General features: G+C 42.2%; 1 protein-coding gene across 1 annotated transcript; it reads left to right on the top strand.

The window, feature by feature from the left end:
* The first annotated feature begins 30,895 nt into the window (after window positions 1-30,895).
* VWA3A (von Willebrand factor A domain containing 3A) lies at window positions 30,896-142,961 on the top strand. The gene is made up of 34 exons (XM_082261287.1): window positions 30,896-30,991; window positions 44,578-44,652; window positions 53,416-53,548; window positions 59,557-59,681; window positions 64,310-64,387; window positions 65,517-65,571; window positions 67,856-67,954; window positions 70,723-70,829; window positions 71,450-71,575; window positions 75,901-76,000; window positions 77,638-77,703; window positions 79,284-79,415; window positions 81,242-81,380; window positions 83,489-83,592; window positions 84,955-85,035; window positions 89,233-89,327; window positions 94,313-94,432; window positions 97,916-97,990; window positions 103,556-103,700; window positions 107,906-108,086; window positions 112,119-112,189; window positions 112,547-112,705; window positions 115,058-115,148; window positions 116,144-116,251; window positions 122,058-122,155; window positions 125,439-125,591; window positions 132,952-133,060; window positions 134,634-134,778; window positions 136,296-136,440; window positions 139,452-139,597; window positions 139,895-140,021; window positions 142,384-142,481; window positions 142,640-142,707; window positions 142,882-142,961. Exons 2-34 carry the CDS (start codon window positions 44,588-44,590, stop codon window positions 142,917-142,919), a joined length of 3,582 nt encoding a protein of 1,193 aa, XP_082117413.1. The 5' UTR covers window positions 30,896-30,991; window positions 44,578-44,587; the 3' UTR covers window positions 142,920-142,961.
* Window positions 142,962-144,179: the final 1,218 nt, after the last annotated feature.

The raw sequence follows: 144,179 nt of genomic DNA, 5'->3' as shown, positions 1-144,179 counted from the left end.
TTCTCATAGCCTAGGGCAACTTTATGTAGAGCAACAATTCTTTTTTTTTTTCAAATCCTCAGATAGTTCTTTGCCATGAGGTGCCATGTTGAACTTCCAGTGACTAGTCTGAGAGAATGAAAGAGATAAAACCAAATTTAACACACCTGCTCCCCATTCACACCTGAGACCTCATAACACTAATGAGTCACATGACACCGGGGAGGGAAAATTACTAATTGAGCCCAATTTGGACATTTTCACTTAAGGGTGTACTCAATTTTGTTGCCAGCGGTTTAGACATTAATGGCTGTGTTGAGTTATTTTGAGGGGACAGCAAATTTACACTGTTATACAAGCTGTACACTCACTAATTTACATTGTAGCAAATGCGTACTCACTTTTGTGAGATTTTGTATCAACACAAATTCTTACAAAAGCAAAAGAAGTATTGAGCCTAGGTTTAACATTCTGCCCCATGCAGGAATCATTAAGGATCTTCACCATTTTGGTAGAATACTTACTTTAAATTTTTGTTTGATGAAAAGAGGTAAAAGAAAAAATATAATAAGGCACTTAGAGACCAATGGAAAGACTTCAAAATAAGAAATGTTCTTGCTCTGAAGGATCTTATGGATCTTTTAGAAGAAAACAAAGCATATGAAAGCAATATTTCACAATCCTCAACACCGAGTGAGCCGACACCAAACATCTCCCAAAAAAAGAGATCTCAAACGAAAAAGAATTCTGACAAATTCCCTTCATTACAGACCAACCCAAACATTGCAGCATTCGTGACACAGGTATCTAAACAAATCGAACAAATACAAATTCAGAGACACAAAGTGGGTAACCTAACTAGACAACAGGCAGAAGCCTTACGAGCACTAAGTAACAATGACATCATCACCTAATGGATATACAATATACATCAATATAGAGAAATGTGTCTAAATATCTTAAGCAATAAGGAATGGTACAGAGAAATCTCCCAAGATGTTATTACAAAGTTCCAAAATGATTTCTTGCAGTTAATTGTGAAGGCATACCTTTAGGGAATAATATATAAAGACACATGCTGTATGAATAAATCTTAGTCAAGATCCCTAGTATACCAACATTTTATGCATTACCAAAAACCCATAAAAGCATAAAAACACCTCCAGGTAGACCAATAGTGTCTGGAATAGGGTCAGATACAGAACACATGAATCATGTGATTGATATACATTTACATCCCCATGTAACATCCCTACCCTCCTATATCCAGGACAGCACCGACTCATTAAGGCGGCTAGAAGGGATACAAGTTCCCACCAACAAGAAATTTGTTGCTATCGACATAGAGGCACTATACAGTAGCATCCCACACTCCAAGGGCCTATCGGTGGTCAGAGAATTTCTATAAGAGACCTCGGGAATGTCATAGATATAATGACTTTAGTTTGGATGCTCTGAAACACATCACCACCAGGAATGTATTCACATTTCATGGCTCCCACTACCTCAAGGTACAGGGGGTTGCTATGGGGACTTGTTGTGCCCCATCGTACGCAAACCTGAACCTAGGGCGGTGGGAGCGCATGTTGTACTCTGATGACCAATTTTGTAAATTTTGGACCAGCCTTCTCTTCTGGCTGCGATACATAGACGATGTCATGATGCTATGGTCTATAGAAGAACTTCATAAATTTATGGCAAATTTAGGTAGGAACGATTTTAATCTAAAATTCAATTCTAAAATCCTTTTTTGTGACTGTGTTTTCTCTCCATTATATAGCAATATACTGTTCATAACAGTATCCACCACCTCAGCCTTCTTACAGGGCGGTGGGAGCGCATGCTGTACTCTGATGACCAATTTTGTACATTTTGGACCAGCATTCTCTTCTGGCTGCGATACATAGATGATGTCATGATGCTATGGTCTATAGAAGAACTTCATAAATTTATGGCAAATTTAGGTAGGAACGATTTTAATCTAAAATTCAATTCTAAAATCCTTTTTTGTGACTGTGTTTCTCTCCATTATATAGCAATATACTGTTCATAACAGTATCCACCACCTCAGCCTTCTTACAGGATTCTCTATGGGGACAAAATACTGTCTGATTGTCAAACACACATCCTAGGATACTTTGTTACACATCAAATTAATACCCATGCTGTTACATAAATAGATACCTTTAATTGCATAAATTTGATTTTATCATGATAGATGATTATACTGTGTATGTAAGGGTATGTGTATCTATATATATTTTGTTCGTATCAATATGGCTTAGTTGTGGCGTTTCAGGTTTCCCTTTATGTGTCTGTCTGGGGCAGGCATATGCCTTCCACATGCTCTCAGGCTCTCTCAGGGGCGTGGGTTGAGTGGCCGCTCTGCCTTTTGTCCACCTTGCTTGTGGTTGGGATGCATCTACACCTCTAGCCGGGGAGAGCTAGGATCGCGCAGCCACCCTCTGTGCCACTCTGTTGGAACGCACACTGCATCATTACGCCACATGGCGGCGACGCAGAGGCTACAGCATTCTGGGGTTCGTCTAACCATGCACCTGTGAGTGTGTCTGTATCCCCTTGAATCCTTGACCGTGCTCCCAGTGCCAGTAGCAACCTATTAATTCATTCTCTCTTAATTCAGACCTGCAAAGTAAAAAGAGTGTCTCATAAAAAATGTCAACATGTTTAAAACAATAAATAAATAAATAAAACACTTTTGATACACAATGCCATTACAGCAAAAGTTGCTTACATCTTCCAAATATTGCAAAATTGTATTGCCTAAGAGAACTCCACATGATAATTTTTCTTATCGCTTTATAAGACGTTTCCTTGAACAAAGTCATACCTGATTAGCAATAATAATTGTTAGGTCCTATGTACTATAAGACCTTTCTATTAGCTGCCATACCAGTCATTCTAGATGAGCTAATGTAACAGCTCAATGATCTTATTAGGTAACAGGAAATTATTTCTGCTACAAGGATTGCATCCAAATTAGAACAAAGACAGTCTATGTCTGAAATTTCTTACTTTATCTTTGCAAATTATATCCTGAATATAAAATAAAAAGATAAATGCTCTCTATTTCTTGTCATGCTGGAGGCTTTCTGTACCCATTAAAACCCACTAATGGTATGCCACACCTCCCTGTCTGCAAAGGCATGTCCTGATTCATGACCGTAGTATTAAAGGCTTTCTAAGCAAAGTCAGCTTTATGCCTTAATGCCTATCATGCACCAATCTCTCTTTTTTCTCTCCTCTCTAGTGTGGCATTGCCCTACACAACCTCCTTAATGATGTTACATTCAATCCCCCCTTGTTTTTTTATCATCCAGGGCCCTCACTAGAGTACTTAGTGATTGCATGCCCAGGGGCAGCCACAACAACACAGCACACTTGCATATGATGGCGATGCAGACTGCACACACAGAGGGCGAGTAGTGTGTTTAAAACATATTTTTACACAGTAGGGGAAGAAGTACTTATAGCAGCCCCACTGCAAGACAGGACTTTTAGTTGCCCTGGAGTTCAGCTTTAAGTTGCAGAGGACTACTGTTACGTAAATATAGGTATCAATATAGGGCTTTGGAAATATGCAGACCAACAATACATCTTTGGTGTACTAACATTATTATTATTATTATTATTATTATTGTAGAATATATGTTGAATTCCAGGTGGCCATGTTCATTAATAAAAACAGAATGCAGTTTTTATGCCCCTGTAAACAAATGTGACTGCTTTAACATGCTCTCATACATACAGAGGATCAGCTTTCAGAGGTTCAGTAAGAGGCAAATGGTATAAAGTGCGCTACTCTTTTTTTACATCTGCATGTGCTGGATATATCTAAAAACAAAAGAGCCTAAATAAGTATTGAAGGTGTTAAATAAATAAAATGTTTGATTCAAATATCATTTAAGTAAAATGTGCCAAAAAGTGCCAGTGCCTGAATTAAAGTGCAATCCATGACTCCAAAAAATAATAATATATAAACACTCAAACAAGAATGTGATAAGCAAGTGCAAAGTTTTCATCGAAAAATTGACTGGTGTAGAGATCAGGGACTTTTAAGGTGCTTAGTGAAAAAACTTTTTATCCATATTCACAATTCAGACTAAATATATTAAAATGTCAATTTATTTATTGAAAAAAATTAAAAACATCAATTTACGTTGAAAACATTGAAAATAAATTGTGAGATTGTTACACTTATAGTTCCTGTTTGCGCTTTTGTGCTCACCGGTTTCACCAAAAAGGCTTCTTCAGAGACAGCGCAGGTATCAATCTGACTAATAGGCAAACAAAAGAGAATCAATACAACAAACATATTTTATATAAAAATGTACAGAACAAAATTGAATATGCACTTAACAAAAGATTGTCCAATGCCTAAACAAAGTGCAGATATAATGAAGATATCCATACCTGAGGTATGGCTCAAATCTTGTGAAATGAAGCTGTGTGAGCCTATGCCTGAGAGTCATGGGCCAATGTCAGGTGTGTGAGCCTCGCCGCGTGGAGTCTCCAACAGAGAGGGATAGACAGAGCTACATTAGCAGGTGCATACCTGTTTGGCAATAGATTCACAATAGAATATTAATTAGTTAAATGAAATCCACTCTTCTATATATACACTATCAAAGCTATTTAGAGTCTACTTATACTCCTCGCAAATTATATAAGCTTTAAGCGTCAAATGTAAGGGAACAGTAAAAAGTTCCCATTAATATTGTCAAAAATCCATTGCAAATACACCAGCGGACCAAAGACACATTTTAATCCTCAAAAGGTTGAACTGATCACCCTCATTAAAAAATTGAGGGCTCCATGGTGGTCAAAGTCACGACAAGGAGTACAACCTGAAATATACAGGTAAGTAGTCCCAAGTTAGAAGTAACAAAAAAAAAAAGGTTAAAGCCCAACATGGGACACGCATTAGATATAAATCCTAAAGGCAATATGTGGTATATCTACTGTATCTTTGAACTGGAGTGCCAAGTCCAAGAGTGTCTAAACTAACCTGTATGTAGGCTCCCTTGTATACGCCCCTCCATCCTGCCAACGTAAAAACGTCCAGGCCGGATGCGGACGTCAGGCCCGGAAGCAGTGGCGGCGTTGCCGGGCAATGTTTTCAATGTAAATTGATATTTTTACATTTTTTCAATAAATAAGTTGATATTTTAATATATTTAGTCTGAATTGTGGATATGGATAAATAGTTTTTTCTCTAAGCACCTTAAAAGTCCCAGATTCCCTTGCTACTCTTTACATGTATATATGGGGATTTAGATACATGTGCCCGGCACCATCCACATAAAATGTTTGGTGTATAGATCAATCACATCCTCTAATGATCGATGCCAGTGCACCTAAAGTGACTATTCCACTTCAATTCACTCCATGTGCGCTGGGTCCCAACCCCAATAGGTCAAGGCTCACCAAATGTAGTTGACCTCTTATGGCTTATGCCAAAGGTGATCAAAAGAAAGCTTTCCCCGGCTCTGCTGTGCATGGCTAGGTGTCCTTAATGCTTTTTCTTTTTACACAGACCAGTGGGAGCTCAACATGTATATAAAGCAAAAAGGGATATCATCGCACAAAAAATGTCTTTATTAAAATACATCAACACTTCATAAAAAAAATAGTCACATTGTTAAGTGCCTCCCTGGCACCCCAAGATTATCTGCCTGTAATTATTATAACTGCCACTGGACGCCACTCTGAAAGTGAATACCAATGTTATCCGTGTATGGACTCAGAGAGCCGAGAGAACTGCTCGCCCCCACTCATACAGGTTTTGTCTCTCAATTAGACATCATCAGAAGGTGCTTCCTGATGATGTCTAATATCCATACATGGATAGCATCAGCTTTCGCTTTCAGAGTGGAGACCAAATATATACTGGAGACCTTCCGTTGTACTAAGGATTTATTCTATTCTAGGGTCATTATATACCTGTAGCACCCTCCTAGGTAGCCAGCATGCAGCCTCAGGTGGGCGACCTGAGGGCCTGAACAGTGAATGCTGAAACCCAGGGTTCTCCTGAGAGCTGACTGAGGGAGGATGTCCATGGATCCTATCTGGAACCACTGAGCAAGGTGACCTGCAACCAGGGCCTTCTGAGTAGTGATGAGCCGAACACCCCCCTATTCGGTTCGCACCAGAACACCGCGATCAGGGGAAAAGTTTGTTCAAACAAATGAACTCCATTGAAGTCTATGGGACTCGAACATCAAAAATCAAAAGTCCTAATTTTAAAGGCTTAAATGCAAGTTATTGCCCCAAAAAAGTGTATGGGGGTCCGGGTACTGACCTGGGGAACATGTACCAATGAAAATTTTTTTTAAAAAACAATAGTTTTTAAAGGAGCAGTGATTTACTGATTTAAATGAGGCTTAAAGTGAAACTGTAAAAATGAGAAATTCCTATAAATATTGTGCCTGGGGGTCCCCTTAATGTGCTTGTAAAGTAGTGCATCTGTACGATGTATGTAGCTTGCTGCAGCAATACTGACATTTCTAAAGGAAAAAATGTCATATAAAAATATACATACAAAATTTCAAATCACACGTACTTGTCATACAGGTGCAGAAAAATTGGGCCTTTGCTGTTGGTGGTTCCTGAACATTGTAACCCCTCACAGTTACTCTTGCTGGGTGCAGAAATGGGCCCTGCTAGTAAAAATTCCATACAAATTTGAAATTGCATGTACTTGTCATATACAGTGCCTTGCAAAAGTATTCAGCCCCCTTGAAATTTGCGACCTTTTGCCACATTTCAGGCTTCAAACATAAAGATATAAAACTGTAATTTTTTGTGAAGAATCAACAACAAGTGGGACACAATCATGAAGTGGAATGAAATTTATTGGATATTTCAAACTTTTTTAACAAATAAAAAACTGAAAAATTGGGCATGCAAAATTATTCAGCCCCCTTAAGTTAATACTTTGTAGCGCCACCTTTTGCTGCGATTACAGTAAGTCGCTTGGGGTATGTCTCTATCAGTTTTGCACATCGAGAGAATGAAATTTTTGCCCATTCCTCCTTGCAAAACAGCTCGAGCTCAGTGAGGTTGGATGGAGAGCGTTTGTGAACAGCAGTTTTCAGTTCTTTCCACAGATTCTCGATTGGATTCAGGTCTGGACTTTGACTTGGCCATTCTAACACCTGGATATGTTTATTTGTGAACCATTCCATTGTAGATTTTGCTTTATGTTTTGGATAATTATCTTGTTGGAAGACAAATCTCTGTCCCAGTCTCAGGTCTTTTGCAGACTCCATCAGGTTTTCTTCCAGAATGGTCCAGTATTTGACTCCATCCATATTCCCATCAATTTTAGCCATCTTCCCTGTCCCTGCTGAAGAAAAGCAGGCCCAAACCATGATGCTGCCACCACCATGTTTGACAGTGGGGATGGTGTGTTCAGGGTGATGAGCTGTGTTACTTTTACTCCAAACATAACGTTTTGCATTGTTGCCAAAAAGTTTGATTTTGGTTTCATCTGAGCAGAGCACCTTCTTCCACATGTTTGGTGTGTCTCCCAGGTGGCTTGTGGCAAACTTTAAACAACACTTTTTATGGATATCTTTAAGAAATGGCTTTCTTCTTGCCACTCTTCCATAAAGGCCAGATTTGTGCAGTATACGACTGATTGTTGTCCTATAGACAGAGTCTCCCACCTCAGCTGTAGATCTCTGCAGTTCATCCAGAGTGATCATGGGCCTCTTGGCTGCTTCTCTGATCAGTCTTCTCCTTGTATGAGCTGAAAGTTTAGAGGGACGGCCAGGTCTTTGTAGATTTGCAGTGGTCTGATACTCCTTCAATTTCAATATTATCGCTTGCACAGTCTCCTCTGAGACTATCACAGTTCAGGTGCATTTATACGGAGACTTGATTACACACAGGTGGATTCTATTTATCATCATTAATCATTTAGGTCAACATTGGATCATTCAGAGATCCTCACTAAACTTCTGGAGAGAGTTTGCTGCACTGAAAGTAAAGGGGCTGAATAATTTTGCACACCCAATTTTTGTTAACAAAGTTTGAAATATCCAATAAATTTCATTCCACTTCATGATTGTGTCCCACTTGTTGATTCTTCACAAAAAAAATACAGTTTTATATCTTTATGTTTGAAGCCTGAAATTTGGCAAAAGGTCGCAAAGTTCAAGGGGTCTGAATACTTTCGCAAGGCACTGTAGGTGTAGAAAAATTGGGCCTTGGTTGTTGGTGGTGCTTTAACACTGTAACCCCTCGCAGTTACTCCTGCTGGGCAAAGGAACGGGCCCTGCTGGGAAAAATTCCATACAAATTTGAAATTGCATGTACTTGTCATAGAGGTGCAGCAAAATTGGGCCTTTGATGTTGGTGGTGCCTGAACACCGCAATCCCTCACAGTTACTCTTGCTGGGCGCAGGAACGGCCCTGCTGGTAAAAAGTCCATACAATTTGAAATTGCATGTACTTGTCATATAGGTGTAGAAAAATTGGGCCTTGGTTGTTGGTGGTGCTTGAACACCGCAACCCCTCACAGTTACTCTTGCTGGGCGCAGGGCACAGGGACAGGGCCTGCTGTTAAAAATTACATACGTAATTTAAATTGTTTGCACCTATCATACAAGTGCAGAAAAATTAGGCCTTAGGTGTTGGTGGTGACCTAAACCAAAAACATTGTTGGATAGCATAGGCAGCATATGCTGTCTTCAAGGGATGACACACCCCTAGTAAATTCAGTTACATCAGCATCAGGGGCTTGATAGCTGCTGTTGATCCAGGACTGATTCATTTTGATAAAAGTCAGCTGGTCAACAGAGTCTGTGGATAGAAGCACTCTTTTGTCCGCCAAAAATACCTCTAGCAGCACCGAATGTCCGTTTGGAAAGCACGCTGGAAGCAGGACAGGCCAGTAGCTCCATTGCATATTGAGCAAGTTCTGGCCAGTGGTCCATCCTCAAGACCCAGTAACCCAGTGGATGCTCAGTTGGAAAGGTCTCCAAGTCTGCTCTTGCCCCTAGATATTCATGCACCATATAATGGAGACGCTGCCAATGGTTGCTTAAACCTAACAGCCCTGGGTGCTGCTAAAAACTGTTTAAAGGCATCGGTCAGCTGGCCGCCTTCTCCACCGCTCCTCCTTTGGCTGAATGATGCCTCTGAAACAGGTCCAGAAAATGTTAACCTCCCAGTGTCTGGAAAAGTGACCCAACTTTTTCTTCAAGGCCTCCTCAAGATGTTTCATCCTCTGCTCCCTCTGTGAAGGCAGGATGAGCTCTACAACTTTACCCTTGTAATGTGGATCAAGAAGGGTTGCTAAACATTAATCATCCCTCTCCTTGATAGCACGAATCCTCAGGTCCTTTCACAGGCTTTGCAGAATCAGGGAGCCCATGCAACGTAAGCTTGAGGAGGCATGAGCTTCAGAGTCCTGTGGGTCACTAAGGTTGATATTGTCAGGAGCAACCTCTCCCCAACCACGTACAACTCCTGCGGTTTCTGGGGAATGAAAACCTTCCCTTGAAGACTTCTATATGCTATCCTCTACATCCATGCTGCCACAATCCTCCTCCTCTTCCTCCTGTGTGTTTTGTGTCCCCGCAGGAATGATATCTGCATTAAGGGTGCCTTGTGAGAAGAAGAAGTCCTCCTCTTCATCCCGCTGTTCTGCCTCAAGTGCCCTGTCCATGATTCCACAAAGCATGTGCTCCAGCAGGTAGACTAGAGGGATAGTGTCACTCATGCATGCATCGTCCCGGCTCACCATCCTTGTGGCCTCCTCAAATGGTGACAGGACGATGCATGCATCCTTTATCAAAAACTGGTGTGGTGAAAAAAAGCCAAGCTCCCCTGAGCCTGTCCTTATGCAGGTACTCATTGATGGCCCTCTGCTGCGTGTGCAGCCACTGCAGCTTTGCCAATGTTGAGTTCCACATTGTGGGCATGTCCCAAATGAAGCGGTTGGTGCTAAGGGTGAAATTCCCGTTGAATGGCAGATAGCCGAGCACTGGCATTGTATGAACGCCGGAAATGGCCCCAGACTTTTCTGGCCTGCTTTAGGAGATCTTGTAAGCCCAAGTATCTGTTCAAGAAACGCTGCACCACCAGGTTCAAGACATGTGCCTAGCATGGAACATGTGTCAAGTGTTCCTGTCGGAGGGTGGAGAGAAGGTTGGTGCCATGGTCGCATACAACCATTCCTTGCTCAAGCTGTTGTGGCGTCAACCATCCCTGAGCCTGCCCCTTCAGAGCTGACAGAATCTCTGGCCTGGTGTGACTCCTATCCCCTAGACAGACCAACTGAAGCACTGCATGGAATCTTTTAGCCTGACTGCTTGCGTAGAGGACATAGAGGAAGAAGAAGTGGAGAGGGTGGAGGTGGAGTAGCCATATGTGGCAGAACAACCAGCACCAGCTTTTTGGAGGCGTGGTGGCAAAACAAGCTGCAGCACAGAACCCTGTCCTGCATCCTTCCCAGCTGCCACTAGAGTTACCCAGTGTGCCGTGAAGGAAATGTAACATCCCTGTCAATGCCTGCTGGACCAAAAGTCAGCAGTAATGTGCACCTTCCTGCTGACTGCTCTGTCCAATGAGGCCAAAACTCTACCTTTCACATGATGGTAGAGAGCCAGAATGGCCTTAGGCAAAAATTAATATTTTTTTGGAACCTGCGACTGTGGTACAGCACATTCCAAAAAGTCGCGAAAGGGAGCAGAGTCTACCAGATGAAAAGGCAGCAATTGTAGTGCTAGCAATTTGGCCAATTGCTAGCATTAGGATGCTGAGCATGTGGATGGCTGGGACAGTATTTCTTTCTATGGTTCAGCAACTGAGGTAGTGAAATCTGCCTGCTGCTCAAATCAAGCAGTGGTGTACTGCTAGCAGATTGGGTGCAAGTATCTGTGGCACTCATTGCTATACCATCATCCCTCTCAATGCAGGCTTTTGAGAAGACATTAAGGAATAGTAGGGTAGAGATCCCAGATGAGGAGCAAGGTGAAGTATGCTTGTTTTTATCTTGTGGCTCTTTCATGTGCTGTTGCCAATGGACTGCATGGCAGGTCATCATATGTCTTGTCAAGCATGTGGTGACCAGGCGGCTGATGTTCTGGCCACGTTTGATCCGCTTCAGACAGATATTGCAAACAGCAACGCTGCAGTCTTCTGCACATGTGTTGAAAAAAGCCCACAGTAATGAACTTTTGGAAGTCCGCGGGGAGTTTGCAGCACCCTGCACCTGTGGAGCTCTGTGCTGTAATGCAATAGGTTGGCTAAATTATTTTGGTGTGATTTTTGCGCTGTCTTGGGAACTCAATATTAAAATCTTTATCCCTGATGCTGCTCGTATATTAACTGAGCCTTGGACAGTGTACTAAGTATATATTAGGGGGGAATACTGCACTTCAGGAATATTGCAGATGATCAGTAGAGTCACACTATATACATTGATGTTAGTGTGCAACCAAAGAAAATATATAAATCAATTCATCACAATAACTCTTCTATATTATTCTATGTATGAAGGTGCTTTCGTATAGGCATAAATCAATAAATAAATATAAAAGAGACGTAATATTTAAATAGAAAAGCAAAGTTTCCTGGAACTTCAATGAAATAAATAAATATTGAGTAAAGTGCATATAATAGTTGTGATGGTGTTCACCATCACTGGAATTTAAGGACAGATGGGTGAGGGGTTGAATTGCTTCATTTTTGTCAGCAAGGTCAATTGTTCCCTTTGCCATGAGGTTTCTGAGCAGGAAGCTCACTCCTAATATGGTCATCCCAGGAAGTTCTGAGGAGCCGGACTGTCTGGGGTGGCTCCCCATTCAACTATTGTCAGGTGGGCTAATGCTAATGACCGCACCTGTTGTCTGCTAAGGGAGGTATTGACACAGAGTAACGTGTATTCAGGGCTCGTTAGGGAACCATTGTTCTGTGTCTGACTATTGTGTACATTGATTGCCCCCTGGGGCTTCTGTCTCCTTGCATTGGTCAAAGTTATCTGACCAATCACTACTGACTCATTTTCAAGCCCTCATTTGCATTGGTCAAAGCTATCTGACCAATCCCTGTTGACTCATTTCAAGCCCTCATTTGCATGGATATTCCACTTTCTGTATAAAGTGTGCTGTGTTCTTCCAATAAATGTTCTTCCTGCTTGAACTTACATACAGCCTGCTTGGTGTTTGTTCTAATGGATTCTGAACGGCACATAGCTGTAGTTCGGATCCCGGATCCTTGGTTGACCGAACCATCAGACGATGCGATCTGCAAGCTGACTGACTAGAAACAGAGGAGTGTCGGGAGAGCGGACAGGGCAAGCAAGGGTCTCGTCACAGTAGTTATAAACTGTGGTGCTGTGCAATGATGCCAAAGGCGTATAAATAAAGTGCATATATAGTTGTATAAAAAATGGGAATATTGCTGCGCTCACATTAGGACTAAAACCATACAATATAAAACATAAAATGAGTCAATAGACTAAATGTAGCAGCCAACACCTGACCTAGAATTAGAAATACCAGATCTGAAAAACAATGTATAATGGATATGGTGTAGCGCTGATAATGATAATATATACTCCACAGTCCATACAAGTGTTCAGATAGAACAAATAGAGTAAATAAACAAAGTCTTTCCAAAAGAGTGCTCCGAAAGAGAAAATGCCAACCACTTCAAACTCCAAAAAGCCTGTGTGCAGGAACCGCCACCAAGGATAAGAATGGCCCCTTACCGCAATTCGATGATCCCCACTACAGGGATCGTATCCAGCCTGTGTGTAATATCCAATGTCTCTGTAGGCCAAAGGGTCTTTGGACAGAAGTGAGCACATGGTTTGCTGCCGCCATCTTTGTTCTCCGATGAGGGGTCACTAGGAGGCGGCTATCTGTTTATCTAGACCAGTGGTTCCCAACTCCGGTCCTCGGGACCCACCAACAGGCCAGGTTTGCAAGATAACTAAATTACATCACAGGTGATCTAATTTGCTGCTCAGTGATTGCAGTATTCTAGTCTGCATCCCCCAAGGTAATACTTAAAATCTGGCCTGTTAGTGGGTCCCGAGGACCGGAATTGAGAACCACTGATCTAGACATTGGATATTACACACAGGCTGGATACGATCCCTGTAGTGGGGATCATCGCATTGCGGTAAGGGGCCATTCTTATCCTTGGTGGCGGTTCCTGCACACGGGGCTTTTTGGAGTTTGAAGTGGTTGGCATTTTCTCTTTCGGAGCACTCTTTTGGAAAGACTTTGTTTATTTACTCTATTTGTTCTATCTGAACACTTGTATGGACTGTGGAGTAAATATTATCATTATCAGCGCTACACCATATCCATTATGCATATATAGTTGTGCATTAACTTAACTGATGATACATTGTGCCATATTATAAAACTTCAAATAAATTCCTTGAATGAATCTATAGTGCAAAAATTGTGTTGTGCACAGATTAAAACTAAAGAATAATAGTGTATAAATAAATCAAAGTGCCAGTGCTCTTTAAAATATATTAATCCATTAGACAGTATAATTCATATAAGTGAATAAAAGTCCATATACTCTTCTGATTTAAGTCAGATCAATACAATTTTTTACAGTGCTTCAGTGTTAAAAAACGTGGTGATGTCCCAATAAAGACTCTGTATCCTCTAATCCACCTCTTTACTAGGTGAGTGCTGGTGCTCTTCAGTGTTTAACCACCTCTAGGTGTGCAAACAGCTCACCTTACTCCTGTAAATAATATGCTTTAGTATCATTCACAGTGTGATTAATCCACTTTCTGCAGGATCCTGGGTACAATTTTCCACTCCTCTGGGGTACTGCGGGGTGTTGTCAGGGTGTCCTCTATCACACTATCCTTGTCTCTGCTTCACAGTTTTTACTATGGTCTCAGAAAAGATTGGGTCATCATTGTGTACCAAATTCAAGTATTTATTTTTAAAAAAGTAGTCACAAACAATTAAATACTCAGCAATCTATTCCTGCTGTCAGCCGCTGGATTTGTTTGAATGTCCCGTACGTCACTTCCAGTGTGCGCTTTCCTACGCGTTATGTCACTGTCTCACGTGACTTCATCAAGGGATCCCTTGATGAAGTCACGTGAGACGGTGATGTAACGCATAGGAAAGCGCACACCGGAAGTGACGTACGGGACATTCAAATAGGTTGGCTACTCCTATGGCGGCCCCTGGAGCACATCCTGCCTCGTTGGAGTTGTGCCTCCTCCTCCCCCTCACTTTCCTCCTCTATCCTGTCAGGTATCCAAGTACAGTCAGTGACCTCATCATTCCCTCCCTCCTCGTCATGCAGACATGGTACAGGAGAGGGTCAGAGGCTGCGGACATTGTACAGGAGGAAGTCAGAGGCTGCAGACATGGTACAGGAGGTGGTCAGAGACTGCAGACATGGTACAGGAGAGGGTCGGAGGCTGCGGACATACTACAGGAGGTGGTCAGAGACTGCAGATATGATACAGGAGAGGGTCAGCGGCTGCGGACATGATACAGGAGAGGGTCAGAGGCTGCAGACATGCTACAGGAGACGGTCAGAGACAGCAGACATGATACAGGAGATGGTCAGAGATGGCAGACATGATACAGGAGATGGTCAGAGATGGCGGACATGATACAGGAGAGGGTCAGAGGCTGCGGACATGATACAGGAGAGGGTCAGAGGCTGCGGACATGGTACAGGAGGCGGTCAGAAAAGTTTCAACAATGCACACCTTTACAGTTGAATAACACAGCTCAGGGTTTTAGAAAAGCAAGCATTCTATTAGTGTAAGGACATACCTGGCCAGATGGGCTCATTTACATTATACACTTTGAGAGGTCACTGGATGGGACTCCCACTCTGATCTTACTTGCTAACTCCCGAGCATGTAGGCTGCAGGGGGCTGGGTCAGAGCATTAGTGGAGCTCCTGGCCCTGCCCCCTCTAAACTGGCTGGGGAATACAGAGGTCTGGGGACGGGGCTCGCACTCCGATCACTGCTCTCACTACAGCCGCTCTGATCCGAGCAGACAGGATGCAGCAAGGGAGCGGGACTGGGAGCTCCACTGATGCTCTGACCCCCGCCCCATGCATAATGTATGTTCGGCTCAGAGCAGCTGTAGTGAGAGCAGTGATCGGAGTGGTAGCCCCACCCCCTTCTAAACTGGCTGGGGAATACAGAGGTCTGGAGGCGGGGCTCCGACTCCGATCACTGCTCTCACTACAGCCACTCTGATCCGAGCATATAGGATGTATGGGGCGGGGGTCAGAGCATCAGTGGAGCTCCCAGTCCCGCTCCCTCTCTGCTGGCTTGCTTGGGAATACAGCCTCCGTGCACTCTGCAATACCGTCATTGGGGCCCCAATGTGCAGGTTCAAGCAGCAGCTGGTTTGGGCCCCTAAATAAAGATTGGGCCCAGGGCAGTTGTCCCATTTGCCCCACGTTAAAGATGGCCCTGACTGAGCTGACCGATAGATACTCAATTGCCATATATATAGATATCAAAGTATAGTCTATACTGAACCGACCGATCGATACTCAATTGCCCTATATATATATATATATATATATGTAGATATCAATGTTTGGTCTATACTGAACTGACCGATAGATACTCACTTGCCCTATATATATATATATATATATATATATATATATCTCAAAGAATGGTCTATACTGAACTGACCGATAGATCGATAGATTCTCAATTACCCTTATATATATATATATATATATATATAGAGAGAGAGAGAGAGAGAGAGAGAGAGATAGATATCAAAGTATGGTCTATACTGAACTGCCCGATAGATACTCAATCACTCTGTATATATATATATATATATATATATATATAATTATCAATGTATGGTCTATACTGAACTGACCGATAGATACTCAGTTGCCCTATATATGTATAGATATCAATGTAGGATCTATACTGAACTGACCGATAGATACACAATTGCCCTATATATATATATATATATAGATATCAATGTATGGTCTATACTGAACTGACTGATAGATACTCAATTGCCCTATATATGTATAGATGTCAATGTATGGTCTATACTGAACTGACCGATAGATACTCAGTTGCCCTATATATGTATAGATATCAATGTAGGATCTATACTGAACTGACCGATAGATACACAATTGCCCTATATATGTATAGATGTCAATGTATGGTCTATACTGAACTGACCAATAGATTTTCAATTGCCCTGTATATATATATATATATATATATATATATATATATATATGGGGATATCAATGTATGGTCTATACTGAACTGACTGATAGATACTCAATTGCCCTATATATATATATATATATATATATATATATATATATACAGTAGATATCAAAGTATGGTCTATACTGAACTGCCCGATAGATACTCAATCGCCCTGTATATATATATATATATATATATATATATATATGTAAATAGCAATGTATGATCTATACTGAACTGACCGATAGATACTCAGTTGCCCTATATATCAATGTGTGGTCTATACTGAACTGACTGATAGATACTCAATTGCCCTATATATGTATAGATGTCAATGTATGGTCTATACTGAACTGACCGATAGATACTCAATTGCCCTATACATATATGTAGATATCAAAGTAGGTCTATACTGAATTGACCGATACATTCTCAATTGCCCTATATATATATATATATATATATATATATATATATATATATATATATATATATATACAGTGGGTACGGAAAGTATTCAGACCCCCTTAAATTTTTCACTCTTTGTTATATTGCAGCCATTTGCTAAAATCATTTAGGTTCATTCTTCTTCCTCATGAATGTACACATAGCACCCCATACTGACAGAAAAACACAGAATTGTTGACATTGTTGCAGATTTATTAAAAAAGAAAAACTGAAATATCACATGGTCCTAAGAATTCAGACCCTTTGCTGTGACACTCATATATTTAACTCAGGTGCTTTCCATTTCTTCTGATCATCCTTGAGATGGTTCTACACCTTCATTTGAGTCCAGCTGTGTTTGATTATACTGATTGGACTTGATTAGGAAAGCCACACACCTGTCTATATAAGATCACAATGCATGTCAGAGCAAATGAGAATCATGAGGTCAAAGGAACTGCCTGAAGAGCTCAGAGACAGAATTGTGGCAAGGCACAGATCTGGCCAAGGTTAGAAAAACGATTTCTGCTGCACTTAAGGTTCCTAAGAGCACAGTGGCCTCCATAATCCTCAAATGGAAGACGTTTGGGACGACCAGAACCCTTCCTAGAGCTGGCCGTCCGGCCAAACTGAGCTATCGGGGGAGAAGAGCCTTGGTGAGAGAGGTAAAGAAGAACCCAAAGATCACTGTGGCTGAGCTCCAGAGATGCAGTCAGGAGATGGGAGAAAGTTGTAGAAAGTCAACCATCACTGCAGCCCTCCACCAGTCGGGGCTTTATGGCAGAGTGGCCCGACGGAAAGCTCTCCTCAGTGTAAGACACATGAAAGCCCGCATGGAGTTTGCTAAAAAACACCTGAAGGACTCCAAGATGGTGAGAAATAAGATTCTCTGGTCTGATGAGACCAAAATAGAACTTTTTGGCCTTAATTCTAAGCGGTATGTGTGGAGAAAACCAGGCACTGCTCATCACCTGTCCAAAACAGTCCCAACAGTGAAGCATGGTGGTGGCAGCATCATGCTGTGGGGGTGTTTTTCAGCTGCAGGGACAGGACGACTGGTTGCAATCAAGGGAAAGATGAATGCGGCCAAGTACAGGGATATCCTGGACAAAAACCTTCTCCAGAGTGCTCTGGACCTCAGACTGGGCTGAAGGTTTACCTTCCAACAAGACAATGACCCTAAGCACACAGCTAAAATAATGAAGGAGTGGCTTCACAACAACTCCGTGACTGTTCTTGAATGGCCCAGCCAGAGCCCTGACTTAAACCAAATTGAGCATCTCTGGAGAGACCTAAAAATGGCTGTCCACCAACGTTTACCATCCAACCTAACAGAACTGGAGAGGATCTGCAAGGAGGAATGGCAGAGGATGCCCAAATCCAGGTGTGAAAGACTTGTTGCATCTTTCCCAAAAAGACTCCTGGCTGTATTAGATCAAAAGGGGGCTTCTACTAAATACTGAGCAAAGGGTCTGAATACTTAGGACCATGTGATATTTCAGTTTTTCTTTTTTAATAAATCTGCAACAATGTCAACAATTCTGTGTTTTTCTGTCAGTATGGGGTGCTATGTGTACATTCATGAGGAAGAAGAATGAACCTAAATGATTTTAGCAAATGGCTGCAATATAACAAAGAGTGAAAAATTTAAGGGGGTCTGAATACTTTCCTTACCCACTGTATATCAAAGTATGGTCTATACTGATCTGACCAATAGATACCTAATTGCCCTACATATATATATGTAGATATCAAAGTATGGTATATACTGAACTGACCGATAGATACTGAATGGCCTAATATATACTCAATTGCCCTATATCTATATATACACATATAAATGTGTGGTCTATACCTGGGATTCCCAAACTATGGCCCTCCAGTTGTTCAGGAACTACAATTCCTATCATGCCTAGTCATGTATATGAATGTCAGAGTTTTACAATGCCTCATGGGATGTGTAGTTCTGCAACAGCTGCAAGGCTGTACTTTGGGAATCCCTGGTCTATACTATGGTATATGGTCTATGGTATATACTGCACTGCTGAATATATTTCACTATCTGATCTCCTAATTTGTAAAAAGCACAAATCTCTCTCCCTGTCTAACTGACTGCTACTAGCAATGTCTTAATTAGACTACACTGCTGACTACACTGCACTGTCTGATAAACTGCAAATCACTTTCCTCTCCCTGCCTCAATCATGATCCTCATCTGCCTCAATCACTTCCTATCTCACCCGCACGATCACACACTACACGCCGCTGCTGTGTGAGCAGCCTTTATATAGTGTGGGGCGTGTACTTAGCCCCTGAGCCATGATTGGCTAAAGGCAGCCTGCCTTTGTCCAATCATGGCAGAGATGATTTGATTGGCCAGAGCATGGAGGTCAGGGTGCATGCTTTGGCCAATCACATAATGCATTGCACACGTGCGCGCAGTGCATTATGGATGGGCGCTCGAATTTCCTGCAAAGAAGCACATTTGTTCGTCATTCGATCAACAGGTGTACTGTACAGCCAATGTTCAAATCAAACTTACGTTTGATTCGAACTCGAAGGTCATTCCTATTTCTGAGACTGATGTTGCTAAATCCCTCTGTGAGTGCTAGAAGTCAGCTGGCTGGTTGGTGTAGGCTAAAGAGGACACTGGCTAGTGTCTTAAAGAGCAGGGTGAATTCAACTCCCTTTATCAAGAAAGGGACTTTGCTCCATTCTGTGCAGTCTGCTACACAGTTCTACCAAGAAAGCTGTCCTCAATTGTGTATAAATCAACTGGAGTATCCTACTATACCCCCTTCTCCTATCCAAGTTCTTAAACTAAAATAAAAAACAAAAAAAACACTACAACCTCTAGATTGACCATTGGTGTAATGAGTGGAATTTGTGCACTTGGCTGTGGGAAATACTGTGTGCCTGGCTGCAGGGCTGAAATAAGGGAAAATAGCAGCTGTTCCTATGGGGGTAGTGTTACATACATTATGTACCAGAGAGATTATCCAGGATCTTGGTGTGCTGTATTTATCCTATGCAAAGAGTATGACCCACAATCTGTAAATATACAATGTAACACTATGATGGGGCACATTACATGTAGTTGTGGTGTCATATAAGGGTTCCAGGGGTCTAGGGGGGTTGGAGTATTGGTATGGCAGTCTCCAAAAATGATGTGGTGGGCTGTAATCTAGATGTGATGTAGTATTGGTGTCATATGGTTTAGTTGGTGAGCTGTAGTATTGGTGTATTGGGCTTTAGTATTGGTGGGGCTATTGTATTGGGGTGGTGAGGTTAAGTAGCCATGTAGTGCGTGGTGAAGTATTGGTGGTCCGTAGTACCGGTGTGGTTTTCTGTCATATTGGTATGGTGCAGTGTGTGGCGTTCTTGGTGTGGTGAAGTGTAGTATTGGTGGTCAGTAATATTAATTTGGTTAAAAAAAAAAAAATGGGCTGCTCAGTCCAAAATGGCCGGGCCTAGTTTTTGTCCCAGTCCAGGCCTGCATACATTTCCTTAATATCTACATAACCTTTTGTGCATCTAGTGCTGCAGAAGGTTACAGTGACCCTCTGCACCGGGCTGTGTACTGGGCTGGGCATCCCTTTAGTATACAAGGAGGTATCGGCTGGTATTAGTAAGGTTTGAGGGGCCGGATCTTACTTCAGCTACTGTATGGGCTCTTTCACACGGCCGCTCCGTGTGAAAGCTCCGCTGTGGGACTTTTTTTTTTTTTTTTTCATGGAGCGGATGACATTTGTGTCATCCGCTCCGTATGTCCGCATATCATCCCATCCGTTTGCGGATGATATGCGGACATAATGTAAGTCTATGGGGATTGCGGATGTCAGCGGATGACACCGCTGACATCCGATTTTCTTTCCTTTCCGTTTTTTGAACGGAGGAAAAATAGGGTTCTGTTCCGTTCCAAAAAACGGAACAGAACTGAAAGGAAGAAAATCGGATGTCAGCGGATGGTATTCCGCTGACATCCGCAATGCCATTGACTTACATTATGTCCGTAAATCATCCGCAAAAAAATAGGATGATTTGCGGACATATGGAGCGCCCGTGTGAAAGGGCCCTATGAGCTATAATTTTTAACCCAGACTTTAGGAGTATATTGGACAAAGTGTATTATTTGCTCATAGCTATCCAAAAATAGCATGTTTGGAGCTAAGCTTTGTTTTCAACAACCCTGTGTTCCTTTTTTTATAATCAGTTCAATTAATGGTACTGTTAAGCTTTAAAGCTGTTATATCCCCCTTGCTTCCCTGCCTCCAGTCATCCAGAAGGAGTGCGATAAGTGTTCTATACTGCAGCACAATAGGATTTTCTTTTACAAGTGGCCTAGTCTCCAGAGGCACAAGCAAGACATTATAAAGCCATTAGAGGGTATGTTCCAGTAAAGCATCCTAAGTGATTTGATCCATGAGGATGGAGAAAATACATTAACACTGGCATAGACATGTCAGGATACATGTTACAATCTATACATCAAGGGTAGCAGAAAAGTGTGATCTTACTTTTTCATAATGCATAGTAAATGTATCTGCTGAGATGCTGAATCTTGTCTGTGACTTCATGTAGCTTCACAAATGCAATGTTTTCTTCCACAATGGAGAATGTGTGTAAGGCATCTCATAGATGTTAGGTGGCTTCTATTTTCCATCAATACTTTACATCTTTAAAATCTGCAATGATTACATGCAATGCACATTTCCTTTTCCTCAAAAATGTGTTTCATATTATTTGGTACTGTTGCAGTGTACATTGTAAATATAGAATTTCTTATTAGAGAAAGTTGGCACTGTGTATATAATGACCCTATGTATGAGACTCTGTAAGACAGAGGAACTTGACTATAGGTGTGCTCAGCCTATTGCATTAGGGTGTGCACGCCTAAGTTCAAACACACATTCCTGTGTGTGTGTATATATATATATATATATATATATACACACACACACTATCTTACCAAAAGTATTGGGACACCTGCAAATAGAGCTTTCTTTTGGTGGTATTTGATCACCTCTGCAGATTTAGTTTTTTGCGCTAAAAACAAAAAAAAAAAAAAAGACAATTTTGAAAACAAAAACAATATTTTTTACTTTCTGCTACAGTATAAAGCATTCCAAATAAAAAAAATGTAAAAATTTTAATTGTTCATCAATTTAGCTCAAAATGTATTCTGCTACATATTTTTGGTAAAAAAAAAATCTTAATAAGCGTATATAGATTGGTTTGCGCAAAGGTTATCGCGCCTACAAACTATGGGCATTATTCCTACCACCGATGCTAAGAATGGGGGATGTTTCCTCCTGCTAATACCAAGAATGTGGCATAATTCCTCTCACTGGCAGCAACAACGAGGAACTATTCCTCCCACTGATGACAACTCTGGGGGCATTATTGCTCACACTGATGACAACTCTAGGGGCACTATTCCTACAACTGATGACAACTGTGGGGGCACTATTCCTACCACCGATGACAACTCTGGGGGCACTATTCCTACCACCGATGCTAAGAATGGGGCACGATTCCTCCCGCTAATACCAAGAATGCGGCATGATCCTTCTCACTAGCAGCAACAATGAGGCACTATTCCTCCCACTGATGACAACTCTGGAGGCACTATTCCTACCACTGATGACAACTCCGGAGGCACTATTCCTACCACTCATGCTAAAAATGGGGCATGTTTCCTCCTGCTAATACCAAGAATGTGGAATGATTCTTCTCACTGGCAGCAACAACAAGGCACCTCTCCTCTCACTGATGACAACTCTGGGGACATTATTCCTACCACTGATGCTAAGAATGAGGCATGATTCCTCCTGCTAATACCAAGAATGTGGTTATTCTTCTCACTGGCAGAAACAACGAGGCACTATTGCTCCCACTGATGACAACTCTGGGGGCATTATTGCTACCACTGATTTTAAGAACAGGGCACGATTCCTCCTGCTAATACCAAGAATGTGGCATGATCCTTCTCATTGGCAGCAACAATGAGACACTATTCCCCCAACTGATGAAAACTCTGGAGGCACTAGTCCTAATGCTGATGCTAAGAATGGGGCACAGTTCCTCCTGGTAATACTAAGAAAGAGGCATGATTCTTCTTACTGGCAGCAACAATGAGGCACTATTCCTCCCACTGTTGACAACTCTGGGGGCACTATTCCTCCCACAGCAAACTTACTCATCAGTGTCAAATGTTTCTGCCTGGTTTTCTTCTGGAAACCAGAAAAGAAAGGGGGGGGGGGGGGTTTCTGCGCTAAAAAATAAAATGTATTGGCAAACCTATATGATATAGGTGGGAAGCAGCCGCACAGGACCTATAGAGAATCCAAACAGAATAATACAAAATTGTGTAGTGCTAACCCAAAAATGTGTGTAATTGTTAATTTTATACACTAAACAGTGTGATTGGAATTGAAAGTATTCACTGCAATTTGATTCGCTAAAATGAACCTGTCTAATTAAATAATGTGACTATTCACCAATATATTCAAAAAATGTATAAAGAAAAAAATCTAAAAAAAAGAGTGTATACAAAAAAGAAAAAGTGTCACTGCGATTTAAGTCGCTGAAATGTGGAGATAATTATATATACATGCAAAAGAAGAAGAAAACTGTGTTGTATCATCAAACAGTATAGAATAAATAAAATAAAAAGTGATAATCTGTGACTTTACCACAAAAGGAATTTTGTAACTAATCTGATGTTATGACCAGTCTAATAGTATAAAAAGGTAATACTCCAAAGAGCCAAATCAACTATATAAGTTGTAAATTGTCTGCATAGGATGGTATTAGTCCATGCGATTAAATAGTCGCTAAGTCGCTCTCTTCTGTAGGAAATCCGTATAAGCTCTTGCTAATAAGTAGGCTGCTTACCAGATGAAGTTGGTCTACCAAATGAATGGACAGACCAAAAATTACTTTGGATGCAATATGTGATTATGAGATGAATCCGCTCATTGAATATCACTTTAGATTGGAAAAGGAGGTCTCAGAGATAGGTATTCAGGGAGCCATATAGATTGGATGAAAAAGAAAAAATATATAGTGTAATACTGTAGGCATCACAAATAGAAAGGAAATGAGGGAATTACACTCACACAGTGTCCCACTGCTATAGGTGTCTCATAGTATTTGCCATGCAAGAAGAACCGCAGACCCAGATATAGATCAATCCTCCATGCAAACAACTGGTATAGAAAGGCGCACACCCGTGAAGAAACACCAAAAAAAGGGGCAATTATGCAAGCCTGACGTGGCGTGAGGACGTGGCGACGTTCTAAGCGCTGATTGGTTCGCTCGCACGTGATTTTGTTAGTAGCCACGAATGCTTCTGAGGAACCCGGAACACACCTAGGGCGACGGTCCCCTATCCTCTTCTCCTTTTCTTCAGCCCACATCCCATCCAAGCCATGGCAGGTGATATAACTGAAGCAGGGGAGCTCTACTCTCCATTGGCACACTAAAGATCGGACAAAGAGGATAGTACAAAAAACGATCGAGACAAGAAAGCAGCTCCACTAAGTAAGAAAGGACCGGGATTGAGAGAAATTGAGTCTTTCGTTGAGCCTGGATAGATACCAAAAGGCAAATTTATCTTGCCTATAAGGTGAGAGGCTAGAGCACTCAGAGGTGACACACAAGGTGAAGGAGATCATAGTCACTTAATTGCATGAGTAAAGCACGGATATAAGCGAGGAACGTATTCACACAAGTCATTTTGGATTACTCTATACAATCTTCTTCTTTTGGACTATTTCATTTTAATATTTATATTTGAAGGATCACAATTGAATTATTCACAGATATTTTTTCTAGCACCATTTTAATAGAAAATTGCATGGAGCACTTTATTTTGAGCACAACATATATGTGTTTTATTGTTTATGAATCAGATTGAAGACCAACACTGAATTTATTTATTTATTGATATCACTGGTAAAGAAGTAGCACTCCGATTTTTATTTATTTATTTATTCATTGATACACACCGTACTCATATATTTATTTATTTTAAGATATTCTCGACATTGATTGATTTTATTAATACATTTGCACTTTCATCACCTAATTATTTAAAAACATAAATATCATATTTATCACGTGGAGCACCTTGATAGCAAGAATTGTACACATTACTGCCACCAACCCAAATAGAGATTCATTAGAGCCTATCCCTGAAGCGCACCACTACCCTTAGAATTAAATTATGCAAGCCTCTTACCAAATAAACATGGCCACCCAATTAAGGGATAGACCTCACCCAGCATGTATCAATCCAAACAGGGCTTCAGGCATGTATGTCGAGAGATGGACGTTCAAATCCACATAAGAAATAAAAAAGATGTGCAGACATAGCGTAATAGTTAAAAAACAAAACTATTTATTATTTCAAGATTGCACTCACATATTAACGATGAGAAACAGGCGTATAAAACCAATAAAATGGCACTGGAGAGGAAGAACAGCGCCCTCACATGAATCGAATGTCGTGGGCGTGGTCATGTCACGTCTGACTCCACCCAACGCGTATCGTCATAGGCTTGACGTCGTCAGGGGCGTGGTTTTCTTCTGGGTTCAGCATCTTCAGAAATCTTAACTGGGCAGCCCGGAATGATATAAGTTTCCACTTTAAGTGCATGGCCAATGTATGTATGTGAATGTATATACATTTTTGTGCTCTGTGTTCCTCAAAAAGATAAGTCTTTTTCTGGCATTGAGGCTCTAGTCAAAAGGTAAGGCTCCGGTTGTTTGCACCCTCCACTGCCACATTTGGCACTTTTTAGGGGAGATGGGGAAGCTGGTCCCTGGTTTTGACAGGTACCTGCTCCCACTTTCCGGCTCAGGTCGCCGTGGCAAACTGAGTCCGAAGTTTGGCCCCCCTCCTTCCCCGCAGTCTTCTGGGACACATTAGAGTTCCCGGAAGACTACAGGACCATTCACAAGGTGCATGTGCAGTAGGAATTAGGCCGTGAAGATGCAATGCTTCACTTCCTGTTTCCCTTACCACACATGCAAGCGCCTGCACACAAAGTCAATTGAAGAATTGTCTTGGGTGAGAAAATTGTGGGATCCCTGATCAGGTAAGTGTCCTAATATTAAAAGTCAGCAGCTACAGTATTTGTAGCTGCTGACTTTTAGTTTTTTTCTAAAGGAGCCTGGAGCTCCTCTTTAAGGGGTGGGCTTGTAGACAGCTGCAGGTCTTCCTCCAACCTGTAGGAGTCACTGTGCTATTATTACAGAGAGGAATCTGGTGAGGGAAAATGTCCCCTTGTGGGATTTCATCAGAGTCTGTCCCCCGAAGACATAATTGTGACGAAACATGTTGGGCATGGTTTGTCTGTGACAACATCACGTGGTGGCGTGGGTCTGTGCTGGTTGTTGGCCAGACTTGGTGTCTCTCTATTATTGAGCCATTAGCCTGCTACAGGATTTTATATGCATAGGTTCAATGATCCTTTTTTACTGTCATGTTGCAGCTGCAATTTAATAAATTGATTAAGTTCTTTACATACTTCATGGGAGTTCCTATGTCATTTTTTCATTGTTGAACCTGATGCTGGAAGCCGCTGTCATGGTGTGGTGGAATTGTTCCTAACCCTGATATATTGACCATTTATGACTATTTATAATCTAATGGTCCAACTAATCTGGTAAGAGGCACATTTGACTATTTCACATTGTGGTGGATTTTCTCTGCACAACAGATTGGAAGGAATTTGTGCACAGTTCAGAGAGTGAATCGCTTAGTGAAGACTCTAATCATTAGGACTATCTTTATTTTATAAATAATTTTTCACATTTCATTTTCACTTTGATTTTTATGTATTTATTTTGTTGCCGTTAATATGACTCTTATTTGTTAATATTATTATTTGAACTAGTGCTGCTTTCTTTGTACACAATTTGTCTAACTGGTATCACGGATTTAGATGGTCGCTTGTTTACAAAATTTGACCTAGCGCAGATATTATTTGACCATGGGAGGTACCAGGTTAACAGTCTATGGAGAATCTTTTACTATCGGCCAAATGAATGTGTGTTCAACTGAAAGAATCTCCAGCATAAAGCAAAATATTTAGCAGTAATATTATTACAACTGCTACATGTAACAACTTCCTACTAAAAATTTATACATGATGAGCAATTTCAGTGGTGAGTGAGTCCAGCAGAAAATCTTACTTTCCCTGCGATGAGAACACAATGACATACACAGAGCAATTTCATTTTCCATCATATTGGCGACAGATTTAGACCTTGTTTACAGTAGCAGTGGGGGGCAACAAAATGGTTTACCATTTACCTGCAAAGGTGGTGGCTGTGGCCAGGCTGTACAGATGCTGTGACTGCAATGCTTTGCAGCCACAGGAGGAATAATGCCTCTCGGGTTCGGCCGGCAGTACCGCCAGCTGAGCGTGACTCATTCAACTGAATGTTGGACACTTTGCAACTGAACTGCAACCAGGTGCAATGCCTGCTTTTGAGGTGTGCTAGTGCATGATGCCATATATATTTTCTTATTTATAATTTTTTGCAAACAATGCTATATATATCATATAACATAACCACTTTTACCATTCTCTCTTTTTTGATTCCATAGTCAAATTTCATATACATTTCATTTTCCTCTAATAATTTTTTATTCCTATTATGTAAACTGTATTATGACCCCTCATACGTCATATATACATTACATTCCCCTCTTACATTTCCTACTCTTATGATACAAGCTATATCATGACCCTTTATACGATATATACTTCTTTACTCCATTTTTAATCATTGATACAGATACACGTCATCATCAAGAGTACTACAGTTCCTTGTATCTTACATTTTCCAGTGTGTGGCCCCTTCCGCTACTGTCGCGATCCTCGGCGTCCTCAGCTCCCGGGGGAGACAATTGGGTACTTCCGCCTCCATTGTCAGCCGTTGCTATGGCGACCATGTAAGTTGGGTCTGTGGGGGTTATTCCTCCCTTCCCTTTCCCCTTTTCAGCCTCCACTAACCATCATCCTTTGTAATACCTTATATATGTATATTGTCTATCCTTAGATATGGATCATGCATCTGCTCTGAAGAAGTGGCGGGATTATGCCACGAAACGCGTCAGCTTATGATGTTATGACATTACTCCAATACTCTTAGTTCATGGACTTTACTCTAATACTCCTATGGTTGTCAATTGTTATGTTGGTTCTTTGTAGCTGTTCTGGGGATTACGTATTACCTTTATTACTCCAGTTTTATACACACCATATGTATTACCTTGTACAAAATTTATGCTATTGGTCTCTAATATGAGTGCAATAAATGTGATATTTTTACTTTACCAACCTTGTCATGGCCATGTCTCTCACACAAAGTCCCAACCTTTTTACCTTGTTCTAAATTATTTACTTTTCCCTCCAGACAACTCAGTATAATTTCAATTAAAGAGGTCATAAAGTCTTTTTTTAATGAACTAAAATACAAAAAGATGTCATACTTACCTGCTCTGTGCACAGAGCGGCCCCACACTCTTGTTTTCCTGACCCCCCCCCCCCCCCCCCCACTGTAGCTCTCTGTTCCTTCACTTCTCCGTGCACCACCAAAGGCAGCCACTTGCCATGGGGGTGCATGTGCAGGCGTGCTCTGTGTCGGGCTGTGTGTGTACATAGACACACAAACAGCCTGTCTCTGCCCCGACTCCTGCCCCACCCCCAGGATTTGATTGACAGCAGCGGGAGCCAATGGCTAAGCTTGTTAGAGCAGAGGGAGGAGAGAGAAGACCTGTACTGGATTGATACAGGGATCAGTTAGTTATTTAGGGGCAGGGGACAGAAACTGTTTTTTTTTTTTTTTATTGTAAAACCTTTTTTACGTTAGAACCACTTTAAATCAATGGATGACACAGTGTGCGTGGTTTTCGATAATTCATAGACCCGAATATATTATCTAATTTTGTGATGAATCGTTTGGTCAGATTGTTACATTTATGGCTACCAAAGCAGTCTACTACTTTTTCAGAAGCTGTCCCCCTCTCCCCTTTGCTGTCTTCCTGTCCTGTGCTGGTGTTCTGCCGAAAACTCCAACTTGCCAAAACCTCCAACCATGTCACTTCCGGTGACTCTCCAGCAGCAATAATTGGAGATTTCAACGAGTTGGCTGTTTTGACAGAACACTGGCAGCTTATACAATATGGTACACGATATAATAAGTGGACATCATTAGTCCGCCTGCCAGTAACCAACAACATGGCCGCCTCCAAAGCAGTAACAACTTTTTTCCTCCTTACACGGTGTTCTGTAAAAATAGCCAACTCGTCATGTACCGTAGTGTATACATTGCCCTTGTTCTGTGAAAACTCTAACTCGCCAAAACCTCCAACCACATCATTTCCAGTGACTCTCCAGCCGCAATAATTGGAGATTTCGACGAGTTGGTTGTTCTGACAGAACACCGGCAGCGTATACACTACAGTACATGATATAATGAGTGGACATTGTTAGTCTACCCACTAGTAACCAACAATATGGCCGCCTCCAAGGCAGTGACAACTTTTTTCCTTCTTACCCGGTGTTCTGTCAAAACAGCCAACTCGTCATGTATCGTAGTATATACACTGCCGGTGTTCTGTCAAAACACCAACTCGTTGAAATCTTTAAATATTGCCGCGGGAGAGTCACCGGAGGTGACGCGGTTGGAGATTTTGGCGAGTTTTCAGCAGGACACCGGTGTTCTATCAGAATACCTATCAGATTCTGCAACCGGAAGTGGTTTGGATGAGAACAACTTACTGTACATGCGCCATGCATTCCAACATGGCAGCTATGCATTCCAATAGGTTTCCTAATGTGACAGAACATTGGCGGACATCTTACACCCATGTAAGTCTTGAATTTTACATTTATTCTATCAGTAAACTCACCTTATATACTGAAAAAGACTATTTCACCACGACCAAGTGAAAAAGTTTATTACACTATATAATCAGTTTGTCGCTGAGCAGTGCAGGGTGTACCAAGATGGTCGCCACCTTCTGCCTGCAGGTTTCTCGCTATATTTACTATATTGCAATAATATTAGAAATGTAATACTGTTATTCAGTCTATAAGGTGAGTTTACTGCTAAAATAAATGTAAAATTCAAGACTTGCGTGGGTGTTAGAAGATGCCCGTCGCTGCTTCGTGTTCTGTCACATTAGGAAACCTATTGGAACGCATAGTGGGCATGTTGGAGCGCATGGCACCTGCACAGTAAGTTGAACGTCCAAACGTCACTTCCGGTTGCAGAATCTGATAGATAGAGGTATTCTGACAGAACACCTGCGGCAGCACGGCACTCTTGCGCGAACCGACGTAGCTCTACGTTGGTCGCGCGCCTGCAGCTAGGGGGGGGGAGCTCGTCAGCCGATGCATGTGTCAGGCAGCTCCGATTGCCACCTGACACTCTCGATCGTTCCCCGCTGAGAGAGAAGGAAGGGCAGCTGAAGTAAACACAGCCGACCATCCTTCTCCCTGGGAAGATCACAGAGCTCATTAAAAATGACAAAAATCTTTCCCGTAGTTAGTAAACGCAATAACTTTTGCGCAAACCAATCAAAATATGCTTATTGCGATTTTATTTTAACCAAAAATATGTAGCAGAAAACAAATTGGCCTAAAATGTTAAAAAATTTTGATTTTTCCTATTTTTATTATTTTTTTGAGAGTGTTATATTGCAGAAAGTGAAAAATATTGGGTTTTTTTTTGTTTGTTTTTTTCAAAATTGTTGCTTTTTTTTTTGTTTATAGCGCAAAAAATAAAAATCACACAGGTGATCAAATACCACCAAAAAAAAGCTCTATTTTTTGGAAAAAAAGGATGTCAAAGTAACGCAGTGTCAAATCGCACAATAGGGCCTGGTCATTAAGTGGGAAAATCTTCCGGTCTTAAAGTGGTTAAACTCCAGTCCACACCCTGCTATTATACAGAACTCCATTCAATGGAAGCTGTTCTCTGCCTAGCAACCGACTGTACCAACACAGCTTTCCAACAGGTTTTTCTGTTACACTTTTTAAATGAATATCTGAAGATGATTCCTGAGATATATCTAACTGATAAATTAATGTTACCAGCATAGAACACCCCCTTCTTTGTAGGAATGTCTCTTTAGTATACATCCTCCCCCTCCCTCTGTCAGTGGTTGGGGCCGTTGCTCTGGAGACACAGTACACATCTCTGCTGCCGGAAGTCACTCTCACCCTGAGTCTGCTGTAATTCTAATGGAAGTCGTAGTGTGATGCTAAACATACTGAAATCAGCTTAACAGGTACAAATGCATCATCAGATGTCATGTGTGATATGCTTTGTATGTTTCTTTTTTATCAATAGGTTTTTTTTGGATAATGAGAAAAACAAAAATGATTAGGTTTCGTTCACATGGACGTAAAAATGTAACTGATAATTATTGGAACAAAGGTTCCTGCGTTATATGATACTTGCTTTTAGATCTATTTTGTAAGTGTAAACATGTCCTCTTCTTTTAATTTCAGTACGAGAATGCACACATATGTCCTCAAATGCAGATTTTTGGATTTTGCGTTACAGATTTGAACACATTGTATGTTTATTGGAAACAATGCTGCTGTGTTCAGATCCATAAATAAAAAATTATGCATTTTTTACGGCCGCATGAATGAGCCCTTACAGAGAATTAGTTGTATATGTAAAGTCAAACACACCATATATAGCATTGTATCCATTATAGAGAAATATATTACCATCATAGCTATAGAACTGTTAGAAAAATAATTTTATCAGTGAGTTTATTGCCTCTATTTTATGTTTATTCAGCACATAATATATAGAATAAAATTTTTCACAATAACTAGAAAAGCGTTTCGGTTCATCAGACAGGATGAAATATTGTGTTCTTAGAAAATGAGATGAGAATATCAGAGGAATTATTAATTTTTTTTTGCATGCTATTCTCGTATCAAATATTAAGGCGTTACTAAAGTTACAAAAAAAATCTCGTATGACAGAATACAACTTCGGAAGTGATGTAATGTATTGTATTGTAATGTATTCTTTCATTTCCGAGCATGCGTGGTTTTGGTTTTCTGATTTTTCTCAGATGAATACTGTACTGATTAAACAAAAATCGTATGTTCTGGTATCGCAATTTTCAGGTTTGTCCTTCTGAATAATTTTGCATGAACTGTTGTGATCGGTTCTCATAAGATGTGTACTAACGATCAGATTATTGCATGATCGTTCTAAAAGCAATATTTCTCTTACGTCCTCCGACAGTCGCCGCCACTTCATATTCATCACTAATGGGGTTATTGACCTTTGCTCCGTAGGAGTAGCTAGGCAACAAAATAGTTAATATCAAAATTTTTAGCATATCCCACCCCTAGGGGGTGGTCCCCTCAGTCAATACCTCCCTGCTTCCTGCATTCCCAACTCAGTTTCTAATGCCTAGCTTAGGAGTAGGCTGGCTGTTCCTGTGCTGGGGCTCTCAGTCTCAGCTTCTTTTCTCTTTTTGATTTTATTTGGAGTTTTTTTCTCTTTCTTTTACTTAGCTGTTTATTTTCAGCATTAGTTAGCTTCTTCTGATGAAGATGATCGTGCGGAGCTGGGTCTCGGCCTGGCCACCCTGGATCCCAGGGCTCAGGGCCAGGGGCTTCCCAGCCTGCCATCGAGCGTTCAGCACAGGTTTCCCTGGCACATTGAACGACCCATCCCTGTTCGCTGCAGGGATGCTGTCGGTGAGGTGGCTACCTCACTGGACGCCATTGCGGTTTCGCACCGCAGTTCCATTGCGTCACGGCTGCGACACTCCCTGTCCTCAGTACAGCGGTTTGGTCGCTGGAGCAGGCTCTTCACGCCATCCGGACTGGTAAGTGTATCTCTATGTGGGGACCTGTCTATTGGGTGTCAGTCTGGGACTGTGTGACCCTGCATGTCTGTGTGGCTGCTGAGCTCCCTGTCAGTTCCTGTGTGGAATTCCTGCCTGTGTGTGGGCTGTGAGGGGGGGGGCTCTCCTGCTCTGCTGATTGCATACCTGAAGCAGTCTGGTTTTGGACATGATGTGCGGCGATCGCTGCGGCGATCCGCCATTTTTTTGCGGCAGAATTATGGTGGCCGGTCCAGTGTGGTAGGCGCGCCGTTTTGGCGCCAAACGCCGCCATTTTAGCGGCGATCGATCTGGCCACATGTGCGGCGCCATTTTCTATTTGCCTATGGAATCCTCAGCCGGGCGGCCATGTTTGTGTAGCCTTACATAGGCTTTACAGGGGCGGTCAGTCATTGCATCACTTCCTTTTGCTCTGGGACAGCGATCGGTGCAGCAGCCAGTGTGATCTCTCCAGGTTTTACCTTTCCATTTTCCTGTATTCCTTGCCTAGTGTTCTTATCCCTGTGGGGGTCGGTGTATTCAGTGGGTGCGGTGGGCTACGCTCGCCGCGATCTTAAAGGGGCAGTACTCCTTTTTTCCTAATACTACTGGGGCATGGATTCTCAGGATTGTAAGTTTCCTCCCGCCTTGGTGGGGGGCCAAGGGGCTGCTGCTTCCCCCGAGGGGGCTGATCTGGCTACTATTGTGGCAAATTTGGCTGCTCAGGTGCAGATGCTGGTGGCTGATCGATCCAAAAAACGGCCCAGAGTGTCAATTTCCTCTGATTCAGAGGGCGATGGGGCTGCTATGGCTGGAGTGCCCTTCTCAGGGTCTCACTCATCTCTAGACCTTGTGGGGTCTGAGGGGGAGGCTGAGGTGGAGGGGGTTGACAATTCTCCCCCTGGCTCGTCTGAAGAGCTTGTACTCATGGATGAGTTGGTTGCTTCTATCAAGCAAACACTGCATTTGCAGGATGAACCATGTCCTCCTGCTTTAATGTCCTCTTATGGGACGCAAAGGAAACGCAAAACATTGCAGGTTTTTCCTTGCTCTGCGGAATTTCAGTGCGCGGTTGATGAGCAATGGCGCAATTTAAAAAAGCCTTTTGCTGTGCCGAGTAGGTTCAAGCTGCGTTATCCATTTACACCCGCCACGGATGAGCGCTGGTGTGTGCCGCCTCAGGTGGATCATGCAGTGGCGATTTTAAATAAATCCACTGCGATCCCGGCTGAGGATACCCCGGTGTTCCGGGACCCTGCGGACAGGAGATTGGAGTCTCTGGCCCGTCATTCTTATACGGTTGCTGGCTCTCTGCTGAAGCCGATTTTTGCTTCCATTATGGCAGCCCAGGCTATTGCGGATTGGACGCAGGTGCTCAGGCGCACCCTGGTGGCTGACTCTGCCCCGCCGACAACTTTGGCTATGGTGGATCAGATTCATCAGAGTGTCATGTATTTGTGTGATGCGGACTTGGATTTGGTCCCTTTGGCTGCGCGTCTTTCTAGTGTGGCGGTATTGAACCGTCGCCTGATATGGCTGAAATGTTGGTCGGTTGACCAATCATCTCGCAAGACTTTGGCTAATTTGCCCTACGCGGGATCTCGCCTTTTTGGCGAATCTTTGGATACTCTGATAAAGGGTATTTCTGGGGGTAAGAGCACTCTCCTGCCCCAGACTCACAAGAATAAGTTTGTTCGCGGTAAGAAGAATACCTCCTTTAGGCCCTCTCAGGGGTCCTTTCGTGCCTTTCGGTCGCACTATAAGGGCAAGCCCTTCAAGGGACAAGGCTCCCAGAAGAAGCCGTGGACGGGTAAGCAGAAGTCCGGCCAGTCCGGGTCCGCTGCCCATAACAATACGGCCTGAAGGGACGCCCTCACCCGGTTCTGGGGTGGGGGGACGTTTGCTCGGTTTTCTTCAACCCTGGCTGGACCGCATTCGGGACAGGTGGGTTCAGGAAATCGTTCGATCTGGATACAAGATCGAGTTTCTCTCTCGGCCGGCAGGCAGATTTTTCCCCTCAAACCTTCAGCTGGCTCCGGAGCGCTTGCGGGATCTGCACCTGGCGGTGCGGGACCTGCGGGCCCAGGGAGTGGTTTTTCCGGTGCCTCATCGGGACAGATTTCGCGGGTTCTATTCCAATCTGTTCACTGTGCCCAGAAAGGAGGGCAAGGTATGTCCGATTCTGGACTTGAAAGCTCTGAACCACTTTGTGCGGGTTCGCAAGTATCGTATGTAATCCCTGCGCTCGGTGGTGGCTGCCCTGGTTCCGGGGGAATTCATGGCCTCCATCGATTTGAAGGATGCGTATCTTCACATTCCAATTTTCGAGGGTCACCAGAGGTACCTTCGATTCGCCATTGCGGAAGATCACTACCAATTTGTGGCGTTACCCTTCGGTCTCGCTTCGGCTCCGCGGGTTTTCACCAAGGTGCTTGCGCCGGTCCTGGCTTTACTGAGAGCCCAGGACATCTCTGTCTTGGGGTATCTGGACGATATCTTGATTCGGTCTGCGACCAGTCAGGGCCTGGTGAACGACCTGTCCATCACGATGCAGACTCTGCAGGAGTTCGGTTGGACGATAAATTTCCCAAAGTCAACGTTGTGTCCGTCCGTTCGTCTTCCCTACCTGGGAATGATACTGGACTCTGTTCAAGCGAAGGTCTTCCTGCCGGAAGACAAGCTCCAGACACTTCAGAGCGAAGTCAGGTCCCTCTGGGACAATCAGTGCTCGTCCCTCCGGACGTGTATGAGGTGTCTGGGTTTGATGGTCTCGGCTTTCGAGGCGATTCCCTTCGCCCAGTTTCACACGCGGGATCTTCAGGCGGAGGTCCTGGCCAAGTGGGACGGGCGTCCGCAATCTCTGGATCTGCGGATTTCGTTGAGCCGCCTCACCCGAAGGGGTCTTTTGTGGTGGCTCCAGTCCCCGGCGGTGTCGGGGGGCAAGTCTTTTCGTCCTTTGTCGTGGACGGTGATCACCACGGATGCCAGCCTGTCGGGCTGGGGTGGTGTCCTGGGCGTTCTGTCTGCCCAGGGAACTTGGTCGGGGGAGGAATCCTCCCTTCCGATCAACATTCTGGAATTGTGAGCAATACGTCTCTGCCTTCTGCGTTGGACGGACAGACTTCAAGGCTGTCCGGTTCGGGTGCAGACCGACAATGCCACAGCGGTGGCCTACATCAACCACCAAGGGGGCACCAGGAGTGCCCGCGCGGCTCGGGAAGTGGCCGACATTCTGTCTTGGGCCGAGACGCACGTCCCGGAGATAACGGCGGTTCACATTCCGGGAGTGGAGAACTGGCAGGCGGATTTTCTGAGTCGCCAGACCCTGGACCAGGGAGAATGGTCCCTTCACCCGGATGTTTTTCAGATGCTGTGAGTGAAGTGGGGGTCCCCAGATGTGGATCTGTTCGCGTCTCGTCTGAACAACAAGGTGGAAAGGTTCGTAGCAAGGACGCGCGATCCTCGGGCAGACGCCTCGGACGCGTTAGTGACGTCCTGGAGTCAGTATCGTCTGATGTATGCCTTTCCACCGATTCAACTGCTATCCAGGTTCCTTCGCAGGTTGGCTTCGGAACCGCGCACGGTGATTCTGGTGGCATCGGACTGGCCTCGCCGGTCTTGGTACGCAGACCTCGTGAATCTGGCGGTCGACGCTCCGTGGCGTCTGCCTCTTCGAGAAGATCTCCTGTCTCAAGGGCCGATCTTCCATCCTGCTTTACAGTCGCTGGCTTTAACGGCCTGGCTGTTGAAAGCCAGGTCCTGAAGGATAGGGGTCTCTCCCCTGAGGTCATTCCCACTTTGATCAAGGCTAGAAAAGCCTCTTCGGGGAAGATTTACTACCGTACTTGGAAGGCGTATTTTGCCTGGTGTGAGTCCAGGGGGTATTCCCCTCGCTCGTACTCGGTATCGAGAGTGTTGGATTTCCTCCAAACTGGAGTGGACCAGCGGTTGGCGTTGGCCACTATTAAGGGTCAGATTTCTGCGCTGGACGTTCTTTTTCAGCGCCCTGTGGCGTCTAATTCTTTGGTTAGCACCTTTGTTCAAGGGGTGCGACACCTGGCCCCTCCTAGGAGGGAGCCTTTGCCTCCATGGGACTTGAACCTTGTTCTGTCCGTGTTGCAACGTGCTCCTTTTGAAAAGATCGGGGAGATCTCGTTGTCTATGTTGTCCAAGAAGGTTGCCTTTTTGGTGGCGATCACTTCGGCTCGCAGAGTGTCGGAGCTGGCAGCTTTGTCCGGCAGATCTCCATACTTGGTGATTCACTTAGATAAGGTGGTCTTGCGACCTAACCCGTCTTTTCTTCCGAAAAGGATCTCGGACTTTCACCTCAATGAGGACATTGTCTTGCCTTCGCTTTGTGCGAAGCCTACACATCCGAAGGAGGTGGCTTTGCATTCCTTGGATGTTGTTCGGGCGATCAGGGTTTACCTGTCATCGACTAAATCCTTTCGCAAGTCGGATTCTCTATTTGTCCTTCCAGAGGGACCTCGGAAGGGCATGGCGGCGTCGGCTTCTACCGTCGCCAAATGGATCAGACAGACCATTGAGCAGGCATATGCTTTGAAGGGACAAGTTCCTCCCATGCCTGTGAAGGCGCACTCTACCAGATCTCTGAGTACGTCTTGGGCCTGTCATCATCGGGCTTCTGTGGCCCAGGTGTGTAAGGCGGCGACTTGGTCGTCCGTTCACACCTTCTCAAAATTCTACAAGGTGGATGTTCAGGCATCGGCAGATGCTTCCTTTGGCCGCAAAGTTCTTAGTGCGGCAGTGACTTAGGGTCCCTTGTTTTGGGCCCTTGGCTGTTGGGATGTTTTTATCCCTAGGTTACTTGTTTTCCTGGGTTGTTGCTTCTGTTGAGCAAGTTTTTTTCATGTTGCCCAGTTGGTTTTCTTACCTTGGTAAGGTTCCTTTTTCTGATGTGGGTACTGCGTTACTTTAGGCGCGGCTGCTTTTTTTCCCACCCCTCATGTTTACACTGCTATGGGACTTCCCCATTAGTGATGAATATGAAGTGGCGGCGACTGTCGGAGGACGTAAGAGAAAACTGAATTTTTGTAAAATCTTACCTGTAAAATTCCTTTCTCTGAGTCCTCCGACAGTCGCCGCCCCCGCCCCTCTTTTGGGGTTTGTTTATGTACTCTACTGCTATGCTACTGAAACTGAGTTGGGAATGCAGGAAGCAGGGAGGTATTGACTGAGGGGACCACCCCCTAGGGGTGGGATATGCTAAAAGCTTTGATATTAACTATTTTGTTGCCTAGCTACTCCTACGGAGCAAAGGTCAATAACCCCATTAGTGATGAATATGAAGTGGCGGCGACTGTCGGAGGACTCAGAGAAAGGAATTTTACAGGTAAGATTTTACAAAAATTCAGTTTTTTTGTTTGATTTTCTGATTATGCGTGCTAGGCAGCAGTCCCATGTGGATGCATTGGAGAATTCCTCTGTTGGCGGTCAGTATAGATATAGAAGAGCCCAGCACAGTAGAGATCAGTGGAGAAGTATGCTGTGTGAACTATTACATTGGTGCTGAGTGGGGAAGTGTCCAGCACAGTAGAGATCAGTGGAGAGGTATGCTGTGTGTACTATTACATTGGTGGTGAGTGGGGAAGTGTCCAGCACAGTAGAGATCAGTGGAGAGGTATGCTGTGTGTACTATTACATTGGTGCTGAGTGGGGAAGTGTCCAGCACAGTAGAGATCAGTGGAGAGGTATGCTGTATGTACTGTTACATTGGTGGCGAGTGGGGAAGTGTCCAGCACAGTAGAGATCAGTGGAGAGGTATGCTGTGTGTACTATTACATTGGTGCTAAGTGGGGAAGTGTCCAGCACAGTAGAGATCAGTGAAGAGGTATGCTGTGTGTACTATTACATTAGTGCTGAGTGGGGAAGTGTCCAGCACAGTAGAGATCAGTGGAGAGGTATGCTGTGTGTACTATTACATTGGTGGCGAGTTGGGAAGTGTCCATCACAGCAGAGATCAGTGGAGAGGTATGCTGTGTGTACTATTACATTGGCGGCGAGTGGGGAAGTGTCCAGCACATTAGAGATCAGTAGCAAAGTATACTGTACTGTGTGTACTATTACATTGGCAGTCAGTGGAGTATTGCACTACCGGTCAATTGAGAAGTGCATGGTACAGTGACAGTCAGTGCAGAACTGCATCCGTACAGCAGAGAAGTGCTCTGTTGTGATGGAGGTCCATGAACTGTACAGGTGAAGTGACTGTTGTCAGAGATGGCATAGGGGCAGTCAGCAATAAAGTGTGCAGGTGCAGTGGGAGCTGGCATAGAAGTTCACAGAGGGTCAACAGGGAAGTGTACGGTTGCAGGTGGTCAGTGAAAAAGATGCATATGCAGTGGTAGTCAGCCAAGAAGCGCACAGGTGCAGTGACAGCAGTCAGTGGAGAAGTGTGCCATGCAGTATTTGTCAATTTAGGTGATTGTAAAGTCTCATAAAAAAACCCCCCAAAAAAAAACCAAACATGTTATACTTACCTGCTCTGTGCAGTGATCCTCCTCTTTTTCAGGTCCCTCTTTGGTTCTCCTGGCCCCTCCCTCCTGTTGAGTGCCCAAACCAAGGGGGTACCCGAGCCAAGTCAAAGCTTTCTGTGTCCATTAGACACAGAGCCGCAACCCAAATTGGCTGATTGACTTTGATTGACTGCAGCTGGAGCCAATCGCACAGTGCTGCTGTCTCAGCTAATGAAGAGGGGAGTCCCAGGCAGCTGAGAAACTCCCGCAACATCACTGGATAAAGATGTGCACACAGAAGGTTTTTTTTATCCTAATCATGCATAGAATGCATTAGGATAAAAAAAAAAACCTTCTGCCTTTACAATCCCTTTAAATCATTTTTAGCGGACACAAATACAACATAACTTACAGCATTCCTGCTTAATTTAAAAGATAAAACTGTATTGAGTGAATAAAATAAAGCTCTGTGTGTGAATGAGGACTGCATCAGCAGTTTGCTTAAGTGGCTGGAGCTGTGTGCAGGCAGCCTATGTTAGACTATGTTCTAATTTGACAGGCATGTGGGTGCAAGTCCGCTGCCCCAAACACAGACAGAGTGCGCTTGGGCCATTCATTCATGTCTGCACCCCTGTCAAATTTGGACCTGTGGTTGCATTTGTACAGTATCCCCAGACGCATAAACAAACCACTCATTTACATGGCCAAAGAACCTGTGTGAAAGTGAGGTTGGGGAGGTGGTAAAACTCCATGGTTAAGCTGCGCTTCTACTGCTCCCAACTGCTACCCCTATTAGCTGCAGTGGCAGCAGCTGGAGGTGTACACATGCAGGAATTATACCCCCTGTTCCAGTGAATAGCACTGTTCTGCAAGCACCCTGCAACTGTTGAAATGGTTAAAGCAGGTGGTGAGGAGGCGATACAACACCTCTGGCAAATGGTCTTTGAAGAGCCAGTCTGAACATGAATCGCTCTTCAGAGATCGAAGCATGTGCGAACAAGCCCCTAATTATTTTAACTTCCTCCCACCCAGCCAATGCATATAAATTGCCGGGTGGGAGCTTCTGCCTTCTGAGTGGACATTCCTGAACGTCCTTCAAAAGAGGGAGATCACACGGCCGCGTGCACGCGCAGCTGCGTGATCTCAGTGTGCCTGTGTCCCCCGGATACAGCCCAAAACCGCTTGGCAGGAGGGCTCTGCGATTGGCCCTCCAGATCTCATGACGGCTGTGTCCAATTACAGCTATCAGGTAATGGCAATACAGCCATTGTAACGGCGATTGGCTCTGCTTCTCCTCACACAGTGAGGAGAAGGAGAGTGGATCTGTGCTGCCAGCTGGGGATCAGTGAGTATTGAGCTGTTTTATTGCTTTTCACTCACTGATCACCCAGCTAGTGTCCCCAACATAGTGTCCCCAACACAGTGAAAACACCTGCCACACATCTGTCCCAGTAAAATAATCTGGCACATCTGTTCGTGATCATCTAGCGCATCTGCCGAGATCATCTGCCACATCTATCTGTGATCATCTGCTGCATCTGTCCGTGATCATCTGCCGCATCTGTCCATGATCATCTGGCGCATCTGTCCGTGATGATCTGCCTCATCTGTCCGTGATCATCGGGCTCATCTGTCTGTGATCATCTGGCGGATATGTCCATGATCATCTGGCGCATCTGTCCGTGATCATCTGGCGCATCTATCTGTGATCATCTGGCGCATATGTTCGTGATCATCTGGCGCATCTGCCCATGATCATCTGCCACATCTGTTCATGATCATCTGGCGCATCTGTCCGTGATCATCTAGCGCATCCGTCCGTAATCATCTTGCGCATCCGTCCGTGATCATCTGACGCATCTGTCCGTGATCATCTGGCTCATCTGTCTGTGATCATCTGGCACATCTGTCCGTGATAATCTGGCACATCTGTCCATGATAATCTGCCACATCTGTCCATGATATTCTGGCAAATCTGTCTGTGATCATCTGGCACATCTGTCCGTGATAATCTGCCATATCTGTCTGTGATCATCTGACAAATCTGTCTGTGATCATCTGGCAAATCTGACTGTGATCATCTGGCACATCTGTCCGTGATAATGTGCCACATCTGTCCGTGATAATCTGGCAAATCTGTCTGTGATCATCTGGCACATCTGTCCTTGATCATCTGGCACATCTGTCTGTGATCATCTGGCGCGTATCTAGTGCACATCATCTGCCACATCTGCCATTGATCATCTGCCACACCTGTCTGTAATCATCTGCCACATCTGTCCGTGTTCACCTGTCACATCTGTCCGTGATCATCTGCCACATTTGTCCGTGATCATCTGGCGCACATCATCTGCCACATATGTCCGTGATCATCCACCACATCTGCCTATGATCATCTGCCACATCTGTCTATGATCATCTGCCAAATCTGTACATGCTATGTGTTAGAAATATCTTATAAATTGACAACTTTGTGGGAAAAAAAATACGTTTTCATTTTCTTTCCACATTTTCCAAAAACTTGTGGAAAACAATTACATGTTCATAAGACTCATTATGTCTCGTAGAATATACATTGTGTTGTTTTCTTTCCAAAATGGGGTTAATTTTGTGGGTAATTCTATTGTCCTGGTGCTCCAGGGCCTTCAAAATTGTAATAGGTACTCAGGAAATGAAATGTGTAATTTATGCCTTCAGAACGCCTGGGGGTGCTACTTGGATGTTGGGTCTCTGTATGTGGCCAGGCTGTAAAAAAGTCTCACACATGTGGTATTGCCATACTCAGAAGGAGTAGAAGAATATATGTTTGGTTGTAATTCCAAGTTTATCTATGCCATGTGTAAGAAATAACTTGTTAATATGACAATTTTGTAGAAAAAAAACAATCTTCATCACCCAAACTATTGTTGGCAAAAAATTGTAACTTCAAAAAACTCAGTATGCCTTTTAATAAATACCTTGGACTGTCCTCTTTACGAAAAGGGGTCATTTTGGGGCCTCAAGAAATGAGATAGGTAGTTAGTACTTTAGGATTGATCACTTTTTAATGATACGTAGCCTAGCTTGTAGACTCTAACTTTCACACAAACCTATTATCATACACTTATCAGGATTTTTTTTTTACCAAAGACATGTAGCAGAATACATTCTGGCCTAAATGTATGAAGAAAGTTGATTTTATTGGGTTTCTTTTGCAACAAAAAGAATGTTTCACAATGTTCACTCTTTTTTCGCTTATATCGCAAAAAATAAAAAAACCCAGTGGTGAATAAATACTTTCAAAAGAAAGCTCTATTTGTGTGAACAAAATACTAAAAATGTAATTTGGGTACAGTGTAGTATGACTGAGTAATTGTCATTCAAAGTGCGAGAGCACTGAAAGCTGAAAATTTGTCTGGGAAGGAAGGGGGTGAAAGTGCCCAGTATTGAGGTGGTAAATAATTTTTAAAGCTTTTTTTATTTTTTAACAACCCTGTTGGAAGGGTGACAGACCCCTGATGGCTTACTTTTGAGATAGAGAAAGTGATTGAGGACATAGATTCCTCAATCCCCTTTCCTGTAGCCTCAGTTGCAGTACAGATAAATGAACAGGATGCATTCGGTATAGAGGCTCCCTGTTCATTCACAAACTAAAGCATAGTATACACAATTTATTATGCTTCAATTGTGAATGAACTCAGGAGTGATCAATACTGGTCACTCACTCTGTTCTTTCAGGAAAGGAAAGGTTCATTAAATATGACATGTTTAGTAGCTCCCTTGTCTCCATTTTGAAACTGATCTCCCTGTGCCTCACAGCAGCTGAAGCAAGCAGGAGAGAGAAAATAGGAAGCCAGTAGCATTGCGAAGGTGGGAAATGGAGCAGTGTAAAGAGGAGGTGATCAGAGAAGCAGGGGGGGGGTTCAAACACTGGAATAAATCCACCTTTGGCTACCCCTGCAGCAGCTGAAAACCAGTGGGAGGGAGAGGTGGAGAAGCCAGCTGACTGGGGGACCACAGAAAGATTGCTTTCAGGGATTGCCCCTGCTGCTCTTGCAGGTGCCCGGGCCCTCTGTTAAACTGGTGGGGCCCAATCCCCGTACAGGAGGAGTACTGCCTTATCAGTGGCCGTGGTTACCAAGACCCCCCTGTTGAATTGATAGGCCTGGAGCCCATATAGGAGGGACAGCTGTACTGCCTTATCGGTGGCTCTGAGTGCAGTGGCAGTCACTGGAGAAGTGTACGGTGTAATGGTGGACAGTGGAAAGGATATACAGATGCAGGGGCAGTCAGCAGTGAAGAGTGTGATTGCAGTAGCGGTCAGAGAAATAGTGCAATCAGTAGTTTGTATCAATCAGTAGTATCAAGAAGTACACTGGTATAGTGGTGAAAAGTGGGAAAAGGGCATGGGTGCAGCTGGAGTTGGCATAGTCAGTGATAAAGTGTACGGGTGCAGTGGCAGTCAAAAAAATATAATGCAAGTGTAATGGCAGTCAGTGGAGAAGTGTGCCATGCAGTGGCTCTCAGTGGAAAGGTGTGTGGGGGATGTGGCAGTCTAAAGTGAGCTGGTGCAGTGCCCATTAGTGCAGAAGTGAGCTGGTACAATGTCAGTAAAAGTGAGCTGGTGCAGTGGCTGTCGGTGGAGAAGTGGAGAAGTGAGCTGGTGCAATGGCTGTTGGTGGAGAAGTGAGCTAGTACAATGGCTGTCAGTAGAAAAGTAAGCTGGTGCAATGGCTGTCGGTAGAGAAGTGAGCTGGTGCAGTGGCTGTCGGTGGAAAAGTGAGCTGGTGCAGTGGCTGTCGGTGGAAAAGTGAGCTGGTGCAGTCGGTTGAAAAGAGGGTGGGTGTAGTAGTTGTCTGTGAAGTGAGTGGGTGCAGCGCCAATCAATTGCAGTAGCTGTCAGTGGAGAAGTGCGCCAGTGCAGTGGTGATCAGTAAGTATGTGGTTGTAGTTGGTCCATCTTTACTCATCTGCTAATCTCAAGGCTCTGATTCTTGCAGAAGTGATGGAATGCCAACACAAACTTTACAGACAGCATATGTCACTAATGCAATTAAAAGCTAATCTCCTAGCAAATTTTCTTTTTACTGGTAATGTTACAATAATAGAAGCTCTTCTGGGTACAATACATTTCGGAGATGCCTATTGCGCTCTAATCGCTCTAATCGAAGCGCGGGCTGGCACGATCAGAACATAGCAGAACTGGAAGTAACTACAGTAAATCTGGAGGTCCAGTCCAGAGCTTTGTGTCTATTTGCAGTTTTCTAAATGTTAATTCTCTTTGCTTTTGTAATTCTCTGTTAATTGATTAAATTTGCAATTATATATACGGTATTCGCAAGCATTGCCATCTTAATTTGAAGTTACAAACATAGAGAAATACCAAGTAGTCCATTGAGTCTGCCCATTTTTTGGTTTTTTTTGTATTGTTTTTTTTTGTTAACTTTGTTGTCTGACCATAGATCTTTGTTTATCCCAAGCATGTTTGTTGTCTGACTATAGATCTATGATTATCACAAGCAAGTTCTATAAATATATAATTTATATGTTCATACATTGCAGGGATGTCACAATGGATTTACACACAGAAAACATGGCTCACATTTTGGAAAATGATAATTTTTTCAAGACTTCATAGTAAGTATGGTTACCTTTCAATGTTCAGTTTTTTAAAGAGATAGTGGAACACAATACCGCACTGCTCAGCAGTGTTATTCCGCAGATTGTGATTACACAGCCAGCAATCATTTACCCTGATCCATCCAACCCACAAGATGGCTGTTTCCTCTGTGTATAGGTGACATGTACAGGGATCATTATATGACATGTATAGGGATGTGTGTCCATTTACAAAATGCAATAGTTTTTGCAAAGTTTCTTCTGTTCTTATAATACACCAAATGTCTTCTTTGCCTTACATCACATTCTTTTAATATCAATATATTCCTAATACATAGCCAACCTCTCCTTCCAAAAATACCAGGGATCTCCAAACTTTCTAAACAGGGGGCCAGTATACTGTTCTTCGGACTTTAGAGGGGTGGACTGTGGTCATGGGAGTCGAAATTGTCTTGGTGTCCATGGGAGTAAACAGTGCTCTATCTTTTTATTAGGGGGTGGAATAGTGCCCTGTCATTGGTGTCAGTGGGAGGAATAGTGCCCCATTGTAAGCATCAATTAATGGAATAATGCCCCATTGTTGGTGTCAGCTGGAGGAATAGTGCACCATTGTTGTCAGTGGGAGGAAAAGTGCCCCATCATTTCTGTCAATGGGAGAAATAGTGCTGTATCATTGGTGTCAATGGGAGGAATTATTATTATTATTATATTATTATTATACAGGGTTTATATAGCGCCAACAGTTTGCGCAGCGCTTAACAAAATGAAGGCAGACATTACAGTTACAATACAATTTGGAACAAAAGGAATCAGAGGGCCCTGCTCGTTAGAGCTTACAATCTAAAAGGGAGGGTCAATTGATACAAAAGGCAATAGCTGTGGGGGATGAGCTGATGGAGCAAGTGAAACAGTGTTATTAGTTAGTAGCTGGGTAGGCTTCTTTAAAGAGAAGAGTTTTCAGGGATCGTCTAAAGATGGATAGATTAGGGGACAGTCGGACATATAGGGGTAGAGAGTTACAAAGAATGGGAGAAGCTCTGGAGAAATCCTGGAGGCGAGCATGGGAAGAGGTGACAAGGGAGCTAGAGAGCAGGAGGTCTTGGGAGGACCGAATAGAGCGGCTTGGTTGATATTTTGAGATCAGGTTAGTGATGTAGCTGGGGGCAGAGTTGTGGATGACTTTGTAAACTATTGTTAGCACTTTGAATTTTATTTGTTGGGTGAGTGGAAGCCAGTGAAGGGATTGGCAGAGAGGGGTAGAGGACACTGAACGGTTGGTAAGGTGGATAAGTCTTGCAGCAGCATTCATTATGGATTGAAGGGGGGATAATCTATGTAAGGGTAATCCAATGAGGAGGGAGTTGCAATAGTCGAGGTGAGAGATAACCAGGGCGTGAATTAAAAGCTTGGTGGTGTCATTGGTTAAAAAGGGCCGTATTCTAACGATGTTGCGGAGGTTAAGGCGGCATGATTTGGACAAGGATTGGATGTGAGCCTGAAAGTACAGTGCAGAGTCCAGGGTTACCCCTAGCACCCTGGCATGACTGAAGGACTGATAGTGCCTCATCATTGCTATCCGTGGGAGAAATAGTGCTAGAACATTGGTGTTAGTGGGCGGAATTGCGACCCATTGTTGATGTCAGTGGAAAGATTTATGCCCCATTCTTGGTGTCAGTGGGAGGAATAGTGCACCATTGTTGTTGTCAGTGGGAAGAATAGTGCCTCATCATTGCTGTAAGTGGGAGAAATAATGCTGTATCATTGGTGTCAGTGGAGGAATTGTGACCCATTGTTGATGTCAGTGGAAAGATTTATGCCCCATTCTTGGTGTCAGTGGGAGGAATCGTGTCTTGTATTAGTGGAAGAATAGTGCCCAAAAAAGGCAAGCAAAGGTCCAATCCAACCCTTGGTCCACAGTTTGGAGACCACTGGAATATACCATTGCCCTGGCTGTAATGCTGTACAGTGGTTTCACTTCTTTCTGAGTCACTAACCCAGGGCCGATCCTAGGGTCACAAGCGCCTGGGTGCAGAAATTTTTCTGGCGCCCCCACGTGGGCGTAGTCATCTTACTAACTCCTCCCCTTTACAAATGTTTCTATGGCAATGGCTCAAACACAGAGATGCTCCCCTAAGACGTCTTCCTTACCGCGGGACACTCCCACGATCTCTTAACAATAAACAAATTACAGTAAGAGAAGCAGAGTACTCTAATGGGAACTGGAGGGGGGTCTATCTAATGGACACAGAGAGGGCATCTGTTAGAGAGTCTGTTAGACAGAGCCCCCAAACAGGAGATGGTAAGAGACTGCAGACTTGATACAAGAGATCAATGCATCAATGCAGACTGATCAGTGCCCACCAAATGCAGCCTCATCAGTGCCCACCAAATGCAGCCTACCAGTGCCCACCAAATGCAGCCTACCAGTGCCAACCAAATGCAGCCTACCAGTGCCAACCAAATGCAGCCTACCAGTGCCCACCAAATGCAGCCATGATCAGTGCCCACCAAATGGGCATGGTACAGGGGGAGATGGTTAGAGGCTGTGGACATGGTACAGGGGTGAGATGGTTAGAGGCTGTGGACATGGTACAGGGGGGAGATTGTTAGAGGCTGTGGACATGGTACAGGGGGGAGATGGTTAGAGGCTGCAGACATGGTACAGGGGGGAGATGTCTGAGGCTGCGGACATGGTACAGGGGGGGGGAGATGTCTGAGGCTGCGGACATGGTACGGGGGGGGGAGATGTCTGAGGCTGCGGACATGGTACAGTGGGGGAGATGTCTGAGGCTGCGGGCATGGTACAGGGGGGGAGATGTCTGAGGCTGGGGACATGGTACAGGGGGGAGATGTCTGAGGCTGCAGACATGGTACAGGGGGGAGATGTCTGAGGCTGCGGGCATGGTACAGGGGGGAGATGTCTGAGGCTGCGGGCATGGCACAGGGGGGATATGTCTGAGGCTGTGGACATGGAACAGGGGGGAGATATCTGAGGCTGCGGACATGGTACAGGGGGGGGGGGGGGTAGATGTCTGAGGCTGCGGACATGGTACAGGGGGGAGATATCTGAGGCTGCGGACATGGTACGGGGGGGGGGGGGGTAGATGTCTGAGGCTGCGGGCATGGTACAGGGGGGGAGATGTCTGAGGCTGCGGACATGGTACAGGGGGGAGATGTCTGAGGCTGCGGACATGGTACAGGGGGGAGATGTCTGAGGCTGCGGGCATGGTGCAGGGGGGAGATGTCTGAGGCTGCGGACATGGTACAGGGGGGGAGATGTCTGAGGCTGCGGGCATGGTGCAGGGGGGAGATGTCTGAGGCTGCGGACATGGTACAGGGGGGGAGATGTCTGAGGCTGCGGGCATGGTGCAGGGGGGAGATGTCTGAGGCTGCGGACATGGTACAGGGGGGAGATGTCTGAGGCTGCGGGCATGGTACAGGGGGGAGATGTCTGGGGCTGCGGACATGGTACAGGGGGGGGAGACGTCTGAGGCTGCGGACATGGTACAGGGGGAGACGTCTGAGGCTGCAGGCATGGTACAGGGGGAGACGTCTGAGGCTGCGGACATGGTACAGGGGGGGGGGAGACGTCTGAGGCTGCGGACATGGTACAGGGGGAGACGTCTGAGGCTGCAGGCATGGTACAGGGGGAGACGTCTGAGGCTGCGGACATGGTACAGGGGGGGGGGAGACGTCTGAGGCTGCGGACATGGTACAGGGGGAGACGTCTGAGGCTGCAGGCATGGTACAGGGGGAGACGTCTGAGGCTGCGGACATGGTACAGGGGGGGGGGAGACGTCTGAGGCTGCGGACATGGAACAGGGGGGAGATATCTGAGGCTGCGGACATGGTACAGGGGGGGGAGACGTCTGAGGCTGCGGGCATGCTACAGGGGGAGGTGGTCAGAAGCTGTGGAGGGGTCTTACCTGGCCGTGATGAGAGGCACGCGCCACTGCTGGGCCACTGCAGTTTACTTTAGATTTAAAAATGGCGCCCCGCCGGCGCCATTACATCACTGCTGACAGAGAGGACAGGAGGCGGGACTGCTGATTACTTAGCTGAGAGGAGACAGGACGAAGAGGAGGCGGGGCGGAGGCGGGACGAAGTTCTTAGCTGGGAGGAGGCGGTATGCAGAGAAGACATCCTCAGGTCTGAAAGGAGGCGGGGCGGAGGCGGGACGAAGTGCTTAGCTGGGAGGAGGCAGGTTGGAGAGAAGACATCCTCGGTCTGAGAGGAGGCGGGGCGGAGGCGGGACGAACTGCTTAGCTGGGAGGAGGCGGGACGGAGGTCGAGCATAATTGTAATAATGCAGAGCTTGCTGATTACATTTTTTCTCTACCTCCGTCCCGTCTCCTCCCAGCTAAGCAATCCGTCCCGCCTCCTCTCAGACCCGAGAATGTCTTCTCTCCATCCCGCCTCCTCCCAGCTAAGCAACCAGTCCTGCTGCCTCCTCTCTGTCAGCTGTGTATTAAATTTTAGAACACAACACCGACACTGTCACTGGAGCTTCGGCGCCCCTCCTCTGCCTCAGCTCGCGGCGCCTGGGTGCGATGCACCCCGTGCACCCGCCTCGGACCGGCCCTGCACTAACCCATAACAGGTATGAAGTAAAGCCCCGTACACACGTACGGATCGTCGTCATACAAACGTCGGCGGACGAAAGATCTGCCGATTGTACGCGTGTTAGTATGGTGCCTCCGACAGCTGTCTGCGCACAATCCGCGGACAAGAGTCTTTCTTGCAAACATGAAAATTTTTGTCTGCGGACACCAGAACGGACGATTGTTCGCCTGTCAGTACAGAAATCAGCCGACAGACCGCAGATTTGCAAGACTGGGCATGCTCAGAAAATAAAAAACACAGGGAAAGTTAACCATTACATGACATCACTTCTGCAGTCAGCTGAAGTCTGCGGACAAAATTCTTGTGCTGTCCTTGTGCTGTCTTTGCACTTTTCAACAGACACCGACATCCCGGGGAGAAAAGACGAACGTTTGTATGACGACGATCCGTACGTGTGTACGGGGCTTTAGGGAGTCCTGATTTGTGTGCTTGTTCCAGGTCAGTGCCTCAGAACTGCAGTCAGGCAGCTAGCATCTTCAGCAATGGCATCTTTCATGTTTTCTAAGAACAGGTTTCCTTTAAATTGTTCTGCAGACATTTTCTGCATAATTGAATCTGTTTTCCACAAGTTGCAATAAACCTGAACTCAATAAAGATGTAAAAAACACAAATGAATAAATTACAAATTAATACAGTTCTTTCTTAATTACAAACTCATTAAATGTATTTTAAATGCAGCTCATGTAAGTACCTGAATATGTCCTAATATCAGTCTCCTGTAATGCCCTTTACAGCAGGACTCAGATAGAGAGTATCTGCCATAGGTATTACTGTATTTTATAATGTAACAACCTGAAATTACAAAGGTTTTTTTTTTTTTTTGGAATTTCTACAATCTGATATACACGTCATAGTTAAAAAAGAATGTCGGCCAAAAATAATGAGATAAAAATGAACAAACCATTAAGAGATAAAATAAAACCAGAAGTAGTTTTAAAGTTTTACTTTAGTCCAGAGATTTCCCCCGCATTCATTTTCTTCTGCCCCCAGATATTCTCAGTTTCATGATCAGCATTATTCTAGCCACTTACAGTGCATCCGGAAAGTATTCACAGCACTTCACTTTTTCCACATTTTGTTATGTTACAGCCTTATTCCAAAATGGATTAAATTTATTATTTTCCTCAAAATTCCCCATAATGACAATGTGAAAAAAGTTTAATTGAAATCTTTACAAATTTATTTAAAAAAAAGCTCAGGTGCATCCTGTTTCCACTGATCATCCTTGAGATGTTTCCACAACTTGATTGGAGTCCACCAGTGGTAAATTCAGTTGATTAGACAGGATTTGGAAAGACACACACCTGTCTATATAAGGTCCCGCAGTTAACAGGAACTGTCTGTAGACCTCCAGGACAGAATTGTGTTGATCTGGGTAACATTTCTGTAGCATTGAAGGTCCCAAATAAGCACAGTGGCCTCCATCATCTGTAAACGGAAGAAGTTTGGAACCACCAGAACTCTTCCTAATGCGGGCCGCCCGGCCAAACTGAGCGATCGGTGGAGAAGGGCCTTATGCCCCGTACACACGTTCAGATATTCGGACGACTTATCGTTTGCATTTTGTTGCATAATACTAACATTGAATTCAACAATGCGTACAAAACCGTATGATTTTTGTCGTACGATTCGGGAAAAGCTTCCTGGTTGCTTAGCTACGTATCAGATGGTGCAAAACAAAAACAATGGCAGCCAGGCCTTTTCCGTGCTATTTTAGTGTTTCTGAGCATGCGCGGTCTTTGTTGATCGATTTTTAGCGGACGCATAGTGTACGATTGTCGTTTGCGAGGCTGTCGTACGACAGAAGCATTTGTGCTAGGAGGGAAAATATTTCGTTTTTTTGGGGGGGGGGGGGGGGTGGGATTTGTGCTTGGAGTGAGGTGGGGTGAAGCTATGTGCTTAGAGGGGAAATTTGAGGGATAGAGAGTTAGTGCTAGTAGGGGGAAGGGTTTCTTTTTTTGGGGGAGGGAGAGATTTGTGCTGGGGGCATATGGGGAAAAAGAGGATTTGAGCTGGGTGCTTAAGAGGTGAGCATGCAGATTAGTGCTCGATTTGTTTTTGTTTTTTTTTTTGGGGGGGGGGGGATTCTGGCTGACAAATAGTACTCATACATCTTGGGGGGCCCAATTTGCCATGTTTGCCTTGGGCTCTAGCTGACCTTGTGCCAGCACTATTTCAGTGTGAGGGATATCCCCTCTTAGACAGTTGTCTCGGAAACAAGTGTATCCATTAGAAGATTTCCCACCATTCCTGTTCTGGTTTCAACTCAAAACTTTTGACTTACCCTCCCTTTTATTGCTGGTGACATTGGTGATCAGGACACTTTAGAGAGTGTAGAGCCGGTTCACACTGCCGCGACCTCTAAGTCACCTCATAAGGGGCGACTTGTTAGCGCGACTTCAGTTCGACTTTGCGCGTATTCAGCACGACTTGTATGATAGACGACTTTGTACGACTTTGTATTTGGCCAATCAGAATACAGTAAAACCTTGGATTGCGAGCATAATTAGTTCTGGAAACATGCTTGTAATCCAAAGCACTCTTATATCAAAGGGAATTTCCCCATAAGAAATAATGGAAACTCAGATGATTCTTTCCACAAGTCCTTCAGTTTATAGTCTATATACAAAGATTATAGCAATGGGATAGGTTGTGTAACCATAAAATGTCCATCCACAATATGCAGCCTTCCCAAGGGGATTAGAAGCAAAATCTAGCAGAGCTACAGAATATAAGAGAGATGAGAGGCACCTCTAAGTGTAGCAATATGGTTACATTTCATGAAGGTTCAACATTTAGCAACACACATGGTTGATGATTAAAATAGGCACACCTAAGTATGCAGGCATCCGGGGTAAAGCTGTCCGCATAGACCATCTTCTGAACCACTGGATCTCACCACTGTCAGTCTGCAATCCTGACCGGGAAGAATAGCCTGCAGTAGAGTGATCTGAAAGTGAGGCTTTGAATCCCTCGTGGAGTGCAGCCGGGAAGGGATGATGAAGATGGCTGTGCAGAGGATGGTCTATGTGGACAGCTTTACCCCGGATGCCTGCATACTTAGATGTGCCTGTTTTAATCATCAACCATGTGAGTTGCTAAATATTGAACCTTCATTAAATGTAACCATATTGCTACACTTTAGAGGCTCCTCTCTTCTTTTTTATACATGACGCTACTTGTATATCAAGACATCGCTTGTATATCAAGTCAAAATTTATTTAAAAAATGTGCTTGTCTTCCAAAGCGCTCTCAAACCAAGTTACTCTCAAACCAAGGTTTTACTGTATGATGGTTCTGGGTCATGCTCAATCACACAAAAAAAATTTCTTAAAAATTGTCGTTTTTGATAGAGAGCCAATTATTGAAAAAATTATTGAAAAAAAAAAATGTCTTTGGTCTGGGGGGGGGGGGGGGGCTGCCTCCAAAGACACCCAAAAAAATGCCCGATAAATGCCTGCAACAAAAACGCCCAGGTAGGGGGGAAGCCATATGCCTGCGCTATTAATAATTATAAGTAAAATTTTCTTTTTTTCTTGTTAAGGACCATTTTAATGGAAAGTCGGATCACAAGTCGCTTCAAATAAGATAAGGAGTCGACTCCCATTGAAGTCTATGGGACAAGTCGGATCACAAGTCGCCTCAAAGTAGTACAGTACCCTTTTCAGAAGTCGGAGCAACTTCAGTAGTGCCAATTAAGACGACACTCATTGATTAACATTGCTTTTGCTATGTCAAGCGACTTGGGGCAACTTGAGGGCACACAAGTCGCCTCATAAGTCGTGGCAGTGTGAATGGGCTCTTAATCTCCCTTAATGGACAGCAATAAAGACTTGGCAGGGGTTCTGACCCCTCACCACTCTATCCAAATAAAATCTAAAAGAAAATGTTTTTGCATTTTTAAGTATACTCTTGCTGTATTTATAAATAAGAATTATTAGCTATTGGCTCTTGTTATGTAGAAGAGAGAGTCATATGCGGTTTACCATATGCTGATCATTATGAATGTATTGCTCTAGCAGTGTCATTTATAACATGCACTTTATATCAGAAGCTTGGATTGCCATGCATATTGGATCTGCACATGAATTATTCATTGTGATGAAATGAAAAGCTGATGGTATATGTTTACATGTAATGGTTTTATGTTACATTAAGCCAAGAACCAGAAGAAGGATTGAAATCAGTTCCCATAAGAGCAAAACCTTCATGGCAGGATGTGAAAGTCAACAATGTGAAGTATGATGAAGGATTACTGGTGACGCATGTCAATCAGACTCATGATCTGCTGGTAAGGATGATGTTTACTTACATAGAATCGGCTTTATTGTTCAGAGGAAAGGCTGCCAAAACACAGAGATCATCAGTAAATAGGGAATTAATGCAACTGTTTATCTATGTCAATCTGCCTGTTCTGGATACAAAAAAGGTAACACCACATGACACTTTGGCCTGCTGTAACTCAGGCTATTTTTCTCAGGGAATAGTTGCAGATACTCCTCCTGTCCCTCCTCCGAGTCACCTTTATCTCTGTCCCCCACCCATCCCCCAAACACTGTTCAGCAACAATAGATCCTCCACAGGAACATGGGACCTCCCAGCAACAATAGATCCCCCAGCAGTAATAGATTCCCCCAGCAGCCAGCATCAATAGACCTTCCATCAGTTAGTATCAATGGACCATTCAGCAACCAGCAACTATACGATTCCCCTACAACAGTAAAGCAACAATAGACTCACCTCATCAACAATAGATCCTCCACAGGAACATAGGACCTCCCAGCAACAAAATATGCCCCCCCCCCCGCAGTAATAGATCCCCCAGCAGCCAGCATCAATAGACCTTCCAGCAGTTAGTATAATGGACCATTCAACAACCAACAATGATACAGTTCCCCTACAACAGAAAAGCAACAATAGACTCACCTCAGCAACAATAGATCCTCCACAGGAGCATAGGACCTCCCAGCAGCAATAGACCCCCCCCCCAAGCAGTAATAGATCCCCCAGCAGCCAGCATCAATAGAGCTTCCAGCAGTTAATATCAATAGACCATTCAGCAATCAGCAATGATACGATTCCCCTACAACAGTAAAGCAACAATAGACTCACCTCAGCGACAATAGATCCTCCACAGGAACATAATACCTCCCAGCAACAATCGATGCTCCCTGCCAGCAGTAATAGATCCCCCAGCAGCCAGCATCAATAGACCTTCCAGCAGTTAGTATCAATGGACCATTCAGCAACCAGCAACGATACAATTCCCCTACAACAGTAAAGCAACAATAGACTCACCTCAGCAACAATAGATCCTCCACAGGAACATAGGACCTACCAGCAACAATAGATGCCCCCCCTAGCAGTAATAGATCCCCCAGTAGCCAGCATCAATAGACCTTCCAGCAGTTAGTATCAATGAACCATTCAGCAACCAGCAACAATACAATTCCCCTACAACAGTAAAGCAACAATAGACTCACCTCAGCAACAATAAATCCTCCACAGGAACATAGGACCTCCCAGCAACAATAGATCCCCCCAGGCAGTAACAGATCCCCCAGTAGCCAGCATCAATAGACCTTCCAGCAGTTAGTATCAATGGACCATTTAGCAACCAGCAACGATACGATTCCCCTACAACAGTAAAGCAACAATAGACTCACCTCAGCAACAATAGACCTCCCCCCAGTAATACTTCACCCTCCGGCATGCCCAAGCACTCCTCGCCATTATACTGTATAGATTTCAGTGCTGAGGTGCTGGAAATGGCTTACTGCTTTCCCAATGAAAAAAAAACCCCAGGCTGTAACACCAAAGGCCTGTGATAACTCCACTGTCCTGTTTGCCTGCAGAGTTCACACTGATGTGATATTGAACATACACAAACTCTATATTATGGGCAAGATGCAGACACAGATGCAGCCTGTATAAAGCAATGGCAGGCTGAAAGTGTTCTATGAATAGAAGAGGGTGACTTTTGATTCATCCACTCTATTCATAGTGCTTTTCATTGTGGGAAGCGATAGTATTTATTCATTAAATATATTTATATAGCACTGACAATTTCCACAGTGCTTTACATATATCTATATTTTTTTATACATTCGCAGTCCTCAAGGAGCTTACAATTTAGGGGTTCCTATCTCACATATCCTAAAGAGGAGCCAATTAACTTACAATCATGTCTTTGAAGTGTGGGAAACCCCCCGCAAGCACAGGGAAATCATGTAAACTTCATGCAGGTAGTGTAATGGTTTTGATTTAAACTAAAACCCCTAGTGCTGCCAGGCAGAAGTGCCAACCACTAAGGCACCGTGCTGCCCCACAGTCCAGCTTTATGAAAAGGATGGGGGGGGGGGGCAGAAAAAGGCAGGCAAAGTTGGCAATTTTGACAAGTGCAAATGTCAGGTCCAGCAGCTTGTAATAACCCCCACAGTACCAGAAGAGCACAGCTGCAGGGGTATGGGGGGCAGAATAATGAAGATTTCAATGGGACACCTCGTTCAATCTAAGAACCGTCCCTGGTGCTGATGCAAGAAGAAAAGATGAACTAAACCTAAGCTTTAAGTTATCATATCAGTCTGTGATCCCTTACTTCAGGTCTTGTGGAGTTTTTGGTGAGCAATAGAGAATGCACAAACCCAGACACTAACACTAGTGGGAACGTATAGGATTACCAAATAGAAAAAGATTTATAGGATCGCTACTAATAGCATATATATTTATTGTGACAGGAGTCACTTTGGACGTGGGGCTTGTGGAACCCAGATTACTTTAGAGAGGTTGGGAAACTCCTTGTCCAGCTTCCCCGGCCCCTCCTATGTGTAAGTCACCCTGTGTTTGTCTATTAGTGTCCATTCACACTACCAGCCTGACAAGTCGTGGTCCGTCGCAGTCCATGCAGCGCTACAGGACCCGTTCTAATAGGAGCGACACAAGTCGCTTCGACTTAGAAAAAGGGTCCTGTACTACTTCGGAGCGACCTCAGAGCGACTTGCATAGACATTCATTATATGAAGTTCGTGCAAGTCGCGCCGAAGTCGCGGTGCATGCGACTTCACAGGTCGCCCCCGAAGTCGGAGCGACCTAGTGTGAACCGGCACTTCAGGTCACAGGGCGACCAAGAACCCCAGTCGGGTCTGCACTAATCAGACTCGCTGTACAACCACACCGGACTCAGCGTTTCCTGTTACCCCGGCTATCCTGGGTTCTATATGTGTGGTTTGTGTTGAAAGAATGAAGGGCCTCTTTCACTTGGGACAACAATATTTCTGAACAATTTCCCTCAAGAAATATATAAAAATAAACAATTTGACTTTTCAGGTTTCTTACATATTGCTGGAGTCTCTCATAGACCCTTGCTAAATAGTGGAGTGGGGTTTGTCATTGTTAAGTACCTGTATTTTATTGTTCTATTGTTTCTGTCTGTCTTAAGATCAACCTATTATGGGATGTATATGTGTATGTGGATGAGCTGCTAAGGGGGAGGGGGTTGTCCCATAGTGTATATCTCTTTGTGCCTGTGTTTGAATAAACAGTTCTTATTCTGGTTTACTCCAAAACTGGTACTGTCAAGTTCTTGGGGTAACTATAGCTAGATTCACGGATCTCGTGTTCCAGAGCTTAGGAAGCAGCTTCTTGGCGGAGATACCCAGTCGGGGTGGCTGGTTCCGTCACATTTATGACTTGTTATTTAAAAATATATAGTCCCTGCTGACAAAAGATTGTTAAGACTAACCATGCTTGAGGTCATTGTAGCCGTATTAGTGCACTTGCGACAGAGACAATTGAAGACTCTAAGACTAACCACAAATCAAACACGTGCTAAATAATGAATAAAGTGCCAGTGCAATCAATAATATATAAAGTGCAATGAAAAGGTCCTACCAAACAAATACATGTCCATCAATGCAAATAAGGTGCCAGTGTTAGTGATTCCTTCCTGTGTAGGGTTCAGCTGACATTCTGTGCTTCCCTCCTGAGTCCCCACTCACCAGCAATATAATTCAAAACAGTGTAATATTATCCTTAATGGATGGATGGATGGATCTAGCTCCTTCCTTCTCTGGCAGTTTACAAGGCTCTCAGCATAATGTTGATGTATAATCCAAAGAAGAGAGAGATAATCATAGCGTAATACTCTCCATTCCAATTTTCAGCTGCGGTTATTTTCTAGAACTGTAAGATCCAAATGTAACTTTCATGCCACATGGCATCCATCCTGTGGCATGGAAGTTACATTTGGATCTTACAGTTTTAGAAAATAACCGCAGCTGCAAATTGGAATTTTGCAGCTGCAGTTATGCTGAGAGCCTTGTAAACTGCCAGAGAAGGAAGGAGCTAGATCCATCCATCCATCCATCCATTAAGGATAATATCACACTGTTTTGAATTATATTGCTGGTGAGTGGGGACTCAGGAGGGGAGCACAGAATGTCACCTGAACCCTATACAGGAAGGAATCACTAACACTGGCACCTTACATTGATGGGCATTTACCAGTTTGATTCATAAGTGTTTGCAGCCTATTGCATTAGGGTGTGCACCCAAATGTTTTAAAACATTAATTGGTGTCAGTAGAGCAGTGGATTTTGTCAGTGGAGCAGTGGAGTTCTCAGTAGGGCAGAGGTTGGTGTCAGTAGGGCAGTGGACGGCGTCAGTATTTTTTATTTTTATTATTTAATTCTTTATTATTTTTTACAACTTTTTTTAGGGCTTTGGTGAAATATCAGCAGGGGGAATCTGTGCCACACAGGGAGATTAGGGTGTGCCCAGGCACACCCGGCACACGCCTATGGTTTGATTGCACCTTTTCATTGCACTTTATATATTATTGATTGCCCTGGCACTTTATTCATTGTATAGCTGATAGCTATGTGTTTGGTTTGTGGAAGCAGCGCTAAGTCTTACCAATATTTTGTCATCATATGAGGTTTTCTTAACCTTACACGGTAGCAGCAGCTTCAATCTCACCTTCATTTATTTTTATATATTTAACCCTTTTATGCACTTTTATCGAATTGGTTTAATATATGTGTAAATTATCAACATATGTTTGTGAGTACACTATTCACAGATAGGACACTGAACACAAAACCATAGCGCGGGTACACTAACTTTTTTTTCAAGTCCCTGCTGTAAGAGAGATTATACTGGTTTTCAGGTTACAGAGTATCCCCTATCATACCTATATGCAGATATCAGGGGAGATATGAGCTATCTACATAAGCTGTTACATTGTATTTGATTCAATAGTAACTTATGCCATCTAGTGGTCTAGATTGCATTCTACATTACTCTTCTCCCCCATCATTCATAGGCCTCTGGATTTTCTTCTCCCTTGTTCAATCTCACTTTATTTATGCACTGTACTGGCTGAGAAAAAATATATAATGTATTAAAGCAGACCTCCAGTAATTTTTTTATCTTTCATGCTATCAAATCTACTTCCCTTGCTGTGTTAGCTTTGGAAAGTAAAACATTAATTTAGTGGCAGTAAATACCTTATATTTGCTACTTCTGCTTTTTGTTATTGAAATCCGCGTCAGCGAGTGACGTGACGTGATCACGCTGAATCCTGGGATAGAATCTTTAGGTATCGTTTTTTTTTTTATTTCTTCTCTCAGCCCCGGTTCACATCAGTGCGATGACAGACATCACATGTGATTCGAAGCGCACTGCTCTGAAAATCACATGCTGTGCGATATCTGTGAGATGCTTGCTAATAATTTGCATAGATGCTGGGCTTTGCTGTAGATGGATCGGAGATCATGGATGGGTAATAGGACCGGGTCAACGTTGTTCATGGCGACAGGTCTGCTTAGGGAAGCATCCAGAGGACAACACATAGTGGTTGATCAAAGTCTCCAGCCTATGACAGCAATTAATGTTGTTTTTGTATTTTTGATGACGGACTACTGTTGACGGACTACTCAACCAATCTTCGCCCATGCAGATGGAGCACAACTGCTAGCGCTATAGAAGCAACTGTGCGTCCCACTCATCTATTTGTTGGTCTCAAAACTAGTGATGCAGAGTGAGTACATTCTCAGCCTGTGAGGTGTGTGGCACAGAACACTTAGTCAAGGGGCACAAAGTAAAACTCCTATCCTTTAGGAGGTTCTGTATTTACTGAAGGTATGAAAGCAGCCACTGAAAGCCTCTGGGATAGAATATTGCTTGGCATGAATAACACATATTCTATTAAAGCAAACATTTCCTCTGGGGCAAAGATTTGGTAATTTACAGACATAAGGAGTGATAATACATGATTGCATTATTCCTTCTGATATGCAGAGAGTGACAGACACAGAAAATGGGAAGAGTGATTCGCAGAGCTCGGAGGAATGGCTTCAGTACAATGACATTGAGTCCAGGCATCTCACCATTCAAGATCTGCTGAACCTGGGACACATTGTCATGTAAGTATTCTTGCAAATTTAAATGTGAGTATCCTATATAAATATGTACAAATCCATGATTTGGTTTCAGAATTAACACATATCAGATCTGTAACCTATACACAACTGTGCATTAAACCTAGATCACCCCAAATAGAAAATAAAAAATAAAAAAATGTATCTGGTGTGCACACCAAGCTGAATTAAATGCACTAGTTTGTAGAGCATCATCTACAGCAGGGGTGTCAAACTTAATTTAATTGCGGGCAGCATCAGCATTACGGTTGCCCTCAAAGGGCCGGTTATAGCTGTAAGATCAGATGTCCAGAGCACCCCATACACCCTTACACCCTTACATGAGATGTCAAGAGCCCCCCCCACCATCATAAGTCAAGAGTCACCTATCCTTCCTTATATCACAATGCACCCCTTTACCTTGTGCTACTGCCAGTAAGATGCGGGTGGATCTGCGAAGAAGAAAGTGCAGGGTCTGGAGGAGGACCAGAGGAGGGCTGGAGTCAGCTTACAGAGTCTGCTGAATACTGAGACCAGGGGAGGCAGAGACAAGGTGGGGTTGTGGCTGCACAGTGAGGTGCAGGATCTGTAGGAGGAGTATTGCCCTCCTCTCTGCTGCAGACTGCTGAGAAGGGGGGTTGGGCAAAAACGAGCCATTTTACAGCAGCACAGCACAGGATCTAGCAAAGGAGTTCTGTTCGCTCTGCTGCTGACTACTGAGACAGGGCGGGGGCAGAGGCAAGGGGGGTGCCGCAGCTGCAGGAAAGGAGCGAGTGCCACATGAAATGGCCTGGTGGGCCGCATTCGGCCCGCAGGCCTTGTGTTTGGCACCTGTGATCTACAGTATACATTTTTAAGGCTTTCAGAAAGTTGGGACAGCTTTCCCTAAGCAGTTAATTTTAGTCTGTAAATTTTAAGTATAGAGTGTCTGTTGTATTTTTATTCCCTTCGTGTCTGCCCAAAAGTAAATCAGTCAATACTTGAAGACTGGGAAACTTTCCTTATTTGCAGTTACACTAGGTGTAATTCACAAAGCTTAAAGCGGAACTTAAGTCAAATAGCTTATGAGTAGGCAGGCTATCGCAGGAGAGACATGCAATGTTTTTTCTGCAATAAGGTAAACTTTCCTGCCTGCTCACAGAGTTCTGTAAGGCCATGTTCACCCTGGTGCGACACGAAAGTCCCACAACTTTCGATCCGACTTTGCCCTGCGACTTCGGTCCGACTTCCATGCAACTTTAATAAACAGGATCCAATTGTGATCCGACTTTAAGATGAGTGCAACTTGTTCTTTGACCAATCAAAATAATTCCTTCGGTTCTGGTATGGATGAAACCTCACGGCAAATGCTAACATTGCCTCTGAGCATAAGTCGCATGTCACAAGTTGGATCAGTTAAGATTCTGATCCAACTTGGATGCGACTTCCATTCAATTCTATGGGCTGAAATCTAGACATAAGTCTGACCAAAGTAGTGCAGGAACCTTTTCCAAAGTCAGACGAATTAAGACAGCTCTCATAGGAAAGCATGGATTTTTACATGGTTTGCAACTTGTGCTCTCAATGTCAGAGTGATTGTCGCACCAGTATGAACCGGGCCTGAAAGTTACACTGTGTTACGCATGAGCAGCTCAGTTTACATTTCCAGTGTGGTGCTTGTGTGCCGGGATTACTGATTTTCTGAGGATGCCAATGAACACAGCTGAAGATGAGCACCTGGAAGAGAGCCAGAAAAAAGATGCTGACAACGAGGAAGGACCATGCAGATGGCAGACCGTTGGAGAGGAGGTAAGTATTGCGGACTTTAGTTCCTCTTTCAGCGCCAGGATGAGGATTATTAAAAAAAAGTGACAGTTATTTTCCCCTACTCCTATGAGATTGGAAAAATGTCAGTTACATGGCTGAAAATAAACATTCCCATCTTTTATTAAAGCTTTGTAGATTGAACCTACTGTCTGTCACAGCTCTCAGCCCCCCGATATAAACAACAGGCAGATACTGGAAAGAGGAAAACATTTTCTGCAATTCCTGCAGGCAATAAACTACCACACACAGTGTGCGCGAACAGCCATGGCCAACAACAGTGCCACCAGATTTCTACCCTGACCACTGTTGGCATGTAACAGCTCATTAGAGTGCCTACATGCAATTAGGGCCAGTTTAAATCAAGTCACAGCATTCCTAACTACATACAATCTGTCCACAGCTAACCATCCAGTTTGCATGCAGCCACAGCACAGAGGGGTGTAATTATAAAGGATTTGATGCAATAGTTGACATACAGTACATTCACTGAACATTTGTCCAAAAACTCACTGGGCAACATCCATCATATTTATAAAGTTTACTTATACTAAAACTAAAAATAATGGGGTCTAGGCTGAAAGACTGTAGCTACCCCTGGGTCTTAAGGGGTCAAATGAGCTTATAGTAGCATTCAACAAAAACAAACATGTTATACTTTCCTGCTCTGTACAGTGGTTTTGCACAGATCAGCCCGATCCTCTTCTTCCAAGGTCCCCCGCTGGTGTTCCTGGCTCCGCCCACCACTGAGTGCCCCCATAGCAACAGGCTTTAGCTACATGTAGAAAGTTTTTTTTTTTTATCTTAATGCGTAGAATGCATTAAGTTCCAAACTTTCTGCCTTTAGAACCACTTTAAGTAGCCCTCCTTTTTTATTACCGTATTTTTGCGACTATAAGGCGCACCGGATTATAAAGCGCAGTATCAGTTAATGATAATTTTCAAACTATTTTCATATATAAGGCGCACCGGATTATAAGGCGCACTTTTTTTTGGAACGTTGATCCGCGCGAGGTTTACTGGCAGGTGCTCATTGCGAACCCTCGGATGACAGTTCTGGCGGATACTTTATGCCAGGCATCCACTATCCACTGGCAAGCAGTGGCATAACTGGCCCGGCGTTGCCTCCTGGTCTTCATGAAGGAGTGCTCTCCTTCCATCATCCAGTTTTCCCACGTGATTCGCAGTTTCGCCTTGAAGGAACGATTGACACTTATGTCCTGTGGTTGCACCCCTTTGGTCAAACCATCCAGTTAACGGTAAATTTTCAAACTATTTTCATATATAAGGCGCACCGGATTATAAGGCGCACTGCCGGTTTTTGATCAAATTTTAGGATTTTCAGTGCGCCTTATAGTCCGAAAAATACGGTAGGTATGATAGTTTGGTCTTCTTCAGGTACATTGGCTAAAATTCTCCTTGGCACTAATACATATTGTAGGGAAGTTATGACAAGTAGGCAAACAAAAATGAAAAAGTAACGATGGGGAATTGAGCAGTAGATTATGAAAAAAAAAAAAAAAAAACATTTCAAATGCATAATAAAGCCATGGTAATGTGTAAATAAAGGCAAAACAGGGAGGGAGGGTAATAACCTTCGTTAGTTTTTCTTTTTTTTTGCCATCCACGTCCCATAGCCAAAGGAGGAAGTAAGACGAAATCTCTCCAATGTAAAGGACTCCCAGTGTGTCACCAGAACTAGTGTCCCCATTGGAAGAATACACTTGTATTAGTGTTCTGTCAACCCAAAATTTGGGATTTGATTTTACTTTCACTTTCGATGATTTGGGTAAGCAGAACAAATAGCATGAGTGAATCTCCCTAACAGGGGTACAGACAGCAAAAAAAAAAAAGAAAAACTGACAGGTGTTCTTATTCCTCTCCATTCTTTCTAAAACTAGAAAAAAATGTTGCGTTTAGTTACACTTTAGGAGGTGTGAAATGTTGAGGGTATGCTAATATATAAAAATGAAATATTTAAGCCTAGTACACACGGGCTGAATGTCAGGTGGCATCGGCCCGTGTTTACTAGAGTTGGTTGGACAGGGGGGCATGACCGAAAAAAGTCTGCCGATTGGCTCCCAAACAGCACTCTCAGCCAATAGCTGGGAGCACTGACTGGAATGTTCTGGCGCGGGGGGGGGCTATCAGAACACAATAGCACAGCAGGGGAGATCGCAGTACTAACGTTGAATAGTTAGTACAGCGACTCCTTCTGAGCTGTAAGTTTTTTCTGTGCACCACTACCAGGTTGAACAAAAAAAAAACTACTAATGTGTACTAGGCTTTGGGAGCTTGTTCACGAAATAGCATGTAGTTAAAACATCCATGTAAACCAGAGGCTAAATAAAAGAAAAAAGCCACCTACTGTAAATAATTTTTAAAGTAAGTTAGAAATTTATGTATTTATATGACAGAGAATGTTTGATATACTGTATGTCTGAAAAATGTAATATTTATTGATTACTAGTAATGGCATTAATGTCTATATTTTGATAGATACCATAGATATTAGGATACCTAGATACTTTTAGGCTGTGTGGGCCTATTTAGGAAAAATATGTGTTTACCCTTATTTAGCTTTACCATTCAGCTATTGTCGGGGGGTCAGAGGTCACTAGAAGTCTAATAGTTGCTGCCTCTGTCAACTATTTGACTTCACACACTGCTACCCAATTAATATTTGGGAAAATGTTTGAGAGGTTAGGCAGGTAAGGCTGTGATTAGAAGAGTAAAAAACGATAATTAGGGGAGTAAATACAAATCTTTCAAAAGGCACGATTTTTCTAAGTTAAGACCAAATATTCAGATCTCTCTATACCTTTTTTAAGGAAACCATCAAGAAATGCCTCGAAGCAGATTGAATTTACAGCTGAGACAATAAATGAGTTTGAATTAAAAATACGTGAGTAAGTATAGTTTTCTTTTAAGCTTTTTATCTTTTTGTTCATGATGTAAAGGTCATACAGATTTGTGGCTACTGAGAGCTGGAATTTCTGTGAAAAACAAGAGAAAATAGAAGTTCATTTCGTACCCATTTCAACCATTAAAATGCCAGCTGTCATTTTTAGAGCAGGTTTGAAATTGAAAAGCGGTGATATAGAAATATTTTTTTTTTCATGTGGATGACTTAAATGTCTTTAGTGTAAGAATGTGAAAATTGCAGGTATTTGTAAAAATTAAGGAAAAACATCTCACTCCGATAAAGAATAGTTACAGTGCCTTGCGAAAGTATTCGGCCCCCTTGAACTTTGCGACCTTTTGCCACATTTCAGGCTTCAAACATAAAGATATAAAACTGTAATTTTTTGTGAAGAATTGGATGATGGAAGTCAGCAGAGCTTCTGCTCATTTACTATGCTCTTTAACAACTGCACTTTGCAAAGCGCACAGTCGTTTTGCCTTTAGTAAATCAACCCCATTGTATCAGCCATGCAGAACATGAGGGCCAAGTTGACATGCACATAAAGGCGAGGTAGATCAGTGTACCTCAACATTATTAAAATGTGTATTCTTTTATAAATGTTTGCCAAGTACTTCCTGCTGTGGTTTATAATCTCTCAAATAGCCTTTGATGTGTCAATATTTATTACCCATTCCCACTAAATGTGTATAAATTAACTCCAAACAATCATCTGTGCTTTGTTGAAATTCCACCCTAGGCCTTTTTTATTTTTTGCCTATCTTTTGCTAAAATAAAATATTTAAAGAATAAATTAAGTCAGCTGATAGGACTATCCCCCCTCCCCCCTTGTACCTTTTAGAAGTGTCTATTGGATGAAAACCTGTCATGCACATCACAGGGACAGTATAAATGGAGATAATGAATTCATAGGAAACAACTGAGACCAGAAAGGGACCAAAAATGAATTATATAAACGGCCTGGAAAATAGAAATGGGAATATTGTATTCTATTGGTTGCTCTAAGCAGCAAATGCATTTCTTAGTTTTGTATTAACTGATGGCATTAAACGTTGCAATGCAATTTATTACATTGGTTTATTCACTACCACTGATTGAGCTCTTTTCTTTTGTAGGACTATTGAAGACTACCATAAGAGAATTAACTGGCTGATGGAAAGCAGCAGAAAGGTTATTCGCTCAGTTAATGAGCTGTCTTCTGTTAAATTTAAAATATGTATTGGGGTGCCATAGTGGCTGATCCTTTTACCTGGTGTGGTAAAGGCAGATGCTAATGATTTCACAGAAGTAGAGCTAATTGTCCATGCCCCTGGTAAAAAATGTAACTTTTGCCCTCTTACATCTAATATAAATACATGAACTGTCTGGTTCATCTCTTTGATTTCAAAGAATTGTATTGAAGTAGCCAAACAGTCCATTGTAAGTTCTGCAATCACTATGCAGGAGGTGTAAATGGGGGTACAAAAATACTTTTCATAGGTTTGCTGGGACTTTAAATGAGGCAAATTGATCCTTGATTATATGAAATATACATTTTAATAAAAATAGACCATTATTGGCCATCCATTGTAACAGTAAAATATAAACCACTAGAAAAAGTCTACTTCAATTCATAATAAATAAATATACAAAAAAAAAAGGAATAGAAAATAATAATGATTATACATTATAAGGAATACACCATAATTTAGGTAGGTCAAATTACAGTTAAAACAGGTAGATATGTTGAGAAGAGCTGACATGTGAGGGAATTCATTCCTGCATCGCACACAAAAAAAAAAAAATATACAGTATATATATATAATTTTTTTTTTTTTTTTTTTTGACGGTACATGGTATTGTTGGCATCTATGTAAATGGGGATATGTAAGTAGCTTGTTTGTGATTAAACATACTATAGGTACAAAACTTGTTAGTATGCATCAACCTATGATTCCGTTTATTATATATATTATATCTTGGTATTTATATCCTAAGGGTAATATAATGGAAGGGAATTTAATAATTTGTGTCCAGTGAACCTTGGACAAAAGCAAAGAAATATGTGAACAAAATGTAGAGATAGGTAAATATTCTTGCCATATAAATCCACCACCAGTTATGAACATCATCTGAGGAATATCCTTTGTGTAAAGCAGGAGATACCACATGAGTTCTGTAAGAAGTTCCAATTAAATTACCTGAAATTGCCCTTACTAATGGTGGTGCAAAAGTGGTGCCATTTAGAGATGCTAACAGATATTTGTTAATCTTCTTCACAGCTAAGCATACAGTCACACTGAGGGCCTAGGAAGATTTCACATTGTGGAATACAGATAAGGCTAGGTTCACATATGTACAGGTCGGTAACGCATGCATAATTATGCGCATTCCCGACCCTCTGGCAAAACACGATGCTCTTTTCCTCTTTTTTAATCGCACCCCTATGCATCTGAAAATGTGGCACATTTTCGAGTGCACAGAATCACATGGTGCCACAGCATTATACGGTTGCATTTTCAAAAAGGGGTTGGAGACTTGGTTCCTGCAGTTTCAGCAGCTCATTAAAAAAAATGATTAAGCAATTTGACTTGAGGCATGTAGGTTAGATTTTTGTACCCCTCTGTGCTAGTAAGTAAAATGAAACTCGCATTGGTTGGAAATATTTAGAGGGTGGTTATGCTTGGTCTTAAAGGCTAACTCTACTTTTGTGAAAAAAAATAAAAATATAGCAATAAAAAATAATATAGCATATACAGTTGCTATCCAAGTCATAATGTAATTTAATGTTACTAAAAATTACATTTCCTTTTTATTCTGCAGCTGCTGTAATTTTCTGTAAAATTCAATGCAATATGGCAACATTCTGAGCCTTTTTAAGATACATTCTTTCAATCCTAGAATTAATATGGGATTAAAGAAAATATTCATCAGGGAGGGCTGAGATTGAAATTCAAATATAATCTGTAAACTTGGGTAAAATAGAAAAGTGTGTTGGAATAATTTAGGAAATTTTGTTGTAAGAGATACATGCTCCACATGATGGACTCACCATACTTTATAATACTTGATCATTGATATCTGAACCCAAACAAGGGTTTAATGATGTGTTCAGCTGGTAATTCTGTTAACTGGGCTGCACAATGATATTTCCATATATAGTATATGTTAATACATTTCCATGATGTTAGAAAGCATGTGCATAGAACCTTCCCTAGGTACTGAATAAGGCACCAAAATATGCTTGTTTGTTACCAGCAATGTTAGTTTTGTGTACATCACAGGTTCACTTTATTCTGACGTAGCTGTCATGAGTAAGCCCCAGACCTTGTGTGGCCAGCAGAAGTTAAATCTCTGCAATTACTCCATTTAGAACTTCTTGGTTTGCATACTCAAGAGACTATATAGACGTACTCAGACAAGTGCCAATTGTCGTGACTAATTGGGTTTCTTAACACTGTGTTTTATCCTGTAGATGTTTGGCCTTGTAAAGGGGAAAAAGGTTGGATTGCTAATAGATTCTTCAAATCTAAACTGTGGACCAAGGAGAATGGATTTCCTAAGAGGCCTGTTGGTAATTAATTATCTTGTCTGTAATAGGAAGCATTGAGTGATGGAATGCAGTGAATTAATCTTCACATTTGCTTTGTTTGTAAAACCAACAGTCTTTCCTGAAAACAAGAGATCATGAATGCTTCATACAGCCTGTATAAATTATACATGTACAGCCTTAAGGAAAAAAACAAAACTTTTTCTTTAAAAGTTTTTAATGTTTTTTTTCCAATCTTATAATAATATAATATAATATTATATTAATGTATGTAATGATATAGTAACAATTCTATTACTGCGCTATGAGCATATGATGGATATTGCTAGTAACACTTTTCTGCAGTTATTTGCAGCCTTCCCCTTTTGACTTATATAATGATTTCCAATTATTTTTCATTTTATCTTTGATTGTCTACAACAGATTGTACATGATTGAGTGAGGAAGTGAGTTTTTCTATTGTGCTTGTCCTATTGGGATCAGTTGCAGGAGAATAGCAATAATCTATTATCAGTGATTGCTAGTGATAATTAAATTGGCAGAATAAAAGATTCATTAATGTTTGATTTACCTACATATAGATCTGGCTGATTTGTTGCCATCCAGGAATCCTCGCAGTCATAAATTGTGAATTGTATAGTTTTCCCCAGATCAGAAAGATCAGTGTGCACATATTCAGGCAAATAAAAAAAGACCACCCATTGATTGATTTGCAAACCAATTTTCTCTCCACCATTAGCAATTTTACTCTTTCCCTACTCTACATCAAATAAATATATATTTTATGTAGAACATATATTAGCTGATACCAAGACTGCTTAATTTTCTCTGATATCAGCCTTCCTTGCATAGAAGCATTCTGAGCTAATGTTCACAAGACACTTCTTCATGTTCTAAAAGGTAGTGGGGTGCTGGATATGGATTTGCCCAAGTTATCAAAATGTGGACAAAGTCATTACTTCAGCCCAACTGGCCCGTACTTGGCAGCTCATAATATAGACAGAAGATAACATTCACCAGAGCTGAGAAATCCAAGTGTATTAAGTCAAAGAAAGCACCAAATCAAAAATCCTTACAGGGTCCAAAGTCTTTATTGTTCAACTGGTTACAACAGCATGGCAAAGGACATCAGGTTTCGGGACCAAAAACAATCCCCCTTTATCAGGACTGGAGGAAAGATTTAAAATATCACATCATCATTTTTATGCATGACATTTTTAAACCTTTACTTCAGCCCTGATGAAAGGAAATTGTGTGCCCCTCCAGACTCGTTGGATGTCTTTTGCCGTCCTTTGCCTTGCTTATTGTAGTCAGTGGAACACTAAAGACTTTGTTTTTTTCATTTGGTGCTCTCTTTAACCCGTTACACTTGGATTTCTCCTGCATGTTCTGTCTATTTAACCATGAGAACTTCCTGAGTGAAGAGTGGGGACTGACAACTTTTATTATGCTGCTCTGCTTCATTGTCCAGTTGAAGGCTTTGGTGGGTTCTAGATCATACTGTGCTGCTTAACTGCAGTGTGTGTACAGAGAAATTTTGGGAGTACAGGGTTTGGAAGTGATGCCTCTATTGCAAGACTGGTAAAGCACTTCTTACTGTATATATGTGTCTTTCAATTGCATATCTGGCTGTTAGTCTAGAGTACAGCTTTAAGACCAACTGCAATGTACTTATTTAAAGCTGAAACCCAGGCACAAACACCTATATCCCTCAATTGCCAAAAAGAATATAAATTTACTTTGTGTGCACCAAATGTCTTTGCAAACCCATATATTAGTTTGGAAAATTAGTGGTGACGCTATCACTCAGCTGCATATAACCTCTGCAAAGAGCAGAGCTGTGGGTGGGGCCCAGCAGCTCCACCCACTATAGCAGGGGTCTTCAAACTATGGCCCTCTAGTTGTTCAGGAACTACAATTCCCATGCCTAGTCATGTCTGTGATTGTCAGAGTTTTACAATGCCTCATGGAACGTGTAGTTCCGCAACAACTGGTGGGCTGTAGTTTGAGGATCCCTGCACTATAGACTGCCTAGAGAAAATTAAGAACGGGGGGGGTTGGGGGGGAGTTACAATACCAGTCACCTAGTCTAGTCTAGACTAGTGCACTTTAGTTGACTAAAATCTAATGGGTTTATATAAATTGTAATGCATTATTTAAGCATTTCTCTAGAATTGCCAATATCTATTATATACTCCTGGCGTAAAAATCTAATAACATGTTGTGGGGATGAGAAAATGAATAAGAGTGAGGGAGTACACAGGGCAGAGAACTGGTCTAGGGAGGCTTTTACACAGTGCTAAGCACTGTTACCTTGCTGGGAGTAGAAACACTCACCATGTGGTTTGCAGGGTATTGTTCCAGAACACCCAGGCAGACAGAGGGAGCCTACGTCTCTCAGCCAATACAGCTTGTGAGGGGCTGAGGCTTTAACAGACAAGCTCCAGGGAAAGCATAAGTTCAGGACAGGTGGATAAACGTCCCTCCCTCACATTTTCTTTCTGTTTTCATCCGTTGACTAAAATTGGAATTGACGTTCTTCATAGTTTTCGTCAATTGACATAATTTGAATTAAATTTTTGTTTAGTTTTCGCCACTGTTTGTTATTTTTATTTAAAAAAAAAAAAAACAAGACTTTATAATCACTTTACCACTCCTGCAGATAACATGTAGCATGAAATGGTGACTATTGTGTTTACAAAGAAATTACTTTCTTTTACTTGTAATGGAAACATTTTTATACTATAAAACATTTTTCTAGTGTATTTTTTATTGTACGAAATATATTTTAGTGCCTTGTAGATGAGCAGATATGTTACAAGGATACCATATATCTGATGTCCTTTGGAACAGATGTTTCATACCTTTGGGAGTCTCCAAGGAATGTTTCTGTCCGAATGTAAGTGTCTACCCTCAAAAATATTTTCATTTATTGGTATAATTGGACTGCATTATGTACAGGTGTATACAGTGGTTATGCTACATTTTTACAAGATTAGCTTTTTGTCTAAAGCTAGCTACATTTGACAGCTTGACAAATGTCGTTCGAAAGTAGTTAACAATTATGTTTGCTTTTAACATTAGATTTTGGAACAAATACACTTTACCAAAGGAAAACCACGTACAATGTTAAAAGTTAAGTCGTCTCTCGCTGTGGTAAAAAAAGAATGTCAATTTGACCGCACTAACGACTTGAAATTCAAATGTTCTGAAAATGAAAAACTTTAACTAAATTCTACTAGTGAATAGCTGGTTTAGAAGGGATGCACTTTTGTGTGTCGTCATATTATCACAAGATTTACTTTCGCTTGAAAGCATATGCAATGTACGTGTATTTTAACGCTTTTCATTTACTACCCATATACCAATATTGTATTGATGTGTCTGTCAGCATGGCTATGTGACAAAAGTAAAGCTTACTGGAGATCCACTAAAATCAGAAGTTTCTCATATCAGTAGTAGATGTCTAATACCTGTTGTGTACACCTTTTGCATCTTACTTTTCTGATATTGATTTAGAGTGCATGAAGCCAGGCAGTGGATTCAAGAACTGCAACCTCGTGGAGGCTGTAACTTACTTCTAGCGCTAAGGAAAGCTCTGCACATCCAAGACTTGGATTCACTTGTCATTATTGTTAGCAGCTGGTATGATTTTTTTTATTATTTTATTATTATTTGTACTTATTTTTTATTTTTATTGATTATTTCAAATTTTTTAGTAACACAGAGTAGAATACAAAGGAAGACTGAAAATGAGTATACTTAGATTTGAAAAGCAATGTTTAGGGTTCTTAACCACTTCTGGACCGGAAGGATTTGCCCCCTTAAAGACCAGGCCATTTTTTGCGATTCGGCACTGCATTACTTTAATGGACAATTGCACGGTCGTGCGACGCTGAACCCAAATAAAGTTGATGTCCTTTTTTAACACACATAGTGCTTTCTTTTGGTGGTATTTGATCACCTCTGCGATTTTTATTTTTTGCACTATAAACAAAAAAAGACAATATTTTTCACTTTCTGCTATTTAACAGTTCCAAAAACATTTTTAAAATCAATATTTTTTAACATCTTAAGCCAATTTGTTTTCTGCTACATATTTTTGGTAAAACAAAATAAGCATATTTGATTGGTTTGCGCAAAAGTTATTGTGTCTACAAACTACAGGAAAGATTTATGTAATTTTTATTGTTTTTTTTACTATTAATGGTGGCGATCTGATTTTTAGCGGGACTGCGACATTGCTGGGGACAGATCAGACCCCTAACTGAAATTTTTGACACTTTTGGGGGGACCAGTGACATTACTATAGTAATCAGTGCTAAAAATATGCACTGTTGCTGTAAAAATGACACTGGCAGGGAAGGGGTTAACGCTGTGGGTGATCAAGGGGTTAAATGTGAGCCTATGGGGAGTGATTCTAACTGTAAGGTGGCAGGACTTGTGAAATTATCACAAAGACCTGTGAACCTACATAGAAGGATCACAGGCGCTCTGTGATCATTCGAGAGAGAAGAACGGTCAGCTGTGTTACAACAGCTGCCCTCCTTCTCTCTCAGCCGTGAGCGATCGCGGGTGCCAGGCGGCAATCGGTGCCACCTGCCCTGTGCATCGGAGTCCCCACTGCTGAGTGGGGGCGGGAGCGTGCCGCTGGCGGCGCGCGCTTGCCTTCTAGCTGCAGGTGCGCGACTGATGTATACCTACGTCGGTTCGCGCAGGAGGGGCTGCCTGCCGCAGTATAACTGTGGCGGGCGGTCCTTAACCGGTCAAAGTGGTGCTTTCAAACAAAATATTCACCCTGATCCTGAACTAGTGGGAGAAAGTAGATCCCCTGACCCCGCCTTAGCAATTTTACATGTAGGTATTGATACTTATCCATTTAAGCTGAGAGTAGTAATTATCCACCTCTTGCTGGCTGCTTAACTGTGCATTACAAGGATTTGGAACACCCCAACAATCCCAGCCTTTACTGATGTATTGGCAATCAATTATCAAGTATCAATGTGAAATGGAAAAGGTAATGTCTATCAAAAATCTTTCCTATACGAAATTCCATGGTTACCCTGGCTCAAAAATTTGAAATTCACAGTTACTTTATAAGTTAGTTTTCAGTTGTTACACCTATTTAATTTATACCCACATGTGGTGTATTATTTTAATTCTTTCCTCTATAATCACATTGAGGTAACTTCATGAAGCTGCGGGGGAATGTCCCCGGCATATGTTCATCCCCCCTTTCTACTACTGTTATGCCATGTTGTTTTCCCTTATATGCCTATGTGATGTTGATTGTACTGTATGTACCAACATGTACCTCTTTGTTCTGTTTTTCTCTCTGTAAACTTTAATAAAGATGCATTGAAACAAAAAAAAAAGTTTTGCTTTCAGTAGCTTACATTCTCAACCTAACCTTGTGACATGCCACACTATGCAGCAACAGTATCATTTTTCAAGCAAGCTCTACCTTTTATTACTAAAAAGCGATCTTATGCTGGCCATACACTATACGAAAAAACAGCGGAAATTCGGTCATTTGGACCGTTCTTTCGTTTTTCGGCCAGTTAATGGGCACGAATCAGTAATCGATTGTGATGGTTTTGAGCCGAAAAAACGAAGGACAAGTTTAAAAATTTTCTGCGGAACGGTGAATTGAAAGGTTAATGTGTTTTTTTTCGCCCCAAACTGTTTGCACTAGGTTTATGTGAAAAAAAACGAACAAAAAACTGATTAATTTATGTCCATTGAATGATTTACCGGTCATTACATGATGGCACAATCGTTTGCTCTTACGGCCGAGCGTTCATTTTTCGAAAATTAGTTTGAATGATTTTTCATATAGTGTATGGCCAGGGCTGGCCCAAGACATTGTGCTGCCTGGGTCCAAGACTAAAATGCTGCCCCCACTTCCAATATTTTATATAAGAAAATATTATATACTGTTATCTTCTTCCACCTGACAGGTCCACCAAACACCCACTGTCAGTCCTCCTATCACTCCTGTGTCTGCCGCGGCAACCCCCCAGAAGATCCAGCCTGCCCTGCGTGAGATGGAGTGCGCTGATGTCTGACGTCATTGGGCACACCACGATAACGTGAGGGACATGCCCTGGAGGAGACACTCCGCCTCCTCATACTCATCAGTTTACACTACGCGTGGCAGTATGAGATGGGGAAATGCTGCCCGTAATGCGCAGCAAACTAATGACACACAAAACTGCTGAAAACAAAATCCTGGGAGTCAAGTTGCTGCCCCTCTCCAAGTGCTGCCTGGGTCCAATGGACCCAGTGGGACCCATGGTAGGGCTGGCCCTGTGTATGGCCAGCAATAGGCTCCAGATGAGTGAATTTGACTAGGCAGAGATTACATCGTCAGCCTGCTGCAAGTAGATACTAGCATTTTCTTTATCTCCTCTCTCCCCCTAATAATCATACTGCAACATAACAAGTGGCTTGGAGCAGGGGAAGTTCTGTGTAAGGCATTTGCGAACACCACCACAAACTCCACATGCACCAGTATTTATGTAGCTGTGTCATTTCTAAGCCATTATCTCAGTTCAGGAAGGAGATGCTGACCCCAAATAGTGCCTAATCAATGGAAGCTGTGTCCTTCTGGAAAGAAAAGCAGATTACTGCATTTTTACAAGAGTACCATAATCTATGAGAGAGTATACTGAGATATAAATATCTGTATTACATTTCCACATTCCACATACTTAGCATTCATTCCCTTAAAGTGAATGTAAACCCCATTCATGAAATCTGGCCTGGGCACATATATCTGTAGTGTTTGCTTATCTCTTTCTAAAGCCCTAAGTCCCGTGTCTTTCTGCTGCTCCGTTTCTCTGTTATCAGCATGGTGACTTCTGACAAGCTCTCTGACACAAGATAAAAGCAGCTGGAAATTTGTGTTGGGGTGGGTGCATAGAGATAGATTAGCAGAGAGCTGGTCTATTCACAGCACAGCATTTTTCTTCCTTCCTCTGCCTATGTGGAGGGGGGGGGGTGCCTTTCCTCCAATCAACTGTCGCACGGTGTATGCCAAGACTCCACACCCAGTGCTGGAACAGGAAGAAAAAATTCTAACAGAGTGTTCACTTTCTAAACAGTGTAGAAAGCTGAAGACAGCAGATATACAAATAAAATGTATGCAGGGAAATTTGTTTAATCTCTGTGCATCATCTGAGGCTGTTCACTTCACTGGGTATATGTGAGGGATTACATCCACTTTAACATGAAAAAATATATTTGATGCTATGTCCAATTTACACATACATGAAAAGTGTAATGGTTTTCAATTGAAAAAATATATTTATATTTTTTTAAATTTGCCATTGACTTCCAGATTTATTATTTCATTGCCAGACACATTGAACACTCTCATATTAGACATTTTTATATAATTTTCTAAATACAGCCTGCAGGTTAAACAAGAGAACTATAATAGATTCCGGCGATCATGCTGTTCCCCTTCCAGCTGTTGTATTCAGACAGCCACCACCCATGGCTGTCTGAATACTCCACAAATGACTGCATCTGATTGAATACAGCCCTTTTTAGTTGACAATATACCTTCCCTCTTCTTCAATTGGGTGGTGCCAACAGGACTGATTTGTCTGAAATTCAAGCTGTGTATGGCAGGCACTGTAAAGCAATGAGTAGCAGCAGAACTGAAAATATACAGTTTATTTGTTCTATTTATCATAAAAATTTGTGTAGTGCAGAGAGGATTCACACATTTCTTTGAATCTCAGGCACCACATATCCATGAGCACTTTTTTCTTCAGGCTGCTGATTGATGCTTTAAAGTTGGTGCTAATAATCATCGGTCATTTTTTGTATGAGCCTGGGGAAGCGTGGCCTCTAAATACAGTCATAGATAAATGACGAGGCATATTTATTTCTTTAACATGAGTTAATCCCATTGATGTATGGACATGTACTGACTACAGACATTATTTATGAATCCACAGCCCTGACCAGGCACCTGATGTCTTAGTGGACTACATCTTGCAATGCACCTTGGGAAAAAATCTACAACTTCATATTGTATCATTTGACAGCATTGCCCAGGTAATTCTTTGTAGCATTGTGTGTATCACAATATGTGCCAAATGGGCTATAGCAAAAATTTATTTTTACAGTACCCATAGACTTCGAGATTATAGTCAAATAGGCAGACTGAGCGACATTCTCATAGCTTCAAGATAAGGCAGCTGGCTGCTGTTAGAAGAAATGTTGGACTGGACAGGGTAACATTTCAGACCTGATCAACTGATGTGCCCCTGCTGATATGTTGGCATCAGTTCCTGCCCCTTCCCTCTCCCCTTTCCAATACACTGCAACATCGGTTGAGTTGGGCTTTCAGGTTTTATCCCTGCTATGTCATTTCTTTACTGGGGACACAAGTGCGCACCCTCTTATGTCTATGAGCAGCTGTAGGCTACATGCACACAGGTGGTTTGGCCTGTCAGCATCACAACTTGGCGTTTACAGGCACCCGGGAGCTATATTTGCAGTGTCCAGCTCTGCTGCCAGCGGCCTGTCAAACTCTATGACAAACTGAAATAATGAACAGCTGGATGCTGCCAGAACTCTATGTTCAGGATATATACCATTTGGTACAGCGTCAAGCCACTGCATATTTCAGTGAGACTTTGTGAGGCCGGACGCTGTATCTGTGCCTCTGGGGCACCTGAAAATGCTGATGGTCCAATCACTTAATTACATAAGGCTTCATATGGAAACCGAGCAAAACGATTTTGAACTAGGATTGTCATCGCCTGTTCTTCCAGGACTCTCCTTGATGGACATCAGGATTTGGTGAGAGGGCACCTGCTCAGAGTTCAGACACCAGTCACTACAGTTCTTTGATAAACTGAACACAGACACTTCACAGTTGGATCAGTTACAGGATCCTTTACAATCAGAATCAGCTGTTCTGATTGTCACACATTGTGCCACATTGGAAATCACATGTTTCATGAGCTCCAACTGCCGGTGAAGATCTTAGCAAGGCCTTGCAAATAGAACATTGCTATATTGTTACTCTTAAAGGGGACACATTATTGGTATCTAGATTACCTAATTTCTTATTAGTATTCAAGTATTATAGGTTGGCCCAGGGTTCCCATTTAGTAAAAGCGTTTCTTATAGCAATTTGTAGCTTCCTGAGGGATTCATTCACTTACTGCACGATACTGTGTATATTTGATATATTTACTTGTCATTCTAAATGCTTATTCACTGTTCTTTAGTGTTATTTCAACTGAGCCTAGCTGTTTATCCAGGGCCTAGTTGAATAATGCTCTTTCCAAGTCTATTCCTTGAGGAAAGCTAAACTAAGGAGTTAAAATATACTTGCATTGTGTTAATGTGTCATTTAAAGGTATACACTCACATATTACCAGGTGTGCTAGTGGAGTTGAGTCTGTTCTTGGGGGTTGGGAAGCAGAGTGAGGTACCAACATTACCCAAGTGGCTCTTGTGGGGGTAGCGCTACAACAAAAATAAGAGTTCATACAGGTATGTATGTCTCAAGTGCTTATAACAATAATAGTGCTGATAGGATTCACTGTATATATTTTTGTATACACCCAGGATGAATGCTGATGTAATGGGTCTTCATGTGCCAACGCGTTTTGCATAAGGCTTTACAAGTTGTGAGCACATGAGAAGGACTATCTAACAAGCTGTTTATTCTACAATAGGCGGATTTACAAAGACTAGCGGAAACAATTGGGGGACGTTTTCATTGCTTCTCTTCTTGGAAAGAGGTACATTTTAGTAGTAAATTATGTTTATTTATAATCATGTTAGTGATTATCACATTTTCTCTCTAATTTAAAAGCAAGTATATATTTTTTTATCCTTTCTTTAAAATATTATTATAATTATTATTATACAGGATTTATATAGTGTTAACAGTTTGAGCTGCGCTTTACAATATGAGGGAACACAATACAGTTACAATACAATTCCATACGAGAGGAATTAGAGGGTCCTGCTTGTTGAAGCTTGCAATCTAGAAGGGAGGGTCAAGTGAAACAAAAGGCAATAACTGTGGGGGGATGAGCTGGTGGAGAAAATGGAAGTACGGTTGGTAGGTGTGCGTAGGATAGGCTTCTCTGAAGAGGAGGGTTTTCAGGGATCGTGTAAAAGCTAATAGAGTAGGAGATAATCGGACGGATTGGGGTAAGGAGTTCCATAGGATTCGAGAGGCGCTGAAGGCGAGCATGGGAGGAGGTGACGAGGGAGCTAGAGAGCAGGAGGTATTGAGAGGAACTAATGGCGCTTTTCCACTGCATGGAACCGTACCGGTTCGGCACGCTTTTGTGCTTTTCCACTGCTGGTACCGCATGGTATAGGGTCGGAACGGTTCAGTACGGTACGGTATAGGTTTGCTTTTCCACTGCATGGAACCGAACGGTACGGTACGGTACGGCTCTGAAAAAACAGTACCTACTCGATTGTAGTTCCAACAGGTACCAAACTGGTACCATATCCCACAATCCTTTGCATGCAGTCACTACTAGCCACTGATTGGTCAGAGAATCCCACCCACCCCGTTGTTATCCCACCCACTTAACTTTAGTACTACTTTAGTGGAAAAGCAAACCTATACCGTACCGTACCGAACCGTTCCGACACTATACCATGCGGTACCAGCAGTGGAAAAGCAAACCGGGCCAAGCAGGGCCGAGTAGAGCAGAGCCGGTACGAGCCGGTACTTGCAGTGGAAAAGTGCCATAAGAGAGCGATTAGGTTGGTATTTTGAGACTAGGCTAGTGATGTAGCTGAGGGCTAAATTGTGGATGACTTTGTAAGATGTTGTTCGTATTTTGAATTTAATTTGTTGGGTGAGCGGAAGCCAGTGGAGGGATTTACAGAGAGGAGTAGCGGACACTGAGCGATTGGTAAGGCGGATGAGTCTGGCAGCAGCGTTCATGATGCATTGAAGGGGGGGGGGGGTAACAATGTAAATGTAAACCCACACAATACATTTCACCCTTTTGTTTTTTTTTTTTTTTTTGGTTTACTAAATATACCATATTCAGCAGCAAAATACACCATTTGTAACACCATAACATATTAAATGCACAGTATATATTAAATATGCCATTGAGAGTGCTTTGTTATATCTGTTCTATAACTGTAAAAAAGCAACAACAGAGGATTGTGGTGGGGAAGTTAAGAAACCCTGGACAATGAATCAGGGTTCATCTTACTCTAGTCCTTTCAGTGGTAGGATTCATTCTGATTGATTTATTGATTGATTGCTAAGTTGTTGCACTTTTTACATTGTTGTGTTTTTATTGGCAGTGTTGTAACAATTGTTTGTTGTTGTTAATGTCAGGATGAGATTTATGCCAGCACCGATATAAAGCTTCTGATGGAAGAAGTGCACAAAGCCAATGAGCTGCTAAATAAGATAAATGAGATGCGTCAAGGATCACTGGATGATGCACTTATTAAAATTATGCAGGAGGTAAGCTACACTTTTTATAATTTTTAAAGGGTAGATTGAGTTAGAATCCCTTTTGTGATACAGGAGGTAGGATATGTGACAGGTTGGCTCACAATGAGAAATGTATAGCATTTTGCAGACCCCCACCTTCTCATACCCCTACTCCACACATGGGCAGTCATTATAACATGCCTGTTTGCTAGGAGTCTGTTGTAAACTGTCTTTTTCTGCTAGTTTTCTCCTTTTTTTTCTATGTTTTTTATTTTTCCATCTTTTTATTTTTTGCTTTTAATCCCACTCCTCTAATCTTCACTGTGCAGCCTGCCCACCATGCATTTGCACATTTTGGGCAATGCCAGAGGGAATATAGCTCCTACATGAATTATTTTCAGTTATACATAGAAATGAAAGCAAAAATTAAAAAAACAAACAAAAAAAAAAACAGCACAAGGCACTGTACATACAGTCAAAGAGGAGTGTCCCTTGTGCTGCTGGCTGTGGTTTTAGTTTTAGTCCTCTGATCCTCTCAACCCCTCAAGCATTAATCTTCCAGTGCTGTGGGGTTAAAACAAGCCAAGGGATCTGTTACAGAAACTCAAGAGTGGCAAGAGGGGTGCTTTTTTGCCCACCTCCCCAATTCATAGAAGCTTTACTATAGTTTTTATTAATAAAAAGCATTCTATGAATGGAGGTTTGTGGATGAATGAAAGGTCTGTCATAGATTTCATTGATTATTTTTCATTGAAGGAAGCTATAGTACAGCTTCTATGAATGGAGGAGGGGGCGCAGAAAGGGCAGGCCTAGTTGGCACTCTTAAAAAAGAGCATATAACAGGTCCCTCAGCTCGTATGACTTTGTGCAGAATTGAAAGATTATATCTGCGGAGGTAGGGGGGTCAGAGGATTTCAACTAAAAGTCAAAAGCACAAGGGATACTTTGCATTAAAGCAGAATTAAAACCGAAAGCATACAATTATTATGTTGCAGCTTACCAATTCTTAGATGTGATGGCAGTATTACTTTCCTTTCTTAGGCTTTCTTTCTTTTTTTTTATCTGGTTAACCAGCCAGCAAGTCTGTTTCAAAGCCACAGCTTTTTCAGCTCTCCAGCAGAATGTATCAGTTTTCATGAATTGGGCAAACCATTTGAAGCGGAAAGTTCCAAAAGTGGAACTTCCGCTGATGTGTTACCTCCACATTTGGCACCTTTCGGGGGGATACCTTTTTTTGACAGGTACTCTTCCCTACTTCCGGGAGACAGCAGCACCGAAAGATTTCCCACTTCCGGGAGACAGCGCAGCGGTGCCGTCCCTCGGAAGTTCGGGCCCCCCTCCTCCTTCCCCAACCACCGAAAGGCTTTACTGCTGGTTTCCCTTTCAATTAATGGCAGCGGCAACACCCAGCAGCCGATCCGAAAATCAGCTGGGATGCCGACATCGCGGGCTCCCTGGACAGGTAAGTGTCTATATATTAAAAGACAGCAGCTACAGTAATTGTAGCTGCTGACTTTTAATTTTTTTTTCCCCAGCTGGAACACCGGTTTAACACTGGCAGGCGTGACTTGGATGACTTTGATACTGATCTTGTGAATACTTAAAAATATAGGAAACTCATGAGTAATTTTAGTACCCTCATCTTCCCAAAACTGAAATATTAGAATTCTGATGGATTTAGCTTTTAAGCACGATTATTCTTGAGACAACTTCTCAGCTTGTAAATTTGTGGTACCAGCTTTTTAACTAGTATATAAATAAAACAATATATTTCCTAGTAAATGGTTCTGCTCACTTGAAATAGAAGAAAATATGATGTTATTTTGTATAGCACCTGAAAATATATATTTTTACAGATATCAACAAGAGTGGCTAAAATTCCTCCCTCTGCTTTCCTACCAAAACCCCCCAATCATGATGGACCACTGAACATAGAGATTCCCGATTTTTCACCAAAAACATCAGCTGAATGGCTCAAGAAAAATGGGTTAAAAGGTAACATGTTCAAAATATCACTTTATATATAAATAAATGCTGTATATGTACAGGCTGACATGTTAGGCTGTAAAAATCACTGTGCAGTGTCTTAGGAATTGGTCTTAAAATGAATTCAGTATTCTACAATATTTTATAAAACCCTGTCATACATTCAACTTTATTTAAATCTACATAGAAAAATGATGGAAAAAAAAAAAAAGAATAGTCCATCGAGTCCACTGAGTTTTTTTTTTTTTTTTTTTTTTTAAAGATGTGTTGTATTTTTTTTTTTTTTTTTGTTACATTTTTTGACTGAGTATAGGTCTATGTTAGTCCCAAACATGTTTGAAGCCATTTACTGATGACTGGCTCACCACCTCTGCTGAACGTCTATTCCAAATATCAACTACCCTTTCAGTAAAATAATACAAAATTAGGTTTGAACTTTCCACCACCTAGTTTGATGTCATGTCCTGTTCTTGAATTTAATTTCATATTATAAAAACTGCCCTCCTGAACCTTATTCATCGTCTTGATGTATTTAAAGGTTTCAATCATGTCTTCTCTTTCCCGTCTTTCCTCTAGACTGTACATATTAAGTTCCTGAAGTCGCTCTTGAAATGTTTTATCCCCAGACCTTTTACCATTTTGTAAGGGAGGTCTCCAGAACTGGACACAGTATTCTAAATGAGGTCCCACTAAATATCTATATAGGCCAGTGATGACGAGCCTTGGCACCCCAGATGTTTTGGAACTACATTTCCCATGATGCCCAACTACCCTGCAGAGTGCATGTGCATCATGGCAAATGTAGTTCCAAAACATCTGGGGTGCCAAGGTTCACCATCACTAATATAGGGGGAATCAGAACCTCCTGTTGGTGATCCCTGTAGGGATGCATCCTTGAATTCTGTTTGCTTTTTCCTCCGCCTGGTCACACTTCTTGCTCATTTTTCAATCATCTGAAATAAGTGCCCTTAAGTCTTTTTCCTCTGTAGTACTGGCCAACACTTTACCCGCAATGTTGTACTCTTCTAAGGGATTTTTTTTCCCTAAGTGCACATATGTTATTTTTAGGTGGACACTTTTTCAATAGGATATATTGAAGAGACCCTGTCAGTAACTTACAAAATTGCAGGAAAAGGACAGAAAAAACAAGTATTAAAAAAGCTTACTTGTCATTTGTGTCATCATAGCATGTCTCCTCTAGGAGTCTAAATACTGTCTGTTCTGGCCCAGCTCATCCACCCCTCCCCTCACCCCTCTACATAATCTTTTATGTAATTCCTTGGGGAAGATTGAAGGGGAATACTTTAGAGTAGCCATCCCTAACCAGGGTTCCATGGAACCTAGAGCTCCTCCAGAGGTTGCTAGGTGTTCCTAGACCCGTGGCTCATTGATCTCCCATATTATTGTACCTGCATAATTCTGGGGCCGACGCCTTTTGGCAGAGTCGGAAGTATTACACCAATGATCTTTTTTATTTTCTGTTTGCTGTCTGTAAGGCTGGCATTCTGACCATCACTGTAGGAGGGGGCATTCTGCACACTGACCACTAGTGAATTGGTTTTAGCAGGGATTCAGTAAGACCTGAAATGTTAAAAAGGTGGAACATTGTTGTTGAAATTAAAGGTTTGATGAAAGGGTCTCTTTATTACTGGTGATAGAAAAAAATACATTGAAAATTGAATTCTCAGCACATTGTCAAATTTAAAATCAACCAAGCTTCCAAGAATCATACTTTTCGTCAAAACAGAAAAAGGACCTTAAATAATAGTTTGAAGCTGAACTCTGCAGTAGGGCTTCCCTCAATCGCTTCTACAGCTGGGCATTTATATTTTATCATCACTTACTTTTATTCTTTTGAACTAAAGTATGGCTCGTGATCTATTTCATGGCTAGCATAGGACCAAACTTTAAGCTGATCAACCCATTGTATGCCCTGGTTTTACATCATCATGCTTGTACTGTATGTGTGTGTATGTACATTATGTTTGCTAACCCTCTTGTCTTAAATTGTTTTGTAACTGTACTGTCTCTCTTAATTTTGTGAATTGCTGCACAAACTGTTGGCACTAAATACATTCTGTATAATAATATTTATTATTATGATTTCTTGTATTCAGCCAAAAAACTGAGCCTCTACCAAGTATTAGCTCCAAATGCATATTCCTTTGTAGAGGATTTTGTTCCTATTCTTCAGAAAAGAGTCTCATCCACACTTCATGAGGTGAGTTACCTTAACTAAGTATTGTAAAAGGATAAAATAATTGCACTTCAAGTGCTTCCACACCAAGACAGAAAGAAGCTTTTCAACAAACAAGTAGAGAATAGTGGAAAAATTGTGCTGAATCCATAAGGTTATCTTATTGCTATCTTAGACCCCGCCAGGAGTTCGCCTGCTCAGCGAAGAATCTGTCTGCTGAGCAGGTGGATGGCTGGTCCATGTACGATCCATTTATACACAGCCCACTGTCCTCTATGGGTGGTCAGATGTAAATGGACTGCCTGTCTGTTTACACCCAATGGCCATCCAATCCGCTAGACGGATGGGGAATGTATCCCCATCCTTCTGTTTTTAGTGAAAAGGATCAAATTGGATGTTGAGGGGTGTCAACGGACACATGTCCATTGACACGCGCCGCTCCATAGGTAGCGATGGATTGCTCAATTGGGTTTTCCTGAAAAACTGACAGACGGACCGGATAGGTCCACCCATGTAAAAGGGGCCTTAAATTACTGATATTGATGTAAAGAATTTGCTTCCCAGGCAGGTGCCTTCTACACCCCAGAAGATCTCCATTGTCTCTTTGGCTTGTAGTGTAGTGTAACAAAAATGGAAAATGAAGAACCACACCACTGCTAAGGAGTCCAGATAAAACTTCCATTAAAAGTCAGGGGGACAATCCAAAAGGTAGCCAATGCGTTTAAAGGATCCAAAAATGCCCCCATCATCAGGGCTTGATTGAGTAAACTGGAACATTTTTACATATAAACAAATTAGAGCATTCTTGTATTAGGAAGTAAAATTAGGGCACTCAGATATGGGGAGAAAATACAAACCCTTTGAAGTTAGCATCAGCAGTACTAATTACTGTACTGCTATACTGTCTATTGACACAAAATTCCTGCTGATACTATTTTAAGAATGCCTAGTTAACTGTAGGTACTGAAGCTTGCATCAAACAGTCTGGTGTGATGAAATCCTCAAAATGGCATGGGAACATCTTGAAAACAGCTGGAGTTTGTAGCCAAGTCAATAAGGTCTTTGTCTTGTGCCAGGTCAGATCACTGCAGCTAGCAAGTACATCTCTGGTTTCACTGGTATCAGAGACACTTGTCAGAAAGAAATCATAACATTATTATTGGTAGTTTTTATTTGCACATGAAATGTGCAGTCTGATCCAACCAATCAAATATATTATCTAAATGCCCCAATGTTTGAACAATATAGCAGCAATATAATGCACGTAATGGTTTGCTTGTCTAATTTTACTAATAATATTACCTGTATAACTGGCATAAAATATATGACGTTAAAAAGCAATACTATTATCCTAGAACTGTTAATTATTTTTGTATCTTTTTATAGCGGGCAATGATGCAGTTTGAATGGCATGATGGCACAGTGAAAAACATTCATGTAGATCCTCCATTGTTGTATGAATATCAGGTAGTGTTACCTTTTCACCTTTAGAAGTTAAGAGAACCTTAGACAAACTGAAGAATGAAATATATATCATCAACGGTCTTTGATGGTTCTTTTATTAATTTCTTTGTTTATTGTGCACATTGCAGACCCGTTTATTGTTTTCAATGCAATATTAATGCCACAAAACAATCTCAAAAGCAATAAATATCACTAGTGGATACAAATCCATGGACATACAGGAAAGCCATATGATGTGCACATTTTGAAACTGAAGTACCTTGTTTGGGTATTTCTTGTGATGATCAAGCGGTGTAACGATTAAGAAAAATAATAAAGCATTTGTGGGGATTAAAAGTGCTTGATATCACATTCTAATTTTCCGGTGTGCTCCAAAATCTCTGGAACCAGTAAGCGGTCATTCCTTTTTTATAGGAAGGAAAATAATTATTTTGTAGATTGCATGTTGCAGTCAGATGGCGCATAAATCAGTTGCAGAAGCTCCCTATTTTGTTCATTCAACATAAAGAACAGTTTTATCATGTCAAGTTGTTCTTAATAAGAGAGCTGTCTTTCTCTCCATATCTGGTAGTTTAAAACTGGCCATACATAATTGCACGTAATTGTCAGAAATAAAACAATCTACCACAAGGGTTGCCAACAACCCTTTTTGTTACTGAAAAAACATGGAAAATGTACTATTAGCGCAATTTTTTTACTGACAACTGAAATATTATTATACAGAATGTATATAGAGTCAACAGTTTGCGCAGCGCTTTACAACATGGGGGGGGGGGGGACCAGTACAGTTTCCCAGTACAGTTAAAATACAATTCAAGGATAATTTAATTCAATACAGGAGGGCCCTGCTGATTAAAGCTTAAAATCTAAAATATCACAGAAACTCCTTTTAGACACTAAAACAATATTTAAACAGTATATGAATGTTAACAAAACTCAGAACAAAATAATCTACCTGTTAAAAAGAAAAAGGGCATGCATACCAATGACATTGCTGTGCTAAAAACAATTTTAGGTCACACAATCTATGGTGTCCTATCTTGCCTGTTATACTACCCCAATCCAACACATTTCCCTCTTACAAGCTTAGTCATAGGCAGTAATATGCCTGGCATTACATTAAAAAAAGTCAAGCAATGTGACAAAATTTGAGCATAACTAGGGTTATGAAAGACCTGGGGCACCATGATATAGGTATACAACAGAGAAACAAGCTCTATGCCACAGTAAACAGTGTGCATGGCCTAACAGTTGGGATGGCTTAAACAAAACTTGCGCCTGTATACTGATACACTGCAAACATTTGCCAAAAAATACTTTTAAATACTGTGCTGAAAATGGCAGTTTCCCAGACACACATAAACCTCAGGAAACCTAGACCTACAAAACGAAACTCTTCCATTACATAGCTTTTTATGTGCTGAAAAGGAGGTAATTTTGTCTCTATCTGCATTCAGGAAAAAAGCAAAAAAATATCTTAACTGTTGAGGCAATGACCACTTTGGGAGAGAGAGCGAAAAAAGCTAGCGAGAGAGATAGGCAGATGTAAAGGAGCACGCAGTGTCCTGTGGGTGTAGGTTTGAAAAAACGTTTTAATTATAGTAACAACGATAAAATAAAACGTGTTTCAGGGAACAAGGACTCCCCCTTCCTCAAGGCTGCTGATGAATATTATTGGAGAAAACTCCTGATGGCACAGACCGGAATGGTATTAGAGTGCTGGCTGTAACTTCAGAGGCTCTAAAGTCCACTGGACACCGGGCGCTCCTTTACATCTACTTTTCTCAAATACATGCGGAATCAACCCTTTGGCCATACCCCAAGGCAGCAGCCCAGGCTCCAATAGGACCCACCATTCACTGCATATAGGTTTTATCATTATAATTCACTATGCTTGGTATAGGTAGGGAGGCAGTAGAAATAGTCTAGTGTCAATAAAACACTGAGTGTGCACATAAATCCAACACAGTTTCCCATAAAACCCAGGAATGGAGTAAGTAGGGACGTCTAGCCCGTGCTTGACAAACCTATTTCCCCCTTAGTGTGCTCCCATGCTGTATTTCACATCTGCCCTAAGGGTGCATGTCTCCGACACTGTAAGTCACACTAAGCGCTGGCATCTCACTCTTTTACCCTCAACTGAATGTTGCGGGCTAATGATTCTGAGGAAGGGAGAGAGTTGCAGGCAGTGCTGTATATTGCTCAGACACAGGGGGGCTAATCCATTATAGAACAGAGTTCCCTCCTGCCACCCCATGCTTGCTGGAGCACCTAAAAATACTGTTGTGCTTTAAACCTGCTGGTAATGATTGCCAAGTCAGTATTTTTATGATCATTTTCTCCCATTCATGAACTCTAATAGATGATAGAAAAAAGGTTGTTTTTTTTTTTTACAAACTGTCCATAAAAATACAAATGGTAGCCCTGTCTGCCATCAATGGGTTTAATTAACCACTAGAGTTATGCCAGCTGTGAAGTCAAGACTTAGCTGTAGTCTTCAGTACAATTTATTGAAAGATCAAATTGAAATGTATAATTGAATCAATTTTATCAAAAATGATTGAAGGTGGTGAAATTAGAAAGATAACTAATCCCAAGAACAAAAAACTGAATATATTGCAGCTTAGCAGTCCTTTAATGTGGTGGCATCTTAAGTTTTTATTTTTCAGGTTAAGAACAGTTTTAGTTATGTAGCACTACCCCCCAAGGGCTGCTGATAACTGGCTCCCCTAGTCCTGCAAAGCCAGGCAACATGCATTTACCACTTGCATTAGTCCCTGGGCTTGTTTTTTTTTTCTTTTTTTTCCAGGGATAACAACTTGGATGGGGTAGAGGGGTTATGAGATGCCCAACTTAACTGAAACAACAGATGTGGACAACTTCCTTCCTATGTACAGAGAAAAGATCCTGGACTGCTCTCTTTGCTAGAAACACCCAGTCTCTTGGATCGTAGCAAAGTGCCTTATGGACCAGGAGCTCTCAGTTTCCCTTGGAAATTAGCACAAAATGTTGCAAAACTGCATGCAGGAGTATCTCTTCTCCTCTTGTAGGACTGCTTCCAGCTCCACAGCCTGCAGGTACTAACAGCCATCCTGGCTGCTTGTCTGCCAGCCCACCGGCTGCTCCGAAGATCTCCCAGGTCAAGAGATAAAAGGATTAAGCTCCTTTGAAAGCCTGCTACATGTGACAGTCTCTCCCTTTGTGAATCCCTGTGTGTGCTGATGTACTCACTCTGTCCTTACTCCCTGCTGCTCTTAAGCAAGATTCCTTCTCAAATTGGATGCCGAAAGGATTCTTCCAAGCCAGCCCGATGCCCAGCCTGGAGGCCGAGCCTCCCCAGACCCGGGGGTCCCCTCCTATGCCACCGACATCCTCTGCAGTACTGCAGTACTCCATCTTCCACCCAACCCCTCTGCTGGCCAGGTATGACCATATTTTATGGCTAACTGAGCCACCCTGCCAGGCCCTCTGCTTGGGGATATGCCAGATTCCCTCAAGTAAGCAGATCAGGACCTCCTGGCCTCTTCTCTTCTAGAAGTGGAAGTTGTAAGAAAAATTTTCCAACAAGCCTGTTCAACAACAACAAAAGTCGATCTAATGATTGAATTCTGTTGAACATGCATGGACAGACATGGATTGAAATTCGGCCGCTTCCTGATGAACTTGCCAAATTTCAATCCTTCTATGGCCAGCTTTACTGTGAAATGAACTGGAAGCAAAACAATGTTATCTATCTTCAGTAAACTACAAACCCCCCATGTAATAGAGCTCAAAAGAGGAAGACTTGCTTGAAGTTCATCTTGGGTTGCAACCAGGGCTTTCTCCATAGATACAGTGGAAGAGTAAGTGTAGCCACCTAGGAACAGGAAGTGTGTTATTTGCAGGATTACCAGGTAAAAATAATGGGAAAAGCATGGAAAAAAGAATACTAATGATGGCATCTGACCTTGTAAGATGCAGCACAGTACATCTTGTTTTGTTTTTAGGTTTAGATACACGTTAAGCTTCACATCCAATGGCTAATCTAAATCATCCTCTGTCCGTGGTGCTAAACTATCCATTTGAATTAATAGATTTAGTTCATATGTCCATAGATGCCACAACATTTTTGCTGGGAAAGATGTTAAGGACTTTACAAAATATGTGTAACAATAAAGTACAAACTTGTAGTTTAATGTTCTTTACTATGTGCATACACAGAAACAGCTTGCAAAAGTCGCTCAGACCTATGAAAAAAGAATAGACTGGCTTACAAAAGGAAGTAGAAGAATTTGGGGAACTATTTGTGAAAAAAGGTATGCATGTGTGTATAGTATTTTATTTTCTATAGTGTCTTAAGCTGACCATAAATGTGTACTATAGGTTGCCTTGTAAAAATGAACCACAACTTAAAGTGATTGTAAAGTCTCTGTTTTTTTTACTATTAAAATAACAAATATATTATACTTATATAATTCACCCAGCATTGGCAGATAGTGGGAGCAAGAACTGCCTCAGTGTTGGTGGTCATGCCTCATCATTAGTGATCAGTGGCAATAGGAATTACTCCAGCATTGGTGGAGAATAGTTACCCTAACCTGCAGATTTACCCCACACACCTTGCCACTAGCTCTTGCTTTGTCTAGTCTGACACAAACACTAAAACTATGTGGGCACCTTTGGGCAGGAAACTATTCTGAGCAAAACAACCTGCACATTAGTAGATGGTACTGGACTGGGGCTGGGCCTAGCAATGCTACTGTTGCTGCAAAAGCTATTTGGATTCTGAATGTTTTGCAAGCCTGTGCAATCTGTTGGCCCCCGTTAGGATCCACTCTGTATTTAAAGAGGTTAAGGTTTGGTGATTAGAAGACATGCCTTAGAGATCCAACTTTTTTTAGTCTCCATACTTATATTGCTAGAGCATGCATCTCTGTTCCTTGAGGAAATCCCACTCAATACCAGTCTTATCTCTGAGAAACAGTAGATTCTCAGGAAAGTTCAAACCTTGATTTTGCCCTATAGAAATGACTGTGGCTTCCTTTCCAGTGAATATCAACAGGTATCATCAGGGAGATTAGTGTCTTTGTTGCTCCACTGGTCTGTTGAGAATATGTTTCAGAATTTTATTTTTATTTCTGTTACATAGTTTATTGATGCTAATCTCTAGATTTAGGCAATAGTGTCAAAGTGCCAACAGGCGTATTAGAGTTTACAAAAACAAAATGATAGAAAAAGATGGGGCTTTGCGGGCCAGTGGGAGTAGAAGGATCAGACAAAGAACCGTTTATAAAACCAAAATTACATTTTATTTGTATAAAGAACAATAAAACTAAGCATGGACTACCATGCATATGTGATAACAGAGGACTGACATAACATACAATGATAAAATCAAACAATTAACGTCACTACTTATAGAGAAACATATCCCCGGAAGGGGTTGTAACCAAAATCTGTATAAGGTGGAAATTGGGTCTCAAGCTGGATTCGGTCACGGTAGGTCCCCAGCAAGCCGACGCGTTTCGCTCAAGGCTTCCTCAGGGCCTGAGAGACCATAACAGACCGATGTTTTCCTTCTTGATAGTGACTTGTGCTAGGCGACAAAGCTGTAGCGATACTAATGCTGCTTGGAGCTATATTGCTTCGGTATTTATCATAACAGACATCAAGAATGTATTTCTTGCATAGGATCCAATGTATTACGTCCCAGATTGTGTTGCCAGGGGCAAGGCTTTTTTGGCTATCCCCCCTATGAACTTTTTGGGGTGGGTCCCAACTCACAAGGTGAAGGTCCTCTCCTTGATATATTCGCCCTTATATATATATTCACTCCTAGATATGATAGATCTAGTATTGTGTTACATGGCTTGAATAGGATAGGCAGCACCTTTCTTTCTGTAGTTCAAAGATATAGTGTATATTTCCCCAGTTTCAGGGTCCTTGATGGCAACACAACTGACCTTTCCTCAGTCTAAGGTAGACTCCAGGCAGGAAAGGGAGACATGCATAAAATTTCAGCTATATGGACAATATGGTCCTGGGCTGTATAAGCCCTCTATGTCTGGTTCACTTAGCAGCCTCCAGGCAGGCTGCTAAGTGAACCAGCCATGTAACACAATACTAGATCTATCATATCTAGGAGTGAATATATATATAAGGGCGAATATATCAAGGAGAGGACCTTCACCTTGTGAGTTGGGACCCACCCCAAAAAGTTCATAGGGGGGATAGCCAAAAAAGCCTTGCCCCTGGCAACACAATCTGGGACGTAATACATTGGATCCTATGCAAGAAATACATTCTTGATGTCTGTTATGATAAATACCGAAGCAATATAGCTCCAAGCAGCATTAGTATCGCTACAGCTTTGTCGCCTAGCACAAGTCACTATCAAGAAGGAAAACATCGGTCTGTTATGGTCTCTCAGGCCCTGAGGAAGCCTTGAGCGAAACGCGTCGGCTTGCTGGGGACCTACCGTGACCGAATCCAGCTTGAGACCCAATTTCTACCTTATTTTTTCTAATGCTCATACATTTTGGGGGGGGGGGGGGGGGCGCAATTTGGCATGTTTGCTCTGGGCTCTAGGTGACCTTGTCCTGGCACTGCTATGTACGTCCAAAGAAGTGAACCTTTGATCAAAAGCTGATGGTTGCTCCATAGCTGCACCATAGCTGCCGACCACTTTCACACAACCGGCAGCGCGGTGACCCCCCCACGGCCCGCCCTCCTCCCGTAGTTCCTGGGCTAACCCATGCATACCGACGCCCACAAACACATCTGCTGGTGGGGGGAGAGGGACTACAGTGAGACCGAGGCAAATCCATGCCTCGATCTCACATGCAAACAATGAAACCCGAAGTGATGTCATTTCCGGTTTCATATGCACACTTTCCTGGCCAGTACAGCCATGAGACACATCTAACCAAGTCGATCTGTGCTTGGTCAGATGGTGTGAAGGGCAGGGGAGACATTGGGGTCTATTAGACCCCTAATGTCTTTAAAAAGAGTACCTGTCACCTTTCCAATGCTATCACATAGGGGTTTATTAACCCCTTGTGATAGCAATCAGGTAAAAATAAATAAAAAAAAATTAAAGAGAAAAGTAAACAAAAAAAAAGATAATAGAATATATTAAAATAAAAAAAGAAATTGCCAAAACCTTATTGCCGCGCACACCTGCGCAAATGCAGACGCCCAGGGTGCATACATGTATGTAAACCGCAGTTGCACCACACGTGACATATCGATTGTCAGAGTAAGAACAATAATTCAAGCCAAGTGCTCATAATTAACTCTAAATTGATTAACTGTAATGGCTTTTAAAGCGTCACCTATGGTAATTTTTGGGCACCATAGTTTTTGGTGATATCGCGGGCATATGCAATTTTAAAAACATGGAATATTAGGTATTTATTTACTCGATGCAAATTTATGTTTTATTTTTTAACCAAAAATGGGTGTTATATGGCGTGGTTTTGCACTAAAATAAATTTCATTATATTTTTTCAGAAAAAAATTGCGTTTAATAAACAGCTGCGCAAATATTACGTGAAACAAAATTTTGCAACGATCACCTTTTTAGTCTGCAGGTCCTCTGCTTTCAGAAAACATATAATTTTCTGGGGGTTTATGTAATTTTATTGCCATAAAAATAGGATTTTTACATGGGTGCTACAAAGAAAACAAATTGCTCTGGAGTCGAACTGGTTAATGTAACACAAATAATACCTTTCATCACCATACTGCGCTGAGTACATATTGGGGATTAAAGAAATTAACTTTTTCTTCTAATCAAAATAGAATTGGTTGTTATTATTAAACAAGACAAATATTCTAGAGTTTCCACTTTGTAAAATATATGCTGTTAAATGAGATTCATAGCGTACCCAGCATACACTTTTATTTTATAACATCAGTGTTGTAATAGCAATGCAAATGATAGTGTATTGTTAATCCAATATAAGCTTACTCAAAATCTCTATTGGCTATTTGGGTTTAACTTCAGTAGGCCCCTGAGGAGGGGATATTGTATTAATATTTTATTGATATAGAGATGTTCTTACGTTTTTTTCCAACCCTGGTTAAGGGGGTGTTTTTGAACCCCTGAAACTCATTGGAAACTTTTTCAATTGTCCCTCTGACTCTTAGGCCCTTTTATACAGGGCAGTCTTGGTTCAAGTGGATCTACCTGCTCAGCGGGGGATCTCTCAGAGGATCCTGGCTGAGAAGGTGGATGACAGGTCCATGTCTACTCTGCTATGCAGAGCAGACATGGACACAGCCCGCTGTTCTCTATGGGGCAGTCAGATGGAAACGAATTACATGTCCGTTTCTATCTGATTGTCATCTGATCCACTGGAGGGTTGGCAAAAGTATCCCCATCCATCTGTTTTTAGCGAATCGGATGCTGAAGAGTGACAGCTGACACGTCTGCTGACTTCCGCTGTCCCATAGAGAACAATGGGTGGTCCGATCGGGTCTTACTGGAATAAAGTTGTATCTGGACCTTTGAGCAGTAGTGTGACTCTTCATTTCACATTTTTGTTACAGGCAAAGTAGACACTGTTGTGCTTGAGCTGCCTGCCACCAATATGAAGAAGAAATACTAGATCTGCTGCAAGGAGTAAAAAACATGACAAACTGTTTCCTGAATCACATGGAACCTTTAAAGCCTAACTCTGGGAAACTTTAAAGTTATCCTTTGGAGTGGGACTTACTCCACAGTGCAAGGGTTAACTTTTCATTTCACCCAAGAGATAAAGTTAGCTTTTCAACTTACCTGATCCCCCCCCCCCCTTCCTTCCCTGGCAAGCAGCACTCCCGCATGCTCCAGAGTCTGACTGTCACTTGGCACCCTCATGTACTGTTTTAGGGCTGCATTCGGCTGGATGCTGTCAAGACCTTAGACCTGACATCTAAGAAGACATTGTGGGGACCAGTCATGCAACATAGAAGATGGGGTAAATAAATCTTCTTTTTCTGTGTCCCCCTAGACCAAAATGAGCAATTAACTCTTGTAGTGTGGGTGCAGCCCACAATGGATAATTTTAAAGTTTCACAGAATTGGGCTTTAACTCTTAGTTATCAAAAGATTTTCAATAGGGGTTTAAAGAAACTTATGTGTTAACTAGAAAACCACTTTTACCATCTGAAGACTCTGATGAGGGTGGTGTGACCCTTAAAGATGCATGTTGAAGGACCAGTGTATGAGGCTGTTTCACAGCGGCATTTCTGCTTTGCCTGCCTAATTTTATCTCATGTATACTCTTAGCTTTCACAATCCTCTATTTTTCTACAGGGTTATTTTGCTCGTGGACACGTCAGTTGAGAATGCTATGCACATTATACATATCCAACATTCTCTGAGACTTTTACTGGAGGAACAAATGGGAAACAAAGAGTTATTTAACATTATATCGTAAGTTGCCACATGTATTGATTAAAATTAATCATAGATAATACATTGGGGGATATCAATATATATATATATATATATATATATATATATATATATATATATATATATATATACAGTATCTCACAAAAGAGAGTACACCCCTCACATTTTTGTAAATATTTTATTATATCTTTTCATGTGACAACACTGAAGATATTACACTTTGCTACAATGCAAAGTAATGAGTGTACAGCTTGTATAACAGTGTAAATTTGCTGTCCCCTCAACAAAACTCAACACACAGCCATTATTGTCTAAACCACTGGCAACAAAAGTGAGTACACCTCTAAGGTACAATATCCAAATTAGGCCCAAAGTGTCAATATTTTGTGTGGCCACCCTTATTTTCCAGCACTGCCTTAACCCTCTTGGGCATGGAGTTCACCAGAGCTTCACAGGTTGCCAGTGGAGTCCTCTTCCACTCCTGGATGACGACATCATGAAGCTGGTGGATGTTAGAGACCTTGAGCTCCTCCGCCCTTCTCTTTGAGGATCCCCTACAGATGCTCAATAGGGTTTAGGTCTGGAGACATGCTTGGCCAGTCCATCACCTTTACCCTCAGCTTCTTTAGCAAGGCAGTGGTCATCTTGGAGGTGTGTTTGGGGTCTTTATCATGTTGGAATACTTCCCTGCTGATCAGTCTCAGAAGGGAGGGGATCATGCTCTGCTTCAGTATGTCACAGTACATGTTGGCATTCATGATTCCCTCAATGAACTGTAGCTCCACAGTGACGGCAGCACTCATGCAGCCCCAGACCATGACACCCCCACCACCATGCTTGACTGTAGGCAAGACACACTTGTCTTTGTACTTTGTACTCCTCACCTGGTTGCCGCTACACACGCTTGACACCATCTGAACCAAATACATTTATCTTGGTCTCGTCAGAACACAGGACATGGTTCCAGTAATCCATGTCCTTAGTCTGCTTGTCTTCAGCAAACTGTTTGCGGGCTTTCTTGTGCATCATCTTTAGAAGAGGCTTCCTTCTGGGATGACAGCCATGCAGACCAATTTGATTTAATGTACGGCGTATGGTCTGAGCACTGACAGGCTGACCCCCCCCCCCCACCCCTTCAACCTCTGTAGCAATGCTGACAGCAATCAAATGCCTATTTCCCAAAGACAACCTCTGGATATGATGCTGAGCACTTTTACTCAACTCCTTTGGTCGACTATGGCGAGGCCTGTTCTGAGTGGAACATGACCTGTAAAAGCGCTGTATTGTCTTCGCCAATGTGCTGCAGCTAGGTTTCAGGGTCTTGGCAAACTTCTTATAGCCTAGGCCATCTTTATGTAGAGCAACAATTTTTTTTTTCAGATCCTAAGAGAGTTCTTTGCCATGAGGTGCCATGTTTAACTTCCAGTGACCAGTATGAGAGAGTGAGAGCGATAATTTACCACACATGCTCCCCATTCACACCTGAGACCTGTAACACTAACTAGTCACATGACACCGGGGAGGGAAAATGGCTAATTGGGTCCAATTTGGACATTTTCACTTAGGGGTGTACTCACTTTTGTTGCCAGCAGTTTAGACATTATTGGCTGTGTGTTGAGTTATTTTTAGGGGACAGCAAATTTACACTGTTATACAAGCTGTACACTCATTACTTTACATTGTAGCAAAGTGTAATTTCTTCCGTGTTGTCACATGAAAAGATAGAATAAAATATTTACAAAAATGTGAGGGGTGTACTCACTTTTGTGAGATACTGTATAAATATATATATATATATATGGGTTAGTTCAATAAGTTTTAGGTATTCAATTATGGTTATTTTTTTTTGTTTTGTTTTTTTAATGATGCTGTTCTCTTCAAAGTGATAACATTAATCTGGACTGATCCGTCGCTTTTCTCAGAAGTCAAAGGTATTAAACTGAGATTGCAACACTTCTGCCGTCAGCTGGCAGATCCAGGCATATTTAGTGATGGGGTGATGTCTCAGTGCCCACTTTTCTCAGGGACATTTATCTTTCAATACCTAGTTAATCGGCTTTGGATTTCCCTTTCTTAATTTGTGGGTGGAGTACGGCTTAGTTAATGGAAATGACTTGCAATTATATTTGTGATTTTTAGTGGATGGAAAGGGGTTGAAATTGACTGAACATTGCCATGTGTATGACCAGCTTTTTGCTGACCATAAACTGTATATAACTTATACGCAATTTTGAACCGCGTAAAACATTCACAAAACTGATAAAAAAAAAAAACAAGGCAACCTACCACCAACATTATCGATTGTTTGAGAGTTTTGTTAGAAACTGTTTGTAGTAGGTTGCATAATTGATACATTTGGTTTGTTTTAGAGCTGAACTTCAGGCAGATGTAAAACAAACAAATGAATGCAAAAATGAATGCAAATTAGGTGTATTTTGTAATGCAGCTTAGGCCACTTTCACCCATGCCGACCGTTCATTACATCAGTTCAGTCATGTCAAAATGGATATAGTATTCATCAGTTTTCATCAGTGGTCATCAGTTTTTCATCTGTGGTCATCAGTATTTTATCAGTGGTCATCAGTTTTTCATCAATTTTTTTTAACATCCACTACCAATGCAAAAACGGTCAAAAAAATGACCATATTTCAGTTTAGATCCATTTTTTGTCCAATCCATTTTTTTAACGGAAGAAAAATAGAGCTTTGATCAGTTTAAAAAAACAGATGATGACGGATGCTGATGTAAACAGATGTAAACAAATGATCATTAATTTACATCCATTTTTCCATAGAGATGTATTGATATCCATTTTTCATCTGTCATCAGATGGACAAACGGACAGCATGTGTGAAAGGGGCCTTACTTTTTACCTGGTATCAGCCTCTTGCAATTTCTTGTGCAACAGCAATCAGACTGGGAAAGGGAAAAGCAGCAGGAAGAGCCAATCAATTATACTGCAGTGCAAGGAACATGCAGATAGGAGGAGAGAGCGGAGTGACAGAGAAATAAGCTCCTCAGTGTGCTGTGACTCCTTTTACTGTCCAGTCACAGGGTGGGGGACAGGCAAAAGAAAAATCAGGTCACCTGCCCTATGTGCCAGAGCTGAGTACATTTCAGGGCCTAATGGAGAAAAATGCAGATACTGTATTTGCCAGTTAAAACAGCTCCCTATATGTATTTTATATGTTTGTCTGAAGTTCAGATTTAACGATTGAAAGTTAGTTGAAAATGGTTCATATTTCCTGGAAATTTCCACGTGTATGACCAGCACATATTTAATGCTGAATGTCATCCACACGCATGGCAATTTTCATTCTACTGCTGAGAGTTTCTGTATACATCATGGAATTATCTAATGGGTTGTTGGTAGATTGTCTTGATCCTTTCTGTTGTTTTTTCAGTTGAAGGGATACAATTGCCTAAATATAATTGTGTCTATGGTCAACTAAATGTTAGACAACAGTCTGCACATTTAAGCATGATATGTTTGATTTGCAGGTTTGGAAATGATATCCAATTCTGGAAGCCAGGAATGGTTCCAGCAACTTCAGAAAACCTGCAAAATGCTTGGAAGTAAGTTCTTTTTGCAAAAACTGGTTTATTTATACGAATTGAAAAAATTGAAAAATAGTCCACTGTTCCCATGCTCAAGCTGTTTTCCGGTACATTATAGTAATATGAATTTGCCAATATTATGACCCCATTGCGGAGTTATCTTTACATTAGTTCCTCTCTATTAAAGCAGAACTATAGCTAACTGAAAATGGCTTGCTGTAAAACGATAAACATAAATAATTTGCTGTGTAAGAAAACCTTCCTAGTACTGTAGATGTTCCAGCATGCTGCTTTCCTGCCTTGCCCCTCTTCTTTTAATCTCCCTAATAATCTGCTGTTACATAATAGGACAGCACATATGCATTTTTAATCCTCTCGAGCCCAGCAATGAGTGGTGACTTAATGGGACACACAAATTTACAAAACAGACCTTCGAGGTTCTGCTCTTGGGGTAGCCTCACTGGTTCTTTCCCCTCTAGATGCCTCCTAAAGCATACCTCCCAACATTTTGAGATGGGAGCGAGGAATAGTATGTAGGCATAGGGCACACACCCTGCCATGCCCCCCTTAAAACCCTCAAGTACTTTTTTTACCACTACTACTTCTTTATGCTGGCTTTTGACATTTACAAATGCAGCAATTTACAAATTGGATGAAAGGTGGGAAACAAAATTAGCATTTTATATACAACTATACAGATCAGACCAAAATGAGGGACAAATGAGGAGGAAAGCGGGACAGTGGGACTTTGTTCCAAACCAGAGACAGTCCCTCAAAATCAGGTACAGTTTGGAGTTATGCCTAAATGCACCCAGCCTAGCTTGACCAAGATCCCAAGGCATATGTGACCCTGTGTCCACAGCTAGGGTCCACACATCCCCACAGTTCACAGGAACCTTTCAGGGGAAATTCCCATTGGTCGGGATTTGCATATTGTCCAGGCTGGTCAAATCTTTTGTAATGCTTTATGGAATAATTTGTTGATTCAGAGTTTGGGACATATATTCACTCTCCAGGTGGTGGCACATCAGCTTGGTAACATAAAGCAAACACAGTTAATAAGTAATTCATAGAGTCAGCGGATTCCCAAGCAAAGGCCATTCCCTAATTTTTCTTCCCAGTGGAGGATGAAGCCTCTGGTTGCCCCCTGAAGGAAATGTACAAATTGAAGTGAAGACTACATTTCTTCTGGCTGCAGACTAGTCTTTCCATGACTGAACACTCTATGTAACACCCCCTGTTATTTATACTCCTTTTGCAATTTGGATGACTGGTAGAAAGGATGCCCAGCAACCTGTAGGGTTCTGGAGGGTGGGATGAAATGATAAAGCCCTGTTGCACAGTACCAACGGTATCCCAAACTAATAGACAGAAACTGCAAAAAGAAGGGTAGGACTCCCAAAGGCACTAAAAAGAGGGTTCCTATACTTATGTAGGGAAAAATAACCCTCCCAGTTACACCTTGTTGGTGACCGTTGACAGACAGCAAAATGTAACTACCAAGAGGCAGGGGACTCAGAAGTTCCCCCAAGAAAGTCAACTATAGGCACCAAGGTTAGGTGAAAAAGGTTAAATTTTATTATTCAAAAATATCAAGTGGGAGACTCAAGGTACAACACACAACACTGTTAAAATACAACATATTTTAAAAACAATATGGGATGGTTGCAGAAACCCGGGTTGTAGACAGGTACAAATTTGAGGGGGCTGAGAGTGGTGTATAGTAGGGAAGGGGGCAAAACATTCCTGCTCCAGTAAAAGAAATTAGGAAAAAATACACAGTCCCAACCAAAAAATTGTACTCAAATCAGAGGTGCATCGGATAAGGTTGCATCATTGAGAGGACATGTCCAGTCATTTAGATAGTAACAGGGGGCAGCTGGATTAGATGTGCCAGTAAACTGGCTTTTTTGATTGGCCCAGGTAGTCCCCTATAACTGCAATCCTGCAGGGATGACGGTGCTGTGAATAGAAAGCCGAACAAAACTTGCTGGACAGTTCCTCCGTATGTGGGGGCAGGATGCACCACACTCAGGTTTAAGAATGAAGCAGATAGCAGACACAGTACCTCAGAAGATGATGTTGACAGGCACACCATTATGCACACCGACTGACACGAATTACGGAAGTAAGCTGCACGCTAACGATGAGTGCTGCCTGGCCTGGCGTTCCATCCGTTCCTCCTTCGCTCATCCGTGCTTACTTGGTTGTAGGAGGGCTAGCAGTTTGCGGCCCGACTTCACGCTGGATGTGGGTGGCGGCTAGCATAGGAAGCGGCCGCGAGGCGCACAGTCATCGATCTCCCATTGGACAATTCCGAATGACGTGTGCTGACGCGTTTCACCAGCCTATCGCTGGTTTCCTCAGAGACAGCAACACCTAGTGAGACCACAGGGAGAATGCCTGTATAAACCCTGGGCCTATGCTTAAAGTGGAAGTAAACCCTCTTATCATTTTCAGCCAAGGAAGCCGCCATCTTGATCTCGGTTTGATCTTCAACTGCCATGATGCTGCACATGTGATCAGTTATGACATCAGCCATTGGATGGTGTGACATTTTGTTTGAGAGCACAACCAATGTGACAGTTACATTCCCGCCACCTGCCAGGAATGTTACTGTTTTTTTAAACCGTTAAATCTATGGGCTTACTTCAGCTTTAAAGGGAAAAATGCTGTAGACTGGGGGGGGGGGGCATCTATTGGCAAATTAGAAAACTGCATGGTTGCCATACACAACACTGCTGTACCCAGCAAAAGATACCTTCTCCTTTTACACTTTGTTGTCTATGTGCTTTTTTAATGGTCCGAAAATACGTGCAAACTGCCGGATGCACAGTTGCTAAAAGGGGGTGTCATCCTGCCAGTATGTAGGCCTAAGTGATCTTGGCTACAGAATGTGAGGAGAATTGTGCATAAAAAAGGGACAGGAGATTGAGACATAATACATTTACTACCAGACCATTTTGCATGGCATGACATGCAGACTATAAGTAAGAGTCATATGTTGTGAATCCTGGCTAAGAATTGTCTTTCTAAGTAAAGTTCTGCTTAAAGCATAAATAGTCTAAGGTTGACAATGAAAGACAGAGAGGGGGTAAAAATCAGCTCTGGCACTGAAGCACACAGCCCACATTTGTATATGCCTTCACTATGTTCCACACCTCTTGAAGCAAAAAATATACTAATGTATTGCCACTACTGTCAGCACAGTAGTAAAAGTAGTTATTAACCACTTAAGCCCAGGAAGATTTTACCCCCTTCCTGACCAGGGCCTATTTTGCGATTCAGCACTGCTTGACTTTAACGGACAATTGCGCGGTCGTGCGACGCTGTACCTAAATGAATTTGACGTCCTTTTTTTCCCACAAACAGAGCTTTCTTTTGGTAGTATTTGATCACCTGTGCGATTTTTTGATCATGCGCTATAAACAAAAAAAGAGCGACAATTTTGCAAAAATAACAATATTTTTCACATTTTTTTTATATGAAATTCCCCCCCAAAAAAATGTAAAAATCAAAATTTTTTAACATTTTAGGCCAATTTGTTTTCTGCTACATATGTTTGGTAAAAAAAAATCGCAAAAAGCATATTTTGATTGGTTTGTGCAAAAATTGCACAAAAAGGGAAAGATTTTTGTCATTTTTATTGTTTTTTTTTTTAACGAGTAATGGCGGCGATCTGCGACTTTTTTTTGCGGGACTGCGACATTGCGGCGGACAGATCGGACCCTTGACTGACATTTTTGACACTTTTGGGGTTACCAGTGACATTACTACAGTAATCAGTGCTATACATATGCACTGTTACTGTAAAAATTAACAGGGAAGGAGTTAACTTTATTTGAGAGGGAGGGGTTAAGTGTGTCCCTAGGGGCGTGATTCTAACTGTGATTGGATGTGGCTGTGTGTGTAACAGCAGAGATCAACGGTCCTACATAGCAGGATCGTATGATCTGTGCTGTTACACAGGGGAGAATGACAGGCGGCTGTGTTTACATTAGCCGCCTGCCTTTCTCCCGGTGTAACCGATGAACGCGAGTGACCGGCGGACATCGGGTCCTCCGGCCACTCGCACGGGGGGGTCCTAGAGCCTCACAGGCAAGCGACGTAGTACTACGTCACTTTGCCTGTGAGGGGCTGACCGCCGCAGTTAATAGTCGTGCGACAGTCGGAAAGTGGTTAAAGTAAAGCTAAAGTCTCCTGTAAGACAATCTAAACAAGTACTAAATCCAGTCACTATGTGATAAATATCCTAAAGTAAACAAAATACTTTTGTTAACTTTCCTGAGAGAGCCAAATCCTTCTTCATCTGTGGCTCACACGCTCTCCCTCTCAGACACTGCAGCTCACAGTGCGAAGGTTTCAGCAACAGAGACAGAGTGATCAATCCAGAAAGCAGTGGCCAGGTGCTGATTGAAAAGCTATAGGCTTGAAAGTCAGCAATGAAATGCTGATAGCCACGTCCCCTGCAACATTTTTTTTTATCTCACTGTAGTGCAAGCAGGCATAGCCTACATGAGAGTGGCAACTATGCTTTGAATGCAAGAGCAGTGCAGCATCGTTGCCACACCATCATAAGAAGCTGCATTCGTTGGACTTTACTGGCAGGATCAACAGGTACAGTATTTGTGGGACTATACAGGGGGAATAAGAGAAAACTGTAAGTGCAGATACATTTATAATTAGGTGCTGCAGCACATATTTTTTAATAGAAGACCATAGTCTACTGTAAGCAATATTACTGCAGCTGCCTGAATAAAACAGCCATCAGGAAAAAGTCCTCCATCCACGCTGTTTAGCATGGATGTGGGAATTGAGTGATATCTAGGGTTGCCACCTCATCCCTTTAAACCAGGACACATATTAATTACACAGGTTGTGAGGCTAGTATAATGCACATAAGGCACTAAGCGAGTTTAATTACCACCTTAATCAGCCACAGAACCAGAAGTAATTAATGTGTGTCCAGGTTTAAAGGGATGAGGTGGCAACCCTAGTGATATCTCTCATTCAGTCCTGCTATTCTTAATTTCTAGCATTGTCACCATAGCTAATTTGACATTGTGTAGTCCAGAAGAAAATATATTGAGGGGAATATAGTAAGACTGGAGCACTCAAAATCTGAAGCAGTGGTACATAGCAACCAATCAACTTTTAGCTTTAGTTTTTAATGCCTAACTGAGCAAGCTGAAGCTAAAAGCTTATTGGTTAATATGCACAGCTGCTCCAGATTCCTTATTTTTTAAGTGTAGTCCCTCTGCTGAAATTAATGTTTTCATTTTGTTTAATTCATGCTTCCATTGTGTTCAAAGGTTGTCATAACCATTAAAGGGCAGTTTGATGTTCAGGCCTGATCTGATCTCCCTAAGGCAGTGATGGCGAACCTTGGCACCCCAGATGTTTGGAACTCCATTTCCCATGATGCTCAACCACACTGCAGAGTGCAGGAGCATCATGTGAAAGGTAGTTCTGAAACATCTGGGGTGCCAAGGTTTGCCATCACTGACCCTAAGATATTAATGTTGGTTACCCGGTCCCTAAACTTAAAGTCACGCTGTAGCACACATTTTGTTTGTTTTCCAGGTGGATCCTGAACCTCCAGTGTGAGGGTGGGAGAAATGTTGTGGGTGCCATTAAAAGAGCTATTGAATTTAACATCAATGACAGGGAAGATGAAGAATCCCAGGGAATATATTTATTTACTAGTGGTCTCCCAGATCAAGACCTTGTAAGTGAAAAGTGATAATGGGTTGTTAGACTCGTAGAGTCATAAGAAGTATAAGAAAGCCTTTTATGATTGGTGTAGTTTCAACTGATTAAACTCAAGAGTCTTTGCCACTGCTCTCAGGATCATGCTTGTCCTCTGCATTTTTTGTGCTTTCTCTAAAATTGTTCAACATAGAGGCAGCTCTTCTCCACAGTGAAGGCAATTTTCACACTCAATAGCACACAGCTTAGAATTGAAGGTATAAAAAGAGAGCATGCAGGATTCAAGGTGAGCTTGAATGATTATTGACACAATAGTAGTTTAATCTGTGGTGGACACATCCATTTCATGAGTGCTTGTGAGAGCGAGCCCTAGGCAAGTAACCTATTAAATTCTATAAAATGATTATCAAATTTGAAGATCCCGTCCCTGTCACCAGACCACCAGACCATTTATTTCAACAAAAGTCTTCACGTATATGGGCATTTAACATATCATAGGCATTTTTTTTCTATCTGTAAAATCGTATCTTTTGTAGACATCCAAAAGCTCTGAGATTGTTGCTGTGCACGGCCATCTTAAGCAAGCTATACATTATACCATTTTCTTTCCTTCAACCACAGGTTAAAGGAAATAAAATTGCTTGATTCCCCCCTCAGCACAGTCAGTGTTGTTGAGGGATTCCCTCCCACTGCTCTAATGTATTTTGACAGGGGGAGGTTTCCTAGATGCCGTATTTCTTGGCATATAACACGCATCCGCGTAGAACACGCACCTCAATTTTAGGAGGGAAATTTTAGGAAAAAAGCTTAAATTTGAAATAAACAGCTTTAAACTCGGAACTTCTTTTTTTTTAATCTAATGCAGCCTTACCAGTGCCCATGAATGCAGCCAGCAGCCAGTGCAGTGTCCATAAATGCAGCCTCGCCAGCGCAGTGTCCTGTATTGCTGCCTCGCCAGCGCCATTGCACAGAGCGGGGGCGGGCCGGGCCAAGGAGAAGGGAGGACGAATGGCCGCTGTCATCTGAAGTCCCGGCGCCTATGATAGACGTCACATGTCCCGGCATTGGGCCACTGTGCTGTCTATCATAGGAGGCGGGACTTCCTATGACAGCGACCGCTCGTCCTTCCTTCTGCTTTACCCCACCTACCCCCCTCTGCCTAGCACTGCCTGGCCTTTTTTTTTTAATATAACGGCGTATAACAGGCACTGCTGTTTTGCCCTCCATTTTTAGGAGGAAAAAGTGCTTGTTATACGCTGATAAATACGGTATATGAAAACCTAAAGAAGTTGGATACCCCCGGAAAAAAATAAATAAAAAGAAAACCTGTAAGACAAAGGCATAATGAGCTAGTAGGCATCGCATACTAGCTCATTATGAAATACTTACCTTAGAACGAAGCCCTTCAGCAGTGCTGACATCTTCCCCAGTGTTCCTTCTGGGTTTGTGGACTCCAGCGCTGTGAGTGGCCGCATGCGCACGGGAGCCGCTGTTTACGGCAGGGGCTCTGAAGGTCCAGCAATATAAGCCAGACCTTCAGAGCGCATGCGTCGGTGATGTCTTCGACTGCATGCACTCTGAATATCTCCTAAACTGTGCAAGTTTAGGAGATATTCACAGTGCCTACAGGTAAGCCTTATTCTAGGCTTACCTGTAGGTACAATTAGAAAATAAGACTTTACTTCCTCTTTAAATAAGATATTACTACAATGATTGAATGAGGCATCCACTCAAATTACATTTTTATAGACTAACTTGAATATTCTCATCTCTAACCGTCTGCTATGGCGTAGTGTACTTTGAGCAAAGTCATTGCTCTTTGGATGACTTTACTGGACAAGGCTGTATGTTTTTAGGATTTTGTGTACTGAAGAGCTATCCTTTTTATTCCATCAAAACCAATATTTATGACTTCACAAGATGCTTTGGTTTACATTTTCCAGTGTTGGCTTAAAACTGAAGCTAAAAAGGCAGGTATAAAAGGCACAAATTGATACAACTCTGTAATTATTGATACATCGATAAATGTATTTTTTTAAAGCCCACATCTAGAAAATCATAAAATTCCTTTTTGCACTGGCTCTGTGCCCACATTGAAATGGAGTAAACTCATTTAGGTCAAGGGGAAAGAGAGAAGAACTTTTACTTACCCAATCCTCCACTCCCCTGGCAGATAGGTGCTGCTCTCCCATTCTTCAGCAGTGGACTGTCCCTTGGCATCATCATGTCCAGTGTGGGGTATTGACCCACCGCATTGGTCTTGATGACGTCAGAAGGCTATGCGGAGACCTGCCTAGCAATGCAGAGGATTAGGTAAGTAAATCTTCTTTTCTATGTCCCTAGACCTAAATGTGCAGTTAATTCTTGCAGTGCACGTATCTTCAGTTGATCCCGCAATATTCACAAACACCCAGCTTTCTTTGTGTTACAATTCTCACAAAGCAATTATCAAGATTTCCTATTGGAAACAGTTGATACTTTAAAGCAGACTAGATTGAAACTGGAAGGTCTGCTTATTTGCCAGCTCCTGTCCCTCCATTCCCCAGCACAAATGGCTTAAAAACCATTGCTCAAGAAACTGCTCCACCCCCAAATTGATTTTTTTGTTTTAAATTTACCATGGCTTCTGATTCTTACACTTCTTGTAAGCATGGCTGCCATCCCTCAAGAATGTTCTCCTTCAATGGTCTGAAGCACATTCTTGTGGGATTTTAAGCACCCAGATCAGCCCCCCGGAAGCAACAGAAGCTGGGTTGAGGTAAGTATTTTTTTATTTTATGTGAAGAAGTTCTTTTTCTATTTTTTGGAGGGTGTGGGGGGGGGGGGCAGAGAGCTGGCTAAAAAGCAGATGTCCCAGTTTCCACAGAAAATCAACTTTAAAGGGACACTGTCATTAGAGATTAATGTAGGCCACCAATTTTTAACCCTCTTTTGGGATTTCTATGGTATTATGGTTTTGACTTTAATGCTGTCTGTCGCTGACCCTGAACAAGTGCAGAGATAAATAGTTCTGACACTTTTCTGACATTCACTTACAGCATGCTTGTTCTGACATTTTGACTGGAACATACTGATGTAGCACTGCCCCCTAATGCTGAGAATTGCACTTTCTGGATTCCCCTGGGTTACCCGTAGCAACAGTCTGTGGAAACCTATCACTTTAAATGCTTGGCTCAGACAATGAACAGTCCAGGGGATTTGTTTTTTTTGTGTTTTATTTAGAACTGGGATGAGTGGGATACTCCAACTAGGAACTATGCACAATTTTGAGGACAACTAGCTGTAGGGTGTGCGGCAAGGCCGCTGCTTCACCTTGCCACTAAAGTGAAGATAGAGAATATGATCCTGTTAAAGTTACTCTTCAGGGTTTTAGCTTGGCACCCCCTTTCTCACTTGCTGTGTATGCTAGCCCCTATCCTGTCCACTGACTCTCCACTGGAGCTGTCCCCTTCCTGGGCAGACCCCTGGCAAGCTTCCAGGTACTCACGGACATTGTTTTTCCTAAGGTTGCTCTGCCTCCATCTCCACTCGTCAGCATCCACTGGACCTCCTGGCTCAGCACCACACTTCTGGCTCACTAGGCCGACCGCCTGTGACCACCTTCCTCAACAGACAGGAGGAGAGACAGCCGCCACCCTCCTCCTGGGACCTGGCTTCCCGCCCAAAGACCCCCTGTCACATGTGCCCTTGGCTTTTATAACATATCCCAGGATGCACCACTGTTTGTGACAACCCACTGGGATAGTTACAAAGCCTGTGTGTCACTGGCTGGGTTTCCTCCACCGTCCAACAGGCTCCCCTATTGGATACAGTGGGGACACTCCCTCAGACCAGATGAATCGCACATGGACACATGCAACAGGCAGAACTACTGATCAGGCTCCCCTGATAAGCAGATGGAGCAGACTATGTTTTCTTCCTAGCACCTATCTAGGAGGGTGCTACACTGATGTCAGGCATCTAGCATTTTCAGAAGGAGGCTTGCATAGGCAGCCCTCATAAATCTTTCATTAATCACTTTTGGAACTTGTACAGGCATAAAGGGTCAAAACATACGTTTAATGAATACTGTATCCAAAATGATTACACTCCCGAGCTGTACAATATCACATTTCTCAGAAATGTTTAGTTATGTATTGCAGTATGTTTACTAGATTGCTATAACAAATTTCTGTCAGTAATGTCCAGTTGATTTGACAACATGCTCTTTCATCTTCTCTGCAGCATGTAGTGTCTGCGTACTTGTCTGAAGCTGCCTCTGGCTGTGATTTACATCTTCATGTCTGCTTGTTCAGAATTGATGATGACAGTTCTGATCACATCAGTGACAGGAGTGACACAGTCCGTGTTCTACAAGATTTGGCTCATGTCACTAATGGAAGGTTTCATTGGTTTGCTGACAAAGGTAAACTTGCAGAAAGAATCTGCAGATTAAAAAACAAAACAAAAACAGCAGAATGTGAAAATGTGGTACAATTTTGATCTTATGCCTTAAGTATACATAACCTCTACATACAACTTTTAATGCAAAATGACTTTTTAATTGCTGAACCTAATTGATTAAATAAAATATAACTATGCTAAAATCTAAAATGTGATTCCTTATGCATCAGCACTCTTAGTGGGAGACTGGTAGCCAGTCAGGTACATTCAATCCAGAAAGTATTCACAGCGCTTCACTTTTTCCAGATTTTGTTATGTTACAGCTTTATTCCAAAATGGATTAAAATCATAATTTTCCTCAAAATTCTACAAACAATACCCCATAATGACAACGTGAAAGAAGTTTGTTTGAAATCTTTGCAAATTTATTAAAAATAAAAAACGAAAAAATCACATGTACATAAGAATTCACAGCCTTTGCCCAATAATTTTTTAAAGCACCTTTGGCACCAATTACGCCCTCAAGTTTTTTTTTTTTAGAATGATGCTACAAGCTTGGCACATCTATTTGTCAGTTTCTCCCATTCTTCTTTGCAGGACCTCCTAAAGCTCTATCAGGTCGGATGGGGAGCGTCTGTACACAGCCATTTTCAGATCTCTCCAGAGATGTTCAATCGGGTTCAAGTGTGGGCTCTGGCTGGGCCACTCAAAGACATTTACAGAGTTGTCCTGTAGCTACTCCTTTGCTATCTTGAAAGTGTGAGAGTCAGCGCTGCCTTTAGTGAAAATAATCCTTTCAATAAATATATATTTAAATACAAATCAATAAATAAACCAATGAACAATAGTATACAGTAATAATTTACATAAATAAGTGCCAGGTGCAAACCATGCTTAAACTTGCAAAAATAAATAAATAAATGTCCTCCAATTTTAGTGCATAGAGCAGTGATGGCGAACCTTGGCGTCCCAGATGTTTTGGAACTACATTTCCCATGATGCTCATGCTTTCTGCCGTGGGATTGGACATCATGGGAAATGTAGTTCCAAAACATCTGGGGTGCCAAGGTTCGCCATCACTGGCATAGAGTAAACAAATGTCCTTCAATAAGGTGCGCACATTTGATGAAGTGACTGTGCTGAAAAGTGCTCCAGTGCTCCACTCCTATTCAAAGTGCTGGTGCTCCCCCTTAAGTATCCCTGCTCACCGGGACCCAATGTGTAAAGAGCCTTATAGCCAGATGTGTGGTCTTTTGATCCTGATAATCCACTGCTGATTAAGTATCCCACTGCAGTAGGTTGCTGGCATATATTGCTGGCTAGCTGTATTCCCCTCGTTCACCAAAGAAAAATGAAGCTCGCCATGGTGAAATAAGTTTTATGAAATTTTTTGTGCAAGTGAAAACATTACACTTACTAAAAGAAGTCGGAAACTGGCTCTACTCGGTTCGGTGGTTGCTGCTCCCGCAGCGTGCGTTCCACCGACCGGAAATGACGTCAACGTTACACACTCTCTGTCCTGTTAGACGCTGCGTTTCGCACTCCCTCTGGGCATTCTCAATAGCCGTTGACGCAATTTCCGGTCAGTGGAACGCACGCTGCGGGAGTAGCAACCACCGAACCGAGTAGAGCCATTTTCAGACTTCTTTTAGTAAGTGTAATGTTTTCTTTTGCACAATAAATTTCATAAAACGTATTTCACCATAGCGAGCTTCATTTTTCTTTGGTGAACGAGGGGAATACAGCTAGCCAGCAATATATGCCAGCAACCTCCTGCAGTGGGATACTTAATCAGCAGTGGATTACCAGGATCGAAAGACCACACATCTGGCTATAAGGCTCTTTACACATTGGGTCCTGGTGAGTAGGGATACTTAAGGGGGAGCACCAGCACTTTGAATAGGAGTGGAGCACTGGAGCACTTTTCCGCACAGTCACTTCATCAAATGTGTGCACCTTATTGAAGGACATTTGTTTACTCTATGCACTAAAATTGGAGGACATTTATTTATTTATTTATTTTTGCAAGTTTAAGCACGGTTTGCACCTGGCACTTATTTATGTAAATTATTACTGTATACTATTGTTCATTGGTTTATTTATTGATTTGTATTTAAATATATATTTATTGAAAGGATTATTTTCACTGATGGCAGCGCTGACTCTCACACTTTCACTTTTAAGGCACAGACACCTTATTAGTTAGCAGCAGCCACAGATTGATTTATATATACACATATACTTTATATAATATTTGTTTCACATTTTTCAATTATACGCACAGATCCAAAAGCGCTAGGACCTTTCTTTCTATCCTTTGTTATGTTGGCCGTGTGCTTAGGGTCATTGTCCTGTTAGAAGATGAACCTTCGCCCCAGTCTGAGGTTCAGAGGGCTTTGGAGCAGGTTTTCATTAAGGATGTCTCTGTACATTGCTGCATTCCCTCAATCCTGACTAGTCTCCTAGTCCCTTCCACTGAAAAACATCCCCACAGCATGATGCTGCCACTACCATGCTTCACTGTAGGGCTGGTATTGGCCAGGTGATGAGTGGTGCCTGGTTTACCTCCAAACATGACACTTGCCATTCAGGCCAAAAAGTTCAATCTTTGTTTTATCAGACCAGAGAATTTTGTTTCTCATGGTCTAAGAGTCCTTCAGGTGCTTTTTGGCAAACTCCAGGCGGGCTGCCATGTGCCCTTTACTGAGGAGTGGCTTCCGTCTGGCCACTCTGCCATACAGGCCTGATTGGTGGAGTGCTGCAGGGATGGTTGTTCTTCTGGAAGGTTCTCCTCTCTCCATAGAGAAATGCTGGAGCTCTGTCAGAGTGACCATCGGGTTCTTGGTCATCTCCCTGACTAAGGCCCTTCTATCCCAAACACTTAGTTTGGCCGGGCGCCCCACTCTAGCAACAGTCCTGGTGGTTCCAAACTTCTCCCATTTAAGGATGATGGAGGCCACTGTGCTCATTGGGACCCGCAATGCTGAGAAATTGTTCTGTACCCTTCCCCAGATCTGTGCCTTGATCCTGTCTCGGAGGTCTACAGATAATTCCTTGGACTTCATGGCTTGGTTTTAGCTCTGAAAAGCCCTGTTAACTGTGGGACCTTATAAAGACATGTGTGTGCCTTTCCAAATCATGTCAAATCAACTGAGATTACCACAAAGCGACGCCAATCAAGTTGTAGAAACATCTCAAAGATGATCATTGGAATCAGGATGCATCTGAGCTCAATTTTGAGTGTCAAAAAAAAATGTGAACACTTTTTTTTCATTTTTTATTTTTAATACATTTGCAAAGATTTCAAACAAACTTCTTTCCCATTGTCATTATGGGGTATTGTTTGTAGAATGTTGAGAAAAATAATGAATGTTATCTGTTTTGGAATAAGACTGTAACATAACAAAATGTGGAAAAAGTGTAGCGCTGTGAATTCTTTCCGGATTCACTGTATGCTGCATGCAAATGTATTGACCAGAAACATGCTGATATGGGGGAGAAAGCAGAGTGAGCAGAGGGATGCCCTTGTTAGTCTTCTGCTGCTCTTTCCTTGTCCATGAAGGGGGGCAGAGCACTCCACTGTATTTCTTCACCTGTGTTATCTATTTTACTGTGCCGTCTGACTGAGCTGTGTAAATCCCAGACCTGGGTATACAGAAACGCAAATATTTTTGCAGGTATTTATCTGTTTGCCCTTAGGTTAGCTCTAATTCGCACAGACTGGTGTGCAAGTCTTGTGGAATTTCCTATTACTTTTAAAACTAGTTTCCCCTGGAGATCCAGTGATTATATTGTATCAACAGTCATTTTCCCACAGTGCACACTCTCTGACATCGCCATACTCCCATTGCTCCATAAGCAGTTAGGCATCCTGATTATCATCTGGTCTTCCTACATAGCATTTTAATCCACTTTGGATGTGTTGATGTAGGCCTTGTACTGCCAAATTGACATTATTGTCATTAACATCATAGACAAAGCTATGACTCATTACTAATTACTAATATAACTATTAAACTGTATCTGTATATGTCACACATTGGATTATTGACAGGTATCATTGAAAGCGGTGACATTAGTTGCCTTGTCTCAGAGATGGAAAAGGCTGTTAACTACTCTAAAAAGGTCAGTATGGTTCTTATCTTCATTGTTGGCTTCAATGGAAATTTTCTTCATGTCTCAGTTATGTTGCTGATTCCCCTTAAACATATGTTTTTTAATTCATGCTAAGACCTCTATTCTTTAAGGCAAAGAGCACTGCCTTAGGTGCACTAACCTATAACAACCAACAGTCATATTTCATTGTTCACGTTACAATAAATCGAAAAAAGATGATTGGTTGCCATGGGTTGTCACACCATTGCTTTTTTTCCTTGGCTTATTATTAAAACCATAGTTGTCTACTTACATGTACTCTATGTTGGTGACATGCACTCTTAAAATAAGCAAATTTGTTAAGTTCCAGCATTCTTTACCTTGCAGTGTGCTTTTTTGGTTGAAACATTAAAACGCCGCACTGGGAATAAAGAAGAGAACCAGATGCCACCAGTGGAAGGATCAGTGGTGCCATATCAGAAAGAGAAATGCAGGCCAAAACCATTGCCACTTCCAAAACCTACTGCTCTCACACTTGCCAGAATGGTATGTGTATTATGTCATCTGACATTACTATGTTGTAGAAGACATGTATAATAAAGCAAATAACACATCCGCTTCTACATAGCAATTTGGGGCTCATTCACACTACATGTGGTGACTTACGATATTCTGCTTAAAACAGTGCAGCAGGTCACCGCTAGGACACTTTGAAAACAATTGTTTTCTATGTGCCCTGTTTATATCACAACACCGAGGTGATGTGCAGTGCTGAAAAATGCAGACATGCTACATTTTTTTGCAGCACATCATATGTCACTGCAGGTCACTGCATTGCAGCACACCACTGCGAGAAGACTTGGGCGAACGTGCATTTATACATACAATTAAGTTTAAAAAAACAAAACCATGTGATGCGCTGAAACAGCACCTGGCAAAAAGTGTACCAGCCCCCACATAGAAATTGTGATAAAAAAAAGAATCTATACACATCCAATACTTAAAGTGTTACTAAACCCAGGACCCTGCATTCACTATATCTGGTCTCCCACAGACTACAGAACATGGAAATGCAATTATTATAGTAAATATAAACGGCTAAATACTTTTTCTCATCAGCAGTATATAGCAGTCTTGTGACTTCTATCAGTGGCTGGTTAACCATTTCCCATCTGGGCCAATTCTGACACTTTGCTTCTAAGTAAAATTCTTCTTTTTTTTGTAAGAATATTACCTAGAACCTCAAACAATTTTATAGTTTTTTTTTTTTAACAGAGGCCCTATAGAATAAAATGGTGGGTGTTGCAATTCTTTGTCACGCTGTATTTGCGCAGCAGTTTTTAAAGCAACATTTTTTTAATTAGGCACTCAAATCACTTCTGCCTGAAAGGGAATCACAGGCTGAAAAGATACATACTGGGATGATGCTTGTAGGTGCAGGGTTCATTGATTATAATCACTGAAACCCGGGGACGTTCTCCTGGCTTTACTGCATCTACAAGTTGATTTTACTGTTGTGGGTTTAGTAACACTTTAATAGCCTTGTAATATATTTTTAATTGAATTGTTTCTTAATGTGTTTTTTCCAAATCCTTATAACATTCTTTGTGTGCTTGTGAACCTCTTCACTTTCGTTTGGGGCGAGTAGTACATGTTATTTGCAGTCATGTGCACTGCTCTATGCACACTACAAATCCCATAGTGGTTCATAGTTCATCTCAGGAGTGAGCAATAGAGGGTGGCTATGTTCCTACTTACAATCAGTCCATGTGGAAAGAATGTAATCACCCTGTAATCACAGCAACCAAAAAAAAAAATATTAGAAGGTACTTTTTTGAGGTAAGAATACATATTTGAAGAGAATTTTCTATTTTCAAACCAGAGTTTAGTGTCACTTTAAGGTATTTCTAGAATAATTAACATTTTTTTCTTAGCTTCATTCATACTCATTGAATGGTATTACATCTGAAAAGTCGGTTGCAGTATTGGATTTTACCTTGGAGACAAAAATGTGGAATTGTATCTTCTGACCCCAGCGATTTGTGGAAACTGAAGGAGGGAAGACACCTCTATGTTACCACTAAAGGAGAAAAGACCTCTCTATGTTACCACTACCTCTATGTTATCACGAAAGGAGGGAAGACCCCTCTATGACTCTGAAGGAGGGAAGACCCCTATGTTACCACTAAAGGAGGGAAGACCCCTCTATGTTACCACTTAAGGAGGGAAGACTCCTCTGTTACCGAGAAAAGAGTGAAAACCTCTCTGTGTTACTAAAGGAGGGAAGACCCCTTTATGTTACCACTAAAGATGGGTAGACACCTCTATGTTACCACTTAAGGAGGGAAGACCCCCTCTATGTTACCAAGAAAAGAGGGAAAACCCCTCTATGTAACTAAAGGAGGAAAGACCCCTTAATGTTACCACTAAAGGAGGGAAGACCCCTCTATGTTACCACCAAATGAGGGAAGACCCCTCTGTTACCACTAAAGGAGGGAAGACCCTTTTATGTTACCACTAAGGGAGGGAAGTCCCTTCTATGGTATCACTAAAGGAGGGAAGACACCTCTATGTTATCATTAAAGGAGGGAAGACCCCTCTATGTTACCACCAAAGGAGGGAAGACACCTCAATGTTATCACTAATGGAGGGAAGATCCCTCTTGGTTAATACTAAAGGAGGGAAGACAACTCTATGTTACCTCTATGTTACTACTTAAAACAAGCAGAAGCTGAACTATTATTTTCTAAAATGAACGACTTGAATTATTTGGATGAATCCAGTTTGATGAATTGTGACCTGGAAGTCGTCTGTAAATGCACTGTTTATTTGCAAAACAATTAATAGTGTCCTGTTTGTTAATGCATTAAATAAATGACTATTTATTCAAATGTCTAGGGCTTTAAAAATTATCAAGATGGCAAGAAGGACACTAACATGAAAGCATTGTTGTGGCGACCAAATAGTGCCAAAGCTGACATCCCTCCAGGTATGGGGGCCTTGAATCCAACTTTACATTCCATTACTGAATTTTTGTGGGTTTAGGAGATCTAATAACAACCTAGTTACATTTATTTTAAATCCTTCATAGTTTCAAATAATTAACAAAACATTTGTCACTGAGGGCTCTGATCTTAAGCTTCTCAGTCATATAACTGCTGTGACAATATGAAATGTTCCCATTCTCTTTACTGGATCTTTGTTATATTTTAAAATGTTGACATTGGAGCTGGAGGGGAGGGAACACACCTTTTTTCACAAGAAATGTAGGATCTCAAGATGGGTGGTACCTAGGGATGTGCTCGGGTGGGTTCGCATATGTGCAGCTATGAGGCGGGGTATGCCTCCACCACCTATGATTGGCTGCCCACTTTGACAGCTTCCCAGTGGAATAGCTCAGGCAGGTTCAGACTTATCGCCAAACAAACTTGGGCTCATCCCTAATGGTAACTACTAGTTGGATGTAACTATGATGAGAGAATTTCCCCACACTTAAAATATAGCCAAACCCCAAAACAAAAATGTAATATATTGCAGCTTGCCTGCAATTATATATGGTGACTGCAATAGTTTTTTTTTCTCAGGCTAGTTTTCCCCTTTATTTTCACCTGTCAGTAACACACTTCCTGTCCTAGGGTGACCACACTCATACACTGCACTGTATCTATGGAGAAACACATGTAGGTATCACATCTAATGTCTGGAAAAGTGAAATATGTACATGTTTGTTCTTGGGTTTAGACATCCTTTAATATTCACTAACTAAATTATTCTAGAAAAACAGTAAAATATTTATTTGAATTTGATCCAAACTTTTGGAGGTATACACACTGAGAGGGCTTTTATTATTAATTACACTAATTACACACACACCAAATCTGCTGGAAGATGAAAAGTGATCATATACTGTCTTTTTCTGGAAATCAAATCAATCTGGAAATGTAATGGAAAAATGAAAGCCTATTGAACATGTTTTTATTTTAGCTCAGGCATTTAAAGACTGGGATCTGGCTAGTGACAAGAAAGTAAAACAAAAGAAACAACAGAGAGCCTCCTTTGATGTTTTTTACACTGAAAATGGAAGAAATATTGGTAAGTTAATTACACTTTCCTCTGAGCTTCTCCTTACCATAAGTAGGATAACATAAGCATCAACAGGAATCTATATAACGCCAACTCCCATCAACAGGTGGATGGCTCCACCACTGATAACACCAAGGCTGGAAAGGTATGCCACAAACGTTCTTCACCACACAGGACTCCCATGGGAATATCCAATCCTTAGGACCTAAGAATTGGATATTCCCATGGGAGTCCTGTGTGGTGAAGGAAGCTTGTGGCATACCTTTCCAGCCTTGGTGTTATCAGTGGTGGAGCCATCCACCTGTTGATTGGAGTTGGCGTTATATAGATTCCTGTTGATGCTTATGTTATCCTACTTATGGTAAGGAGATTGGATTATCACTGTGGTGTGGTGTGGTGTCAATTCACTCTGAAGCTGGTGCAGGGTTCCATCTTCCTCCTTTTTATCATTCAATATAGACTGCCATTAACCCTTTGTAGTGCTGCATACTGACTTTAATGTATTTTTTATTTGAAAATCAACAAATTTATGCTGGCTGCTTTTAAATTTGAAAAGAGAAATGTAATTGTGCGCTACCCTTAAAAAAACCAACAGTGATGAATCTATAAAAGCTGCTGCTACCACCTGAATGTGTTCCCACATCTACAAGATAAACAATTAATGTACCTATGTAATAGCGCTGCTAAAAATAAATAGTAGAGTAAATATTTAAAAAGAAACAGTGATAAAACATATGATGACATATATAATAAATACATAAAAAAATTGGTACCTAATAGAGTGCACCAGTATTGCAGGAACGCCGTCTCTGATTAATTAATTTGCAAGTGAAGCAATAAGTCCGAAGGTGCGAAGAAGAAAAAAAGGAAAAAGCATTCTAAAGTGCAAATGTGCTATAAATGGTCCAAAATAAAGTCTCTATGAAAAGTGCAATCTGTGAATCATTCCGTGTGTGTCCACTCCTTAAAGTACTGAATCACCAGGGGAAGTGTCTGCTCGCCTCCATAATTAACCCACTAGGGGTCTAAGGCAATACAAGACAGATAAACAATGCCGTCCGCTCTCAGTCTGGATCACTCCACAGTACTTAGTGTTACTCCAAATAAACACATGTAGGGATAAAAGCAGAGAATCTCCAATGGTGCAGTACCCAAACCTAATGAAGCAATAGGACAAATCCCAGCTTTAAATATTATACTCACATTTATTATAATAAAAAACAGCTTAAAAAAAATCACAATTCCAGGGTGATCACAAATGTAACGTCAGACCTGCTCACCGCTTGGTACCTCTACGCGTTACGCCATATCCATCATGGCTTCTACTGGAGAAAGAGGCTATTTTTAGCAACGCTATCACATAGCTACAATAATTGCTTTTTAAATTTGTTTTGAATGTGTGATTTTTTTTTTGCTTTGTCACATGTGATTATATTACTAGTTAGGGTGGATACCCTCACAATTATAAACTCTGATCAGTGGCTGTAGTTAATTGGCAATGTTTGAAAAAAAAATACAATATTCTCGTTTGACAGAAGTCGTTCTAACAATCAACTTCTATAAGGACGGCCACACATGGATCAAAATTTGACCAGTCCTTACTAAACCAGACGGCTTTTAGTCCATCTATGGCCAAACTCAGAGCACTGCTTGAGCCTCCTCTAGGATCACAGGCCTTGGAAGGTGGTTGATTGAGCTTCTTCTAGAATCACAGGCCTGGGAGAGTTCAGACTTGCATCTACAATGCTTAACAATAAAACATAAAAGTGTAGCGCTAAAAATATTGATGATCACAAAAATGATGAATAGTGTCCAAATGAATGGAAAAAAAACTACGAATCACAATGATGTGTATAAAGAAAAAAAGAGTGTCCAAATGAATGAGTCCCAATATAAATGATATAAAATGAAATCATAAATCTACGTGCACAATATTGCAAGAAGTGATTCAACCCGTGACACCCAGGGTATGTAAAGGAAAGGAACACCTCGGTGATGGGATATGTTAAGCAGCTTACCAGATTTCCTTGGCTGCTCAACTTAATGAGTTAGCCTCTCCCAGCTATTAATCAAGACCGCTGAAGATCTGGTGTTAGATGAATGCTTTATCGATGCAAGTAGACCACCTCTCAAGAACGGGATTACGCTATGGGCTTCGCTTTCTTTTCTTCCCACATATTCATTTATGCTTGATGAAAAATATTGAGGAGCACCAATCCTATACTGATCTGTTACATGCTTCTTGAGAGGTGGTCTACTTGCATCGATAAAGCATTCATCTAACACCAGATCTTCAGCGGTCTTGATTAATAGCTGGGAGAGGCTGACTCATTAAGTTGAGCAGCCAAGGAAATCTGGTAAGCTGCTTAACATATCCCATCACCGAGGTCAGTGGCGGCTGGTGCTCAAAATTTTTGGGGGGGCGCAAAAAGAAAAATGTAATAGGTATTGCTTCGCGTCAAAAAACGCAGTAAAAAATTGCGTGACTTTGAAGTCATGGTACAGGCATGGCATAGGTGATGGTACAGGCATGGCACAGGTGATGGTACAGGCATGGCACAGGTGATGGTATAGGCATGGCACAGATATGGTATAGGCATGGCACAGATATGGTATAGGCATGGCACAGGTCATGGTACAGGAGATGGTATATGCCCCCTTTCAATGCAGAGACCAGTGTACATGCCCCCTTCAATACAGAGTTCAGCGTGCGTGCCCCCTTCAATGCAATGAACATTGTGCTGTGCCCCCTTCAATGCAATAAACACTGTGCTATGCCCCCTTCAATGCAATAAACACTGTGCTGTGCCCCCACAATGCAGAGTTCAGCGTGCATGCCCCCTTCAATGCAACTGTGCTGTGCCCCCTTCAATGCAATGAACAATGTGCTGTGCCCCCTTCAATGCAATAAACACTGTGCTGTGCCCCCTTCAATGCAATAAACACTGTGCTATGCCCCCTTCAATGCAATGAACACTGTGCTGTGCCCCAACAATGCAGAGTTCAGCGTGCATGCCCCCTTCAATGCAACACTGTGCTGTGCCCCCTTCAATGCAATAAACACTGCGCTGTGCCCCCACAATGCAATGAACACTGTGCTGTGCCCCCTTCAATGCAATAAACACTGTGCTGTGCCCCCTTCAATGCAATAAACACTGTGCTGTGCCCCCTTCAATGCAATAAACACTGTGCCCCCTTCAATGCAATGAACACTGTGCTGTGCCCCCACAATGCAGAGTTCAGCGTGCATGCTCCCTTCAATGCAATAAACACTGTGCTGTGACCCCTTCAATGCAATAAACACTGTGCTGTGCCCCCTTCAATGCAATAAACACTGTGCTGTGCCCCCTTCAATGCAATAAACACTGTGCTATGCCCCCACAATGCAGAGTTCAGCGTGCGTGCCCCCTTCAATGCAACTGTTCCGTGTCCCCATCAATGCAGAGTTCAGCGTGCGAGCCCCTTTCAATGCAGAGCGCCACAGCATTGTCCCCAATCACTGCAGAGCGCCACAGCATTGTCCCCAATCACTGCAGAGCGCCACAGCATTGTCCCCAATGATTGCAGAGCGCCACAGCATTGTCCCCCAATGATTGCAGAGCGCCACAGCATTGTCCCCCAATGATTGCAGAGCGCCACAGCATTGTCCCCCAATGATTGCAGAGCGCCACAGCATTGTCCCCCAATGATTGCAGAGCGCCACAGCATTGTCCCCCAATGATTGCAGAGCGCCACAGCATTGTCCCCCAATGATTGCAGAGTGCCACAGCATTGTCCCCCAATGATTGCAGAGCGCCACAGCATTGTACCCCAATGATTGCAGAGCGCCACAGCATTGTACCCCAATGATTGCAGAGTGCCAGCATTGTCCCCCAATGATTGCAGAGTGTCAGCGTGCGTGCTCCGTTCAAACTTACCTGGCGGCGGCGCGGCTCAGCTTCTTCCTCCTCTTCTGCGGCGGGTCCTTCTCCCTCGTCGTCTCGGCGGCGGGAACCGGCGGGCGGCCTCTCCTCTTCTCTGAGCGGCGGTGACGGTGAGTGATTGACGCACGCACCGGCACCGCCCCCATTGCGACGTCAGCGATATCCTGGATGATGATTGGTCCAGGCTGTAGACTGGACCAATCACAGCCAGGATATCAGAAAGTGGGGGTGTCCAACCGCAAAGACTTGCGCCCAGGATACCCCCCTACCTCCCCAGAAGGCAGCCAATCGGCGCCTCTTCTGGGAGGTAACCCCACCCCCCCCCCAGCCACCAGTTCCTTGGGTTCAGGCCGGCGAACCCAATTTTTTTTTTTGAACAACTTTATTTGTTCGTTTTGGTTTTTTTTTTTTTTTTCGTTTTTTTTTTTTTTTTTTTTTAGGGGTAGGGGGGGCGGCGCCCTGGCGCCCCCTATGCACGGGCCGCCACTGACCGAGGTGTTCCCTTCCTTTACATACCCTGGGTGTCACGGGTTGAATCACTTCTTGCAATATTGTGCACGTGGATTTATGATTTCATTTTATATCATTTATATTGGGACTCATTCATTTGGACACTCTTTTTTTCTTTATACACATCATTGTGATTAGTAGTTTTTTTTCCATTCATTTGGACACTATTCATCATTTTTGTGATCATCAATATTTTTAGCGCTACACTTTTATGTTTTATTGTTAATTTGAGTCACTGTTGGTTGATTTTGTGTTGGCTGCTGACATATATTTATCAATTATTAATCATATTAGCGCGGAAATTTTTTTATCTTTTATCTACAATGCTTAACCTGATTAAAATGTGTAGTGCGCTAATTCTGTGAAACTTATAAACATAAATATGTGAACAATAGTAACACCAATGTCATTAATAAATAGGGTGACATATAAAACATAAAAGTCCATGAAATTCATAAAAGGTCCATATATGCAACAGTTCACATAAGTCCTTAAATGAAGAGATCCCAATACCAAACAAGTGATTTCAATGAAAACAAATAAGGGAGAGGTGTTTCAAGGTGCTTGTTTAAGGTGCAGGTATTCCCTTTACCAGACGGGTAAAAAATAAGGTGCAATATATCTCCAAACAAAAAAGATGCGTGCAGTGATATAGATAGCCCAGCTCTGCCCACCTCGTGGCCGGTTTGAGAGTAGATAAACTCTTACCAGACGACATAAAACTTAAGGTGTATGGATAACTTCTGGATATCTTTCAGCTCAATGGTAATGACCGTCCCCCAAGCTTGCGGCTCCCTGTTGTCCCTTGGAAGTGAAACTTCATCCAGGTGTTCGCAGGTGATTTCCCAAAAATAAACAAGGGGGTACTAATAGTGCATTATCCTTATAACTTTTATTGCTGATAATCAAAGATGCACTTACAGTTAAGACGATATAATAAGCTTGCTGGAACCCTGTAGATCCGTGGCCGCCTGCAGTGCGGACCGCGGATGTAGTTAGTGACGGCGCGCCTCCTCTCTGACGCGTTTCCTCCGAGCGGACTTCTACTGAGACATACCATTACAATGCTTAACCTACTGAATAATAAAGTCATCATTAATTGTGTCAATTTATCCTGGTAGCCTAATTACAAAAGATACAATGTACAATGCAATAGCATTTTTGGCAGAAGAAAATGGAACGTTTTTCACTGTATTGCTGTTTTTGTCATTGCGGAGATTTCCCCACACTCCTTTGTCTGTGAAGTGAATCTCCCCAACAGATACACAAGAATGTAATCCTGACAATGGTTCCAACCTGTCCCTACTTTGGCAAACAATGAATAACATTTTTTGGCAGGAGTTCTACTTTAACAGGATCCATTATTTGCCTTTATCCCACAGGGGTGGTGTACAAAGACTATCCAGTTACCAGAACTGTGAGGAAAAGTATTCCCTTCATTGCACTGCCCAAAGAAGAGGAATGCTGTTCATCCAAAGCGGTAAGACATACATTATTACATAACTTTGATGCTGGTTTCCAAAACTTAGATGTAAAGAAATAATCAGATTGTACATTTTTTCACTAAAAAACTTTACCATCCATATCACAGAATCTAGCAAAGACACACATAGAGCCTAAAAGTAGTTAACCTTGAAGACAGATATAAGAATCCACCAGGAGTTATCAGTAGAGTAATTGTTCTGTTCTAAATGCATTGGCATACCTCCTCAGGCCGTCTGTCCTGATAGTATGGTCAGAGGCGTACCTAGGGTCTCCAGCGCCCTTGGCGAGAAGAGAGGGGGTTTGACAGAGAGAGGGTTTGACAAAGAGAGAGACAGGGGGGGTTGACAGAGAGATGGGGTGATAGAGAGAGAGGGAGCGTGACAGAAAGATAGAGAGGAGGAGGTGACAGGGACAGAGGGGGGGGGGTGACGGAGAGAGGGGGGAGACAGGGAGAGAGAGGGGGGTGACAGGGAGAGAGGGGAGAGGGGGGAGGTGACAGGGAGAGAGGGGGGTAACAGGGAGAGAGAGGAGGTGACAGGGAGGGGGAGAGAGAGAGAGGAGGTGACAGGGAGAGAGAGAGAGAGAGGGGGGGTGACAGAGAGAAGGGGTGACAGGGAGAGAGAGAGGGGGTGACACCGAGAGACAGAGAGAGAGAATAGGTGACAGAGAGAGAGAGGAGGTGACAGGGAGAGAGAGAGAGGAGGTGACAGGGAGAGAGAGAGAGGAGGTGACAGGGAGAGAGAGAGAGAGGGGGTGACAGGGAGAGAGAGGGGGTGACAGGGAAACAGAGGGGGTGACATATAGAATGAGGGGGTGACAGGAAGAGAGGGGGATGACAGGGAGAGGAGAGGGGGGTGACAGGAAGAGAGAAAGGGGGTGACAGGGAGAGGGAGTGACAGAGATAGAGGGGGGTGACAGAGAGAGAGAGAGGGGGGTGACAGAGAGAGAGAGGGGGTGACAGGGAGAAAGGGGTCCCCTGGTCAGCTTGTCCTGGGAGTGGAGAGGAGGTTGAAGGTGCTGGTCGGCGGTACAGGTTCCTGGGACAGCCTCAGTGCAATCACCCTCCCCAGACTGCCGCAGCTGGAGCCGATTGATGTCACGGTCATGTGACTGCTGACCGGCGTCATGTGTAGGCGAAGACAGAGCTCCGGAGAGCCCGCACTGACGCTGCCTGGAGTGGACACAGGGGCAGGCTCCGGGATTGGAGCCGCACACTGCCTGGAGGCGCCGGGGGCGCAGGCTGAGCCGCGCCTGCGCCCCTGGCGGGCTCCAGTCTGGCCAACCCCTTGGTACGCCCCTGAGTATGGTTACCTGTTGACTTGGCACCATCCACATGCAGATAACTCTTCAATAACACACAAAAGTTGAATCCAATGCAATAGTACTTCAGCAAATTTAAGTACAGGGGACATTTTTTCCAATCTTTACAAGTATAAGAAGACAATAACTTTTCTAAGCCATGTCTCTGTGAATAACTAACACTGACTGAGAGAACATTGAAGACATGGGAATAAACTAATTAGCAGGAAACAGGAGGCAAAGACAGAGGGAGATACCAAAATCACATAGTAAATAGTTTTTAGTGGCCCAAAACCGCCACTAGATGTCAGCATACTATAAAACAATGACAGCCTCATGATGTTTTGTACAAGACACAAAAAAACTTGAAAGTGGGGCAAAAAGTCAAATCGCATGTCAAATCGGCCCAATATGAACGGGGCTCAGATTAGGCTTCACTCACACGACCATAAACATTTTACTGGTGTTATTATACATGTGTTTCCTAGGAGAAAATTTCCTATGTAGTGATCAGTAAAATACGCGCATGAAGATGCAAATGTGTACATAATGCTAATTTATTTTTCCCCTTTTTTAGACTTATTATACTTGCTTACAAACACATACATGTGTTATACGCGTAAGCACATAAAGTGCATGTTCTTAGAAGCAGAATTTTGGGAAAAAATGCAGCTTTACATGTGAATGAAGCCTTACATAGCTCCGTCCCCACAGCACAGCCTTTTCCAATAGGGAAGGGGGGGGGGGGTCTGATCTTTCTTTGTTGCAGTTTAACTTTCACTTACAGGTCCCCTCTTCTCTCTTACCTCCTGCAGCACTAGGATGTGCTCATCTCTCTGTCACTCTGATTTCTTCTCCTGTCAACATGCCCATTACACTGCGGCAATCTTAATTGACTACTAGTACTGTTTTTCCCTCTTACTCTCTTGATATCTCTCTGATAATGGAAGTTAACCAATGCACACTTGAAAATGCCTCGGTATTTAGTAAGTATAAAAATATCGGTGTGATCAGAAAGCAATCTAACACTGCATGTCATGTGTGTGGCATTTAACCAACAGCTGAAGCAGGGAAATTATTGTGTTGGTTACAAGGTGCATAGAACTCAGTGAGACATCTCTCTGTCTATGGCCAGTGTTGACCAATAATATACATACTTATCAAGATGGACTGTCAGGGCCTGGATTTTTACCTGGAATCTCTGCTGTGTCCCACGATGTCTCTTGCTGCTGAGTTACCTGGAATGCTGAACAGTTCACTGGACAGTTCTCTGGGCAATTCCTTGAATTATCCTGTCATAAACCTTGCTTGTCTTGAACCCTGAGCTCTTTGCTCCTCCCATGAACTTTCTGATTTGAGCCGTCTCTGCATTTCCTGTTTGCCAGATTATTGTGCGCTCTCAGCCAGTATCTCACGCTTGTCTTCCCTGCTGCCATCCATATTGTGCTGCCACTCGTTATTGACCCCTGGCTTGTTCCTCAACTACACTTTGGCCTGATCTCAACCTGCAACTCCTTGTTACTGACCTTTTTGCTTTTTCACTGATTATGCTTCTGTTTGATCCTTACCTGCTTAATCTGCTACTGGACCCCCGCTTGCTCACCTCCTGGTGGGGCTCTCCTGAGGACCTGGTGCTAACAAGTAGCAAAATCCATCTCCACCATCAGGAGCTCTGGTGAACACCAATTAGTACTTAGACTCCGCACCTCAAGAGAGCCCGTGTCATCTGCTAGGGTAAACTGCCTGTGTACCTATCCTGTTGGTTTCTTCGTGAGCTTCCCACTGCTATAGCAACTGGTCTTCGAGCCTGACCCCTGTTCGTGATACAGACATATAGTGTGCATACATTAGCTTTAGACTTGTTACTGGAATGCTCAAATTGCAGTAGTCACTGAAGATAATCTGTAGTTAAATTTATAATATATAGTCAAAACTCTGCTCAAATTTGATGAACATCATTGTATTCTGTTTCCCAAAAGTGGCTGAAAAAGTACGGTTTGAAGAAGCTGAAGTTACAGCTCACCAAGCTGGTATTTGGTCCAGACTGCACTCACCAGAAAAAGTTGGTGCCAGCATTACACAAACAGGTTTCTGCAAAATACTGCACTATTTTCCCAAGTGTGGAGATTAACGTGAGTATTTGATAATTTTATATAGCACTTTGTGATATACCATATACAGTATATTGTGCTATTAATGACTAATAATAATATTTGATGGTAGATGGATCAGTGTGTATACATGTCTGATAGAATAAGAGTATATGTGTAAATCTTAGGTCAAGAAAAAAGTGTATTTCTTCTTATTATAGCCTTCACGAGTGGGTAATGGCGCCCTCTGCAGGAACAAGCGCTTGCTCCTGCAGAGGGTACCATTACCCACTCGGGAAGGCTATATGAGGGGCTGCGACTGTCGGAGGACTCAGAGAAAAGAGTTTTACAGTGAGTTCTCTAAAAACCGTACCTGGGCAGCACGTGAGAGGAGAAGCTGCTCTGGAGATAGTGAAGACAAAAAAGCAAGGCGCCTCTAAGTGCAGTAGCTAATGATGTTTATTTAAAAAAGGTTAAAAAACACTCACATAAAAAAACCGCCCATCCACCCGCGTCACAGGATACCGGTCGCTCATGTCCCTGCTCTGTTGCTAGGAGTCTCACGCTGCACACAGCTGAGAGGACGCATTTACTGGAAGCGGAGCTCCGGGTGTCCTCACCATAGTACTGTGGCCCAGAAGATTCTGGATGGATCCCGGACTATCATGCTTTATGTTGCTCATGTCCTATCCAGCCCTATGTGAGTGTTTTTTAACCTTTTTTTAAAAAAACATCTTTAGTTACTGCACTTAGAGGCGCCTTTCTTTTTTTGTCTTGTAAATCTTAGGTATAGCCAAATTTTTATTTTTTTGTTTAAAGTAGGGAAGGGTTAAAACTGTAATTAGTTTTTTGCTGCCAGTGTCGGGTTTAGGAAATTTATCTGCACTTCTGGTGCTGGAGATGCAACAGCAAGTAAGGAGGAGATCAATCCAAAATATAGGAAATTCCTCTTAAAAGCTGTCACAGCAACAGGTGTCCCCATTTGAGAGATTCCCCTCACCTTATGTTCTGGTGACAACTGTGACATTTGATTTCCTAGCTCTTTTTTGTTTCTGTGACTGTGGTCACCAGAAGAAATAGACAGGGTTAAACCCCTCAGTGGGGGATCAGACGGCAATGGAACATGGCTGGTTTCTAACTCTTCTCTACTTTACCCAAAAGCAAAAATTTGGGCTTTTCATACATTTTAAAGAACCATTTAGCATATGCTTCTGTTTCAAAAAAATGATTACCGCAACAAAAAATAAAGGATTTGTCTCTGATGAGCTTCATAGAAAGAGATAGAAATTTGTTTAGTGTAATATTAAGATTAGAGCAGCAATGATGAGGTACTGTAAGGTATTAGAAGAAAAATATGGGAAAAAAAGATAAGCCAAAACTCATTATCCCATAGTACTACTGAATTGGTTTCTCCTAGTGAAGTGGTGTGTTTGATTGCAGTGAACATGGAGCCAGCCTTTTATATCCTCACTTGTAAAGTGATCCCTGTATTCTGCTCAGTGACCTTATTGCCTCTCCTCCAAAGCCGGCCATGCATGGCTCCAATTCCTGTGAATTCGCTAATATTTGAGCGGTGGGTGTCCCTGCTGACACAACTTGACAAACTGCAACTGAGAAATTGATGGAGCTGGGCAGGAAAAAAGTTGACCGAACACTGACTGCAGTCAATCAGCTGCAGTCACTGTTTGAGTCTTCTGACAACCAGCACCCAGAGATTCGTCCATCCAAGCGGTTTGGTGTCATATCTACAGCTGGCAAAAAAGGGGTAAAAATCAGTAGTTGGGCCATGCATTTACTGTCCCCCTGACCTCCCTTCTAAAACATAACATGCAGCTGAATGTGGTTGTACACATGTCCTGCTTGCATTGCTTTGCTTCACAGCTGCTGCAAATTTAACCCACCATAACACGTTTAACAGGTGACACTGCCTGTGAAAATCACCAATTTAAGTCAATAGTACTGTGATACAACTGCGAGCCAAACACTTATAGTGGTTGTAAAGACAATGTTTAAAGCGGAGTTCCAGCCATTTCACTCACCTGTCCAACGGTCCAGCGATGCGGCCGTCCGAAGCCTCAATCCTCTCCCTCGGCGCCGGCATCACTGCTGTGGGCACCCGGCTGTGACAGTTTACGGCTTCACAGCCGGGTACCCACTGCGCATGCATGAGTCGCGCTGCGCGTCTTGATTGGCCGGCAATCTTCTGGGACCTCAGACATGTCCCAGAAGATTGCAGGGAGGGAGGGGGAGAGGAGAACTTCCGTTCAGGGCGCCGCGGCGCTCCGAGCGGAAGTGGGAGCGGGTACCTGTCAAAACTAGGTACCCGCTCCCCCCCCCAAAAAAAATGACATGCCAAATGTGGCATGTCAGGGGGTTAGAATACCTAAAGCGGAAGTTCCCTTTTTGGGTGGAACTCCGGTTTAACCACTTGCCTACAGTGCACTTTTACCCCCTTCCTGCCCAGACTGATTTTCAGCTTTCAGCGCTCTCACACTTTGAATGAAAATTACTCAGTCATGCAACACTGTACCCATAAAAAATTTGCGTCCTTTTTTTCACACAAATAGAGCTTTCTTTTGATGGTATTTAATCACTACTGGGTTTTTTATTTTTTTGCTATAAATAAAAAAAGACTGAAAATATTGTGAAAAAACGCATTTTTCTTTGTTTCTGTGATAAAATTTAGCAAATGAGTCATTTTTCTTAACAAATTTTGGCAAAAATTTATACTGCTACTTATCTTTGGTAAAAATAACCAAAATAAGTATATAGTCCACAAGTTATGGTGCTAATCATTGAAAATTTATCACACTTGATCACACCTGATGTACTGAAGGCCTATCTCATTTCTTGAGACACTAAAAAGTCAGGAAAGTACAAATACCCCCCAAATGACCCCTTTTTGGAAAGTAGAAATTCCAAGGTATTTAATAAGGGGCATGGTGAGTTTTTTGAAGTTGTAATTTTTTCCCACAACTCTTTGCAAAATGAAGATTTTTTTTTTTTTGCATATTGACGTATTAACAGGTTATTTCTCTCACACAGCATATGTATACTTGCAACTACACCCCAAAACACATTCTACTACTCCTCCTGAGTATGGCGATACCACATGTGTGAGACTTTTTCACAGCCTGGCCACATACAGAGGCCTAACATCCAAGTAGCACCGTCCGGCATTCTAGGAGCATAAATTACACATATAATTTCCTGACAACCTATCACACTTTTGAAGGCCCTGGAGCACCAGGACAATGGAAACCCCCATAAAATGACCCCATTTTGGAAAGCAAACACCCCAACGTATAAGTTTTGAGGCATAATGTGTCTTGAATATGTCATTTTTTTCCACTAGTTTTTGGAAAATGTGGAAAGAAAATGAAAACGCATTTTTTTTACACAAAGCTGTCCATTTATGCAATATTTCTAACACATAGCATGTACAGAGTATGGCGATACCACATGTGTAACACTTTTACACAGCCTAGCCACATAGAGAGGCCTAACATCCAAGTAGCACTTTACACAAAGTTGTCCATTTATCCACTTTAAGACTGGGCCTATTTTTGACACTTGGTGTTTACAAGCTAAAAATCATTTTTTTTGCTAGAAAACTACTTAGAACCCCCAAACATTATATATATTTTTTAGTAGAGACCCTAGAGAATAAAATGGAGATTGTTGCAATATTTTTTATCACACCATATCTGCGTTGCAGTCTGTCAAATGCAATTTGCAATTTTTTTGAAAAAAATTCACTTTTTTGAACTAAAAAATAAGAAAACAGTAAATTTAGCCCAATTTTTTTCCATAATGTGAAAGATAATGTTACGCCGAGTAATTAGATACCCAACATGTCATGCTTCAAAATTGCGCATGCTCACAGAATGGCGCCAAACATTGGTACTTAAAAATCCCCATAGGCAACATTTTAAAAATTTCTGCAGGTTACCAGCTTAGAGTTACAGAGGAGGTCTAGGGCTCGAATTATTGCTCTCGCTCTAACGATCGCGGAGATACCTCACATGTATGGTTTGGGCGGGACTTGCGTATGCGTTTGATCCTGCGCGCGAGCTAACGGGGACAGGGCGCCTTAATTTTATTTTTATTTCTTTCCTATTTATTTTATTTATTATTTTTTTATTTTTGCACAGTTTAAAAAAAAAATGTTTTGATCATTTTTATTCCTATTACAAGGAATGTAAACATCCCTTGTAATAGAAATAGGCATGACAGGTCCTCCTTATTGTGAGATCTGGGGTCAAAAAGACCTCACACCTCACAACTACACTAAAAAAGAAAAAAAAAAAAAAATTGTTGAAAAAGGGAAAAAAAAAAAAAAAAGCGGCCCTTTAAACCGGTTGCTAGGCAACGACTTTTGACGTAGCTCCGGTCCTCCTAGACCATAGAGTCGAGTGAGGGCCATCTTGCCCTCACTCGACTTCCTGTCTCTGAGGATCCGGGACCAGATAGTTTTCCCCGCTGCCGGCGGGTCCGGTAAGCTGGGAAAACGTTTGGGACGCGGCGGGAGGGGGGGGCCACCTCTTCCCCTGCACCGTAAGGGTAACTCCACGGCGATTCCGCCACTGGGACCACCCTTATCTGAAAGCCGACCGCCCGCCGTTTAAAAAAATACCGGGGTTATGGCAGCTATCTGCTGCCATAACCCCAGTATTTAGCTTTTAATGGCCGACGTATATAGTCGTTAGGCGGTCGGTAAGTGGTTGCATGTATATAGCAAACAGGTGACGATGACTGATGGGGTGACAGGTGACAATGACTGATGGGGTGACAGGTGACAATGACTGATGGGGTGACAGGTGACGATGACTGATGGGGTGACAGGTGACAATGACTGATGGGGTGACAGGTGACAATGACTGAAGGGGTGACAGGTGACGATGACTGATGGGGTGACAGGTGACGATGATTGATGGGGTGACAGATGATGATGATTGATGAGGTGACAGGTGACGATGATTGATGGGGTGACAGATGACAATCACTGACGGGGTGACAAGTGACGATGATTGATGGGGTGACAAGTGACGATCACTGATGGGGTGACAAGTGATGATGATTGATAGGGTGACAGATGACGATAACTGATGGGGTGACAGGTGACGGTGATTGATGGGGTGACAGGTGACGGGCGATGGTCACCGATGGGTGACAGGTGACGGGCGATGGTGCACGGCGGTACTGATGGCAGTCTATGGTGACAGGTGCACTTTAGGCTATGTTCACATGTGAGCGTAGCGATCGCGGGCAGAATCACTGCGATTCTGCCCGCGATCTGGAAATCATTGCAAATCGCGGGACGCCTGTGCGTTGCCCGTGATTTGCAATAGCACCCCAAACGCTGTGCGATGTTGCAGCGATTTCCGCCTGCCGAATCGCGGTAACATCGCGCAAACAACGCATGACGCCCCAAAGAAACTCTTGTACCTTTTTTGGGCGTCATGCGTTGTTTGCACGATGTTACCGTGATTCGGCAGGTGGAAATCGCGGCAACATCGCACAGCGTTTGGGGTGCTATTGCGTTGCCCGTGATTTGCAATGATATCCGGATCGCGGGCAGAATCGCAGTGATTCTGCCCGCGATCGCTACACATGTGAGCGTAGCCTTATGGGTGTCAATTTCTGGGCACTGATGAGGTGACTGTTGTGTGACAGGTGCAATTGGGGGGGGGCTGAGGACTGTGTGGGGACCTTTATTTTTGTGATTTTACTTTGTGACAGGTGTACAGAGCAGTAACTCACTGTTTCTAGCTCTGCTCTCCACACACTGGAAACTGTGTGAGGGGAGAAGAGCTAGTAACAGTGAGTTACTGCTCTGTGTTTACATTTTGTGATCGGCTGTGAATGGATTCACAGCCGATCACATAGTAAACAGTCACTGTCAGTGACTTTACTACTGCTGGTGACTAGCTGTGTTCCTAGGGAACACAGAGCCACCGACAAGACCGCACTGCGCGCTCCCGATCGCGCATGCGCGGTCTGATTCCGGGCTTTGCTATTGTGATCGGCGGTGTCATTGGAAAACAGCCGATCATGTGGGAAACAGCCATGCCCATTGGCTGTTTCCCCCCTGCTCAGTGACGGGCTGTGTCCCGGGGACACGCCGACACCAGCAGTGCAGGGCGGTGCGCACACGATCGCGCGCCTGCCCTGCATGAATGGGATCACGTCATATGACGTCCACCCAGAACAATGGCCGCACCTGACGGCGGGCGGGCGGTAAGTGGTTAAACATTTAATTATTAAATGTTATACTTACCTGCTCTGTGCAATGGCATTGCACAAAGCAGCCCCATTCCTACCTAGCCAACGCTAGCAAGCCAGATGCTGTGGGGGCACTTTTGCAGGCTCGCTCTGGAGCCAAGCTATGTGCATTCATAGACAGCACGGCTCTGCTCTGCCCCACACTCCCTCCTCACAGGATTTGACTGACAGCAGCAAGAGCCAAAGGCTCCCACAGCTCTCAGTAAAACCTGTGAGTGCAGGAAGAGAGCAGAGCAGGGCTAAACAAAAGAAGTTTAATGTATGGCCAGCTTTATTCCTGTTTAGTCTACTACCCAATTATTGTACATATCTGTTCTAAAATAGTTTGAGTCACTACAGAGGTTAGATGGTGGGCACATGTGCATGCTCAGTCCAGCTGACTCATTTTTTTATGTACATTCTACCTCTTTTATTATGAATTGTTTATCATGCTTTACAAACCATATATGGTTGCTTTGCACTTTTTTTGTGGATTTAAACCTCTTTACGATTGCATAGATTCTATTGTGGATAATTATTTTGGCTTATAGCATTACTGTGTGAAGGAACATCAGGGTAAGTTATGTTGAAATCCTCAGTCCATTATGTCTATATGCTATTTTTGTGGTAATAAATTAGCAACATTTTATATGTTAGTTATAATTTTGTCAGATGGAGGAGGGTTTTCTCTGCATTGAAATAGTCTTGTAGAAAAATTATTAGTTCCGGACCTATTTATTAAATGACATGCCTGAGAAAAGGTTTCATACATTAATAAATCTTCTTAATCTAGTTACATTCACAGCAGATTTAGGTCCCCGTCACAAGTTAAAATGTACATCATTAAAAAAAAAGGACGTGTCATAAAATATAATGTTATTCAATGAGGCTGGCATTTTTATGCGCTGTAATGGCCAGTAGTCCAAAGAAAATGCATCTAAATGCAATACAATGGATGTTTAAAGAACGGACAAAAGCGGACAGGGATAAATGTAAACATGGCCTTAGAAATGAGGTTGTACCCTAGTTTATTCATGACAAATGACCATGGTGATATGTATAGTATTGTTGTCCTGTTTGCATGCATATTCATATTGTATACCACTTTAAAAAAAATCATGATTTTTATCGCTTACAGGGAGTGGTGAAACACCTTCAATTTCAGCCAAAGGAGCTGGAGGAATATATCGATCAACTGGAGAAGGTTTTGAAACGCTATATTCAGCGACTGCAGTGGCTTTTATCTGGTGATTTATTTAGCTTTTTTTTTCTTTTTTAAGATGATGATCAGTTTGGTTTCAGCTAAATGGTATATGTATGTATATATATATATATATATATATATATATATATATATATATATATATATATATATATATATAGTGTGACAGTGCTGCACCTTGCCATGGTGTCAGTTAGATGTCACCCAGTGTTCTCTGCAGGTTGAGAGGTTCCAGGATGTCTGTTCTGAGTAGAGAGTTTTCTCCAGGATGGCTAACTCCTGGATATGGGTCCTGGAGCCCAAAGACTTTGTAGAGACTTGGGAGGATAAAACGTCTAACCTTGGGTCCACATTTTAATGGAAACAAACATCTTGTTTGGGCTGGTGTGCGCAGCCTTTTTAGTATTGGGGCTGTCTATGGTTCAGTTCTCTATCTCCTGGAGGCAAGCTGCTGTGCAAGCAGTGTGTGTGAACAGGCACTGGGAGGGGATCTCTTCTGGCCTCAAGGCCCTCGCCTAAGAGAAGTATTAAGACAGTGTATAATACCATTACACATGCAATTTTAAAACCTTGGTATAAACAGTTTTCAACTCTCCATGACCACCTATTACCTCTGTAAATTCAAATGTCTTTGTCTAGAACAGATACAGATCGCTGTACAACTGTTTTCTTAAAATCCGGCTTTAAACCACTTGCCGACTGGTCCATAGACAAATGACGTCCTGGTGGCAGGTGGAATACAGGGGTTATGGCTGCAGCAATATACCATAACCCCAGTATTTTTTTTTTCAGCTGGCAATTTTCTACAAGATTAAAGTGGTCCTAGTGGCGAATTTGCCACTGGATCACTTTTAGAAGTAGCGGGAGGGTGCCCCCCCGTCCCCGCTTACCTTACGATCGGTGAAGCCTGGGACCCATCCTAGGCTGGTGGCTTGCAAAAGAGAGGAGTAAAGGCAAGATGGGAGGCCTTGGAGGACCAGAGCGACGTCATAACATCACTTCTGGTTCCTATAGCATGTAAACAAGACTTTTTTTTTGTGAAAGCAAAAGATAAAAATTACTATCAAAAAGTAAAGTAGAGATTTGGGGATCCTATAGACCACAGTGTATAATTTTTAAGGAGCCTGTGCAGCTCAAGTTGGGCAGTTTGTGTGTCACAATGCTGAATGAGATAATGTGGTGAGTCTGTGCAGAGACAGGCTCAGGGACTATGCAGTCAGGATAGCCAGAAAGCTGAAAAAATGTATATTTATTGTTGTAATGCTAAAAGACTAACCTTTTGTGTGAGTTTTTTAGCTTTACTTTTGAAGAAAAGTGTTCAAAGCCCCAAAATGTTCTTCACTGGCAGGACTTAGGTTTATAAAAGCCACTTCACTTGAGCTAAACCCAATAAGTTTGTGTGTGAAGTATGAGCTCAGCAGGGGTGGGAGACAGGATGCTATATACATTCATTTTTGATTATGTTTTTTGGGCATATGTAGCACGTCCAATACACATACTGGTGTTCTTGATTTTCCTATAATTATGGTTGCATTACATCTTTCTTTAAATTGTTGTAAATGTTTTGTTACGCTTTTGATCTATGCTGTGTGTTGCAGGGAGTCGACAGCTGTTTGGAGTGGTATTGGAGAGTAAAGTGTGTATAATAATTGATTCATCCAGCTCCATGGCTCCTTTTCTACCAGAGCTGCTGAAGGGCTTGATCTCACTGCTGTGGGAACAACTAAGGGCTAGAAACATTTGGTACGTGGACATGAATTTTGATTACATGTGATGTGGCCATAAGTCCCTTCTTACTAGTTGTAGAATTTAGAAATTCAAGCTCAATCTGTTCCATCTAGAAATGTTCAGCTTTTTTAAAAAAAATGATTACAGTCGTCTGCAGGGTGCTGTCCCATAGGGGACATCGGCACTTGTCATGCCTTTGTTGTTGATCAAACAGTTGGGCTGATGTAAAAATCTGGATTGATGGCCATTGCAGCCAGTCAAATCATTTCTAGATGCTCCATGCTGATTGGTTGCCCCATGTAGTTTAGGGTCTTGGCAAACGTAAATTTACCATGGCATTACTGAGTCCAAGAAATGTCTCACTCTCCCTCTTCTTTTAAATGTTATTTAACAATGACTGCATCATGGTCATACATTTAGAGAAGTAGATGGATTACAGCAATGGTGAGACCTAAATGCATGTACATTTTAAACAAACCCAGTGTCTTACCGTGGAAAAAGGTAAAGTAGCTGAAAAATCTACACCGGTGCTTCTCATACTCTAATCAGTTGTATGCCACCGTCACGACCTGGGCGCTGCTCAAGTATCAATAAATATTCCCTCACTGCACACACAAAGTAATTGTATATTATTATATAGGATTTATACAGTGCCAACAGCTTGCCAGCACGTTGCAACATGAGAGCAAACAGTACAGTTACAATACAATCTAATACAGGAGGAATCAGAGGGCCCTGCTCAATAGAGCTACACTCTATATAACCACAACTTCAGTGTCAAAAAATTGTTAATATAATAGAGGGATCACTTTTAGTGAAATTCACAAAATTTTGTGAATTTACAGAAAATCTGATAAATATAATAAATAAGTCCATAGATATAAAATGAAATATTAGTATCCAAAAAATTGTTCTTGGTGATAACTAAATATGCATAAATAGCCCAGATAACGAACTACCTAAGTGTTACATGTACTACTACAAAAGACCATGTACAGTATTTACACTGCTCAAAAAAATTAAAGGAACACTTTGAAAACACATCAGATCTCAATGGGGAAAATATCATGCTGGATGTCTATACTGATATGGACTGGGTAATGTGTTAGGAAGGAAAGGATGCGACATTGTGTCAATGTGCCATCCTGGAGGTGTTGGAATGCCTGTGCAACCTCTATAGGGTCCAGGTATCGCCTCATGCTACCAGTAGTGACACTGACGCTAGCCAAATGGAAAACTAGTGAAAAACAATCAGAAAAGATGAGTAAGGAAAAAAAATTCAGTGGCCTCCACCTGTAAAATGATTCTGTTTTGGAGGTTGCCTCATTGTTGTCCATCTAGTCATCAGTTAAATGAGCATGCTTTACCATGACGGGTTCTTCATATACAGTATATGCAGATCTTTGATAAGAACTTTCAATAGTGAGAATAGATAATACTAACAATACATTTACCACACTTTTGTAAACAGGGACCTAGGAAAATGATAGTAATGTCTATTTTCTATGTTCTGTGTTCTGTTTATTGTACAGGTTCAATATGATCAGCTTTGCAGAGAACATTGAGCAATGGCAGGATTGTTTGGTGGAAGCCACTGATGAAGCATGTCAGGATGCTGTACAGTGGCTCTCCAGGCTTCAGCCTCGAGGAAACTCCTGTATTGTGCATGCTATGGAGGTAAGTACTCCTGGGAACTGGACATCTCAAACTTTATATCACCCCACTGAATATTTTTTCTTTGTATGTATCTTTTTGTATGTATCTATTTTCACATCTGGCTTTCAAAATATCCAAACAATTCCTACATCCATTTGGATGTAGATGCTATTGGCCCATCAATTTTCTGCCCTTCTCCTCCAATTTATCAATCAAGGGATGTAAGCCAAGGGGTGGCCAACAGGGATGCTAAATTAATTAATTTTGTCTGGTTAGCCTGGATCCAGCCAAAATTGGAACAGTGTATTGCCAGTTTTAGTTGCCCGGCAGCCATGTATGACTATTGTAATTAGAAGATCAGTGTGACAGTCAGGTAACTAGCATTTTCAGAAAATTTTCAGAACTGGAAGCTTCCATATACATTTTAGCAATTTTTTTATTGCTAGTCTTAAAAAATCTTCCTAGAAATGCTCTAACTATGATAGCCATAAAGGGGAACATGGAAGACAAAAGGTCAAAGGGCAAAACATATCTTCTCACTAGCTTGAAGTAGATTTTAACTGACAGAAGATCATCTTTTGATTGGTTGAAGTATATAATATCTTATATTTACAGATATCCGTGGAAGTATTTTTGGGAGTTGTCCACATCTTAATACCACCTCCTGGTTGGCAGAAGTGTAGAAATCTGATGTCTTTTATCAGTGACTAGCCATTGTTACTCAATCCTCTCACTGGAAGGTTGCCACTACTATCCAGTCTATGCTGTCTTCTTATTATATCTTCCTAATTTGTCTGAGTGCTGGAGTCTTGACAGGGTATCTGTTTAGGCAGAACAGTATCATCAGAATGCAGGGGGGGTCACAGAGTGCCACATAGAGAAGGGTTTATACAATGAAAAACCAAAATCTGAAATAACATTCAGGTGGACTAATTAGCTTTCCAAATTATTTTGCGCTGGTCAATGCCAGATCACATCAAGTCAGGTTTTGACAACACTAGTTTTATAATTTGCCGAAAGTATGTTGCTATGTAATTCAAGAGGTATTACAGGTCTATATAATTTCAACTATGCACTTATCCAGGAATCAATAAATGGATTGATAAATATTGTAAATATAATAGTAAAATAGAATCGATAGTTATATTAACTTCCAATAATTCGCTGCAGTGTAGGTGGTAATGCACTGTGGACTTTAATTTATGCATCAGGCTTTTTTGAAAGGAGGGTGAGTGCATACAGTGCATCTGGAAAATGTTCACAGCGCTTCACTTTTTCCACATTTTTGTATGTTACAGCCTTATTCCATAATTCATTAAATTCATTATTTTCTTCAAAATTCTACAAACAATACCCCACAATGACTATGTAAAAGAAAGTTGTTTGAAATCTTTGAAAATGTATTAAAAATAAAAAACAAAAAAAAAAATCACATGTGCATAAGTATTCACAGCCTTTACTCAATACTTTGGTGAAGCACCTTTTGTACCAATTACAGCCTCAAGTCTTTTTGAGTATCATGCTACAAGCTTGGCACACCTATTTTTGGGCAGTTTCTCCCATACTTCTTTGCAGGACCTCTCAAGCTCCATCAGGTTGGATGGGGAGCGTCAGTTCACAGCCATTTTTAGATCTCTCCAGAGATGTTCAATTGGGTTCAAGTCTGGGCTCTGACTGAGCCACTCAAGGACATTCACAGAGTTGTCCCATAGCCACTCCTTTGTTATCTTGGCTGTGTGCTAAGGGTCGTTGTCCTGTTGGAAGATGAATCTTTGCCCCAGTCTGAGGTCCAGAGCGCTCTCTAGCAGGTTTTCATAAAGGATGTCTCTGTACATTGCTGCATTCATCTTTCCCTCAATCCTGACTTGTCTCCTAGTTTCTGCCACTGAAAAACATCCACCGACCAACATGCTTCACTGTAGGGATGGTATTGGCCAGGTGATGAGCGGTGACTGGTTTCCTCCAGACATGATGCTTGCCATTCAGGCAAAAGAGTTCAATCTTTGTTTCATCAGACCTGGGAATTTTGATTATCATGGTCTGAGAGTCCTTTTGGCGAACTCCAGGTGGGCTGCCATGTGCCTTTTACTGAGGAGTGGCTTCCGTCTGACCACTCTACCATACAGGCCTTATTGGTGGAGTGCTGCAGAGATGGTTGTTCTTCTGGATGGTTCTCCTCTCTCCACAGAAAAACACTGGAGCTCTGTCGGAGTGACCATCGGGTTCTTGGTCACTGCCCTGACTAAGGCCCTTCTCTTTCAATCGCTCAGTTTGGCCAGGCGGCCTGCTATAAGAAGAGTCCTGGCGGTTCCCATCTTTTTACATTTATGGAAAAGGGAGGCCACTGTGCTCATTGGGACTTTCAGTGCTGCAGAGATTTGTTTTCTGTACCCTTCCTCAGATCTATGTCTCTTTTCATGTTGTCGTTATGGGGTATTGTTTGAAGAATTTTGAGGAAAATAATGAATTTAATCCATTTTGGTATAAGATTGTAACATAACAAAATGTGAAAAAAGTGAAGGGCTGTGAATACTTGGCAAGCATTGGCAAGATCACAGATAGACCTGGTGCTCAGCATGAGCTCCGCTAGCTCTCTGTGTGCCACTGATCACCAATGCGGAAGGGGAAGAGGAAGGGATCTTAAATAGCACTGCCACTGACCACTAAGTGCAAAGGGAAGTTAACAGTGGCCACCACTGTTGGGATTATTTTTTATTGTGTTCATTGACACCAATGCACAGGGCTATTATTGTATCTACTGACACCAATGCTGGAGGTTACTATTACTGCCAGTGACACAACTGATAGGGCTTTTTTATTCCCACTTTCACTACAATGTTGTATAATGGGCTGCATAACTCAACACAAGTCACCCCAACACATGATAATGCACGCTATTTTGCAGCCCTTTGAAAGTGTTGGGGGTTGCACTTAAGGCATTCTATAATTTGTTTACTACCATTGGTCTGTGGGTTAGAAATTCTTCAAAGTTGAAAACAATAGTTAACATCTTATTGTTTGTGTAATTTCAGAAAAGTTTTTCTTACCTGGACGTACAAGGTGTTTATCTGCTGACAGACGGAAAGCCAGACAACAGCTATAACCTATTACTGGCTGAGAAACTTCTGGGGTCTCATGGTGTCAAATTGCACACTGTTTCATTTAATGCTTCAGAGAGGTACTGTATGTGTGTGCTACATATTATCAATTTAATCCATACATAACTGAAAAATTCTTAAAATATTTTAACTTTGTTATGAGTAATTAACTATAATCCTTTGAGGATTAATTATTATCATTTTCTTCACAGGCTGAGTGTGTCTACCTTGTCTGTTTAATTGAAAAAATTGTGTAAAATGTTTTATGTGTATGTTGAAAATACACTTGGTTTATTTGCTTCAAAATATCTATACCTGTATCTTATCTTATATTTATAGAGCAAGTATATTATTATTTTTTTCTTACTATACTCTAGAGCAGGCAATGAATTCTTAAAGAAGCTGGCATGTCTGTCTGGCGGGAGATTCCATTCACCTCATGGACATATGGACGGACATTTTGTTGCACACAGGATGCTAACTGAGGGGTTCAAAGATGAAGATGTATGTATTGTATTCTTACCACTCATTTCTGTATATGCAAGTCCAAGAAAATGTTATATATATATATATATACAGTATAAACTGTACAGATTTTTTTTCAAGCTTTGTAGATATGTCAAAAGGGAGACTGAACTGCTAATTAATCAAAAGGATCTATAAATCTAGAAGTGGAAAATAGAGATCCATGTTCTATGCGGTATTGCTTTGAGACAGATTTCAGTTGGAAGATTTCAAAGGAAGGCATATTGAACGGCTTTTACAAATCTTGCCCTTTGTTTTCAAAGTCAGAGCCAGACTTTCCATTGGTTAAAGTAGGCCTGTGTTTATAGGTGATAGAGGTTTTTTTCCTACATACCGTATTTATCGGCGTATAACATGCGCCGGCGTATAATACGCACCTCAATATTTGGAGAGAAATTTCAGGAAAAAAGCTTAAATTTAAAATAAACAGCTTTGAACTCAGAACATTTTTTTTAATCAAATGACATCTCACCAGTGCCCATGAATGCAGCCTCATCAGCAGTGTCCAGCAATGCATCCTCATCAGCAGTGTCCAGCAATGCATCCTCATCAGCAGTGTCCCTATATGCAGCCTCATCAGCAGTGTCCCTATATGCAGCCTCATCAGCAGTGTCTTTCCCTATATGCAGCCTCATCAGCAGTGTCTGTCCCTATGTCCCTATATGCAGCCTCATCAGCAGTGTCTGTCCCTATATGCAGCCTCATCAGCAGTGTCTGTCCCTATATGCAGCCTCATCAGCAGTGTCTGTCCCTATATGCAGCCTCATCAGCAGTGTCTGTCCCTATATGCAGCCTCATCAGCAGTGTCTGTCCATATATCATGCAGCCTCATCAGCAGTGAACTATCCGAATCTGTTTTTAAAAAAAATCCAGGAAGCAGCGCCGAGAGCAGAAGGGGCGGGCCGGCCGAGGAGAAGGAAGGACGAGCTGTCATAAGAGCAGAAGGGTGCGGGCCGGGCCGAGGAGAAGGGAGAACGAGCAAGCACAGTCATCAGAAGTCCCGCCTCCTCTGCCGAGACGTGTGACGTCTGTCATAGGCGGGACTTCTGATGACTGCGCTCACTCGTTCTCCCTTCTCCTCGGCCCGGCCCGCCCCGCCCCCTTCTGGTCTTATGACAGCTCGTCCTTCCTTCTCCTCGGCTGGCCCGCCCCTTCTGCTCTCGGTGCTGCTTCCTGGACTTTTTTTCTTTTCATATCGGCGTACAACATGCACTGCTGCTTTTTCCTCCATTTTTAGGAGGAAAAAGTGTGTGTTATACACCAATAAATACGGTAGTTATTAGGGGACACTTTCAAACTATCATTAGTAAATAGCGTCATCTAATTTTAATTTATTTTTTTTTGTACATTGTCAGAAATTCGAAATAAAAGTAAAAAATAGGACATTTTCCAGGTAAAAGAGGTAATCCCAGCAGAGGAGTGTTGTTTTAGGCACCAAAAGCCGTGTGTCTATGAACTTCAGTGATGGAGATCAGGACTTGGCTATCATGTGCTATTGAAAGCATGCTGTCTGCTTTTTATTCACAGCTACTTTTTTTTCTTAATCAAAGACAAATAGGGAAAGAAAATTGATTTCAAGTTTCTTTCATAAATAATGAGTTTTCTGACTGCTTTTGACATCTTGTAAACCCAGTTTAACATATATTTAAATTGCTGAATTTAGAAGCAAATGTCTAGAGGTTGAAAAAAACAATGACAATTTATAAATTCTTACCAAAATTGGCTGTGGATATTTACAAGTCTAAAGATTGGACATGCTGGCAGAGAAAAGTATCTGCAGTTCCGGCTGCCATTTCGGACTCTGTAGCCTGCTATATTAGGCATAGACTGCTCAGTAGAATACAATAGTCAATATAGTTCACCCAGTATGGACCCCGTTGGAGACTGGACCTAAGGGTTCTGGCCCTGCTCTAGTCGTCAGATATGGGAATCACAAATATTGCCTTGACAGAGTAAGCATGATACTCAGGCAACCTTTCGTGTTTCCTCAATGCTCAATGGCACTGTTCATTTGAAAACATAAAAGGTTAATTTATAATTGTTTTCACCCAAGATTCACACATTTCTTCTAAATTAATTGTGGGTGAATTAGGGTGAATCTTGTGTGAATCTTGAGTGAAAATATTGATAAGTAGACATCCTAGCATGTAGATACCTCCCTTTGAACTGCAGTACAGGATATGACTATGAATGAATATTTTATTGCTGAAAATGTATATTTTTTGTACAGGATCTAAAGTATTATAGCCTTATCACAGTGAAGGCAAGTGCAGATATGTTTATTCCTGAAATAAATGTTGCATGGTAATAACACCTTTTTCTCTACTTGGCTATCACCCAGGATCCTGTTCTTCCGATATTTGAAGGTGATGATCTGAAAAGACTTGCTAAGGAAATTGACCAAGCTCGCCAGTTTCTTACCCAAGCCAGATCATTCCGGTATGTGCTTTTTATTTTGGAATACTAGTTTAACCTTATCCAATCTTCTATCCTGACTCAAATAAAGTCTGTATTGTTTTTCCATTACTTCAAATATTTGCTTTTTTAATCATCATAATGAAAGGACAGATGACAGTGACTTTCTTCTCTAACATCAGGTCTCTCGTCCTGGAAAAACAGACGTTCATCTCCAAAGATGTACTTATGGAAGGAAGTGACATCTCAGGTAAGTTGTAAAGCATGTTAATATTCAAGTGAAACTAAAATCAGAGTTATCTTTAAAGCCTATCTCAGGGCAAGGCAAAGCCCATCTCCTCCATCTCCATCTCCGACACTCTATGAATTCCAGCGACTGTGCTTTGCCTATGAGAAAGTAACTATGTTTGTATTTCTTTTACAGAAGACAGAAATGGGGTTATGGCTGGAAGAATAACCTAATGAAGTACATACTCTGAAATCTTCTTGGTGTCTTGTACTAATAATCTGAAATGTTACTCTTGAAATGTGTTTAGTTGTATAGTTGTGAATATGAGACAGAACAACATATTATCTGCAATAGATCACTGAAGCAGTTTTGCTGCTTTTTATGATTTAAATCATACATTTAAATGATAAGAAATGTAATCTTAATTACTCCTATGGGGTGGAAATTGATCGTCAAACCCTCAACAGATCTTATATCAGATATAGTTTATGTTATATGAGACCTGTACTGAGGATATATCTAGGGCCCATTTCCACTGTTGCTGTTTGCCTACACTTTGGTAAAAATCCAACCCAATCAACCCCCCCCCCTCCCCCACAACAGCACCTGCAGATTGACAAACGTTTTCCAGCATACCCCTTTAACAGAAGTCGATCAAACGATGCTGAGCAGGGGCAGACATACACTGATCAAAACATCTCATCATTATATGACAAATGTCCACATTGATTTGAAATAATCATGCAATGTGAGTGCTAATATAGTGGATATTAAGGTAATAAACCAGAAAAAAAATCCTGAGAACAGTCCAACATTGATATTCAAAAGTGTGCAAAAAAATCTCCCTTTATCCATTAGTGACAGAAACACCTGGTTCACCCCTTTATAGGTCAAATAAGCATAGCCTCTTACCAGAGCAATAGACCTAGCAAAGTCAGTAATCACCTTAGAGCACCCCAAAGACATGCTGGTAGGTTAATTGGATCCTGTATAAAATTGGCCCTACTGTGTATGTATGCAAGTTAGGGACCTTAGATTGTAAGCTCCTTGAGGGCAGGGACTGATGTGAATGTGCAATGCATATGTAAAGCGCTGCGTAAATTGACAGCGCTATACAAGTACCTGAAATAAATAAATAGATAAATAATGAGCTTCACATCTCTCTATTGGTTTGGGCCACCTCAGCTTTTTCCAACCGCCTCTCAGATTACATTACTGGGAAGACACCGCAAAGACTTGTCCTCAGGAATCTCAGACCAGATGTTTCAACATACCAATGAGAAGAAGGAAAATTCATTGTGCAACATCCAGTTACATATATGAAGGTTTATTTAAATTAAGATTAAAATTAAGATAAAAACAACCATTGGAAAGAAACAATCCGTCCTACACCCTCCACGGGCGTGTTGTCGCCACTGCTATTTCCTTGCCTTGCCTTTAGAAAAAGGAGATTTTTTTTGCACGCTTTGGAATATCAATGTTGGACTTTTCTC

This window comes from Pelophylax lessonae, assembly GCF_965119305.1.
Source record: "Pelophylax lessonae genome assembly, chromosome: 6".
In the NCBI taxonomy this organism is placed as follows: domain Eukaryota; kingdom Metazoa; phylum Chordata; class Amphibia; order Anura; family Ranidae; genus Pelophylax; species Pelophylax lessonae.
This window is presented reverse-complemented; position numbering and strand designations above follow the sequence as displayed.

Bases quoted from the DNA above. Each gene is read 5' to 3' on its own strand.
- VWA3A (XM_082261287.1), top strand. From the start codon at position 44,588: ATGGATTTACACACAGAAAACATGGCTCACATTTTGGAAAATGATAAT. The intron at 44,653-53,415 runs GTAAGTATGGTT...TGTTACATTAAG, and splicing joins AATTTTTTCAAGACTTCATA to CCAAGAACCAGAAGAAGGAT. The intron at 81,381-83,488 runs GTAACATGTTCA...TCTTGTATTCAG, and splicing joins CAAGAAAAATGGGTTAAAAG to CCAAAAAACTGAGCCTCTAC.